We start from the raw sequence: 144,179 nt of genomic DNA on the forward strand, positions 1-144,179 counted from the left end.
GAGAGGCGCTCAAACGGTGTGGATACAGCCGAGTTAGAAGTTCCTTCTTTCTCTTCTCCCCTCCCCTCCTTTCTCCTGGCCTGCCTCCCGCCTCCCCTCAATCTCAATCTCTCTCTCTCTCTCTCTCTCTCTCTCTCTCTCACACACACACACACACACACACTCGTATTTTGTGCTGTCGTAAAACCCACGTGTCCAGCCGGGTGGCTGCCAGAGCGTGGAGCGGTGGAACTGGGACGCGGCAGCGGCCGAGCCCAGCAGCCCGCCGCGGCTCAGTCGGGCGCCCAGGTTCGCCCGTGCTGCCGCGCTCGGCATAACTGTTCTCACGCCCTCCGCAGGCCTCCACGTCCCTGGCTTGCGGCCCCAGAGGGTCCCGGGCGGCGGGATCTCTAGGGCTCTGCTCTCGCGCTGCCCAGGGGCATGTAGCGCACCGAAGGCGCACACTCTCCCTCACGCTCACTGAGACACGCGCACGCACCCACCAGCGGCTCGGAGTTTTCAGGTGAGCGTGGCTCGTCCAGGGTTGAGGTTCTTGGGCCCGGGAAATAGGAGGCTGGAGGTCCCGCGCTGGGGGCGGGGGGCGAGACTGTCCCGCCTCCTGGCGCCGGAGACCAGCACGGCTCAGGCGCTGCGCCACTCCGGCTCTGGTCGGCTCTGAGCGCAGGCAGAGGCCAGGGACTGCGTCCTGCCACCGAGTTCTGTTGGGAAGCGCCCTCTCGCCGAGCTTCGACAGTGTTGGGTGGGCGTTGGGCGGTTCGGGCTGGGAGGCTAGGCAGGGTGCACGCAGCTCCCCTCGTGCAGCGCCGTGGCTTCAGAGTAAACTCTGCGCCCCAGCCGAGTTGGGAGGAGGGAGCTGCCGAACTGGGCTGCCGCCGACGGAGTCAAAGACTCAAACTCTCGCTCCAGGGTTTTGGCGGCCATCCTCCGCGCCCCCTCTCTCACCAGGCCCTCAGCCCTGCTCACGCAGACCCTCTTCTTTGCCCTCTGCCCCCAGCTTGAGGCGTCGGACATGCTGAAGCCCGGAGACCCCGGCGGATCGGCTTTTCTCAAAGTGGACCCAGCTTATTTGCAGCACTGGCAGCAACTCTTCCCGCACAGCAGCGGCGGCCCGCTCAAGGGCGGCGGCGCCGTGGGTCCCCTGGGCGCGCCGCAACCTCTCCAGCCGCCGCCGCCACAGGAGCGCGCCGAGGCCCCGCCGGACAGCCTGCGTCCGCGGCCCTCCTCGCTCTCCTCCGCCTCCTCCACTCCAGCTTCCTCCTCCACCTCGGCCTCGTCCGCCTCCTCCTGCGCTGCTGCCGCCGCCGCCGCCGCGGCGCTGGCTGGTCTCTCGGCCCTGCCCGTGGCTCAGCTGCCGGTGTTCGCGCCTCTGGCCGCCGCCGCCGTCGCCGCGGAGCCGCTGCCCCCCAAGGACCTGTGCCTCGGCGCCGCCTCGGGCCCGGGGCCCTCCAAGTGTGGCGGCGGCGGGGACGGTCGGGGCGCCCCACGCTTCCGCTGCAGCGCGGAGGAGCTGGACTATTACCTGTACGGCCAGCAGCGCATGGAGATCATCCCGCTCAACCAGCACACCAGCGACCCCAACAACCGTACGTAGCAGCAGCCTGAGTGCTCTCTCCCCGCGCGCTGACTTCCTTGAGCTTGGGCGCCCGTCGGGGAGGCAGGTCGGATAAGAGGGACACCAGGTGGTGGGCTGTCCAGACCGCGGGCCCATACCTCCCAGACCACTATGGCCCAGGTTTCCTGGGTTAGAGAAAGGAGAATGGTTGGGATGGTCGGGTGGCACATCTGGGTTACCTCTAACCCCTCCGCTCATTCCTTGTTTCCCAGCCCCGGAGTCTTTAAGACCCGAGTGGCCAGCAGACCAGAGCGTACAGATCACCGCCCTCCGGCGGGATATTGCGCCCCGGGCGGGGCGGGTACTAGGAGCGCGCAATGGGACTCCATCCCTGCCGGTCTTAGTGGAGACAGGGCAGGGACTCTGAGCAGTTCTGGGGAGCATGAATTCCAGGGCTAGTTCTCCTTCTATCTTACTTCTAGGATGAAAGGTGTCTGCTTATTTTCGGGCCGCAGCGTTGTCAGGGAACCGGCCGGGAGCTGCTGGCTGGTCGGGCCACGCTGGAGTAGGAGTTTTAGATGACACTGCTTCAGTCTCTGCCTGCAGGCGGGCATAATTCTTAGGTTTACTATTTGTTTAGAAAGGAAGGAAAAGAAAAAAAAAAAAGCCAGTTGCTTAGTGAGAAAACATTTCCGACTTCAGGGCAGGGTCTCCTTCCCTGCGGATCCCGCATTCTTCGTGCACCTTTGACCCTGTAAACATTTACAGTTCCGTAGCCATGCTTGTTGGCTTACGATTTTTTTTTTAAAAGGAGGTAAAACTAATTTAGAATAAGAAGCTTACTCTTTTTGTCCGCAAGTAAATGGCAAGTGCCTAATTAAACAATTTCTCTTCTAGCTTCCGTTCCTACATTCACAATTTCAAACTCTTATCACAAATGTGGTTCCTTTTTGAGGTTTTGAAGAAAAACTCTAAATGAAGATCAAGAATGTGTTATTTATTATATCCAATTCTTTCTAGTATTTTCAGAAGTTATGCTATGTTTACACCTAAAGTTTCTGGTAAGTGCTAAATATACTTCCAGGGAACCCTGGAGAGAACATTAAGGCAGGTTAAGAGAATCAGGTTGAAAGCAAAACAGGATTTGAAAGATCAGTACTCACTCACCTATTTTCTTCATCTCACTCCTTCATCTAGCTTCTGAATGAGGCAAGTTGATCATAAATGTGTATGATCATTCTCTTTCGAGCAGGTTCCTTCTTGCAGAATGTATACCAATCCGTGAACTTCTTAATTCGTTGTAAAAGCAAAATAACTACAGGTCGTAGTTGTTTAAAGGACTCCCAAAGTTATTACTTTGACTTAAAATACTCGGCATAAGTATTAATATTTTCATAATGTTTGGAGATAATTGTTCTGATGGAGATATTATTACTAGTAAAAAGAGCAGTTGTATTTACTTTTTTCCTTCTAGAGTCTGAGGGCAAAGAATTGTTTTAAAATGAGGGTTTCAACTCAGATTTGCTCTGAAGTGAAGAAGATTCTCTTTTTTCAGAGTTCCAGAAAATTTTATAAAACTATATTGTCTTAGTGGATTTCAAAAAATACTTATCTCCTACTGAATTTGATTATGCTGTTTTCAAAGCAGTTCTTTAAAAATGTAAAATAAAAAGATAAGAAATGGTTTTGTAAAAGGTATTTCTTACCCCTAAGTGAAATATAGTCATTGCAGGATGGGAGTGCTTCAACAAGCTTGCTGTTTCTCTTCTGAATTAAATCGGTGTTAGAAAAGACACCAGCAGTGCACCCCAAAGCCCTGGCTGTGTGCTGATCTCCCTATACTGTTTACAGTGCAGTCTTGAGGCTCAATACATTTTCAGCAGAGAAAAACCTACATGAATCAAGAATTGGGACAGAGTCTTAATTAATAATGGCTGTTGAACCAAAAAGCCTGGGTATGTTTGTTTGTTTGTTTTTCCTTGGTTGGAGGAAGTGAATTATGATTTATTTAAATGATTCCTATTATGTTAATCTTCTGGTATCTCCTTTTGAGTCTACCAGACTGCCTCACTGTGCAAAGTTCGGGGCAAGGACAGAAGGGAAAGGAAGTCAGATTGTCCCATTAGAGTTACACCTCACGTTGCTCTCTAATTAAAGCGCAATTGAGAAAGAAAATAGAAAGCGGAGGTGGCTCTCCATGTAATGCTGGGAGACCACGTCTGCCATTCTTCCACGAACTTCTCTGGGCCAGAAGAGGCACTCATTTGAAAGCATGAGATGTGTTTTACAAAGATGAAATGAGAAGTGATTGGGTTTAATCTAACTAGGGAATCAAAACAAGTCAGAAATGCAAAGGGTGGGAACTTGCTTTCCCTTGACAAGGGAAGTTGCTATGTCACTTGAAAGATGGTGAAAAACAGCTTCTCCGGATTCTTAGGTTGTATGTGGGTGGGGGTGGGGTGAGAGGTGGGCAGAAGGGAAGCACCTATTAATTTATCATGCATAGATCTTCCCAGTGTTCTTTTTAGCCCATTGCCATCTCCCTCTAAGAGAATTCTGTCAAGTGATCACTCTGCATGGCTTCATTTCTTTACTTGGCCTTTAAAAGCGTATTGAGTCATTTTCTCTTTTTCTTACAAGGCAAAGAAAGGGACCTCCATACTTCTCTTTTCCCTTTAGAAGAGAAACTTGTTGCCTGGGATCAGCCACCCAGTAATACTTGTGAATCAGTATCATTAGTTTCACCTTGAAACTTGACTGGCATCTATGGCAAATGCCATAGGGAAGTGTGCTGTAGCTCTCTTTTACACAAACACAGATTTTTAAAACCTAAGAAATGACACAACTTAGTCTGGGGTGAGCTCTTCCAGTATATATATCTAACTCCATGTGTGAATTTATTCTATGATTGAAGTAAACTTGCCACTGAAGCTCTGAATGCTTAGTTGCCTCTTCTTTCATCTCTTTAAAGTCCTGCGGGGCTTGTGTGATATAATGGGGGATGGGGACCTTTCTTCCTGTTCTGGTATTCCTGCTGTCTTTTGCTGCTGGTTTGCCTGAAGCCATTGATTCTGTCAGGCACTGTTGCAGTGGTTTCTTCTCAGATACAGGGGGAGATGGTGCATCGTTTGAGACCTTGTCACTGTTCTTGGAAGGTAGCATGTAGCAGCTAAGGGGCGCTTGGGGCATTTGTGTTTGTACAGAGACGGCGGTGGGGGGGCGGGAGGAAGGTAGAAGACAATTAGTTTTTCAGATCTTCTTGTAAAGATGTACCTGGGAGAGAGGAAGGGGCTAAGCCAGCCTGGGGTCTCTCTGTGGGGAACTAGGTTGGGGCACTCTGCAACTTGCCCAGCTGGAGGTCTCCTCTGGATTTCGGGGAGCTCTCCTGAGCAGGGAACAGCGCTGGGAACATGCTGGCGTGTACACAGGTGTAGGAGTTGGGCCAGAGGCTCTTACGTCGGTAGCACTACCTTCCTTTTCCAAGGGCTTGGGGAGTAGCACTGGGGGAGAGAAGGAAATCTAGGGTTTGTTCGGTTGAGGGGTCAGGGAAAGAGATAAAAGGAGGGCGAGTGTTTTTCTGACCTTCCCTAATCTCTTCCCACCCATATGGAAAACGCAGGTCCTGTCTGGGAAGCTCCCAAGCCCACTAACCCACCAGTGGGTGGTTCCAGCCACCGAGGCACGCTCGCTGCGCTTACTTACTCCCGCCCAGCATCTCGGCTGTCAATGGCCAGCGATCGACAAAGATTTCAGATCTGGTCCCCGGTGGGAGGGAGGCACTGGCGTCAGTGTGTGGGCTTTTGTGTTGCTCTATTTTTCTTTTTCTCTTTTCTCGCTTTTTGTGTGCAGGCCCAGCCCATCTCGGAACACACATGATTTAGCTATTTTACATCATTCGTTATCTAGCGCCCTGAAACTGAACACAGAGCCATATATTAGATTGAGGTTAGAAGAGGTGGCGACTGTTTATTTAAGGTGATAAAATGGTCCATCAGCAGTAATCTCCATCGATATGTGCCACCAGGAGATGAAGGATGAGGGGACAAGCCACAATTAATTGCCCTATAGTTTTGTAGGGGAGAGTAGAGCCAGCCCAGACCCGCTTCGATCTCCTCTCCGCGCCTCCTATTCATCATCTCCGCATTGTATATGGCGGCCTCGCAGGGGGAGGGGCCGGCGAGGTTTATCTCGGCGCAATATTCTTTCACCCTCACACACTCCCGTTCCCATTTAATTTATTAATACAGTCATCGGGAGACAAATACAATCCACACTTCCTCTCTCTTTCCCTCCCCTTTTGTCTCTCCCTCTTGGTCCCAGGGCCAAGCCCGCATCCAGGCCGAGCAGGGAAAGCCCAGCGCGCCTGTGACTCGTGGGGAGATTTGTGTGTGTGTGGGGGGGTGGCCTTAAACTCGCCTAGAGTCCTCCAGAAGGTTCCGCGCGAGCTGGGTCATCTCGCAGGGGCGAGACCTCAATCCGCTCCCCTTGCAGGCGGCGGGACTCACCTGCCTGTCCTCTGGATCTGCCTGGAGCCCAGCTCCCGGGAGCCTAGAAGACCCCTTTCCGGTGAAGGAGGAGGGCCTGCTGGGTGCTGGGGGCTCCAGAGTGCGGGAGCCGGCGATCGCGTCTGGGCTTGTAAGAGAGCCCTTCGCAAGCAGGAAGGGGACGAGGCCTTCAATATTCTGATTAAGTGCAGGGGGACCTGGCGCCCACCCTGCACACGGTCCACCACCACCCCATCCAGCCAATAGCTTGGCGCCAGGAGGGCTAAGCAGAGAGTGCGGGCTGGAGCGGGGCGTCGAACCTGGTGCCAGAGACTCCGGGCCACGGAGCTCCGCCTGCTCTCGGCTCCATCGGCCAGCCCCCTCCACGGCCCCGAGGCCTGGCGCCCGCGCCATCGCGCACGCGGCGCTGCCAGCAGGCGGCACTCCCGGGGCCGCGTCGCCGACACCCGGCGGGGATCGATGGGCGCCGGCCCCGCCGGGCTCGGCCTGCGGGACAGAGGGCCGCGACCTCGGCGGCGGTCGCAGAGGATTTATAGCCGGGCGACTGCCACCAACCAGGCGGGGAGGCTAGCTTTTCAGTTGCTCCTTGGTTTCCTTTCCGGAGGACGAGTGGGCAGGCTAAACCGACTGAGAGGCTTTGGGGAGCGAAGGCCTAGCGTGACAGGCGCGTCCCGCTGGCTCCCGCTCCATCGGCGCCCACGCGCGCCTTTCTGCCTCTCCAGCCTCCAAAAAGAGCTCTGAAACATTTTCTCTTTCACCTGTCCTGGAGCGAGAAATGAGATGCCAGAGAACTCTGGTCTACTTTGCCCCCCTGTTACCTTAAAATAGATCCATTTTCAATTACACAAGTAGCACGTGCCCTTGTACAAACATTCAAACAACACAGAAGGATAAGAAGCAAGGAGCGAAAGTCTGCTCTTCACTTCCCTTGGCCTGGCCTTCTGAAGTCAGTAGGTGAACAAATCTATAACTTAATGATACCTCCTTCCCTTATCCAGGGACCCATAAACAGGAGCATCAACAGATCTATTCAAGATACAGAAGAGAGCATGATTTTGTGTATTGCCTAATGCTAAACTGGTATTTCAAAATATCTTGCTTGGAGAACATAATAGCTCTCACAGATAGAGTCCGCTCTTGATGAATAATAATTTTGAACTTGTGTAAAAACTCACCCTCATTTTAAGAGAAAGTAGAAACATATTTGCCTCTTTATGAACAGACGTGTTATGTATTGCTTGACCTGGAATGTTATAATATATGGATTATATATATAATATATATTATGTGTAATTGGGGCAGGCCTCTAGCCTACTTCTCCCTCAAACCTTTTCATGTAGGGGTTTGTGGCTTGCTGTCTAGAAAACACTCTGCCATAGTGTTTGTCCACTTGGGCCACAATTGTCAACCCAGAGTAATCAGTTACTGGTTTTAACCACCCTCAATCTCCTTTGGGACCCTAAGACATAAGTCAGAAGCCACATGTTTTCTGTAGCAGAAGTTTTGTGTTTTAAGAAACAATAATGTTAGGATTTAACATGTATTTTGACAGACTTGGTCAGCTTTCTGGGTGGAATACTTGGAGATAGTATGAAGTGGTTTATAAATTAAGAAGACATATTGGATGGTCTAATGAAAATGGATTGGCCTTTTCTACGCTGCAGGTATACTGTGTATTGGGAGAGCCTTAGCTTGTCACTCTGCAGAATGCTACTATTCAGTGTTTTCACACTTCATGGAGACAAATGAAATTTAATAAGTTCAAGAGTGCTTAAGAGGACTTCTTAGAGAAAGGACTAGCCATACTCTATCATGCATAACAAGCACAGGAGTGTGTGAGCTTGTTTGTCTGTGTGGGTGGTAGTTGGAGTTGGCACTTTTGCTCCTTATTTTATTGCTGATGTAGTTGGTGTGATGTTACAAGTTGTGGAGATCTTGTAAGTTGACAGAATCTCTGGCATGGACTGTTGGGGAGTGAATACCAAACGTTCTTTTTTCTCACCCTTTGTTTCATTGAGCCAACTAGAAAGGGAAAGTCTGTTAACTCCCCAGGGTGATTTATTTTTGAGGGGTAGATTGCCTTTGCTTGTTGTCATTTGTTTTAAGCTATTTTTGTTCTTGTTGTTATTAAGGTGCTGAAAGGCCATTTCTGAAGTTTGGCACTAAAATTCAAAATTGTGGACATTATCTGTTTACTTTTCAAATCATTGTCTTGCTTTAACCTCCTTGAACTCAAGAGTGTAGGAAAGAGATAGAGAAATCTTCAGTCATGCTACAGCAATTTTGAGGCCCTAAAATTGTGACTTCAGTGGAATTCCTCAATTCTATTGATTGAGTTATGAGTTTGGATATAAAATTCTCTCAGCTTTCATTAATCTTCCTAAACCTCTATGTTTGGTGTCTGGAGTCAGGCAGACCTGATGGTGAGTCTTTCTCTGCCACTTTCTAGTTTCTGGTTCTCGGCCAAGTTACATTGCTCACCTCGAATAACTTCAAAATTGTTATTTTGCAGATGAGCCTCAGTTGTTTCATAGGCAAAACAGGAACTGTGGTATTTAGATAATATGGTGATGGTTTTGTTCAAGATAGGTACCTGGCACATGGCATTTGTGAGTTTTTATTGTCCTTCCATTCCCCCTTTGTCTTGAAATTTTTGTTTTCCTGGTCAGAAGCTTGAGAGGGTGTGTGAAGTGTATGTGTTCTGGAGGGGGTGACATATAGATAAGGGTGGCAGTGCCTCCCTCCATCAGGCCCTAGGGTCAAAAGCATAGGCTGGCACAGTTTTGATATTAGTTTATGTTGCTGAAAGAGGGGGCCTTTGTAATGGAGGTGCAAAAGCATGGACACGTCACTGCCTGCATTGTTTTTCACTTGAGAGGCCTGGGGACACCTTCAAGAAGCTGCAGTCAAAGCTCCTCTCATTCCCTGGACTCTTGAGAGGAGTGGAGGAGTAGCTGACGGAGGGGAACACACAATGGGCTGGAGCCCTTCTCCACTGAGATAGGAGGTTCCCCGTGGTCAGCCTTTGGCTCCCTGTGAAGCAAGTGGCAAAACTGGGGGGGGGGGTCACTCCCCCACCATGCTGCAATAGTGATTAGGTGTTCCTCAAAGGCTTCTCATTGACTCATTTGCCACAAGTTCCTTAGACATTTCAGCCATTCCAGCACGGTTAGGGCACACCCAGGACAATTTATCAGGACTGGTTGTGCCCAAGGCAGGGCACAGGTGTCCAGAGGCCTCCAGGGCGACCTGCTGCCCAGCGCTGGTGCATCTGCTGGTGTCCAGCTCTTGCCATTTCTGCCAGTCAGGACTAGCCCGATATCCGGCCCATTGCACCAGGGCTCTGTTGCACAGGGGCGCCTGGGCTCCCCAGGGAGGCTGGGCCACTGAGGCTGGTCTTGACAGCGGGCGCCGAGACCGGCTCCCAGAGACAGGTCCGATGGGCTGGGGCTCAGACACAGCGGCTCCGCCAGGCCCATTAATAACCTGGAGGGCGCTGCGATCCGACAGCATGGTCGCCGCAGGCCTGCTTCCCGCGGCTGCCTGGCCTGTTCTTGCCCAGTTGGAGTCGAGGGACACTGGGCGTCCGCCCCAGAGAGTGGGGGTCCCTTCGCTCGCCTGCTGCTCTGAGGAACGTAGTAGAGAGGCTTCGCTACAGCTCTCCCTTGGTTTATAAAGCAAAATATTTGCATTTAGCCTGGGGATCAACCGTCTAGGCAAGGTTTTTGGGGGGGGGTGTCTCTCCATTGAACCTTTATCCTGATCTTTAAAGACCCATTATCCTCATCCTTAAATTTGCTATTCTTTTTTGGGGGGGTGGCTTCTGGGAACAGCTTGCATCTAAGTACAGGGTACCCCAAACCCGTCAGAACAGCTACCCCCGCCCCCCGGTCCGCATGAGGCTGGACTGCCCAGAGTGGGTGCTGTCTGGGTGCTGGAGAGACCCTAGCGCCAGTTCGCCCCTGGTGGCGGGGTTGGGGGGGTTCTAAGACTGGGGCCAAGTCCGGCTCCGCCTTCTTGCGTGGGCGCTGCGTGGCTGCTGCGTGGGTGAGGGGGCGTGGGTCCAGGAGAGCGGATGGCGTCCGGCGCCTGACGGGTTGCCCACCTGCTCTGGCGGGTTTAAAAGTCTCTGCTGCAATTGTGAAGAAAGGAAAACCAAACATACTCAAGTGACCAAGGTGGAATCTCTTGGAGAGAGAACAGATTGGTCAAGGGATGGACTTTTGGTAGAAAGATAAATGCACCTCGAACCACCACTGAGAGGCAGAACCCGTGGGAACCTGGGAGAGGGCACTAGGGAAGGAAGGGGAGAGAAAAGGGGCAGACATTGGGAGCAGAAGCCCGAGCCAAGCCTGTTGCTTTCTTGGAGACGATGACGCCATCGGCACCCAGCCCGGGAGACTTTTGAGGGCTCCCGGGGCCTCGACCCCGTACCAGGTGGATTTGGGTGCGGCGAATTTCCAGCGAGTGCGCCGGGTCACCCCTACCCCCATTCCTGCTCCCAGTGGCCTCAGATGCTTCAGAGCGTCCACCTCCCTCGCAAGTGGTTCACCTTGGTGGGGATGCTGTTATCTCGGGGTTTACCCGAGGATGGCCGCCCCGAGCGGTGGGGTTAACCTTCTCCCTCCCCTCCCTCCTCTCGCGTGTCTCCGGCAGGTTGCGACATGTGTGCGGATAACCGCAACGGCGAGTGCCCCATGCACGGGCCGCTGCACTCGCTGCGCCGGCTCGTGGGCACCAGCAGCGCCGCGGCCGCCGCGCCCCCGCCGGAGCTGCCGGAGTGGCTTCGGGACCTGCCGCGGGAAGTGTGCCTGTGCACCAGCACCGTGCCCGGCCTAGCCTACGGCATCTGCGCGGCTCAGAGGATCCAGCAGGGCACCTGGATCGGGCCCTTCCAGGGCGTGCTTCTGCCCCCGGAGAAGGTGCAGGCTGGCGTCGTAAGGAACACGCAGCATCTCTGGGAGGTAAGTCGCCCGCCACCCAGCACCTTTTCACCATCCGGAGCTTTGGCAGGCAAAGAGCCTGGCCCTAGATGGGTGGCGGCTTTGGAAAGCGCCTCCCCTGTTCCCCAGAGGGTAGTGGAACCTAGGTTTCTCAGGTCATGCAAATGCTTGGTAAGTACACGCACCTGCAGCAAGAAGCCTCAGAGCCAGGCCCAGAGCAACAGTAACCCAACCAGGAAGATAGGACTTAGAGATTTCTGAAGGTGGAATCACCTTAACAATCTTCTATTCCAGCTGTGATGGATTTGACCATTGGTCTCCCTTGAGCTTTGAGAAAAGGAGAGAAAACACCTGAGGAGAGAGAGCAGAGGTGGTTGGGCTTTGGGGTGCGAGTTAGGTGAACTTTGTGTCCCGATTAAAGTTTTTCCAGTATGGTTTTGTTTTGTGCACTGAACAAGAAGGAAAATAAGCATAACTAGGAGGGAAGAGAGTTAGGCTCATTTTCGCAGGTAAAAACAAGTTGGTAAAGGCTGAATGCGAGAGACTGAACCATGTTTCACAATTTTCAAAGTACCGAAAGTAATTTATATTGTGAGTCAAATCACAAATCCTGCTTCTTGTCGGACAAACTACGATGATGTGATCCTCAACGAAATAAAAAATCTTAACATAAGAAAACTCTGAGTGCTTTGGTATAACCCAGTTGATAGTACTTCAGTGGCACAGTCTTACCTGGTGCTATTACTTAACAATATCTATGAAAAAAAATATTAACCTGAGATTTCTTTCAAAGCTTCATGGTTGATTATTGAGGTTGATTCCTGAAAAGACAGACCCTTAATGTGGGTCATCCCCCCACCAACTCTAAATACCTCCCACGTGTAGAGAGTTATTTATGATAATCAGGTGCCATTAAGTCCTGCCCTTAAGCATTATGTAAATCTCACTGAGGCCAGGCAATATAATGGAGTGGGATTAGCCAGAAAACAAACTTTTTTTAAAAATGCCAGGGGCCAAGTTGGCATGGACTGTAAGGTTCCATTCATGGGATATTTCTGCAGCAGCTTGACACCCCCTGCCCCCACCTGGCTTGGTAGCCTGCAAGATGGTCATTTTTACTGCAAGCTGCCTCATAGACTAAACTCAAAGGATTCAATAATTCACTTAGAGTTTTGCTGAGCACCCACTCTGGCCAGCACCATGTTAGGCCCTGGAGGTAATGTGGTGAAAAGCAGACTTGGTCTCTAGAACATTGGCAGTGGTGTGCTGCTAAGGCCTGTGTCTGCAAAGCTCCTTTTGGTGGGGGAGGAGCTAACTCTGTGAGCTCAGAGCCCAGCAGCTAGAGATGACCACACAGTGGCCATTGGGCTACATACCCTACAGCTATCTGCTGGTCCACTGTGTCCAGGCTCCTGGGTTCCATATTACTCCTAAAATATTATTGGAAAACAATTATATTTTCAGTCTTTCAGGATAGGAGGAATGAGGGGAAAAATGACAGGGGAAAAGTTATGCCTATTTACGTTACCTAATAGTGCTTTTTTTAAAGAGAAATTTTTATAGGAAATGGGGCAGGAGAAAATGTCTTGATACCTAGAAACAGGTTACAATGTTAGAGCTTTTGGATAGAAAAACCAACAAGTGAGAAATAATCAAAGCATTTGGTTTTGAAATATATCCTGGTTGGTTTTTATTTCTGACTAATTAGTTGTAACCTCCAATATGGTTTAAAGTTTTTAAAACAATTCCAGGCACCTTGCATGTTCTAGGGGTATTATTAGCAACTCTATACCCTATGGTTAGAAGTCGGCCAATACTTTTCTGAGGAAATGGGAAAGCAGTTGCTCAGTGGTACAGATTTGTTCTATCTGAAAATGGTAAAGCTGAGCACTATTAAATTGCCCTCTGATGCCTTGGGTATAGGGCCTGTCTATTTTGAGAGTGCCAGGGGACAATCTCGTAAACAAGTAAAAAGTTTATTTTTTTTTTCTTAAAAGGTTTTGGATGGTTGGGATGTGGCCAGAGACCACTATACAGAGAGGATGTGATGATATGTATCAATATGAAAATTATGGAGCCTTTCTTTTATACCTTTATCTGTATTTGATGGAGTTAAAATTCTGTTGCAGTAAAATTCTGACTGGGGCATTTAGTTTGGTTTTTTTTTTCTTCTTTTTCTTGTTGTTTTCAATACTTTGGTGGATATACAGTGAATTTCACCTGTTTGGAATATGTGAGTTAAGTGTGTTGAGAGATGGTGCATAGGCTTGGTTCTGTGTTTAAAAAAAAGACTTTCAGGGTTTATGTTTGAATGATGTACTTCTAAATGCAGGACATAATCTATATATTTTTATCATCTGTAAGAACAGTTAAAATAATATGCATTTAGGGGGATTGAAAGCATATTAAAACTACAGGCATGTAAAATGTATCAGACCCCGGGAGATCATATAAAATGTGACTGGGGTCAGGTAACCTAGTGCCAATGTCCATTTTCAAGATAAAATATTTTAAAAGGCTTCAGATTTTTACTAGTATAATTATTTTTAAGATACGAAGGATAAGTTTATTTTTAGTTTTTAATAAGCATTGCGATATATTATTTTTATGAACTGTGACTATTTGAGTTGTCACATTTGGAACAGCAAATTCTAAATATTGCATTGTTCCTTAGATTTTAGCCTTTCCTTTCAAATTTAAATTTTATTGCAAATATTTTTTAATCATTATATTTTTTATATTAGAAAGAATCAGTCATTGGAGTCTGTTGTAGGTCTGTAGGAGAATTTTGGTAATAATTGTTTAATGACTCATGCAATAATTATCCCTTTTGAAAACATACTTTAAAAGATATCTTCCAGGATATCAGATCGACATAAAGCAGATCTTTAAAAAATTAAAAGCAATTGAATCATGACTCTTTCATTTTAAAAGTCGACTGGAATCGTTTCTCTTTCTCACATGTTTTTCAAGTCACTTGTTGATGAAGAAATGTCTTTATATTTAGAGTTCAATACTCAGGTCCTGATGGATCTTAGGAAGGTTACTTATCTTTATTTCAGTACAATAAATGGATTGCTAATCTTTTCCCGTCACTGTTGCCAAGCAGATGATGGATTTTTGTTTCAGTTTACAGTTCATTGTTTTTAGTATGGTTGTACTTTATTATACACACGAAGGCTTATTACAGAAACAGTCAGAGTCACCTTAGTTACTCCTTTTGTTTAATCATTAAAAGCTCTATTTTTTTGTGTGGTAGAAAATGACTTTTTAATACTTAACATACATTAGCTACAGAGAGTTCGTTTGATTGGTTTGAAGGTGTGCTATCTTTTACTCAGTATTTTCCTTGCGTGTAATCCTGATTTGTAAAAATGCAACAATTTAAAGAAAGTTGGATATCATTGCATTTACCTTCATTATGTTTTGACTCTTTTGGGTATTATGAGAAATTCTAAGAGTTTTTCTTTTTTTTTTTTTTTTTAAGCAGTAAGTCAAGGTAAAATTTTATTTTATTTTATTTTATTTATTTTTGTAGTATAAGGAGATTAACAAACTAGTCATTTTTAGGGTCAGTTTTTTATAATCAGAATTTTAATGTGTTTTACAAAAAAATGATAAATTCAGATAGTTTAAAACAAAAATATTACCAGATGGATTAAACATTCACTTGCTCTGCTTATATGCCTTTATTCCAACAAAACTTGGATGCGTGATCTATTTCTAGTTATTTGGCTATAATGGGAAAAATCTTTCTGAATGTTTTGCAAAGAAAACATAGTCTTTCTCAGCAATTAAGTCTTATTGATGAGAGTGAGATAATTTTGTCCTAATGTGTTTTCTAATAAAGAAGTGGAAAGGCACATTTGATTCCAACATTTATGAAAACATTATCTCAATTATTAATGTGTCCCCTTTCCCTTGAGATAAATTAATCTAGTCTCACTTGGTTTCCCCTTTCTGTTTAACATCAGAATTTAATATGACTGGACCTGAGGAATGTACACAGTGTGTACTTCAAATTCTACTGGAAGCAAATACGGAAGTCTAAAATAAAGTTACAGTTTAAGATAGGTTGGAATTACTCAGGCCTTTCAACTCAAAAGTCTGATTTGACAAGAAATTTTAGCAACTTTGACAAAATAAACTGTACTTATTTTCACCCTAGAAAAGTTATGTTAGTTGAAATGATGTAGTAACTTGTTAGGATTAGAGTCAAAGTACTAGTAAGTACTCCAAGTATACTTGGCTTTTTACTTTTACAGAACCCATCTTCTCTGTGCCTCACTGAATTTGAGTGTCTCATTTTCGTTTGCACTATGTGGAAGCCTTCATTATTTTTCTTCAGAAAATCAAGGGGGAGAGCAAATGTGGTTGTTTTTGTGGTTTGATTTTGTGCCATAATATTTTAGATTTAATAAGAGTTTGGCTTTGAAGCAAATGGTCTATTTTTCATCATTACTATTTAGCATAGGTCAGAAGACATTAATGAAAACCAATATTAAAAATATATTACACGTTGCTAAATGTTTATATTTCAAAACCGTCACAAGTAATTGGTACTAGAAGGAAATAAATTGGTTTCATATTTTAAATGTATTATGTGTATTTCCATAAGTGTCCCAATTCCATATATAATATTGGACTCATTTGTATATATTTAGGTGTTGAAAAAATCATTTGAAACTAATAATTTGAAATTAAATGAAGATCATTTTTAAATTAAATTAAAATCACTTAAAAATTGTTCCAGTAGGAGTACTGTAACTGTATATTCCGTATTTTGCTTTATAGACTTGGGCTCGTTTTGGCCTGATTCACCAAAACACCAGGGGACAGAAATATGTGGCTGTCACAGATATATTGAAGTAAAAATTGTGTTTCTTAGCAATTTATCATTTAATATACCAGACTACTTGTTATTTTGGTTTTGAATATATTGACTTCATGAAATCCAGATAATTTCTCCTTAAAAAATAAACCGTAGTAATGTTACTATTATGTTTTTAATTATGCAGAGTAACAGCTGGTGTATCTCTCTGGTTTTGCCTCATTTGATTTGAAGATGTCTTTTATAGTAATGCCCATTTGATCGAGTGTGAGCATTTTGTAGTTTTACAGAAACTGTAAAACCATCTGCCGCCTCTTGGAATGGTTTCCAGCATTGTGTTAAAAATCAAAACTTAGTACTTAAAGATGGCTTTGAAAAGGTCCATATAAAGTCTTGGTCCGTTGGTTTATGTAGCAGCCTGCTCAGTGCCGCCTTTGGTTTTCTAAGCCCAAAACTGTGCTTTTTTTTTTTTTTTTCTTTAAATAATAATTGTAACATCCATTTGGAAATTCTGTTAATGAAGTTTAATCCAAACATCGCATGTGACACTACATGTTTTAGTTGCAAATGCTTCATAAAGAGTGATGTGTTTTGTATCTTCAGGACTATTTTTCTCTTTAGTTCGGTTTATCTATTGTTTACAGATTGCTTCTTTTGATAGCGTTTTGTCCATGTGAAGAAAATAATTCACAAGTGTTTCTTGGTCCGTAACTGCATATTTTCTTCCATTGTGTAATTTTTTTTTTTTTTTTCCTGTTTCCACACTGCCTTAAAAGTAGGGGATGGAAATCACAGAGGTTACTGGACAGATGAAATCTGCCATCCCCAATAACTGCATGGCAGCAAGTGATCTGATGAAAATGTGATTATGGTAACACTGGATCCGAGAAACCTTCGGGGGAGCCTTTTTATTTCACTTTCAATTAAGGCTGTTTTAATTATCCAAGGAAATCTGTCGTGTTATCTGGAAATCATTTATAGTTGTCGCATAACAGGATGAGCTTTTAAAATTTGTGGCCGGATGCAAAAACTGCCTATTCCTCAGCTAAAGAATCATGTCCACAGGATCAAAATCCTATCTTCCCAGAGGGTAGATGTGTTACCTTGGTGGTTGGCAGTTCTAACAACTGCGGTGCATGGAGCCACTATGAGACTGCCTCGCTCTTTTTCTTTCTTTCTTTTTTAGAATCGTATATACTCCAAGATTTCACGAGTTCAGACATTCCTTGTGTATTTACACAAGAAATACAGACTCCAGTATAACTACTTAGCATAAAAGCCAGAGCAGCCAAAGCAGCGTATACTTTTATACTTTTTCCTTGTAAGCATTTGCCACCTCGCTCAGATAAGTTACAGAATTCCATTATCCAAATTGTTACACATGTGTGACAGAGGTTGACCTTTCGTCATGTCAATCCTTTTTGTGTAGGCCCCAGGCTCCAGCCTAATGGCTCAAACCCTGATTTACTCACTGTAATAAGGGCAGGAGGTCGAGCAATTGTCAGGCTGCCTGTTCGTACTCTTCTTGGAGCCTGGTTGAAGGCTGTTAACACAAAGCTTTTCAAAGTGAATTTACAACCAGCACCACTGACAGAGGCCAATCAGTGCACCATAAATGTCAGGTTAGTGAGATTGAGCAGTAAGTAAAGTACTGACAGCACACTATTGGCTGGAATCAATTGGCCAAGGTTTAACTGAGAAGAGCAATCTCTAGTCGTGGGCTCTAGGAAAGAGCGAAGTGTGCTGCCTGGGTTTCCAGGTGGAGTCCGTGGATTTAGCTGGTAGCCGGAGCCTCAGGGTTGAGGTGTCACCCATTTGCTTCGGTGCCTCCAGCATCCTCGGGTTAGACACACCTCACCATCGAGGAGCTCAGGGTGGCAGAGCCTGCGGACTCTGCGTTGGGTGATAAAGAAAAAAAAAAAAAAAACAAAAAAACGGCTCCAGCGTTAGAAAGGAGAGAGAAAAACGATGAAAATACGGGGCTGTCAGGACTGGGGGACGCAGCCAGTGCATTACAGTTCAGTGAAGGGTAATTTGTTCAAATTCCAAAACTGCAGCAGGGATTTTACCCAGAGGCGAAGACACAAATAAGCCTGCTCTTTTGCTCTTCCTGGGGCTCCGGAGGGTGAAACTTTCATGGAAGTCACTAAAGAGTGATTATGGGCTGAGGGTCTGAATATCCATGAGATGTGGTTGCCCCACCAGATGGAATGTTTTTATCATTTTGTGTAATGACAGCCTGGACAACAATTCATTTAGCTCTGAAGGCATCAGCATTAAAATGGGGGAATCCATTAAAATGCTGTATGCAAGGATTTATAAATTAGGCAATTTCCTTGATTATTGCAATCATTTACAAAATTGATTGTTCCCGTGTGGTATAGACAGATTTCAGCAACAATCATTGACAACAAGCACATTCTCTGATATCTATAGCTACTGGTCACTAAACCAGGTCACTATTCCTCACCCCCTGCTGCTCTTGGTCTCAAGGTCAGGCAGACTGACTTCAAAGAAGCTTATAATTACGAGGTTTCATTTGGCTTCAGAGGAGACTCACCTAGGCTGTGAGGAGAGGTGACGTTTGTTCTAAAGACTATAGTGTTGTCTTTATATGGTAATCCTAATCTGCGGAGAAGGTATTGATGATGCTGATATACTTCAGATCAGTAGCAGAGATTTTGAGATGTTGCCAACGTAAAAGGAAATAATTTTTGCAAATTGCCGCTGTAAATATTTGTTTGATTGAAGATCTAGAAGTCAATAATGTGTTTTATTTGTTGGTCCTTAGAGTTCTAATTATCCAATAGATATATCGTAAGAGGTACTGGATTTTAGGTCAATTAATTCTGGAAGGCATAATAAAGACGTTGTTACAAGTGGGAAACACTCAAAATGCTGCAGATTTTCCTATGTAAGAACCCATGCAAGTTCACTTGGTGCTTAATCACTAACCACAAACCACAAAGTTGTCTTTATTCCTGAAATATCAGAGATGGGCATGCCAAATGTGTCTGCAGAGTTCTGTCCAATGAAAGCTGGCCATGCGGTTTCTGCTTAGTACAAAATAACTAACTTTAGACATTTGTTTTTAATCATCATTTTGTTTTTAATCGTCATTTTCCCCTTTTGGAACTCTAACACACACTGGGGCTTGTAAAATAATAACACTTTAGAAAACTCTTTAGCGCTGTTGGGAAGGCAAAAAATTTTTAGTTTGCCCTGATTTGAATATATAATAGTTTGATCTCAAGGTGGTTCTTTGTTTTAAAGGGAAAATGTTATATTTTGGGAAGTCTTGTGGCTTGGGGGCGCTTTGCTCTTATTTAGCTACTGTTGCATAATAAGTCAGTTGTTCATTTTCATGTTAAATTAGTCGTTAAATTCACTGCTTAAAAATTCAGTGAAAAAGGCAGTATTTTTGGTTCAGTGTCTTGATATGATCTCTTCATTTCTATTTAATTTTTTCTTCCCCTCACAGGATTCTGGTTTCTGTTAAGACTTAAAAGCTGTGTGACTAGATCTGTCTTGGGGGAACGTCTAGATGAAGCACTCACTTTTATAGATGTTTTTGCCAGTCCCCTTGTACATTTATTAAATAAACCAACACCTACAGCACGCAGTCGTGAAATAAGGATTGGGGATTAAGGCCATTTTATTAAAATGAACAGTGTTTTTCACTCTCTGTGATCATTTTAAATTAAAGCTGCCTCTGATAATGAAGTGTCGTCTATAGAAACATTCAGTGTAATCTAATTCAGTAGAAGGTTCTTAAGTGCTTTTTAATTGGAATCAAATTAAATGTAATCAAGTCATGTTTTCAGTATCTTGTAAAGCACCAAGACCAAGTGTTGTTAGTACACTTGGGAATATTAACGTTTATCACAAAAGCAACAGTACTAAATTCTCAGATAATCTATGCAAACTCTGAAATGGTAGATAAACCATAGATAACTTCTAGGGTAGAGTATAATGCTTTTAGAAACTGGTGTGTTTGTCCCAAGCTAATATTAAAACATATTTTTTTGATGGAAAAATGCACGAAGAGTTCCTAGAGGAGAGAGTCCTGAAAAATGCTGGGCTACTGAGGAAAGCGCTTACTTGCAATTTATTGCATTTAATTGAAACTTAAAATTTGACCTGGATAATCTACAAGGTAGAAAAATCTAATTGCTAAGCTTTACAATGGTAGAAGTGAACTTTTTTTTATTAAAAATAATTCTTAGAAGAAATTCAAGCTACATGAAAGTATCAACCAGTGGGAACCATTGCTAAAGATTTTTATAATGGCCTTTTGAGAGATGACTGTGTCTAAAAGATACATTTGTATATACATTATGTATACATTGGATCACAGGTTGGGAAAAGATACTTGCACTTGCTCCTTGCAAAACACATTTTCAAAGCAGCAACTAATGGCACTGTTTTCACAGGATCTCCTGCAAATGTTTAAATTTGGCTCACCCATGAATAGATTGGGATTTTGTGTCTAGTCCCATCCTCCTCTCTCTGTATCTTTCTTGGTGGGATATTTCATGAACAGTTTGCAGACCCTACTGATATAGAAACACACCTTCTGATATTTTTGTCTGTTTTATAGCACATCTTTAATAAGACTGGAGTCTTTCTGGGATCTTTAGGGAGATTTTATTTTAATGGTCTTCTGGGAGAGAAGAAAAAAATTGTGTTTTTTTTTAATACTTCAAGGTGTTAGCAAAAAAGGATCAAATCTCTTTGAAATACTTTTCTATGTAAGAAGACTCAGTGATTTATATAGCCACATGTGAGACTTTAGGGAAAGCACTTAATTTCTTTGTACTTCTTATTTCTCTGTGTGCAAAAGAGAGTCATCCTGACCTTTTAGGCAAATTAGAGTGACAGTATTTATGATGTTCGTGTAACAGAAGAGATTTTCTCTTTTTCAGCTGGGATTTTAATAGCAATTTTTTAGTCTCTAGTGGACTCTTAATCCACTCTTAATAAGAATCTCATTATTTGACTGTTAACAAAAAGATTGTACACGGTAGACCATGACACACAGTTTGGATTTAATTGCTGACTATAAAATCAAGCTTAAATACTTAAATGCAAATTTCCTTAGTACTACCCACAAGTAAGAACAGATTATGTATGATGTGAGAAAAAAAATCGTTGACCCACTTTAATTTTAAAAGCAGCATTTCTTTGGTCAAAGCATTTACAAGTTGATTCGATCAGTACTTTGGTTAATTAGGGACTATGATTCATACTTTTCGTCTTTTGAAGCAGAAGGTACCTGCCCAAATGCAATAAGGTGAACAACTATCTTACCACTGTTGCGCTGGCTTTTCTTTTGTACAATCCAGAATTACTGGAGTAATTCTAGTAAGTCTTTCTAGTAACAACGTGGAATTGTGATGAAGGCTGCCAAGATTCTAGTTTTGTATTATGATCTCAAGAAAATTCTTTTTATGTGTATAGTGGTTTTAATCCCAATTAACTTAATGCCTCAGAGCTCTTAGGTTCTTGAACAGTGATGTGTAGTGGAAATATATGCAAGTCTCATGTAATTTTTTGTTGTCTAGTAGGCGCATTTAAAAAGTAAAAAGAAACAAGTGGAATTCATTTAAATTATATTTTTCTACTTACCTCGCATAGCTGATACGTTATCATTTCAACACATAATCAACATAAAAAGTTATTTAGGGAACAAAACATTTCTAATAGAGGGCAACAGGATAACAAATATGAGACACATAAAGAACATTTCCAAGAGGTACATGGTTTCAGTAAGTGAATTGATCACTCTTAATCCTCCCAGCAGAGAACTGACTTGCCACATGAAAATGCCAGGGGAATGACTTAGTAAAATCACAAAGCAGCCCTAAACCTGAAGGCCTTTTGACCATGGATCTCAAATCAGGAGCAATTCATTAGGTAGGTTTGACACTGGATATTGAATTCCGAATAGAAAAGCATCTCATTGGCCAGCATATTGTGGCTTGTCAATAAATATTAAATGACAACAAATCAACGTAGTGACACATTAGCCACTGTCCATGAAAATGTGTGTGCAGCTGTGTGTACCAGCAAATCCTGACATAATGGTGCATTATCCAACTCCTGAGTATGTGTCAGTGTCAATCATATGCATAGCAGGAATTCCAAATGACAGAAAATTTTAAAGGAGAAAGTAAACCTAAATAGCAAAACACGTCATAGAGAACAAAAATTGAACTTAATATTTGTCTAATACATATTTATTGAATATTAACCATTTCTATCATGGTATGGAGTTTTTACTTTGTTAGTAATCTGAACAAGGATGATATTCAAGATATTTGACAACCAATCCAGCTTAGATCCTGCCCCATAAACCTAGATGGCTGCAGTTGAATCTGTGCCCCATTGACTATCAGCTCCCAAACTGGCTTAGCTAGCAGAGCTTTGGCAAAGCCATGACATAAATAATCTGATATGGGTATAAAGTTTCAGTTTTGAAAAATGAATAAGTAGGGGGGAACTGGCTGTACATTCTTACCACTACTTAACTGTACCCTTAAAATCATTACAGTGGTAACTTTTAAGTTATGTGTATTTTACCACCATAAAAAAGAATAATAACTATATTTCCAGTGATTTATTTTTCTTCTTGCTCAGTGGTTCTTAAACTCTGACATCCGTAAGAATCTCTAGGTGCAGGGACCCCAGGAAAATCCATTACAGGGACCTGCCCCTCCCAGGTTCAGTGGGCCTGCACTGCAACCCCGGCATCTAGTTTCTGGGCCAATGTCCCACGTGGTGCTGGAATGACACTTTAAGAAAGTAAGTGCCACGCTCCACCTTTCTCTGCCTTCTGTTCCTGCTTCTTCTCTTGTCTTGGCTGCTCTTGAGCAAACCTGGCATCTCTTCAGCCTCCCTTCCACACCTGGTCTCATCTGTTCCTGTGTTAATTCTAGCCTCACCCTTGCTTTCATTCCTGCTACACTTTGGCTAATCTCTAGGCATTTCCTCCTCCTCCTGTACCACCCACTCCCCAAGATAGCTAGCTAGCTAGGTAAATAGCTAGACAGATTTAAACAGATACAAATATCAAGGCACTACTGACAGCAGAATGGACTCCCATGACTTTCATCTTTTCTGTCTTTCTGAAGTCCACCTGGCCGGGCGCGAGGAAGCAGCCAAAAAAGGCAGAACGCTTTCCATTGCATGTCAACCGCAGGGTGTAATTAGCCCCTTAGCAATCAAGGTGTGCTTCAGGAGGAAGTGGCCTGCTGGAAGGCCTTGGGTGATGCATTCACAGCGTCTGGTTCTAGATGTCACTGACTCTGAGCCATGGGACTGTGAGCAGACACCTTAACTCCCTCGGCTCCTACCTGCAGTACCTCTGATGGCACCATCCTTTCTCTTTCTCCAGCCAGCCCCTTCTGTGTGGCCCTCTGTCCCAGAGAGAGGCCATATGCTCCTTGCATGATATTTGCGATTTGCGGTCTGTGCATTTTCCACATGCCAACTTGATCTACAAATGTGCTGGGCTTTTTCTGTGTTCCTCCTCGGCTTCCCATTTTTGCCCGAGGAGGGAGCATGTGGGCTGTTTTCTGATTAGAGCTTACCTGTTCTTACTGTTTTCCTTGCTCCTTACAAGGGATGGCTCTCAGACTCCCTTTCCCACACCGATCTCTCAAATCCTCTGTCCTCACTTGTCTGTGGGCCATCTCCATGTAGGTATCCTGACATGGTTTCAAACTGAGTCCACTAACCATCCCTACCCCACCTCTCCTCAAATGGGCATCTCCTTATCCTTAACTCACTCTCATTGTCTTTGAGACTGGCATTTTGGAGTTAGCATAATGGCTTTTTCAAATATTTGCATTCCCCGCAACAGAGTGGTATCTAGTGCACAAAAGGCACTTAATAATAAGAGCTGTTTTTTTTTGTTGTTGTTTTTGTTTTTTTTAGAGTTGGAGTTGTTATAAGAACAAACTTGAGGATCACTTAAGTAAAAGTTAATAGTGCATATAAATTATTTTAGAGGCATTCCTGTTGTGGCTCAGTGGTTAACGAACCTGACTAGCATCCATGAAGACATGGGTTCAATCCCTGGCCTCGCTCAGTGCGTTAAGGATCTGGTGTTGTTGTGAGCCGTGGTGTAGGTTGCATATACAGCTTGGATCCTGCTTTGCTGTTGTTGTGTAGGCTGGCATGTGTAGCTCCAGTTCAACCCCTAGCCTGGGAACCGCCATATGCCTTGGGTGTAGCCCTAAAAAGCAAAGAAAGAAAGAAACAAAAGAAATTTATAAAGAAATAATCAAAGTCCAAATACGAATCCTAAATTTTATCCTAACTTCTGGCCAGAAATATCCATTACTGAACACCAAATATATGCTCTTGCTAATAAAAAAAAAAAAAAGATTTATTTTAATTCTTAAAATTTGTGGATTCATTTGACAATGCTGAAGATGTATAAAGAAATCTTGGAGTTCCCATCGTGGCTTAATGGAAACGAACCCAGCTAGTATCCGTGGGGATGCGGGTTTGATCCCTGGCCTCCTTGGGTTAAGGATCTGGCATTGCCATGATCTGCGGTGTAGGTCAAAGACTCAGCTTGGATTCCACGTTGTTGTGATTGCTGTGGCTGTGGTGCAGACCAGCAGATGTAGTTCCAGTTTGACCCCTAGCCTAGGAACTTCCATATGCCTTGGGTATGGCCCTAAAAAGACAAAAAAACCTGGAGTTCCCATCATGGCACAGCGGAAATGAATCCAACTAGGAACCATGAGGTTGTGGGTTCAATCCCTGGCCTCACTCAGTGGATTAAAGATCCCACATTGCCGTGAGCTGTGGTGTAGTTTGCAGTCACGGCTCAGATCCTGCATTGCTGTGGCTGTGGTGTAGGCCAGCAGCCACAGCTCTGATTAGACCCCTAGCCTAGAAATCTCCATATGCTGCCTTAAAATGACAAAAGACCAATTAACCAACAAACTAACTAAATAATAAAAAGACAAAAAAGCAAAACCAAATCTTATTTGTGGCTTTTTTTTTTTTCTTTTTTAGGGCTGCACCCAAGACATATGCGAGTTCCCAGGCTAGAGGTTGAATTGGAGGTACAACTGCCAGCCTACACCACAGCCAGCCACAGCAGTGACGGATCTGAGCCACATCTTCAACCTACACCACAGCTCACGGCAATGCCAGATCCTTAACCCACTGAGAGAGGCCAAGGATCGAACCCCCGCCTTCATGGATACTAGGCGGTTTCATTTCCATGGTGCCACAATGGGAACTCCCTGTTATACTCTTATAAACAATGTCTTGAACATCTCAGTGGGGCGTCTTAGAAACAAGCTGCAGTTGGTGCTCAGATCCACTTTCAGAGTCTACTTGTGTAAAAAGTAAGGAGGTAATAACTGACACTGGAAACACTGTTGATCTGACAGCACTAATGAGCACTAACATGGGTAAACCGAGACTTTGTGCCAGGCATTCTGCTAAGAGCTTTACAGGAGTTATCTTCATTCATCTTCAGACTAACCCGGTGAGTTAAAGACTACTACAATATTTTTTAGACGAAGCAGCTTTTGGGATGAAGGCAACTTTGTGGAAGAAAAGTTAAGTCACCTGCCCCAAAGTTAGAGGTGCTGCTCAGGCATGTTAGCGGCAGAGTTTTTGCTCTGGACCAGGTTGTGGCTCTGCTGCCTGCCTCTCCCACCCTCAGACCTGAACTCCCATTCTGTTGCGGGGCTCCAGTCTCGGCCACAGACTTTTCCGTGCAGCTCACTTGAACTCTGGACCTGGCTGGGAACACTCCCTCCTTGGTGGGCATTGCTTTGGTTTCGCAGACACAACCCAACCAGCTTCACAGAGACCCCATAGCTCAAGCCCTTGACCTGATGAGTCTACCTTGTGTTCCAGGACCAGGGGCTCCACATTGATTTTTTTTTCCAGGAAATTTAAACTCCCCAGCATTCAGAGAAGCGCATTTATTTAGAAACAGTGTGCATGAGGTGTTGTGCATGTCACAGAGATGGGCAGGACCAGTTGCTCTTAACGACTGAAGAGGATCTTGAGTAATTCTGGTTGAAAACAATGTCCCAAACGTGCTTTGGGAGGTGCACAGAAGGGAGAGATCCCTTCCTGCTGGGAAGATCAAGGGGTGGTAGGAGGAGGAGGAATTTGACCTCGGACATAGATGGCTAATACTCAAAGAGCCAGGGATGGGGAGGAAAGATGCCCTGAGGGAGCAGATCAGGCAGCCCCCCTCACAGTCCTTCCAGCCCAGCCTTCCTCCCTCTGCTCCTTCATTCCAAGCAAACTGCTGCTTGTTCTTTATTGATGACTTGCTAATTTCCATGGCTGTGATTTTGCCTAAGCTGTTACTTCATCCAGAAGGCTCCACTCTTCTTATTCTGGTCAATCTACATCTTTTATTTTTTTAGAGTCTTGTCTTCCAGGATTTCATTTTGGGTCGATCCCAGGTCGCCACCTACCCTTTCCACATTCTCTTTCCTTCGACCCTCTCCTTGACAGATGTCGAAGTGGTTGAAGACCGTTGCTCTCTTGCCTGATGTTACTTGCAGACTGGGTTTAGTAAACACCTGTTTGGGACATACTTAGACTGTTGTTTGTGATTGAGCTTTGACTGGGTGCCCTGTATTTATGTTTGCTCACTGTGCAGTTCTATCAAGGTGACCATTGGGGAGTGACCTGATGGAAAAAGGAAGGAACTGCTAGGGAGGCTAGCATCTCAGACTCCTCTGAGTTCAGAGGAGTGTGGTGGGGGAGACTGTCAGAGGTAGCTGGGGTCAGGTAACTTAGACCATGGGAAAGACTTTGCATTTTGTCTTGAGCAAAGAAGATCTTGATTGAGGAGTAGCACTCTGGGTGCTGTGTGGCGGACACTCTTCAGGGGGGCAAGGGTGACTGCAGGCGACAGGATGTGATTGGAGAAATACATTAGGAGTTGAGAGCATATGGCAGTTACTTCAACCCATAGGACCATTTGAGGTTGGCCAGGCAGTGCACGTGGGCAGAGGTTTGACTGGAGTGGGGGCGGGGGCTGGGCCACCTCTGGTTCTATAAAGCTCTGTGCACTGGATCTGCAGGTTGACTGTGGATGAAGAACCATGTAGTTCCTTAGAGCTGTGGAAGCCTTACTTGGCTTAACCTCCTCTGCCAGTAATGGGAATGGTCCTTAATTTTGCCTCTGTGGTGGTGGAGGGGCAGTGAGGCACTAATAGAGCCACTTCAGAATGGTAGCATATTGGGATCTGTGAACCATGAGGCCATTATATGTCCTAAATGCAGTCTATACCACAATCCTTCCCTAAGGAGAGGGATGCTTATCTGACCCACCTACATGTTCTGTGGAAAATTGCCTGTATGTCCTCTACCGAGAGTGAGGCATGTTCTCTTGAGTTTTTCACTATGCTCGTTGCGAAGTCTTTATTATTTTTAAATGAGTGTAAGGGCTGCACCTGTTTATAGTAGGGAACTTGAAAAATGCAGAAAAGTATTCTCCAAAGAAAAGAAAAAGTGAGCTGTAATTAATTTGGTGTCCTTTTTCCTTATTGCAGTTAGTTTTTGTTTTTTTTTTTTTTTTTTTTTTTTGTCTTTTGTCTTTTTGCCTTTTGTTGTTGTTGTTGTTGTTGCTATTTCTTGGGCCGCTCCCGCGGCATATGGAGGTTCCCAGGCTAGGGGTCGAATCAGAGCTGTAGCCACCGGCCTACGCCAGAGCCACAGCAACGCAGGATCCGAGCCGCGTCTGCAACCTACACCACAGCTCACGGCAACGCCGGATCGTTAACCCACTGAGCAAGGGCAGGGATCGAACCCGCAACCTCATGGTTCCTAGTCGGATTCGTTAACCACTGCGCCACGACGGGAACTCCTGTTTTTTTTTTTTTTTTAAGGTACATATGAAAGCATGCTGTTTGCCTTTTATCATAAAGTCAGTTAGCCTTTCCCCATATTGAAAATTCTTTTTTTTTTTTTTTTTTTTTTTGCCTTTTCTAGGGCCGCTCCTGCGGCATATGGAGGTTCCCAGGCTAGGGCTCAAATCGGAGCTGTAGCCACTGGCCTGTGCCAGAGCCACAGCAGCGCCAGATCCTTAACCCACAGCTCACAGCAACGCCGGATCCTTAACCCACTGAGCAAGGCCAAGGATCGAACCTGCAACCTCATGGTTCCTACTCGGATTCATTAACCACTGAGCCATGATGGGAACTCTGTGAAAATTCTTTGCGTATATAGCCAATGATGTTCGTTGGCTATGTGTATACTCTTGATATGTTAATTGTTGAACACTTGGGTTGGCTCTCCCTCCCTCCCTCCCTCCCTTCCTCCTACCATCTCTTCTTACTTTGAAAATATTGCTAATCATTTGATATCCTGAGTGTATTGGATCATGCTTGCCAAAATACCTGCAGGAAAAAAAAACACACACAGAAAAACTCCCTTTATCCTAACAAAAATAATACTAAGAAAAATAGCAAACATTTGTCCAGCACTTTCTAGCTTATAGGACATTTCACAACCAGCCAGCGGATTTTGCTGCTCTGCCCTCTCCAATGCAGGGAGCGCTCCTTCCCGCCTGGTGCGAGTGAGATGGGGAAGCTGGATCCTGGAGGCAGCCTGCTCACTCCTGCTCCTCAGAAGGCGGGAGGGCGGAGCTGGCTCTTTTGACCTGAATGCTCCAGGGGAGCTTTCCATCTGTCCAAATGTTAGCCTGGAACTAAACGCCTCCACACAGTGATGAAATCCCTAACAAATGTAGTGACAACACTGAACATAAGGGCTTCATTTTTTCCCCCCAAATTGCTTGCATTTACAGTTAATTCAATTTGAATTATAAGTCAACCTCCACGCGAGTGACTCATGCACTCATTATTATGAGCTTTGTTTTCTAAAATGTACAAAACAGAGAGAAGTTGGTTTGCAAACTGTGCATTGCCAACGTAGTACTGAAGTGGTTTCCAACAGAGAAAATTGTTTTACATCTTTGCACATCTTGTAATCCAGGCCTGGAGTTCTGTAAGAAAACAGAAATATCTTTTAAAAGCACACTTGGATCATCATCCACAGTGGCTCTTTGAGGGGATAAATATGCAAATCAAACTTAACTATGTAGCAAAGTGAAAAAAAAAAAAATGTTTCTATTCCGGGACGTTTCATTTTCAGGCCAGTTGAAGCTCTTTTCCAAGTCTGGCCCTTTGGGGATCTAGAGGGGCCAATAGATGAGGCCTTGCAGGTTGTGACGAAAGTGAGGAACTGGGTTTCAAAAGCAAATCACTTTCACCCTGTGTAAAAGACTGGAGAGAAACAGTAAGGATATATTCAGAAAACAACCATATAAATAGATAATTGCTGAAACATTTGGATAATTTTGAGCATTAATGCAGCCTAACATTTTTGGACAGTGAAATCAGCTTTTCATAATAACTCTGTCTCCCAGCCAGTAATTTCCTTGTTCTCTCTAATTTCCTTCACTCTTCTGTTGCTGGCAAATTCCTGTGTTCTCTACCTCATATAAACCGACTTTCCAGCTACCAAGCTCTGTTGTGAGACTCTTGTGTTACCTCCTGCTTTTATGTACAAACTGATTCCTGCCACCCTGCCAGGGAACTCTGGAGCCCTGAAAGGGCTTTGGGCTTTCTGATGACTTTCCCCATGGGAAGATCCCAGCAGTTCATTCCATTTTGGACCCAGGTCCAGAGTAATTCTAGAGTTATGCAACTTTTAATCATCTTAGGGTTCCTAAGAATGGGTGTTGGTACTAGGAGAGGGCAGTGAACATGCCCAGCCGTCTCCGCTGGGGGGCTTATGGCTAAGTCGTCACAGCCAAGGTTGGACTGCCCTAGGAGGCAGTGGGTCATTCGAGGTACCTTGGGTTTTGAGCATTTTTTCCTGGCCCAGGGAAAGGAGTGGCAGTGACTTCCACTTCTGAAAACTCTGTTTCGTAGCTGGGCATGATGGAAATTTTCATGCTCTTAACTTTGGATTGCAGCAAGTTTGTGTCTGGAAAGTTTAAAATGGGTGTTTCAGGGATACTTTTCTCCCCCCCTCCCCCTGCACCGGAGGCATGTGGAGATTCCTAGGCCAGGGATGGAACCCAAGCCACAGCAGTGACAAGGCTGAATTCGTAACCACTAGGCCATCAGAGAATTCCCAGGGACATTTTCTAAAGGACTAGATAACCAGTAAGAAATAAGGTGGGTTTCGTTTGGGTGTCTCATCAGCTTTCCTGTTTGGCTAGAGTCACTGACAGATTTTGCTCTGATTCACCCTGGTGGTATAAGATCCCTAATGAAGGTTCTCTTTAAATCTTGCTGAAGTTGCCAGGGCAGAGAGCTTCGCTCAAAACAGCTATGGAGCCGGTCGCACAGGAATGAATGTGAAGTCCACACAGCATTTGCTTTGCAGGTGTTATGACTGTCGTACGGAGACCTGGAACAGAAATTGTGGAGAGGTGTAAAGTGTTAACAGAGGCAGCCTTGACCCTGGAGAAGTTCATGATGTGACTGAGGTCAACCATTCTTCCAGTCAGGTTACATGTATTTGACAGGCATCTCCCATGTGCCAGCTACTCCCAGTTCAGGATTGTTGGAGGACAGTGTCGTTAGAAAAACAGTCTGTGTCTGCAAGAAGCTTACAATCTATGAAGAAGATAGCAAATAACTGAGAAAGCTATATAAGGGAAACAAATAAGGCATTGTGAGACTAACAGAGCCTCTGACTGTGAACATCCACAGGGATTAACTCAAGAAGTGAATGAAGAACCCATTGGAGAGGAAAGTCATTTAAAGCCTCCGGAAGTGAGTTTGGGGTCAAGGTTTTCAGCGAAGAGTGTTCATGGAATAGTAATCAAGAGGAGACGTGGCATTTGGAGTGGGAAGAAGAGTAGGCGCAAAGGCCACAAGGAGCAGTAGGCAAGTTGCTTTTGTTTGGAAAGTTACCTGGATCTGTGGGTCTCTTTCTGTGGGGTTCTGGCAAGAACTGAGGCTGAAGAACCAGGAAGGCACATCATTGGGTGCCTTGAAAACTGGTACAAGGGTTGAGATTGAGGTGCAGATTGTAGACTGTGACCTATCTTTAGGAAGGCGATTAGAGGAGGGTGGGTTGCGGATGAAGTGGATATGAGTTGGATTCAAAGATACTGTTTCATCTGGTGTAAACTGTAGGTAATGCAAGTATTGCCAACATTTGAGATCTTCCCTTCGGTCAGATTGGTAAAGATTATGACAAAGTCAGGGACACCGCTGAGCCCTGGAGCCTTCCACACTTCATCTTACACATGAGCTGTCAGTCAGGGTGTACAGCACTCTCAGGGTAGTTGAATGTTGTAATGTCTTAGATTTGGCATCGAACTCTAAGTAACATCTAATTAGATGGGCAAGAGAATAGAAGGGGGATAAGTAGAGTAGAAGGGTGCTTGCAAGGGGCCTGGAGGTTTCTCTAAGGTAGATAGCAGTTCTCTCTGTGAGAAGCCTTCCTTTCCCTATCTGATGGTGATGTGGTAGGGTCATAACACAGGTGTATGATCTTCTTTTGGACCAAAGAGGCATATCTTCTGCTTTGTGACAAATGAATGCATCTTATTAGATTCAAGATTGGTCTCTACCCTTAGGTAGTTCTTCAAGGAATAGCACTGAGCTGGGCAAAACAAACAAACAATAAACTAGAAACCCACCTGTTGAGGAGCACTGAGTTGAAAGAGGAGGGGGTGTTCATAGGACATTTCCAGAAAAATTTGGATGATGTACTGAGTGGCTAATGTATAGCAGGTTGCATTAACTGCTACTGCTTGCTACATGCCAACAAATAAGAAGAGAGAAAGTAACCTAAACCAACCTCCAAACTAATAAGAACACTAAGGAATGCAACTTTTTTTTTTTTTTTTTTTTGGTCTTTTGTCTTTTTAGGGCCACACCCGCGGCATATGGAGGTTCCCAGGCTAGGGGTCTAATCGGAGCTGTAGCCACTGGCCTACACCACAGCCATAGCAACGCGGGCTCCAAGCCGCGTCTGCAGCCTACACCACAACTCACGGTGACACCAGATCCTTAACCCGCTGAACAAGGCCAGGGATTGAACCCGAAAGCTCATGGTTCCTAGTCGGATTCATTAACCACTGAGCCATGATGGGAACTCCGGAATGCAATGTTTTAAATGAGCCAAGATTACGGTAGGGAAGGGAAAAACAAGATTAGAGGTTTTTTATTTTTTTTTTTTAATGAAGGAATGAGAGCAAAATCGATGATAGAGGTGAGGAGTTGAGAAGAAGATGACCTGGGCAAAGGATGATGGCCTGTGAGAACTGAAGAAATGACTGAGAGGGAGAGAGAGGCCTTGAGAGCAACTGGTGCTTAGGTGCATGCATGGTCCAGGTCCAGGCCAGGCAGAGCTTCTAGGACTGTCATCTTCAGGGCCACCGTGCTGCTTCCTCAGCTGCAAAGTCTCCATTCTTGCTCCAGTGACCAGCAGCTTCTGCCAGTGATGCCTGGCCCTGCCCCCTCTTGGAATTAAAGGAATGTATCTGTTTGTGGCTGGAGATTAGAGTTTCGGTGGGGGACTCTAAGGAAAGCTGTCTTTTTGGGTGGCCTCGCAAGACATCCTTCAGACTCTAAACTGATGCTCCTAAACTTCCTTCTCTGATAATCTCTAATTTTCTGTTTTTAGAACTACATTGTCAGCGATGTCAGAGAGACCCGTCTCAGATGATTCATCCATTTAAGACTAGCTGTAATATCTCTTGTTTGGAAATTAAGCAATAGAAAGGAATTCAAGGGGGGCAAGCGAAGTAAAGCCATTTTAAATGAAAATATAGCTATGGTTATACAACCCAGTCAGGTCCATTTGAGTCTAGCGATTTAAGCAAGGTTGAAGAATTATATTTTCATTTATATTTTCACATATGTAATTGGAAAATTTTAAGTTAAAAACTGTTTTTTGGAGGTTTGGCCCTTATCATGTCTTCTACAAGGCCCGGTCCACATCGGCTATCTTGTAAAGGGTTATTGCCTAGTTTTTAAGATCTCCCATTTTATTAAACATGTTTGTTTATACCCATTTCACCTTGTTCCAAAAAGATTTAAAACGGCTCTTAGAGAGCTGATGTTGAGAGATGGAGAAGTGTTTTGGAGAGATGTACATGGAAAATAGCAGTAAACGTGTGTAATTTAAAAATAGGCAAGGTAGCGTTTTGGTGCAAGAATGTGTTATATCCACATAGTGTGGTCTTGACATAGTTACCTGATTTATTCCCTCGCTGGGTGTTCCATGGTTTATTTGTTTGTAGAACAGTTGTTGCGTTGTCCTGTGGCCACGATGTGATGTTTTCTCCATCATCTGGAGGCCAGTGTCATGCAGAGGACAGAGCAACGTGTGTAGAAAGCTCAGTTTGTGGGGTGTAGCTGACTGTGGCTGTGCAATGCAGTATTGCTTTATGAACTTATTTTTTTTTCCTTAGGAAACAAGTAATTGCTGTTTATTATCAAAAATTTAAAAAAAATTCTTATAGCCCACCACCTGGAGACCAACTCAAAATTTTAAATGTATTTTTAAAGAGTATTACATATGTGTGTATATTAGGTTCCAAAAAATTTGAAGTTATTACCTAAGCATGTCTGAATATAATTAGTATCCTTTATAATCACTTTATTTAATATGTTGTCCAGCAAATGGATGAGTCAGAATTAGCTTAACTGTTTCCTTATTGCTAGACACAGAGTATCTGTGTTGTTTACACGTTTTCATTATTTTTACGGACATATGTAGACATGTTACTTACCATGGTTTTGACTTCTATGTATTGGGAATGATTTCTCTCTTACAGAGTTATTGATAATAATGAATAAGATATGATAAATAGTAGATTCTTATTAAATATGGGCCCCATTTTTTTTTTAACCTTTGGCCTGCACCGGGCTGTCTTAAGATCTGTGAGTTGATGTTTAATCAACATTAACTTACTGATGTTTTGGAAATCGTAATTATAAAAATGTGAAATTCCTAATTTTCTGCAAGAGACAGAGATCTGAAAAGTTGCTTTAGGTCAGTTTTGCAAACTGAATATTTAAAAATCACTGGGGTAGTGGTTCCCAAGCCACTGGAACTCTCTTTTCCTAATTTTTTATAGAAATTTAAAAGCTACCCAAAAGAAGGGAGAACTAGTATAAGTCCTCTTGTACCCAGTATCTATTTTGAATAATTTTTCTTTCCATTCTTTCCCCTCTGTTCTATCTGCTTTGTTTGCTTTGTTTTAATTTTGTTTTGTATTTTTTGTTGTTCAAATATTTTAAAGTAAATAAGAAACCATAGTATTTTACCTGTAAATACTTTAGTACCTATCTCTGAAAGATTACAGGGTTAGAACTCCCCTTAAACCATAATGCCATCATCACACTCAGCAATATTAATATTCTTGTAATAATAATTTATTAATATTGTCTTATTTCCATATTCCCTCATTTCCTCCCAAATATCATTTTTACAGTTGGTTTGAACAACAGTCAAAACACAATCTTGTCATTGCATTTTGTTGAAATAACTCTTAGGTCTTTTAAAATCTGTAATAGTTCAATAGCTGTGGAGGTTTTTGTTTTGTTTTGTTTTACATAAATGAGAATTCTTGAGTCTTCCCCTCTAACCTACTGACTCTGAATCATCAGGGAAGTAGTCTGGTGGTCTGTGTTTTATAGAAGTTCTAGCAGTTGAATAGCATTGAGAACTATGTCTAGATACTCATGTTGCAACAGAACAAAGGGTGGGGGAAAAATGTAATTGTAATGTATACATGTAAGGATAACCTGACCCCCTTGCTGTACAGTGGGAAAAAAAAAAAAAAAAAAAGTTCTAGCAGTGATTCTGATGGACAAATAACTTTCGGAAGCTCTGTACAGAGGAGCCAGCTTAGGACATTTTTGGAATACATTTTTTAGTATTTTTTAGTATGGGGGTAAACTTTCTGAGATATAGCAAACACTCCCTAATTCCATGGTTTATTTATTTTATAAATATTGAATCCTTTATTTATTGAATTTTCTCCAGATGAAACTTACTTCTTCTATGAATGATGATTGAGGAGATTAGTTTTTTTTCATAATAACTTCTTTTTCTTTTTATGATTATTGTTCCTATGGATGTTTTTGCTATTTCCTGTTAATAAATCTGTGCTAAGATTTCTCAGTCTAGTTGCATCATATATGTAGTTATCTTACTTTGTAAAAACTTTAAAAAATGAGAATGTAAAGGGAAGTAGGAAGAAAATAAAAATTATCTATGTTCTATGTTTAGAGGTAATCACTGATCATATTTTTACTGTATTTCATTTCCTATGGCAATAAACTTTTTAAAAAACAAAGTCTTAAATCCTCTTATGAACATTTTTGTAACTCTCTTACATGATACATTGTAAATATTGCTTTTGCTAATGAGTACCTTCTTTACTGTAAATTTAATGGCTTCCTAGTATTCCAGCACATGGGGATGGTCTAATATTGAATATTTGTCTTGTTAGTTTTTCCCCTGGTATGAATAATCCTCTCTTAGAATGATTAGAAATTCTTTTACATATATATGATTGTTTTCCTGGTTTAACTTTTTATGTTTCTAAGCCAAAATGTTTTACACTTTAAGGGCTTTTAATTTTGCCTAATTTGACTTCAGAAGGGTTGTATGGGTTTACATTCTTCTGAGTGGATGACAGAGTATTTGTTTCCCTGACTCCTTTTTTACATTGTGCTCCTTTTCTATCAGAAGCCGGCTATGTGTCCTTCCTTCTTTCCTACCAGTGGTTTTTAATGTAGGTCCTCACATACACTCAGTTATGCTTTCTGAAGCACGTCATGCCTGAGGATTCAGTATTTGGTCCCCTTGGCTTTTGGAGTGTTAGGAAAACATGCTTGGGAGGTCAGAGAGGCCACCTGTGGGCAGTTCAAAGCCCTTCGCTCTCGTTACATAGATGAAGAGTAATAGAACCAGGAGTTTTTTCATCCAGTTTGATCATTTAAAATACTGCATTGTGGCAGAGATAATGAAATGTTCTGCCTCTAGAGGTAGCTGTGTTTCGTGGATGAGCAAAACGAATCCAAAATAAAATGAACCTAGGGATCCTTAGAGTCCAGGTTAGCAGACAAAGTATTTTACAGTTGGTTGTGTGATTTTCATTTTTATGGTCCTTCATTCACTCTCTTTCCACATCATTTATACTGATGCTGTGATAAGTACATGATCTCTCTCTCCTCTTGTGCAAACTCTGGTACCACTCGGATACAGTGTGAAGTTTTAGCCCTGGGTGATGTAGATCCTTCATGTGCCTCCTGATTTCTTTTTATTTATTTATTTTTTTTGCCATTTCTTGGGCCGCTCCTGCGGCATATGGAGGTTCCCAGGCTAGGGGCCTAATCGGAGCCATAGCTACCAGCCTACGCCAGAGCCACAGCAACGCGGGATCCGAGCCGCGTCTGCGACCTACACCACAGCTCACAGCAACGCCGGATCGTTAACCCACTGAGCAAGGGCAGGGATCGAACCCGCAACCTCATGGTTCCTAGTCGGATTCGTTAACCACTGCGCCACCACGGGAACTCCATGCCTCCTGATTTCTTACATAGCTTTTCTGGCTGCCTTCAGTCCCGTGTCTTTGTCACGTGGGAGCCCTATGGATCATCTTTGCTGGGTGACTAAAAAATAAATAACATGGAGAGACAGCTGAGGTTCAGATGGGGAAAAGGAGATCTAGGGTATTTGAATACTTTCAAAAGCTGGAGAAATCCATGGTTCAGAGTAGACTAGTCTTTAAATGAAGCTCATCAGAGAGGAATGAGCAAAGTCAGGGAAGACAGGATCCCTTTGCAGATTTTAGCATGGCCCAAGGTGGGCCAACCTTGGAGATGGACTTGGCAGGCTGGGCGGCTGCTCCTTCTGCGCTTGAAGGCAAGTTGGGTTGTGCATCTCTGTTTTGTGCGGCAATTATCCTGAGCTACCACACCAAAATACTTTGTGTTTGTAACTGTTTATACAGCACAACAGGAAGAGCCGATCTGGTGATTTTCTAAGTAATGATTTCAGTTTAGATGGCCAACAGGATAACTCAGACTCCAGTGGAAATGATTTTTATCTTAAATTGTCCAGTTTAACCACTCACATTGGCAGAATGAATGTTGCCAAATTTTAGTTTACTTTTGTGCTGTTTAGACACACTTCATATGGTGCTTTGTTTTAAAAGACCTCAAAGTATTTTTATTGAAGCCTTTGCAGGAAGTTTGGTTCTCAAGGGCTAAGGCAAAATATTATTACTTCACTGGTAAGTGTATTTGTCCAAATTTGCTTTTTAAGACAATAGCCCAGTGTAGAACCAGCATTAAAGGGAATGATTCTGGTCTTTCACAGATACAGCGTCTAATTCAGAAACTTGGCTGTTTTTGACAATCATACTACTTTGATTTCGGTGAAAATGGAGATCAGGGAATGGAATGACTTTACCCAGAGCAAAGTAGACAAGTTTGACAGCAGTGAAAACTAAGACACTGCAGCATCCAGAATATTTCTGAAAGGGAAAGTTTGGCAATTTAGACAACTCTTTCATCTATTAATTTATTAGCCTTTGCAACATGCTCTACTTTAGAAGACTGATCTGTGACCTCTGAAAGGATATGTCTTCAAGCTCTGTATTTTTTCTCTTCATATAAAATAAAGATATTCAGGAGTTGCTGCTATGGTGCAGTGAATTAAGAATCCAACTGTAGCAGCTCAGGTGCTGTGGAGGCATGGATTTGATCTTCAGCCTGGTGCAGTGAGTTAAAGGATCTGGTGTTGCCACAGCTATCACACCTGTGGCTTGCATTCAGTCCCTGGCATGCTGCAGGTGCAGTCATAAAAATAAATAAAATATTCTACTTACAGTTTTCTAAAAAAGTAAAATAAAGGGAAAACCCATCCATGCTTTTGCATCCAAATCTGTGAAAAAAAATTGCTTTTTCTCGAACTGCATATTGTATACCCCAAGATTTGATGCTAGAACCTCATCATTATATATATATTTCCCTGGAGACTTAGTGGGGCAACCTATAAAATGCTTTTTTTTTAAAAAAAAAAAAAACTTGCATTGTGTTTTTCCTGAAAACTCTGCCAGAGTTTTCACTGTCACCGTAGCAGCCCAGGCCACTGCTGTGGCTTGGGTTTGATCCCTGACCCAGGAACTTCTACATGCCATAGGCATGGGCAAAAAACAAAAAATGGGCAGAAGATCTGAATAGGCATTTCTCCAAAGAAAACAAATAGATGGCCAAAAAAGCACAACCCTTCCCCGCCCCCTCCCCCCAATACAGACACCTAAGGACTCCTCAGCTCTGGGTGCCTTTTGTGCTGCGAACTCAGCTAGGCTTGTAGTACATTTTAAGTCTGGTGACTCACAGTCTATTTGTTTTGTTGCCTCATTTAAATTGTAGTATCATAAATCACTCCATTTTTTAATCATTTGAGTAGCAAACACCCCAAAGCATTAAAATTAAACAGTGTTAATGGGGATTTACTTTGGATGCTATTGTTTTAATATGACAAATGGCCATGCATCAAGCTGCGTAGCACAGTTTATTTATGCAGACATAATTGGGCCTTTGAAATGAAATATACAGTTAGCCATTTGCCAGAAATTCAGAGTCGACTTGACAGGGTCCCTCCTCCAGTCTTGCTCCTCCCGTGTAAAATGTAAGTTGGATGAATGCTCTTGGATGGGGAGCATTGTAATTAGGCTTAGGAAAGAAGCTACCTGATTATCAAAATGGAACACTTCCTCCTCCAACTCTTTGGCCTTTGTGTGTGTGTGTGTGTGTGTGTGTGTGACTTTTACTGGGAGAGACTTGAAAGTTAGAAAAAAAAAAATGTGTAACATTAGGAAAAAAATGTTTTTGGCTTCAGATATCTGAAAAAGAGGCCGTTTCCCAAAGTGTTCTCATGGAAAAGAGAAGGAGTTTCATGGTCTGAAGGACACTGAGCTGCTTCGAGCAGGGTTTGGAGAGAAACCACAGAATGTGCTTTCTCAGAGATGATAGAGAACAGCTTGCAGGTGCTTGTTTCCAAGTCTTTGTCAAGACCATATAGGCTCCTTGTCCGCATTTCTCTATGTCCTTCTCTTGTGCTTATGTGTATGGCGGGAGGGGCTGGGAGATATGGCTGGTCATTTATGGCTGGACAGATGTTAAGTTTAAGGTCTTAAGTACTTCTTTTTTTAACTAGATTTTACTGGCGAATGTTGTAGTAGTTTCAGGTTTACAGCAAAGTGTATTAGCTCTGCATATACGTATATCCATTCTTTTGTCCCATTTCGGTTATTACAGAACTTTGAGTAGACCTCCCTGTGCTATACAGGAGGTTCTTGTTAGTTATCTATTTTATATACAGTAGTGTGTATATATTAATCTTATCCTCCCAGTTTAACAGTTTCCCTTTGGTAACCCTAAGTTTGATTTTGAAATATGTGAGTTCCTGTTTTATAAACTCTTTTGTATCACTTTTTATTAGATTCCACATATAAGTGATATCATATGATATTTGTCTTTATCTTTCTGACTTATTTCATTTAGTGTGATAATCTCTAGATCCATCCATGTCACTGCAATGGCATTATTTCATTCTTTTTTATGGCTGAGTAATACTCCATTGTGTATATGTATCTTTTTTTTTTTTTTTTTTTTTTTGTCTTTTTGCTATTTCTTAGGCCGCTCACGTGGCATATGGAGATTCCCAGGCTAGGGGTCTAATTGGAGCTGTAGCCACCAGCCTACGCCAGAGCCACAGCAACACGGGATCCGAGCCACGTCTGCAACCTACACCACAGCTCACGGCAATGCCGGATCGTTAACCCACTGAGCAAGGGCAGGGACCGAACCCGCAACCTCATGGTTCCTAGTCGGATTCGTTAACCACTGCGCCACGATGGGAACTCCCTTTATCGTATCTTTTTTTATCCACTTCTCTGCCGATGGACATTTAGGTTGCTTCCATGTCTTGGCTATTGTAAATAGTGCTGCAGTGAACATTGAAGTGCATGCATCTTTTCAAATTATGGTTTTCTCTGCATATATGCCCAGAAGTGGGCTTGCTGGATCATATGGTAGTTCTCTATTTAGTTTTTTGAGGACCCTCCATACTATTCTCCATAACGGTTGTGCCAATTTACATTCCTCTCAACAGAGTAGGAGGGTTCCCTTTTCTCCACATCCTCTCCAGTGTTTATTGTTTGTAGGCTTTTTGATGATGACCATTCTACTAGTGTGAGGTGATACCTCGTTGTAGTTTTGATTTGCCTTTCTCTACTAATTAGCAATGTTGAATATCCCTTCATGTGCTTTTTGGCCATCTGTTTGTCTTCTTTGTAGAGATGCCTATTTAGGTCTTCTGCCCATTTTCTGTTTTTTGGCCATGCCTATGGCATGCAGAAGTTTCCAGGTCAGGGACCAAACCCAAGCCACAGTAGTGGCGTGGGCCGCTGCAGTGATAAAGCCTAATCCTTCACCCTCTGTGCCACAAGAGAACTCCTAGATCTTCTGACCATTTTTTGATTGGGTGGTTTTTTTTTTATTATTATTATAAAGCTACATGAAATGTTTGTATATCTTGGAGATTAATCCCTTGTTGATTGCTTCATTTGCAGAGATTTTTTTTTCCCATTCTGTGGATTGTCTATTAATTACTTCTATTTTAATAGTTAAGCAGTATGGACTGAATTGGCCCAGCAGACAAGTGCTGGGAATGAAAAAACAACCTGCAAGAAATTCTCCCAAATTCATTTCTGCTTCCGGCTCTCGTTCATTCATCACTAGGCCTGATACTCCTTATTAATTTGAGAGGGTGTAGGGCTATATCAGTAAAGGCAAAGAGAGAGACCAGGATCCCATGAGTTATGTCACATTTGTGACAATCACTGTATCTCTTGCTGGGACTGAAACATCAAAGGACACATGTTTTGTCTTTAGGTGACTGCTTGGAAGTCTGAAAGCAGGGATTGTTGACCATAATTGATGGTGATTTTTCTAGTGATGTTTCGAAGGTAGCATCTCTATAGTAACAGACATATGAGACCCCAGGCAGTGACTAGTGAGCTAGTACTATTTGGGTAGAGCATTTTCTCTGGGCTTGGCTAATTAGTTATGGAAATATTCTCAGGCCAGTTACCACCATACCTGGGTTCAGACACATTCTCAGAATCAGTCCAGTTCTTTTTAAAACATTACCAGTTTCTTGGAGTCTGTTTTAACCAAGTTTTATTTGTTTAAGCAAGATATATTTCCTGGACAGGAGTTCCATTGCGGCGCAGTGGAAATGAATCCGACTAGTAATCATGAGGTTTCAGGTTCCATCCCTGGCCTTGCTCAGTGGGTAAAGGATCCAGCGTTGCCGTAAGCTGTAGTGTACGTCGCAGATACAGCCTGGATCCTACATTGCTGTGGCTTTGGTGTAGGCCGGCAGCTGTAGTTCCAATTCGACCCTTAGCCTGGAATCTCCATATGCTGTGGATGTGGCCCTAAAAAGCAAAAAAAAAAAAAAAAAAGCAAAAAAAGATATATATTTCCTGGACAACAGGTGATATATATTCCTACATTTTCATAGACTGTAGGAAATGAGACTAATTGTAAGGACAGTATACCCAGCCAATAACAGGAATTTCTAAATTTTTTTTCTAATCTACCAGCTACTCACCTGACCCTAGTCTCCCAAGAGTTTTTTTTTTATCTTAATCATAATTATTAATCAAATTTTTGTGTCTTTTTATTTTAAAAAACATTTTATTGGAGTATAGTTGTTTATAATGTCTGAGTTTCAGCTGTACAGCCAAGTGAATCAGTTATACATATATCTGTTTTTTTTTTCCTGTATTACAGAATATTGAATAGAGTTCCCTGTGCTATACAGTAGGCCTTAGTAAATTGCCTATTTTATATATAGTAGCGTGTATGTGTTAATCCTATCCTCCCAGTTTATTCCCCCCCACCCGCCATCGTTTCCCCTTTGGTAAGCCTAAGTTTGATTTTGAAATTTGTGAGTTTGTTCCTGTCTTATAGATAACTTGTTTTGTATCCTTTTTAAAATTAGATTCCACATATAAGTGGTATTCTATGATATTTGTCTTTGTCTGACTGACTTCTGAAGCCATTTAAGCTTATATTGAATTCAGGACTTGATATACAAATAGGTTATTATTAACAAACAATATTTCCAAATTCTAAGCACAGTGCGAATCTCCTGGGGTGTTCATTAAGCTTCAGTTCTACCCTAAATCTACAGAATCAGAGTGTTGGGAAAACACCTCCCACTGTGAACAAGCCCGAAAGCATTTTGAAGACATTAAATAAAGGTGACTGTGAGAGCTTCCCAGGGATCTTCCTTCTATGTTCCAGTGCTATCCTGAGAATGCGCTGTTTTGCAGAAAGAGTAGGTGAGGTTATGTAACAAAAAAGGCTTTGGTAAACATGCCCGTTGTTCAAATCCTGACACCAAAGTCACTTTTACCTTTTGTTAACTTCATTTTTCTCTTTTGTCAGTGAGGAATGGCAGTCTTATCTAACTTTGATAAGAATTGAATAAACTAAGTTAGATCAATGAAGCAGGTTGCTTGTCACAAGCAGGCTCTCATTAAATGTTTCCTTCCTTCCCTTTGTTACATTTTCAAAAAGACCTCAAGTATGAAGTTTCTAAGCTAGAGAGAATCAGAAAAGGTAGTATTTCAAACCTAAGCAATACCTGTTCATAATAATAGCATCTGAACTGGCTGGCGCTCTCCCTCCCTTTCTTCTTTCTGTCCTTCCCTCCCTCCCTCCTTCCTTTCCACCTTCTTTCCTCCCTCCCTGATTCCTTTCTTCCCTTCTTTCCTTCTTCCCTCCCTTCTCTGTCTTTCTCGGCAGCAGTGAGCCCTAAAACACTTCTTGAAGTATCAGGAAATCTTCAAGCAGGGGGAATAACTCACTTCCTAATTCATGCAGCAGAGTGTGTGTGTGTGTGTGTGTGTGTGTGCATATATATATATATGTTTTTGGATTAGAATCAGACACAGAGGATCTCTTTTTAAATGACTTTTTAAAAATTCTTTCATTTTATTTAGGGATTTTTAAAAATGATGAAGTCCATGTGTTCCATGAAAGTGTTTACAGTATTAAGGAGATTAAAAATTGCATTGCAGCCAAATGATAGTCAATAAGTCATTACTAATTCTCTCAAGAGCTTGTCTGAGAAGTTGATACAGCTGCACTTCCCCTCGTATTTCTTCATTTTTAACAGCATACAGTGTTCCGGGCTACTATACTCTGCTCATTATGTTAAAAATGATATTATTAATATTAAGAGCATTTACCATGTGCCAGGCATTGTTCTGTGCACTTTGCATGCATTAAGTCATCTTAATCCTTGAATTGTCCCTCTGAGGGTGGTTTAACTGAACCCATTTTATCATCAAGAACTGAGCTCTTGGAGTTCCTGTTGTGGCTCAGTGGTAATGAACCCATCTAGTATCCATGAGGATGCAGATTCAATCCCTGGCCCCACTCAGTGGATTAAGGATCTGGTGTTGCTGTGAGCTCTGGTGTAGGTCGAAGATGCAGCTCGGATCTGGCATTGCTGTTGCTGTGGCATAGGCTGGCAGCTGCAGCACAGATTCATCCCCTAGCCTGGAAACTTCTATATGTCCCAGATGTGGCCCTAAAAAAAAAAAAAGACCAAAAAAAAAAAAAAAAACCAAAAAACCCCAAAAACAAAAACCTGAGGTCTTGAGAAGCTCTATCTATCATAATATCATGGTGCATTGTCATCATAAATTTTATCCATCTTCTCAGTAGACTGAATAAAAGCAACTTGAGACCAAAGATGCAGCTGACCCTTGAACATCATGGGGGTTAAGGATGCCGACCCTCTGCCCAGTTGAAAATCCACATATAACTTACATTTGATCCTCGTATCCGTGGTTTCTCCCCATCTGTTGTTCTGCATAGAGATGTCAGCCAACCTCGGATCAATAGCACCATAGCAGTTACTACTGAAAAAAATCTGCGCCTAAGTGGATGTGTACACTTTAAACCCATGTTGTTTAAAGGTCACCTGTATTTCCTCAAGTTTTAATAAATATTGGCTGGATGAATAACGGGGATAAGAGTGATTTATCATTTTAAGTGTGTACTGTGTGCCCAGATGTTTTTCATCTAGAATGATCTAGGTTTGTGTCTCACTCTTCCCTCTGCCCTCTAGTAGGAGTAGGTTCTTGGGGGTTGCTTAGTCTTTCTGGGCTTCAGGTGCCTTAAAGGCGAACTGGGCATCGTAATAGTGTCTTTTCTGGAAGGCAGTTTGAGGATGAAATGAATTAACTTATTATGCTCTCAGTGCCTGGCACAAAGCAGGCAGCCTGTAAATAGTGACTGTCATTATTATTCTAACTCAGGTGTGTCTCATTCCAAAGTGTGTGCTCTTTTTTTTAAAAAAAAACTCTATTTCTTTAAAAAAGCTTTTACATATTTTTAAATGAAAATTGTGTGCATTTAGGATGTACAACATGATCTGATGTATATAGTGAGAGGATTAGTATAGTCAAGCTGATTAGTACACCATCTCACATAGTTACTGTTTTTGTGTGTGTAATGTGTACACTTGAAATCTACTCATGGATGTGTGTATATGTGCAACTGAATCACTTTGTTGTACAACAGTAATTCTCACAACATTGTAAATCAACTATACATCAATAAAACTTTAAAAAATAACAAAAAGAAATCTACTCTTACCACATTTCCAGTGATCAGTACAGTATTATTACGTCGACTCATGCCTGTACATTAGCTTATTGGCTATTATACTTAGAAACATTCATGTAGAGAGATCCAAACTTCCTTTGTCTGTTGCTGGAGCTGAATTCCTGCCCTGTGGTCTTTTCAGCACTGAGAAGCCCCTCCATTAACACATGGGGTACATAAATGGGGAGAAACACCTCAGGCCTTTCAAAATTAGAATTATTGCCGGCTCGGCCTTCACATAAGCAGGATAAACAAATTCCTCTGTCGAAGGAACAACGAATTACATGGAGGTTTTTTGTTTGTTTGTTTGTTTCCTCCTCCTAACTTATCAGAGAGAAGGTTCCAGATCCTGGTTATTCTCTAAGTACTTTCTAATGGGTTTCCTTGTTTAGTTTTTCAGAAGAGCAGGTATGTCACCCCGTATCTCGGGTGAAGCACTCTCAAAGTGCATTGACGTTTTGGGAAGCTTTGAATGCTTCTAAGTGCATCCGTGTTTTGGGCTGAGTGCTTGGCCCAGACCCAGAGAAATGTGGCAACACAAGATAGTTTCCGAGGATAATGTCTACATGGTAGAATTGTGAAATGCACACGTGTGTATGCACAGGTTGGTATCCTTTGCAGATGCCCGCCTTTTCCTTAACATCGTTATTTTAGAGGTTTTAATTATTTGTTAAACATTTTCTCTCTCAGATGTATTATTAGCTCATGTTAACTTTTTTTTTTCTATTATGCCAGCATGTATATCTTATATCTTTACAGTTGTTGACCTGGGATAAACGCTTAACATGTTTAAAAATTCTGACTAGAAGACTATTTTCTGATGAATGGGGCATCTTGTTTATCCAGTTCTCCTAGCTCTGGAAGTGCACAATATTGCTATAGTTGTCACCTTTTTATTTACTAAAAATAAAAACTTTAACATTTTAATTTTTAGTAAATAAAAAGGCCTTGTGAGGAGGAAGGACACATGGACATTGATAATACATTTCATGTTTTGGAAAAAAAGATAAAGAGTCAGCGACACCTAGTGTAAAGTGGCTATAAATATTGTAGAAATAGTGTTAATTTGTCAAAATTTCCTTTTCCATTTAAAACAAAGTATTCTTATTATCATAGGATACATAGTTTGTCAAACTATGGAGAGAGTAGGAATCTCATATGAATTCTTCCTGTACAAACATGTATGTTTTTCCTAAAACTGAGAAAAAGAACCAACTTTGATAATACTGGTAGAATTGATAGTTTTCTCTTTTCGAAGTGGAATCGGAGTCAAAGCTTAAATCATAGAAAAGGGAAAAAAAAAAGTAGTTCTGGTATCTTATCACATTTTCTTAAAAAAAAAAAGACAAAAGAAAACACAACCAAAATACCTTTTTTCATTAGAAGTCGTAATTAGCATTGCAAATACAATCCAGAGCTGTCACTTAGGGTGAACCTTTTGATAAATTGGATCTTGATATTTACAAAATCTATTAAAACACAACCAATAGTGTGTTTGTTTATATGTTGACAAGATGATATACACGCTGAAGGTCAAGGGTGATATGAACTGTTATGCTGTTCTTGTCAAAGTCGCTAAAAAAGGGGGGCTATTTAAAGAGTTTTGATGGAATAATGGCTTCACCAGAAGTGTGGCAGCACATGCAGGGATCATCTTGAAAAAGTTCAATTGACTTGAAACAAAAATCTGTGATGTTTATCAATTAAAAAAAAGAAAGGGAAAGTTTCTCTTCTCTCTGCAGCGTGTTAAAAAAATTGGCAGCTCAAATGGAAAAACAAATAGTGAAATTAAACAGAAAAGCATTGATTTAACTTCTTGGGTGGTTTATCAAATGCCACAACGAACTTTTCATTCTGTCTTGTCATTTATTAATTACCCTCTTTTAATCACACCAGTTAAGGATCACTTTACGGACTTTTGGGTTACTTCTGTGTAAATAGTTCCAGCAGCTCAAAGTCACTTTGTCTTATAACGAAAGATCTTTCTCTAATTGTCAGCCAAGTTGTAGTTGTAAAAACTCAAAATGTTCTGAAAAATAAATGTGAGGTTTACATAATATTTTTCCTAGCAGGATTTTACCACTACATTTGGGTTTCTTGTTCTCTTTTTGCTAACAATTGGAATGACCTTAATTATTGGAGACTTTAGCTCTAATGTGTAATACCAAAAAGAATGTGGATGCATTCAAAATCAGTTAAGTTTTTCCTAAGAGATCTTTGTTTTAGTACTTCAAACTAGCATCTAGCAGAAACGGAATAAATTGTACGTGATAATTTCAAGGTAACAGATCAAGCCTACTTTAATGAAGAGCGTTGGTACCATCTATTAACAAAATATGAGTTGGTATAAGGAGATATATTTAGATGATCCCCTGTATCTATTTAGAAAGCATTTTAATTATAGTAGCACACAGAAAGCTAATTTATGGGCATATTTTAATTTATATTTGAAAGGACCCGAATTGGTTCATGAATTTGTCGTCAAATGGCTTCATTCAATGACATTAAGTGAGAATAACTGTAAACAGACATAACAATTATAAACTTCACATTGCCCATCATTTTCAGTTAAGATTTCTGCTAAATAGTCTGTGTCGTTTAGCTCCCAGGAATTAATTCTTTAAGTACATTGCAATAAATTGATCTCCAGTTATTGCTGTACACATGGAGATGTATAATAGAATGTTATAGAAGACCTTAGTATTTTAAGAAGCTAATTACATGGCAGTGCAAAGACGTTTAACTTGAAGTGGTGCATACATTCAGCAAGATATGAGGACACCCTGATTGTACCAAATGAACGCATTAAAAAAGTCAAAATATTCTTTAAGAAAAACTCCTCGGTCCCTGTTCTCCTTAAGAAATTGAAAACTTATGTGATAAATTCATTTGAGTAATAATAAAAAAATTAAAAAAATTAAAAAAAATTTAAAAAAATGAAAAAATAAAAAAATGAAAAAAAAAGAAAGAAATTGAGAACTTTTGCTGAAAACAAATCTCTATGTTTGTCTGGATCTAAAAGACCATGATCATCCCAGAATTAGCAGTTACTGGATAATTTCCACAGGCTGGAAACTGTAGTGAGGTAAAATGTATGAAGAGTGTTTTGAAAACAGTTTCTACACAAGTGCTTAGTGATGTCGTCGGATGAACTTGGATAAAACTCTAAGCATTGAAAACACGGTACTCCTGCGATCAGAGGAAGGGTTAGAAATCAGCCATTCACATAAAAGTGTTGGTAGAACATCTTTAAGGCCCTGTAGGATGGTGAAACTCATCACGCTGGAAAAAGCTAAGGCCATTCCCCAAAACAAAACAACACAAACCAGAAAGGTGCTGTGGCTCCAAAGTGAATTCAGGAGTTTCCCCACTGAGGGGGCTCCACCCTGTGTGCATGTCTGAGGGCTGTATTTTCAGATTCATATTAAAGACCTGTGGATTTAATAAAACTTTAGGGTGTGTCCTCGAATGGTTGCATAGATAGGATTGTCGGTAATGCAACATTATTCCAACGCATACTCATCTCCCTAGCCTAGGGCCCTAGGAACTATAGCTAAGCCACCAAACTATTACTAAAGCTGATTAATCACCCCTGACTGCTTTGAAATAAAACAAATGATTTAAGAATTAAAGTTTCTGTATCCTATTATCAAACTCATTAAGTCATCTCAGACTGCTGAATTTTGGATCAGTTTCTGAATTCTTTAGAATCTATTCATGCACTGCCCCCCCCCCCCACAACACACATTTATCCATGTTACACAAATATTAAAATAACCAGACCAATCCATTTGGACAGCAGAGTTCAGCATAATTATTTTAGAGTCTCATTAGTTTGTTTTGTTAACTGTCACATTGCCCTGGGATATTTTTCCCATTTTTTATTACTTTGTCACTCTCACTAAGTGAAGGAAATTACAGTATTAAAACTATATTTGCATGTGGTCTAAGATCTTACAATATAAACGAAACTTTCTTGTTAGGCCAAGTCTCCCTGTTCTGCTGACGTTCATGGGTTTTCAGAGATTTCTGTGACCTGAGAGGGATAGGGTTCCTGGGAGACGTTTGGGGAAGATTTAAATTGTACAGCTACGTTTTCAGCCCCTGTCGGTCGTCGGGCTAGGACGTCAGACCTTTATCTCCTTTTGAAATCCTTCTGTGTAAGTTTTAAGACTGTGATCATGTGGCTGCAACTTTGAATGTGTTCCTTGGCATGTTGCATGGTGTCATGTGAACTACATAGGCTGAAAATGAACCACACCACTTCTATTTTATTTCTCTTCTAATTGTCTTAATGTATTATAGGGTTCGAGTTGGCCAAGAACGGCAGTGAAATAGACATTATTCACCCAATGCAGTAGACTCTTTCACATAGTAGATCCCCAGGGGGCCAAAGTGTTTCTAATTGTTATTATTTTCTGTCCTTTTGTAGAAAGAAGGAAAAGGTAAAAAGAAAAAAATGACCTAATGATAAACTATATAGGGAGCCAGAAAATCCAAGAGACTATGCATACCTTAATAGTACATTCGACTCTACTTTGGAACATTCTGCCCACCCTTTTTCTTTGTCCTATGAATCCTTTTTGGAGGAGGTGGCAGCGAGAGACTGGGGATGTATTGTAATTTGGATTTGCTTTGTTTTGTTTCACTTGATCATGGTGCTGTTAAAAGACTTAACATTACTGATATCATTTATGCTAAATTTAGGCAAAAGGCAGAAGTGTACATGTTGCAGTGTCTGTCTTTTCAGTTTCCTTATCATGTTCCAGCTGTAATTCACTTTCCATATGACTTTTTTGTTCTGTCTCTGCCTCTCCGATGGCTCACGGTTCTGTTAGCAAAATGTGCATGGGCACCTCAGCAGCTGAGGGGCACCCCAAACTGGTAGTGTGGTTTGGTGGCAGAACCCCACACTGCAGCCAGGCTCTTGGGGCTCCAATTCCCAGGTCCATTGCTTCCTGACTGAGCCCATCATCTCGTGTATGTTTCTTCTCTTCACACCTCAGTCTCCTTCTCCTCTCTGTGAAGTCGGTTCAAGGATGGTTGTGAAGATGAAGCGAGATAATATATGGTATGTGCATGGCACCATCCCTGGCACAAAGTATGCTCGGTAGATCTTTGCTGTTCTGACTCCACTTTGTGTGCATGGTGGGCTGCGAGTGAGGGAGCATTGAACTGGAGGTTGAGGAACCCAAGGTCTGGTGTTCCCATCATGGCACAGTGGAAACCAATCCGACCAGGAACCATAAGATTGTGGGTTCGATCCCTGGCCTCACTCAGTGGGTTAAGGATCCGGCATTGCCCTGAGCTGTGGTGTAGGTTGCAGATGTGGCTCGGATCTGGTGTTGCTGCTGCTGGGGCGTAGGCTGGCAGCTGCAGCTCTGGTTAGACCCCTAGCCTGGGAACCTCCATATGCCATGGGAGTGGCACAAGAAATGGCAAAAAGACAAAAAATAAAATAAAATAAAATAAAATAATAAAAAGGACACTAGGAAGGTAATGATAGAGGTAGGGTAAAGATAAAGCAAAAATCATTCATGCTGCCGGTGAGATAGGGAGAAATCCTGCTATTCCAGGTTCACACCTGTCCTTCTCAGATACTGATAGAGGCCAGAACTATGTAACAGCCTGTGTGGTTTTCTGTGATTTAAGATCTTTTTTTTTAAATTCATGATCATATGCCCAAAGATAAGGGACTGCTTCAGTGTGAGGAGTTTTTCCTATTCTAGTAACCTAAGAAATGAGTAAAGGGATATTAGATATCATATGACATCCTGTTCTGGAATCCTAAGGGCAAAGGGGCACAGTAGTCATTGGCAGTGACACTGAGCTGAGGGAAGTGTGAGACGCACTTTAGAGGGAAAGGCAGATATGAAAACCCAAATGTCAGGAATGGTCCTGATAGCGGGTTATCTTATCACAGGCAGATGCACATTTACCCATTCACTTTCAGCACAGATTGGGAGTGCTGTATCGTCTCTTTATCTCTGCGCACACAGGTAAGCTCTCTTACGCACAGTCACTGTAGTTTTGAAATGTTATACATACTTTGCATTTGTTTTATTCGAGTTATCCCTTATGGCTCTGCAGAAGGCGACTATTCTAAGGAGAACCAGTGAAGGCTTTTGGTGCACAAAATCACCCCTTTATCTCTTGTAAATGGGGGTATTTATATATCACGTTTTCCTAAAGCAAAACAGACGTAATCAGAATGTTCAAGATTTGGGCACATGAGATAACAGATGCTTGGTTTTGTTTTAGTTGGGGGTGCTGTTTGTTGTTTGGTTTTGCAGGCGTGGAGGGAGGCCTTGGAAATGTCAGCTGGGCTCATGGAGCCGTGACAGGCTCTTCCCAGCCCTTGCTAAGTACCATATCTCCACCTTCCCCCACCTCCCAATCAAAGGGCACTCTGCCGTTTTCTAAATGAATGCAATTCTAATATTAAATTCGCAGTTCTTTGACAAGAAAAAGAAGTCGTTTACTGTCGCTCAAAGCAGGGATCTAGCCTGGCTCAAATTGGCTTTGAAGCCTAACTTGGAATCTCTTGGTAGACTCTGAAAGCCAGTTTCTTTTTTAGGTGCTCTGTGAGCTCATCTCCTCATGTGGATGATTCAGAAGCATAGCTGGTCATTTAGAGAGAATAGTTAGTTGAAGTTGGGTCTTACTGTTGTGTTAAAATGAGTGCCCATTTTGGGGGCAGTTTCTTGTGTGTGTAGCCTGACGTGGTGAGCTTGAGAGAGAGGAGGATACAGATGGTGTAGTTCACAGGTCTTGAAAGGGTCGTTTCCTTCCTGGTGTGTGCTCAGTGCATTCAGGGGGACACAGCCTTCCCTGAGCGTGTTCAGGCTGTGCTGGGCCCTGGGGACTTATTTCTATAAAGTCATTGCATGTACTGTTGCGATTCCATCGAGTGATCCAACCAATGCTTAAGTTGTGGAAACTGGGGGTCTTGGAGTTTCATTACAGGTGTAGAGTTGAATTGAAAGAAGGCAGAGATTCTGAAGCCAACATGAGTTGAAATTAAATAGAAGAGAGAGGAGCACGAGGGTTGGGCTGAGTGTTGGGGGAGGCTGACCTGGAAAGGGAAAGGGTGGGTGGCAAAAAGGATGGTGCAGGAATGGACTCTGTTTGATGTAAAGGTTTTTGTAATTTGTTTGTGAAAAGATGCTGACATAATTGTGGCCTTTATTTCAAACCACAGTAAGCCCCGCATTTGATTTTTTTTTTTAGCAAGGGGCTGTATCATTGGTGGTCACAGTTGGTATCAAATCATTGAGAAATACCCTAAGCACGGTTGGAAGTGCATAGATTTCCCAAATGACATCATCATATCAGATCATAATTGTATCAAATTACCATGCTTATGAAAAAAAACGAGTTAAGTTCTAAGATACAAGAACATCTTTAATATGAAATTATCTGTGCTTGACCATATCAGCTTGTCTGTATTTTCTTTCACAAAACATTTGGTCTCAATTGTAGTTTTCTTGCTTTTAAAAAAAGGTCAGAAAAAGTTCAAAATGACATGATGGAATATATATTTGTTTGGGAAAATGATCTGGTTATTGCCATGGCAGCTATATTAAATTTTTAGAGTTATATGATATAGTTTTTATATTAATACCATCTTTGAAATTTATTTATATGATGTAACAGCTCCAATGGTCACATCCTTGAAAGCAAAAATATACAAACTAGTCAAGATTTATGCAGCTTCTTAGCAAGATAAAGTTCAATTTTAAGAAAAATGTATTTTTGTTGGGTTTTAATTATGCCATTTGGAATTTGACATGTATTTAATTTATTGCAAAATGAATGTAAGTATAGTTTATAGAAAAAAAATTCTTGATTAAATAATGGCACATAGCTTGGTAAGACTGTATAATTTTGCTTTCTAATGAAAGCAGAGTTCTGAAAAATGGGCATTAGGAATGAGACAAAGTCTTTGCATTCAGTCTTCCCTCTGGTGTATGAAATTGTTAGACCTGTTTACTCTTGCTGGGACTTTGGTTTGTAAATGGTTTAGTGTTAAAAGACAGCAAGTTGATAATCCTTAAATAAATTATAGGTATTATTGCTAACTTTTTAAATTGACCAGTTATTTCCTCAGTCATATCCCATCATTTATATTCAACCTCAAATTCTAAGGTAAAAATTTTTTTTAATGAGGTGAGGATTTTTTAGGGTTAATTTTGGCAAGGGTGATTCTAGAAATGGCATATTTCTATTGAGTTAGAGAAAAATATAAATTCTGTGAAGCTTCTCAGGATTATACTTCTTTGGTTATATAGCCCAGTTTTGGGTTACTATATATCAAGCTCAGAATTGTTCTGTAAAATATATATAACAGATTCTGGTTCTTTTGAGGATATAGAAGTAGAATTATTTTCCCACCTTTAAACTATTATTTTAGCCTAAAAGGAAATATGATGTGATTCAAGAAAATGAGATAAAACTGAAATGATGTGGAAATTTATTTTCAAGTTTGAATGTGCCTCAGTTAATATTTTAAACATTATGAGTACCTTGGCATTTATGTTTTTAATTCAAAACAGTTGTATAGAGGTTCTTCAGAATTTGTTTCTGTTTGGTGCTTTTAGTATTTAAAATAACAGGGTCACTAAACTACAGGAAAAAAGTTTTTATTTTTCTAATTATTCTTTTTCATAGTTGCATGTCCGGAGACGGTTCTCATCCCTTGTTACATGCTTTATTTCCCTCAATCCTAGTACAGCCTAGTCTCTTTTTTTCACATGAGAAAATGAACTTGGCGATCTTAAGCAATGTGCTCAGAGTCACATAGCTGAGATTTGATTCCTGCTCTGCCAATTCCACTTAACACACAATACCCAGGGGCTGGAAATTCTCTGTCATTTTCTTCTGTACTTAGTTTTTCAGAAATATTGAAATACAGGGAGATTTGTTTTGGAAAGGAAAACTCAAACCCACCAGTGAAAAGCAATGATAATGGTGCCATTTATTGAGCACTTACTGTGTGTCAGGAACTTAGATAGATTATCTCATTTCATCCTTGCAGAAACCTTCTGAAATTACATTAACGTTTTCCTCACCTCACAATTGAGATAAATGTTTTGCCCACTCTAACACAGCTCCTAATTTCTGAATCTAAGATTCAGACCCAGGCTGCCGGATTCTATTCCATTACTGTGTCTCCTTTTCACCAAAATCTGCAAAATCTTGCATGATTACATAATTTTTTTTCTTCCTTTCTTTTCTCTCTCTTTTTTTGCTTTTTAGAGCCACACCTGCGGCATATGAAAGTTCCCAAGTTAGGGGCCAAATCAGAGCTGCAGCTGCTGGCCTACACCACAGACACAGCAATGCGGGATCTGAGCAGCATCTGCAACCTACACCACAGCTCATGGCAAGCGGGGCCCTTAGCCCACTGAACCTGACCAGGAGTTGAACCCTCATCCTCCTGGATACTAGTTGGCTTCATAACCTGCTGAGCCACAATGGGAACACCCTCATATTTGCTCTCGATTACATGGAATTTAACTGTTGAAGAGCTTATTCTTGACATAGGTGTATTCTGCAGTTTAGACGATATACATTATAATTAAATTTGCACTGGCCTAATGAAAAAGGATGACATATGGTTATGTGATTCTGTTCCCCTTGCTGGACATTTAAAATTTTTACATGTACTCAAAATGATTACCATGGTTTTTATCCTTCTGGGTTCTAGCAGCCAAGTACCTATATTTAGACATATTTACATAGTCATCAATTCACAGGATCATGGAAGCTGAGCTGGAAGATCCTGAAAACCATCTAATTTAATATCCACACTTTACATTGGAGGACTTGAAAAGTTAGGTGAAGTGACTTGTCTACATCAAAAAGTTAGTGCCAGCTAAAGAAGAATCAGTGCCCAGGCTTCCTGTTTTGCAGCTCATCTGCCAATGAACAAATAAGGAAATATAAAGACATAAGCCCTTAATTTATAAAATTAAGCAATGCAATGTAAAAGTAAACAATGCCTTAATTTATAAAAACTTTATAGCTTACAAAGCAAGTGGTTCTATTGGGCGAGCTCATTTAGTGTGATTATATACTTTCTTTCTAGTGGGCAAAAGACGGGGGCATCGAGAGGTTTGATCAAAGCTGAACGAGATTGCTTTGGAGTACTAATAACCATGGACTCACAAAATCCATAAAGCTTCACGTCCACCAAGCTGAAACACTGAGCTGCCGGATGTAATCTGGCCCACTGACATCCTCTCGAAGCTCAACATCTGTTTTATGGAATAAACCAACCAGAGACTCTCTAGTTCAGTTTACTTTACTAGTAGTCATGAAAACGTGGTCAGAGATTTTAGGCAAAATCAGTTCAGTAAAACACAATCACAATAAACACAAAATGAAAGTCCCGTCGAGGGAATCACTTCTCTCCCTTGAGAGAAGGAATGAGACGGAGATCAGATAATTCAGAGACCCAGAGACGCCTATCCGTCTTTAAAGAGAACCTCCTCAGAAGGATGTTCAACACATCAAGGATTTGGGCTCATCCACCGGTCCTCTCATCCCGCTTTTCTGAATCTGTACTCTCGTATCCAAAGGAGTAGAATTTGGCAATAGTTTGTGTGTGTGTGTGTGTGTGTGTTTGCGTGTGCGCATGCGTAAACATGCCCGGTTTGAGGACCCGATGAAATCCACAGACCTTCTTCCCAGATGACGTTATCATTTTCTTGACATTCAGGGTGTTTGTAGCCTTGCCTGAAACCTCCCTCTGGACCCCAGGGTACGAGCTTTCTTCCCACTCTCTTCTTTCGGCGCTCACCTGTTTCTTGTGGAAAGAAGGGAATCCTGAGTCTTGTCTAAAATTAAGTACCATGCGGCTTCTTTTTTGTTGTTTTTAAATTTTATTTATTTATTTAAACATTTTTTATTATAATTGATTTACAATAGTCCATCGATTTCTGCTGTACAGCAAAAGCGACCCATTCTTTTTCAATGTGTATTCACATTCTTTTTTTTCACATTATCCTCTATCATGTTGGGTCACAAGTGATTAGATCTGTAGTTCCCTGTGCTATACAGCAGGACCTCATTGCTTACCCACTCCCAATGTGACAGTGTTCATCTACCCACCCCAGACTCCAGATCCATCCCCCCCCGCCCCCCCGCCCCGGGCAAACACAAGTCAGAAGAGATCATGGGCACGGAGGACAGACTTGTGTGTGCAGTTTCTAGCAATGTGGTATTTAGGGGCTTGCTTTTCTTTGAGTGCCGACATTAGTCACACCTCCACTGGTCAGAGGATTTGCAGACCTCGTGGCCCCGACATTAAGTGTGGATACATCTCTTGGCTGGATTTTCGGGGAATCATGCCTTGAGACTTGACTGGAACACAGGACTGTCCCTCTGCGGGAACGCACTGTGTCCCAGTGCCGACAGCACACTTGCCAGCCCTCGGGCCTAACTGTGAAAGGGGCTTTATTAACATGCCCTAACCAAGGCTGTGTGGAGACCTGGGCTACTTCCATTTTTTTGAAGTTCTTGATATATGGAAAAATGAGAAACTACCCAAACAGGGTTACAAAAACAGTGATATACTTTAACTGTTTACCTTTAACAACTTAATGCTTTTAATACCAGAAACATATACTTGTGCTATTCATAAGTTAATTACAGGATTTATAAAAATGTTAATTTATGGCTCACTGCAGGCAGTGTGGTCTGGTTGAAGGACCCAAGGCTAGAGTGTGCAAAGGCCGCCTGCTTTTAATCCTGTCAGTCTGTCTCTGTGATTGTATGTGTAACCTCATTTGGGAATGACTTCAAAGGTCTACATTTGAGGCTCTTTATATAAGTGAGGCTGAATAGCCCTGCTGGCACCCCCTGGACAGGATCTGCAGAAAACTCTTCTGCAGGAGGAGCTGAGGTTGCCCAGAATCCCTGACCTTCTTCTCCAAGCTTCCACCTTTCTTAAAACTCCTGTGCCTTTGTCCTGGAGCTGCAGCATCACAGTCAGCAGCCTCACCCTGCATCTCTACAGAGGACCAAAAGGGACCATCTGTGCAACAGAAGGGTCTGAGGGATGCTCATTTGTCCTCCCCAGGATGACTTCAGCCTGTAACTATGATACTTCAAATTCCTTTAAAAGGGCATACCCCCTTTCAGGCCTCACTTGAAGGTAAAGCTTGAAATTCAAATATTCTTTCCAGTAACAGCGTCTTGACCTATGGTCACAACTTGGCATAAATCTCAGCTACTGGAAGCCTGATGAGAGCGAGCACTGGGCCTGCAAGAGAGGTCAGAAGCATGACGGAGGGTAGAAAAAGAGCCTCCTAAAGGGAAGACGAGGGTTGGTAACAATGACCCTCAGCAGGGGCTCATGTGGGGGCTGGGATGGGAGGAGGGACCAACTGCAGAGAGGCAGGTATGTGCCAGGCCCTGGGTACCTCTGCTCTTGCCGTTGACCGAATTGTCCACCCACCTGCTTTGTAGTGATCTCAACTCTACAGAGACACTCGGACAATTTTAAAGGAACATAAATGTTCTTGCCAAAAAAAAAAAAAGAGTGATAAGTATGTGAAGTGATGGATGTGTTAATTAACTAGATGGTGTGGGAAGATCCTTTCACAATATGTATCAAATTACTACTTTATGCACTTTAAATGTCTTACAGTTTCATTTGTCAGTTTTACCTGAGTAAAACTGAAATTAGAATAATGAAAGCAAAAAACTAAGGGCAAACATCATAGAAGGAGTGTTAATTTTAACCACTGAGGCAACGTACATTTTCTCAGGCAGCATCGTGTTCGTTAAACTTTTCCCAGTTGGATGTTCAATTCTGCCTTAGACGTGTTGGCCTGGCCAGAGAGCAGAGAGACATGGTCTAGCCCTTAGTATTTGGGTACCTAGAAACATCCTACTCTCTCATCTGTATCCTTCTATCTCTCCATCCATTAATTTATGTAGAGAGCTGCCCATCCAACCACCCTTTTATCCATCTATCCACCTACTCACTCACCTACCCACCCATCCACCCATCTACCTATCCACCAAACCAGATAACCAATAAACATTTATTGAGCACCAAGTACTACAGTATACCGAGCTCTGTGTTAACCACTAGAGACACTGTAGCAAATAAGACAGATTTTATCTTTGCCTTCATTGAGGCTCTAGCCTGGAAGATTTTAATCAAACATTTGTTTAATGCTGCCTTCACATTCTACAGTTCATTTAAATAACAAGCTTTCACTCTAAGTTCTGATGTCTTTTTTTTTTTTTTTTTCCACAATTGTAATGGATTACCCTTCTACACCTAGGAAGCCCCCTCTAGACAACAAATGTTCAAAGATTGGTTGGGAAAATGTCTAGATTGTCTGTGCCAGAGTAAATGACTTCTGCTTTGTTTAGGTCTGTATCTCTCCCGTTGAACTGTAAATTGCTTGAGGGCAGGGACTGTGTCTTCAGGTTTTACTGTCCTACCCTGAGCACTGTGGCTGGGACGTCATAGCTGCTTTCTAAGTGTTTGCTGAGGAGTTCCTGTCATGACTCAGCAGAAACGAATCTGAGTAGTAGCCATGGGGATGGAGATTCAATCCTTGGCCTTGCTTAGTGGGTTGGGAATCTGGTGTTGCTGTGAGCTGTGGTATAGGTCGAAGATGCCGTTCAGATCCCGCGTTGCTGTGGCTGTAGGGTAGGCTGGCAGCTGCAACTCTGATTCCACCCCTAGCCTGGGAACCTCCATATGCTGTGGGTGCAGCTCTGAAATAAAATTAAATAAATAAATAAATATTTGCTGGAAGAATGCTGTCTGGGAATTCAGAAGTCCTCATTCGAAGCTCAGTGCCCTCACCTTCTGGATCTTGATGGGGAGATCTGTGTCCTTACTCCACAAACTTGCAATTTCATGGGATTTTTTCCTGTAAGAGTTACCTTGGAAGAGAGGACTGCAAGCTCAGGGGCCTCTCCCTGGGGAACCACTTGGTCTATACCTGCTGCAGCCTTCATGCCCTCACTTTCTCAAGCAGCTTGACTCTCAGCTTGGTTTCGTTTCTTCCATTCTCCTGTGATCCAGGGCATGATGGTGCGAACCGGGAATTGAGTGCATGCTTGGGACTGTCCCAACTTGACGTAAGGAATGTCTCCTCAGTTATTTAAGATCTGAAAATATGTTTTCTACCCTCTACAGATGGTCACTTTCCCCTTAATAAAGCGTGTCTGACAATCACACTTTATTGGTGTGGTTAGGAAAAGAATGTCGTAGACTTGGGAAAACATAATAATTTAGAGAGTGACACATTTCAGCGAAGAAATAAAGCTGTAGACTACTCTGAAAAGAAGTAAAACCGTAGGAAACCATGATTTCATTGGAACAAACGTTCAGTGTCTTCAGAAAGTTCTTACTAAAATAAGCGGGTGAGCCCCAGGGTCTGGGTATGTGTGTGTGTGTGTGTCTGGACCTATGTGGAAGTAGCCTCTCTCTGATTTTTTAGGGACATTCTCTTTGCAGGCAGTCCCCCCTTAATACCTTGTAAGTTTTTTAATACGATTGCTGTCTAACATCACGATTTGCTTCTAGGCTCTGGTCCAAGTGGCTTCTTGGGAACTGTATTCTTTGGTAGCTACCATGTTGAAGTGTAAGATCCTTCATCATTTTCATCGAGGTCTAAAGGTCTGTACAGTCTCATACCCCTTAGAATTTATAAACCAGAAATTTCCACTACAGTGAGGGTTAAACAGCACCCCGCGAGATACAGTGCATGAACCACAAGAAGAATTCAAGTGGTTGCCGCCGTCTGTGCAGTAACTTTCCTGTGTTCTTCCATAGCCCTCATGTGTAGAACTGTTTGGTGTATCATCCTCATGTGTAGAACTGTTTGGATGTGCACATTCCACCGGTTCACACTTGGTAATATTTCTCCGATAATTTTAACAAAATAATGGTCCCCTTTCCTGCTTGGTGGAAAATCAAGGCTTTGTTTTGCCAACTGTAGAAGTACGTTCATTCAGATTTCCCTGTGGTGTAGTTTTCCAATATTGATACTTTTTCACATAGAGCATGTTTTTCTTATTGTTGATTTTCTTCAAAACCCACCTCTCACTGATTTGGGAAAAGGTGGTGGGTAGCCGTGCTTGTTCATTGGAGTCTGAGATCAGCCGCACGAGGCAGGATTCTCTGAAGCTCAGCGTTGAGATCTGGTTCCACGGATCCCTTTCCACTTCAGCAGAAGTAAAAATGAGAGAGAAGATAGAGAAGGGCCAGCATGGGAAGGTAGCTGGAAACTGTGGGGTTTTGCACATTCATCTCAGTATATGGAGAAAAACATGCTAATGCTGTGAGCTGCCCTTTGTTTATAATACACACAATTCATGGAAGCAATCTTTATAAGCCCCCGATCACATTTAAAAAATAGAGAAAGATAAAGGCTTTCTTGCTTGCTTAGATCTAAATGTTTATTCAAGCTTTCATGAGAGGTTTTCTTCACTTACACAGAGTTCTCTCCACCGACAAAGGTCCATTTTTAAAAGGGGACTTAGTACGTATGAAACAAGTTTTCATAGGCTCTAAATTCATTTCATTTGTAAGTGTATTTACTAGCGGTCAGGACTTCTTTAATTAAAACTGGATTTTAAAAAAAACAAACACCAAATTGAAGCAATATTTAAATGAGTGGCTTATGGCAAAGAATTTTATGAAATTCTTTCTTGCGAAAGACATTAGTGCTGATGTACAAAAGAAAAAAAGGAAATGAAAAATAAATCGTTGCATGAAAATATTTCCAAGGCAGTTCTTAGCCGTGTAGGATTAGCGGTATTTTCCTTTTTGTGTGGACGATGTGTGGACACTGGAGACAGTTCTGCAGTGTGGATATTATTGCCGCTATGGAGGAGAGGGAGAAAGATGGGTTTGCTGCTGCGTCCGTGGATGGCACCAAGCCAGTGCCCTGAATAATGGCAAACATGTCACAGCTAACAGCTGGATGCAGAAATATTTCTCTTTAATTTGGAGGGATAAAATTTTTTTTCACAGCAGGGCTCTCTCAAAAGAGGACAACATCAAAGAGGGCGGGTCTCCCCAGTCAGACATCAGCTGGCTCCAGGATGGAGCAAAATGAATGAACTGTCAGGACTTTTCCAGCGTATATGATTCTGCCAAGTGAAAAGTTAAAGGTTCAGTGGCTTGTTCAGATCACAGACAAAGTCCTGATAATGCAGTCCTGATTCCCCAAAGTCTTCCTCTGATCAACAGACAGAGGCTGTCTGAAGAAGACTCCAGATTGATGGATGGCAGGCTTTGTCTGGATGACCACTGCCGTCCTCGGAGATAAGGGGGCAGATCTCAGGAGCTCAGTAAATGCTCAGGAGCTCTGGGAAGCTCCCGATCTCTGTGCTGGAACTTCACTCTCTCACTGTCCCCTGCTAGCCTGCAACCTCATCTCTTCACTCGGCCGGCTCTGATGCAGGCTTCACAAACACCACCATGGGTGTTTTACAGTTCATTGACACTTTTCAACTGTTTTTCTGATTACCATATTTCAGTCTTGACTTATATGTTAGTATTATCTGCAAACTCAACATAAACCTCTAATGATTTTCTAATATTTCTAGAACTTGATGAATGGGAATTGACAAAGTACAGTATACAGCTTTATATCAGCATTACTGAAAATACGGCAACGGTGTATATAACCATTACTCATTTATTTTATGGAGCATTTATTACTTGACCTTTGAAGCCTCATCTCAAAACCTTGGCATTCCAGACATTCCCAAAAAAAATACACCAAACCAAAATGGGAAGAAAGAGTTTTCTTTTTTAAAATAACAAAATACATTAATTCGAATTGAGGGAGAAGTTATTGACATGGGAAAAAACATATAAAGTAGTATATATTTGAGGCAAACGTTGAAAGCGGAACATAAATAAATGTAGCCGCACTAACAAGTATTTGCTTTAAGGAGGAAGCTGTCATTTGGGAATATGTATTTTCATCTGCGGACTTATGGTTTGGCCATTTTTTGATGCTCTGGTTGTTATGGCCCTCTGTCAGTGGAAGGAATGTGGGTTTTCGTACAGTAGGGGAGTGGTTCTTTATCCACCACGTGGTTGCTTTGTGTAAATTTAACTGTGGGTTTGGGTCGTTCTCACAAAAATGACATTTACTCGGAAAACGGGAATTTGATAAACGACATTGCTCATCGTTATGAACACTTTCATGGGCCTCATTCCTTCATTTGAAGAGTTTCAGGTGCTTCTAATGAAAAAGCTCTCTGTTTCTCCCTGATGGGACAAATGGGATGTGATGGAAAAAGCAGTAACATGGTGGCTCATGATTCGAGGGGATTTCCTTCTTGTCACACTCACATACCAACTGTATGACTGTGGGCAAGTCATTTCTCCTTGCCCAGCCCAGAGTTTCTTTATCTGTGGAATACATGTGCCAGCCCACCTTCAAGGTCAGTTATAAGGATCCATTAAGTGTGGGGAAGTATTTTATAAACTAAAATCCCACCCAAATATGTATGACCTGGTCATCAGCTGCTGTTCTTTTTTTTTCTGTTAGGGTGGAGGCAGTGCTTCACTCATTTTCAAAGTATTGCTTTGTGGTCTCTCTTCTCAAGCCTTATCTTAGGTTGAGCTGCAAATTGACAAATAAAGAGGTTAGGGAGTTCCCGTTGGGGTGCAGTGCAAACGAATCAAATCTGACTAGTGTCCAAGAGGTTTTGGGTTGGATCCCTGGCCTCGCTCAGTGGCTTAAGGATCTAGCATTGCCGTGAGCTGTAGTGCAGATCACAGACACAGCTCAGATTCTGTGTTGCTGTGGCTGTGGTGTAAGTCAGCAGCTATAGCTCTGATTTGACCCTTAGCCTGGGAACTTCCATATGCCACAAGTGTGGCCCTAAAAAAAAAAAAAAAAAAAGAGGTTAAGAGGCGTCAGTGGTGTGGTTCTTGCTGTCTTCCTCTCTCTGGACTAGGAAACATTGCCGGGAAGCCAGGGCTGACAGTGCTCCCTGTTCTGATGCTCCAGGCTGCCATCCACACATGTCCCTTGCTCCTCCTCGAGGTACATTTGACTGCATAGCAGCTGACCTGCCCTGATCATGTTCAGTGCTCATGTGGACATGACTACTCCTGTTCCTGTAGACTGTCAGGTGGAGCCTCTCTGGCCAGGATTGTTGGTGTCTTCAGAGGTCAAGTAGTCCTACATGGTAGGGGGTGTTCAGTAAGAGGGCTGAAGGTGCAATGAATGAAAACACTTGTGGTTAGTTACAGAGATGCTCCAGGAAAGCTCTTCAAGTTGTCATGGGCGCCTGTGTCTTTTGGATGACATTTTTGTAACGCTGCGTTAACTTTAGGAAACGGAAAATGTCTGACTGAAGAAAGGCTTCCTTCCCGTGTTCTAGATAGTCTTCACATTAATCCAGTATTTTTTATATTTTATATTTGATAGACTTATCCAGGGAACAAAAACGTAGACTAGAACTACTGGTTTACTCTATACTCCCCTTATGTCGTTCTCATTTTTTTCCTTCTCCCTCTCTCTCTTTCTTTGAACAAAGTTGATTTCCTGGTATGTGCAAACGCCTTGTGTAAGAATGGGTAAATTCTCAAAATGCACTCCTGCCCTCCATGAGCTTGTCATCGCCTGGTCTTGTCATCTTAGCAATAATGGATTTGCAAACATTGAGCATATTATCTTGTGGTGAGTGTCCACAAGCATGTGTGTAGATGAAGCCGGGGCTGCTGTTTCCCATCTAACTGTAGTGATGGCTGAAGAAAGTCTCCTCTAACAACCCTACTCTTAAAAGTGAGCCTGTGTTTAGCAACAGAGGCACTCTCTCTTTTTAACTTTTCATGGCCCCAACTGTCAAGAAGTGTTCTTTTGTGTAAATAGTTGTGTCACAAAATATTTCACTTCGGTCTTCTGATACAGAGGAGTCTCACAGTAAAACATTTTTATCCATCTTGGAAAACAGTATGGTTTTCAATTGAGTTTCTCAAATAACTAGTACACATGATTATCGAAGCCCTCATTTCTGAATTCTCTAGAAAGATGGAGCCATCTTTATAGGCATCTTTTTAGCCACTGTGTGGAGAACAGGTAGAAGAGATTTGAAAAACCCTCATCGTGTCTTTTCTCCCAGGGATCCTCCATGTGCTGTGAAAGGAATTAAAATGGTACCAGGTTCAGAGGTCTCATCTGGGAAAATTCCAAAGACCTCTTCTTGGCCCTTTTCTGTGATAATTGTTTGTTACCTTTTAATCATCACATGAAAATCACCTTTGCCTTTTACAGAACCGAAAGAAGTTAGGTTCTGAAAGGATGCACTGTTTTCTTTAAAGAGCCCTGGTTGCCAGTGCTCAGAACAAAGTTTTTAATTGGATTTGGTGGCGATTTCTTCTCAAGCTTTGAATACAACCTAAGCTCTTTAAGAAGCTATAGAGCTATTGTGAGAATTCAGTTCAGTTCACTTCAGCGTGTTTTGAGTTCCTTCACTGTGTTAGGCCTTGTGTTAGATGTTTGGGCAAAAAACATACACCCTCACCTCAGCTTTTTGGGAAGAACTGAAGGAAGGTGAGATTTCAGCACATGACCCAATGCTTCTGTATGGGGCCTTGGCACAGGGACATGCCGCCATGTGTAATCCTAGGAAAGGAAGCCTGAGATGTCCTCAGACTCTTTGAAAACTGGCTAATCCTTTCAAAAAAAACCTTTGAATCATTTTTTTCCCCTTTTTATTCCCATGCCAAAATTCAGAGTCTCAGGTTCTGGGAAAAGAAGATTAATGTTTGGGTTATAAATGAAGATCCTTTTGCTTAAGGTCCTTGGCTCATTCGAGGGTTTTGCAGGATTAAATGAAGTGTGAGGACGTCTCATTCTGCCATTGACTAGAGTTTCAGTTTGCCTAAGTCACCACCTTTTGGGAACCCCATTTCCTTATGTATATAGTTGACCCTCAATATCTGCAAGGGATCATGGGTGACAGGATCCACCGTGGACCCTGGGATCTGTGGATGCTCAAGCTCTGTGTGTAAACTGGCCTAGTGCAGTCAGTGCTCTGCATCTTCAAATCCTCCATAAGCAGCTGAATCCGAACACACGGAACTCAGGCGGATACCAAGGGCTGACTGTAAACTACTCAGGATGGAACAGATGGTCTTCCAGGACACTTCCGAATCTGATTTTTCTGGCCTCTAAATTTAACTGAGATACTTAGTGGTTCTAGCAGAAGAATTGGTGCCTGGAGCCTCTCTAGTGGAGCAAGTGCTCTGCCTGTGGTTTTTACAACAGCCAACTGCACGCCCTTGGTGATGCCCCAGAGACTTCCTTGGAGCGGAAAGTTGGGCTAAACGAAGCTGGTGGGGTGCTTCCTGTGGACTTTCTTTTTATCTGTTTTTAGAGGGGACCAGGGTGATTTTCTTTTTATCTGTTTTTATAGGGTAATTACATTGAAGACTTCTTTGAAACTATAGCATTTGGAGTGGATAAGCACTTAGATCTTCCGGGTAGCACAGGGAACTCTGTCTAATCACTTGTGACAGAGCATGATGGAGGATAAGGAGAAAAAGAGAAGGTATATGTATGTATAGCTGGGTCACTTCACCGTACAGCAGAAATTGATAGAACATTGTAAATCAACTATATTTAAAAAATTTAAAAAATAAAAGAGATCTCTTGCTTTAAAAGATCATCGAAAGCCTCTTCTGGTAAAAATGAAAGAAATGCACTCTCTTCTCTGCTCTCCCCCTCCCTGGAAAACTATGGCATAGAATGTTTGAATCTCGGTCAGATGATGGCTTTTGGGCAAGGCAGGAGTGATGAATATTTGCAGTGTTTCCAGGCTATCGGTTCAAACAGTTTTTCTTGAAAGGACCCCCAGCTGTAGCCGACTGATTTTCAGGGGTAGCCATCATTCCTTTACAGCTGGGATTACCAGCGTCAGTGCTTAATGAGGCCAAGCAGCTAAGTAAGTTAGAGGAAGACGATAGAGAGGAGTAGGGAGTTGGAGGAGAAAAGCTTGTGGCTCATCTAAAGGGGTCAAATTTTCTCCCCTCGGCTATAGTGCCTGAGAATGGGGACCCATCTTTTTTTTTTTTCCCCTCAAGAAAAAACTAGAAATTAGGTGAAATTTCCAGATTTTTTAAAACACTCTGAAGGGAAATCAAAATCGATCACTTGTCTGAATTCAGCCTGAGAACCACGAGTTTGCAAATCTTGGTTGAGAGAAAAGATTGCTCAGACTTAGCAGAATATATACAAATTGCTGTCATTTGGAAAAGAGGTTTTCTTGGGGTATTGTTAAAATGGGCCCGAGTCAGTCACAAGCTCACATTGTTTCTATGATTCGTATTATTGTTAATGTAAGTTGGCAGCATTCATCAATGACAAAGCGGTAGACCAGTGTTTGTAAGGAACTTTTTCGTTTTGTTTTTTGGCTGCCTGGAGGCGTATGGAGTTCTTGGTCAGGGATCGGATCTGAGCCGTAGTTGTGACCCTACGTGGCAGTTGCGGCAACACAGGATCCTTTAACCCACTGTGCCAGGCTGGGGATCGAACCTCCATTCTGGCGCTGCAGAGACTCCACCTATCCCTTTGTGTCCCAGCGGGAACTCTGGTAACCACTGTTTTTAACACACAACCCTGCTGCAGTTTTTACTCATGTTTTTCTCATCTAAAGTAGCTTCCTCTCTCAGAAAATAAGACTGTAGGAGAAAGTAGTTTCCTGATCCTCAGGATTGCAATGAAACGCCTTCTGCCTGGTGGTTTTTGGTTAATGCCAAGAGTGGTTTATAATGAGTGACAATTTGTGTGATCATTATCTCAACCACTTGTATGGCATTTCGGTAAATATTATTGGATTGAAAACTATAAACATGCCCTTAAAAAGGTAAGAATGAGCTCTCCCCGTTATCTTTCTACTCTCATTGATACACGATAAAAAGTACAGACCAGAAGCTGAAGTTTTAAAATAGCAGCAAAACAATTAGGGAAGAAATCAGTGGCTGATAATGTAGTGATACATATTTCCAAGAGTCTCCCAGGAGGGTAACACAGATACAGTTTTTAACTTTGGGTAAGAGAGTCGGTTTCTCTGTTTTAACACCACATGCAGAAACTGAAGTACAAAGACAAATGGTTAGGCTTTCTTTTCATTTTTTTTCTCTTTAAAAAAAAAAAAAAACAGAAAAATACAAAGTGAAATATATAAATGCCAAGACACAGGCCACCAAAAAATTGTCAACTCTTTGCCATATTTGCTTCAGGGTTTTGTTTTTGTTTCTTTTGAAGAAAAATGAAGCATTTCAGATAAATGTTAGTTCCCTTTGTTTTCCTGCCATTCTGTTCTTTCCCAAGGCCCGTACTCTGATGGAGTAATCTTGAATCTTTCTAGTGGTCTTTTCAGAATTGTACTATATGTACAGCTACATATAGACAGGTATAATGATATATGTGTGCTATAATATACACTCTTATAAAATATATTATTAGTGTAATTATATATACTATATAAAATATATAAATATTACGTATACCATATACTACATATAGTATAAAATATTTTGTGTATTTTGAAATGTTAACAAATGGTATCATATGCATCCATCTGCAACCTGGCTTTCTCAATCAGCATTACATTTGTGATGTTTATCTTAAGACAAAAAGACTTGGTTCATTCATTTTAAGTGTTTCATACTTTTTTGTTGAATACATAAACCACAATTAATTTGTGCTTCTGAGGATGGAGTATTCTGAGTATTCTGTTACTTCTAATTATTTAATGTTATAAGCTGCGCTGCAATGATGGCCTGTAAACTTGTCTCCTTAGTCACATGCATCAGAGTTTCATTGGAGAATTTTCCTAGAGGTGAAATTGCTGAGTCACAGGATATATGCATTGTCACCTTTCTTTCAGTATTGCCAAAATGTTCTCCAGTGTGACTGTGACATTTTATTCTCCCTTTCAGCAGTGCTAGGACTAGCTTTCTAAAACAAATATGCCAAGTATACTTTCTACAGTTTTGAGGGTTTTCCATTATAAGATTTAATCCTTTTCCTACTAAGTGTCCTGTGTGTTTCTGACATGCATTTCCCTTACCTCCAGAGGGTCATTTTTTTCATCTTGCTTAGAAAAAAACAGAGCAAATAATAAAATGCTGCTTGTTCATAATCATTCAGAATAAAGTGCCCAGTTTTTAGCAAAACTATTCTTGATTCAAGTGTTCTTTCCAGGACTTTTTCCCTAATCTCAATTTAACTCTTACCTTCATTCTCATCATTGGAATAAATAAAATTTCAACATTTTTGTCAGTCCTGAGAAGATTGTCTGAACATTTTGTGCATGGGTTTTGATATTTTTTTCTGCTCATTTTAAATCTTTTGAAAAGTAATGAAAACAAAACAACTTTTGGTCTTGGCATTAATACCTCTTCTTAAATTCCTTAAATGTTTTAGATCTATGAGGTAGCTAACTTAAAATTACATTTTGTGTTACACAAATGTAGATGTTAAGGCAGCCTCCAAGAGCAACCTCCCAATCTTGAAATTGTTGCAGCTGCTCTAGAGTGAAATCTACAGCAGCATTTTCCCACTTGTGGGTCCTTCTCTTCTAGAAGAAGTAATGTCAGCCCATTTGGATACAGGGACAATGTCCTTGTATAGTTCAGATACATGCAGAATTTTATACCCCTCTTTCATTTACTTTTTTGGCTTTTAACTCAATGAATTTTATTTATAGTTGTACAACGATCATCACAACCCATCCCCCCCCCTTCTTTTTACTGCTGCACCTGTGGCATATGGAAATTCCCAGGCTAGGGGTAGAATCGGAGCTGCAGCTGCTGGCCTACACCGCAGCCACAGCCACCTCTGGATCCAAGCCACCTTGTGGCAATCTTGGATCCTTAACACACTGAGCCAGGCTAGGAATCAAACTCACATCCTCATGGACACTATATCAGGTTCTTAACCCACTGAGCCACAATGGGAACGTCTGAAAGAATTTTTTTTTAAACCAAGGTCTTAAATGGAAACAAAGTTGTGCTAATGATGGAGAGAAATAATAGGGCCCAAATTAGGACCCAGAGTTTATCTGAGAAGGTCTAATTCCTCTTTGGTGCTCACCTGTGGGTATCCTGGTTTTCCCAATCATTTTATTCTGCTTCTGTTAGAAAAATAAACCGAAACAGGCATCACAGCTTTCTGGCCCATTGTTTCTCTTGCAGGAAACACAATTTAAATGTTAACTCCTAACAGCGCAGGTCCGAAAGGGCTGGGGATGGTCTTAAGACAGATGCAAAGGCACATGTTCTCAGCCAGCCTCTCTAAATAACTTCAGCAGGAGATGCTGCCCAGTTAGCATGACGAGCCCCGTCGAGGAAATCACACATGCAGCCCCGTCGAGGAAATCACACATGCGGCGAATATGTATTGTTATAACTTGAGATTTTATGAGACTTACAAAGCTTTTATTTGGGGTGAGATGCACAGCATGTTGGTGTTTTGAAAGATCACTCCGGCTGTAGTTTAGAGCCCAGGTTGGAAGGGCCTGAGGAAAATTCAGGGACAGTTGTGGTCCTTCAGGTAAGAGGGGATGCTGGTTTAGGCTCGGATGGTGGCGAGGGCCAGGGAGTGATGGTTGCATGTGGAAGGTATTTAAGAGGCAAATTCAACTGGCTTTGGTGAGGACTGGGCTCTGGGGCTGGGGAAAGAAGAGCGTCGAGGTTGAATGAGTTTCCGAAGTTCTGGGTGCACTCTGGTGGGATCTAATGGGGTCCATGAGATGGTCATCAGAGTTGTATGTGCAGTAGTGTGTACTATCGGTATCAGGCTGAATAAAGCCAGGGAGGCTCAGCCTCATGCAGTGAGTCCGTTGTGTGATATTTGAGAAAAGCATGAAAAATAGCCATCTACGTTTCCTCAAGGCAAACAGCAGTTTCACCAGGCAGGCAAAAACTGTAGGATTCCTATAATCACAGTATGCTTAGTTTAAGGAAATTATTGCTGAAATGGTATGGGAGGAAACACTCTGTTATACTCACTTTTTTTTTTTTTGCCACACCCACAACACGTGGAAGTTCCTGGGCTGGGGATCAAACTCATGCGACAGCAGATCCTTAATGAACTGAGCCACCAGGGAACTCCTATACTCATTTTTGAGAGTGACTAGCATTGTCTGGCATTCAAATCAGCCAACCCTCAAGGCAGCTCCTCGCTCCTGCCCCCCTGCTTATAATCGCTGAGTTTTGGAGTTCCTGTTGTGGCGCAGTGGAAACGAATCTGATGGGGAACCATGAGGTGGTGGGTTCAATCCCTGGCTTTGCTCAGTGGGTTAAGGATCTGGCATTGCTGTGAGCTGTGGTGTAGGTTGCAGATGCGGCTTGGATCTGACGTTGTTGTGGTTGTGGCTGTGGCCAGCAGCTGTAGCTCAGATTCGACCCTGAGCCTGGGAATCTCCATTTGCTGTGAGTGCGGCCCTTATAAGCAAAAAAAAAAAAAAAAAAAGTTTTAGTTGTTGATGCCATTGGCTAGAAAGTTGTTGATGCCATTGGCTAGAAGCATGAAGGAGAATTGTATTTCTTGAAATGCTTCATAATTATTTTCACTAGCAACTGTCACAGAAGGTTTGTTCATGGGGAAGGGAGAGGGCAGAAGGCTAGGTCATCACCATTTGGGGCTCCATTATAGATAAACAGTAGCTTTCAAGGATCGCTTTGTTCACTGTCACACGGGCTGTCAACAGTAGACTCAGGGTTGAGACTTTGAGTCTTTGCAACAGTTTCCTAAAATGAAAACAAATACAAGACCAACCACATAACTACGGTGTCATCATCTAACCTAAATGTGAAATCTGTCATTAAATGGTTCATGTAGCAGATGTATCCACCCCATGAAATGTTCCCACTCTCTGCCATCATCCCCAAACTAGGAATTTAAAGTCATTAATCTGAAAGGGAATATAATCCAGTAATCTCTCCATTCTTCTCAAGCTGCATTGATTATCAGCTGTGATCAGTCTGGCACACTACTCAGTCGTAACTTCTCCAACAATTGCATTTATTAGAGGGCTGTCTCTTTTATATTTGTGGGGCTTAGTAGAAAGATTGGGATGAAGACAAATGAGTTCAAGAAAAGCCAAAAAAAAATCAGCTGGTTTAAAATGACTGGTGATGATAAAAAGTACTGTCATCACTAAGTCCTTCGGCTCCCAGAATAGAAATACTGAGCTAAATTAATATGAATGACCCTATGGCTTTGAGGGCCTAAATGTAACCAGTGAGGCTCTCTGTGAGACTTATTCTCTGTGTCTCTTTGGAAAGGAAAAGTGAAAAGGCTGATTAGCAAAAGTTAAGAGACAGAATTTCTCAGAATGCTCTGCTGAACACCCCAGTAGCTACCAGAATCTCACTGCTGATGTTATCTGAAAAGGTCCAGTTTTGACGTGGTTCTTCGGAGAACTGTACCCTTGCTTCCAGGATGCCCCCAGACCTGAGCATGACCTTCTAGAGTTGCTGTACATAAGTAGCCCCCCACCCCCAACTCCTCCAAGGTGCCCAGGGCTGACCCTGGTTTCTGGAAGTGGGAGCTGACTGTCTCTGCTGTCAGCACTGACTCCGTGTGTGCTGGGCTGGCCGCTTGTTTTGCAGAAGACTTTTTGTCCCACGCTCCTGGCCTGGTTTGAAGCAGCTTCCGTTTCCTTGGTTGTGATGATCTGGAAAGAAAAGCTTCTTGACATGACCTAAGGCAACAGTTAGTAGACCAACCTCTGCTAAGACATTTAAAATCCATAAGAAACAGTTATGATTATTTTTTCATTCCCTTTGCGAGGGTCTCTCTTTTTTGATGACTCCTCTCCTAATAGTTTCAGGTCCTGACAGCTGAAGTCCTACATCTTCTGCGAGGTGAGAATCCATTTCTTTCATCCAAATCAGAGTCTGTTTTATCAGTGCAATGCAGCTCCCTAACTTTTGCCACATGTCACCCAGCTTGTTGAATAGACAGTCGCTGCCTCCTGAGTGCCTTCGAACAGTGACATGTTGGAAATGAGGGCCTCTTATGTGGATGTTCCAGCCATGTCAGCCTGGCCTCGCCTCTCAGCTTGCTTTGTTTATCCAGCAGCTCATTACTTAAGAGTAGCCTGTCAAAATAGGTTAAATATTCTTTGGGAACCATGGTCACTCACATCCTTGAGATGCCTGAGATATGTTTAACACAGGGAAGATCGGCTTGATAAGGAAAACGTGATTGACTCGCATCACCAAAAAAATTTTTTTTTTCTCTTGTTATTCCAGTTGAGTTTCCACGAGCATCAGTAGGCACTGGCAAACCTATGGGCCGTAAATTGCTGCAGCCGACACAGAAAGACACGAAGGGAAGCAGGGAAAATGATTGCTGATGATTCGTTCTAACTACTTGACCTTTTGACCTCTTCTCTAGATATATGACCAAGATGGGACACTACAGCACTTTATTGATGGTGGGGAACCTAGTAAGTCGAGCTGGATGAGGTATATCCGATGTGCAAGGCACTGCGGAGAACAGAATCTAACAGTAGTTCAGTACAGGTAAAGTATACCTTGATTTACCACTTATGGAGCTGAAGCCCTTTGCCTTGCATCTATAAGTTCAGGCTTGCTGCTGGTTTTGAGAAAAAAAAACCAAAAAACAAAAAACAAAAGGCCCGCGGAGTCCTAAAGAACTCTGCGAGGACTGGCAGAAATTTTTTTTTGCTTGGTTGGTGGTATCTCCTTAGTTCTTGCAACAGTGATTTCTCGAGAATGCAAGAGTAGAGATGCTAGGAGAAGGCCTTTTTCCCTCAATGCATGTGGTCAAGTCCCTTCCACATCATCACTCGAACTGTCCCAGTGGCCCAGGTGAGCCCCTAGAACTCACTGACTCAGAGCGGCAACCCCCACAACCAACGACATGCACACATGGAAACAGGAGTTCAGATTCAGCCCCAGGTCACTTGCTTTTTCAGTCGCCTTCAGTCAGGGCTGCCTCCCAGAGGGAGCAGTTTCATTTGCACGCAGGCATGGGAAACCAAAAACTCTCAACCTTCCCAAGGCTGTTTTTGCCCAAACCGTTAGGTTCAGTAGCCTCGGCTGAGTCAGAGCAGCCTCTCCTGAGCCCTCAAAAGGTGCCAGAGCATTTGGCTTTGGCCCTATGACGATGTAGAGTATGTTTCAGGGGCTGCGGTGGTTCCTGAGCACAGAGAAGGCCCTGGTCTCCCGAGATATTTGGGCAAAGCCCAAAGCATAAGTAGAGACGAGGAGGAGCCACCCCCACCCCCGCTGCCCTGAGTCTCACAGGAGGCCTAGGGGCGGGGGTGGGGCAGGGCAGAGAGGCAAGGTGGATTTCCAGGTGCTAAGCCACATCTGTCTAGTGCACCTGTTGGTTAGGCATGTCCACTTAATGCTCGTGGCTGGAGCGGAGACGAAAGGGCAAAAACAGATCCCAGAGGCAAAGAGCCCTACCACTAAGCCTTCTTTTCTCAAAATCCCTCGAAAACATGTGCCATGTAAATATATGACCTCAGTTATAAACAGCCATGTTCCCTTTAGAATCAGAAGCAACTGTTTAGCTTTATCAGGCACCAGAGACACATCAAAGCAGAAGGGCCCTTGCTCGGCAACTTGGAGTCCTGCCTATGACTGTTTATTTTCGTTTTCTTTTTTTGCTGTTTTTTAAAAATGAAGCCCTTTAAAAAAAAAAAATGCAAAACTTTATTTCCCTTATAGGTTAAAGGCTGCACAAATCTGGCTTGCTCTCGGAAGGCCTCCAAATTCAAAAGGAACATATTTGGGCAGCATGTGACTCACTGTCTCTGTTTCCTAGGCAGTTATATTTCATTACAAAAGGGTTTAAATGACCTCGCGCACGACGGTATCTGGTTACTCTCTGTATATGGGCTTCACCCACTTTCACTGCAGCTGCATCTCCGTTATGAAGTTTTTATAAAACTCAGAGCTAGAAAATTCAGAAAGAGTGTGCCTGTCCATTCGACAAGAGATAGTTTGGCTGATTCTGTAAGGAGCGCCCAGGGAGCTCTGGAGGCACAGTCTGACTTTGGGAAAACAAGAAACCCCACGAGGAAGGTGGGCATAAGTGAGTCGTTACCTATCTGTCAATATTAAGTGGGTTTAATCGTTCCCTTTCATGACGGTGCTTACACATCGAGCTCTCTCTGCCGCTCTGTTTTCGATTACTTCAGATCTTTAGAAAATGAACTACAAAAACACAATTGAAAAACTGGCATCCATCACCAGTGACCACGTCCAAGAGTAAGAAAATAGAAAAGTTGGACCCCTAAGAGCCAGCCTAATTTTTATTGTGCATGAACGTCCTCTTCACAAAAAGTCAGCTGGTTTAGATTCATTCTGTTATGATTTGTAATATCTAAATGGAATTTTCTTCAAAGCGCCCTTGATTGATTGACCCTTAGCTGAACGTTTTGTTTTTATTTTGAGGCTGACAATAACGTTTGTTGGCATGTGTTCTGCTTCAACTGCGTTGGGACGCCACGAAGCTATCTTTATGAGTCATCCAACCACAATACTAAATACATGTCAGCAAAGGAAATATTATCTGAAAAGGGAAAAATCCCTTTGATGTGCTTCAACATGCAGAGATTTCTGCGAGTTTTGGAAGCGCTGCCCGCTTGTTAGGAACGGTGTACGCTTACACGGTTTTTTTTTTTTTCCTCCTTTCTTTTTCTTCCCTCTTTCGGCCTACTCTGTGCCTCAGAAGACCACCCATGGCTCGAAAACAGTTCTGCTCTTTCAGCGGCAAAGTGTGTCATTTGGTTTTAGCACATTCATTTGCCGGGCGCTGTGTTTATTTTAAGGGAAGCCAAACCCAGAGATGAAATGTTACAAGGGTGAAGTACAAAGTAGACTCAATTTTTCTCAAGTTAGGAGATGCCAGTGATTTATAGCCCGGCTCCAATTTTGATTTTTTTATGTAGCAGTGGAAAGAATTAATAAAATGCACAGCTCTTGGAGACGTGGAGGGAGGAAGGGTGGTGAGGTCCCGACAACCGGCTGGAGTTTTTGTCAGATATTCATAGAATGTTGGGAAAAAAACATTCTGCTTAGCTAGCAGTGCCCTCGTGAGACAGAATGGCAGCAAGTAAGGAAAATAACAAGATAAATGAAATTTTTGCAGCTGCAAGTAAAATATTGAGAATCTGCACTTTTTTTATTGATCTTTATGATCCTATTGCCAAGAGCCACTTTGTGGTGACAAAATATGTTGACAAGTGCATATCTCACTGCCATGAAAAATGTGGTGAAAGATTCGCCTTATGTCTGCAGTGTTATACAAGGAACAAATTGCCCTGCTACAGCCAATTCCTTCCAGAAAGGCTGAATTTAAGGTCCACCAACCTTAAACACTTCTATCTTGAACTTGAGGCTCATATTTGTAGCGGTTCTTCATTGAGAAAACCGGTCACAGGCTCCTTTCTTTTTTTTCTTTTCTTTTTTCCCCCTAAATCTGTAGGTTTTTCTTTATAATACCACAGCTATTATAAAAAAAAAAAAAATGTTTCTTTCTTGGTACCTTCACTCCATCATTTCAGAGTGTAATCTTTCAGCCTCAGTATAGGGCTCCTCTTGTAGTTATTGAATTTCCATCCATTTCACATAAGAGGGTTTTTCTCTTCTCCTGTATCAAACTTTAAAGAAAGGTGGTGGGGGAAGATTTTTATCCCTCTCAGTCCTTATATCACAGAGCTGTGTAATTTTATTACAAATTTGAGCTTTCCCAATGTCAAGTCGTAAGAATACACCTAATGCTGTTCCTTCAAATAAGAAATCAATAGTATTAATTTATATGTGAGGTCGAGGCACCAGAGTCTGCAGTTTGCCAAGAGAGGGAATTTTCTCATTAGTGTGAGATGGAATTTTTTTTTTTTTTTAAATGAACTCTTCCTTTCTGTCATCTCCTGGGCCAAATATCTGTCTCTTCAGCCAGGGTGTTCTGTGGAGGGACACTGTGGAAATAAACTGTAAGGTATTTATCGTCCTGGGCTACAGGCTGGGAGCGATAAGGTGGGTGCAGATTTTATTGCAAACAGAAACCGTTTAGGTGGAGTTGCGCAGAACTTTTTTCGGGGCAATAAAAATGTGGATGGGGCACATGAGTCCTACCGATGACTAAGCTGGGTTTTCTTTTGTTTTGAATAGGTCGAATATATTCTACCGAGCCTGTATAGATATTCCCAGGGGTACCGAGCTTCTGGTGTGGTACAATGACAGCTATACGTCTTTCTTTGGGATCCCCTTACAATGCATTGCCCAGGATGAAAACTGTAAGAATTTATTTTAGCTCTGAATTCACCTTTCAAAATATCTCTATCAAAGCTAACATTGTAAGAGTATTGTTTGAAACACCTGAAATGTGGTTCACTCTGCTGTTGTGACACAAATGTGCACCAGTCTGTGCCATCGTTTTCTTTTCCTTGTATGTCCTTTGTTTTTTCACAGGGAGTCTTGACTTGCGCAGGCCACCTTTTATTCACTGGTTTATAATTTCAAAACCTTTGTCCTCGTTTTAAATCCTCGCTGGCAGCAATGTTAAGGCACCTGCTATTTACTGAGCACCTACTATGTGTCTGGTTCCAAGAGCAGCATAAGATAAACAGCTTCTGCTCCGAAGAGATGGATAGTCTTGCTGGAGTCAGATTATTTGCAAAAGTGAAATTATGAGAAAGCACTGCCGTGTAATCAGGAGTAACACCCCTCCACTCAACTGGCTGTGCTTCCTCTTAAGTAGTCAATAGGATGAGAAATGTTAATAAAAGTTGTATACACATGATGGAGGAATTTGTGTCTCTCTAAATGTCTTAGTCTGTGTAACTAAGATAAACCATGTAATTTTCTTCTATCTTAATTACCAGGGAAGTCGTTATGTTTAAAAAAATAATCTAAACATCTAGGCAGCTGCAAACTTTTGCAGCAGTTTTCATCTACACTTTACACATTTTTATAGGCTCTTTGGAGAATGTTATATGGTGATTTTTAGTATTTGGAATAGAATTAGATAATTCTAATGTGCTTCATTCAGTGAGAAATACTGATTTCAATGATGCTATTTTTTCTTGTCATCAAATTGGCTAATCTATGAATGGACAATTTGCAATTACACAGGAGAAATAGAAGCAGAGAGAATAGATTTATTTGAGAAACTTTATTTTGGGGAAAAAAAAGGCATTATTTTAATTTTTCCTTCTCCCCTTACTTTCTCTTACACAGAAACTCCAAAAAAAAAAAAAATCATAATATTACTAATCAAAATGCTGATGATCAGATCTTTCTTTTCCATGCTGTCTTTATTTTCTTTGTGAAAAAATAGAATCCTCAAAAAGGGTATTACTCTCAATTTTCCTTTTCTACTTTACTGTAACCCCAAACCCAGCTCAAAAATGAGTCTTTGGACATATCAGTACATTCTTCATATTTTCCAAGTTTCCATTGGAAAGTTTTTTTTTTCTCTTTTTTTTTTTTTCTGAAGTGATACTCCCACTTGAATCAGTGTCTGTTTTCATAGGAGAAAATCTCAGTGCTGGACATGGGTGTGTGGTTGGTGTTAGTGGCAGAATGGACGTGGAGGTCCGCATGCCTTGTCTTCCCGCAATAGCTCCATGTCCCATTCCCGTAAAACTAGATCCAGCTCCACGCAGGGAAAAGCACCCGTATCAGTTCCCCTTGATGTGCTGCCACGGGCCCGTCTGTACATTAGAACCTTGGCACAACTTCACCTTCTAAAGGATGGAATCTGATCCAAAAAGATTCCAAAAATCCGAGAAGGCCTTCTGTTTCCTCCTTTAGAACAGCCTGCGACAGACTCTGACGATATTGTGGTGTATAAGTTGAGGAAAGCCCGGGAGTAAACATATCACAGTCTAGAGTTCTAAAGATCATGGCACATGGTCCAAAAACTCATGCATGCATGCATGCATGCATTGCTCAGATATTTGTTACTGTGGGCTAGTATCATTGCTAGGTGCTGCAGATAGATACAGCAGTGAACAAAACAGAAGAATTTCTGCCCTCATTGAGCATATATTCTAGTGGAGGGAGACGGATTATCAACTGATAAGTGAGTGAATAAATCCTTTGTCTGGTGATGAGATAGCAAAGCAGAGAGGAGGGGTAAGGCATGCCAGGAGTTGGGAGTTGCAGTTTTAGAGATGATCAGGCGGTGTCCTGCTGGCAAGCTGGCCTTTGGGCAAAGACTTAAGGAGGAGGTGAAGAGCATGCCGTGTGTTATTTGGGAGGAGAGCGTTGCAGGCAGCTGGACTCAGAGTGGAAAGGCCCAAGGTGGAAGAGTTACTGGCCTGTTGGAGGAACATCGCAGAGGTCAGCATAGGTGTGTCGGCTGGAGTGAGTGAGGTGGGGAGAAATTAATTTAGATATGAGGGCAGGGATCTGTCTCCTGACAGGAGGCCACTGTGAGGACCCTGGCTTTTACTCTGTGTGCGTCGGGCCACAGGGGCTATTGCAGAGTTTTGAGCTGGAGAGTGATAAGATCTGACAGTAGTCGTAACAGTATTACCCTGGCTGCTGGGTGGAGACCTGACAGTGAGGGTTAGAGGCTCTTCGTGGAATCCAGTGGAGAGGTGATGGGGGTTTGCACCAGTGTGAAAGTGGCGGAGGTGGTGAGAAGTGATTGGGTTCTGGATGTATTTTGAAAGTAAAGTCTGGAGTTCCCGTTGTGGCGCAGTGGTTAACGAATCTGACTAGGAACCATGAGGTTGCGGGTTCGATCCCTGCCCTTGCTCAGTGGGTTAAGGATCCGGCGTTGCCGTGAGCTGTGGTGTAGGTTGCAGACGCGGCTCGGATCCCACGTTGCTGTGGCTCTGGCGTAGGCCGGTGGCTACAGCTCCGATTCGACCCCTAGCCTGGGAACCTCCATATGCCATGGGAGCGGCCCAAGAAATAGCAAAAAGACAAAAAAAAAAAAAAAAAAAGAAAGTAAAGTCAGTGACATTTGCCGACACCTTGGATGCTGAGTCAAGGAAAACGCCAAGGGTTTGGTCTGAGCAACTGGATGGATGGAACAGGCATTTGCAGAGTTAGGAGTCGGAGATGGAAACTGGAGTGACTACTCAGGGAACATGTTTCTCCTTGAGGCGGGTCTCTAGGGCAGAAGTCGTATGTCTCCAAAGTCGCTTCCACCTGGTGCTGCTGTTACATCGATGAGAGGGATATAGGGGCTGGGCTGGAGGATTGGGGTTTTGTTGGGCTGTTCACAGCCGCCTGACAATGGTGGCTAAGAGTGTCCCATCCCGTCTGCAGCGTCAGAGGAGAAAACCATCAAAAACGTACTTTCTGGCAACACCATGTGCTTTGCTTCTCAGGCCTGCCTTCTCCTGCAGTCCAACCCACGTGAAGCATTCTTGAGGTGGCTGATTAGGGTGTTGCATAAACTCTACCAGGGCACATGTTATATATCATTTAGCACCTGAAATCCTTGGGAGAAAATCTGCAAAGCCACAGCAGCTTGAAGTCTTGTGGATTCGGTAGGTAAACGAGGCAGGTGTTGGGGGCGTGAGTTCAGAGCTCTCAATAAGAGTGGGAGGAAAGTTGAAAGAGAATTAAGTCATTGACTAAAATGCTTAACAGTGACAATCCCCTTCCCCTCAAGGGTATTATTGGAATTTTATTCCAGTTCCTGTGTCTAAGTCATATATCTGTCATGTGATTGGCCACCCAAGGAACCAGCGGAAAGCTTCATCGGATAGCGTGGGAGGAGACAGATGACTTTAACTCTAAGATGGATTCTCATTCCATGTGATTCATGGAGAGGCCTGGGAATGCTTTAGAAGGAGGGTTCCTAATTCTGTTCCGAGAAAATACTGTGTGATTTAAAAGCACAGATGTGTGAAAGGGCACGGACAGATAATTTAACAGATAGCCTTCCACAGCCCTGAGTAATTTAAATCATCTCAACGGGATTAGCAATTCTAAGACGGTTTTTATCCTATCAAACTAGCCACAAAGTAGGTTAGGTACCTTAAAAGGAAGCGTCTTAAGAACAAAGCCTTATTTGACACAGAGACTTCTTCTAGTGCCAGGCACACAGTAGGCAATTAATACCCACTCCCTGGATACATATCGAGAATTTTATGGCCAGGATACATATTTCAGCCAGATTTTTTTCTTTGTTCCTAAAACTGATACATGGCCCAAGACCTTCAAGGAAAATATGATTTTACTTAGTGAATAATACTTATTAAGCACTTTCATTTATAAAAATATCGTTTTCTTCCCATGGTTCCTTCCATGTCAAAAGTACACATTTCCTATGGAGCGTGGGGGGCGGGTTCGGGCTTCAGGAAGCGGCCCCTCCAGCAGCAGCCGTGAGGCCGTGAGGCCCACTCCCCCCTTCCCCGGACAAGCCACTGAAAGCTGTCTCACCTCAAAGAGAAGACAGCGTCTCACACAGGCCTATGGGTTCTGGAAGCAATTCCTATGTTATTTTCTTTAAAAAAAAACAAAACAAAAAAACCGACCCTCGCTCTAAGCGTAATAGAGCTCCAAAGAGAGCACGCCCGTCCGCGGCGGGCTTTTCAGAAGAGCCTAAAAGGAACGCCTGTGTCGACAGATTGTATCCGCAAAAAGAAGTGAGGTTCCCCCAAGCTTCCAGTGGGGGATTAGCTCCTGCCGAGTGTAAAGACCAGAGTGTGTTCATATTCATTTCAGAGGAAATTAAAAAAAAAACCTGGGAATAAATGTTAAACAAGTCTTCCTACTGCTTTTTCTGCCTTGGCATATGGAGCTGAGGTGGCAGAATGTGAAACTCGAGGGCCATGCAGAAGTGGCTACGCTGGAGTAAACTCTGCCTCCAAGAGGCCTGCCTTTTTCTTTTGATTTTAAAGCACAGAAAATAAAAACGGGCACCTCTGCATGGTGCCCTGACTCCCCCCGGCCCCAGCAATGAGGACCTAGGACTCTGGTAAAGAAGGTCCCGCTCAAGCCTTCTATCCGTCTACATGGAGGGGGTTACAGCATAGTTCAGTGCAACAAGAACATCTTTGCACAGGGCCCTGTGGGGAGCATTGTGACCAGGTACAAAGCCTCAGAGCCTATCCTCAGGGAACTCAGTGTAGACGAAGGCATGTAAACAAACAACTACAGCACAGACCCTAATGCAGGTGCCATGTGGGATGGCTGTAGCAGAGAGCCTGAGCATGACGGGTGCTGGGCTGAATATCAGTGCACCTGGGAGCAGGCAAGTTCTAGGCCCCTTGTGCACAGTGGGCAGCTGGGGTTGGACACCTTACATAAATCCAGGAACCAGAAGTCTCTGTTTTGTCCCTGAATGGGGGCTCATCAAGTGCTACCCTCAAGCTAATAGGCCATGGAACTGTCCGTCTGGGGCCATTGGGAAAGATAACGTGTTATCCCCCAAAAACCAGCTTCCTGAGCATATGTGGTTAGATTTTGCATTACCTGCCAGTTGTGGAAACCCTGGGCCAAGAAGCTGAGATTAAAAACTAGCCCAGAACTGGAGAAACTTGGAGGACGCTCAAAGAAGTAGAGGAGCAGTAACCTCAGAGGGATCTTGGCATCTGCACAGGACTCCAGCAGAAGGCACCTGCTGCTGAAAACACCTGCACAGTAGGAAGTGGCAGAAGACAGAGGGGAACCCTCTGTCATGAGGGCTTTGACCTCTTGGGTGCTGTGGGATGCTGCAGTGTGCCGCCTAGACCCCAGCCTTGCTTTAGGATTTAGACCCTCAGTCGCATTTCTGGGAGCATAGAGGATGATGGCTGAATTGCTTTCAGCCTCCGAGAGGCGCTTGACCCTTGCTCACGCTCCTGCCCCATATAGACCATGTCCAGTGACTGGTTGTGTGAATGGGTGATCAGGACTGCTGGCTTCCCTAATCCCAATGCAGGACCACACGGCAGGACCTCCAGAGCAGTTCATCACCCTTGACCCTATCCTCTCACGTCACTCCCCCCGAAAACCTCTTGCATACAAAACTGCCAGTCTCCACTGCAGACTCTGTTTCCCAGGGACCTGACTTCAGACAGGTGCTCCCAGATCTATCCAGATGTCTCACAGGAGCCCTAGATCCCTGGCTGATGTCCATCTGCCCTTGCATGGCTCACAGGCATCTCCCACTGAACACGTTAAGCTGAAACCATTCTGTTCTGTCCACCAGCTGCCTCTCCCCAGGTCAGTGCCCCTCACTCCCATTCATCCAGTGGCTCTTTCTAGAAGCCTAGACACCATGCTCTCCCTCACCCTTCTAGCCAGTCATTTAAAAAGCCCTGTTGATCGAGTATTCTTAAATGTGTTTCCTTTCATTTTTGCTGCCACCTCCTGATCAGTTTTGGCCTGGACCCCTGCGGCAGCCCCCTGCGTGTCACACTTTCCCTCTTGTAGTATCGCAGCAGCCTCAGTGGGGTGTCATTGATTTGTTGATGTTATTGTTTCAGCTTATTCACTTGTTTTGTTAGTAGATAGTTTGGGTCCATAGATCAAAATCCAGAAAGTGCTATGGACATGTAATTCTCCTTCCGAGAGGCCATCAGTTGACAGATTCAGGTATCCTTCCAGATGTATTTTTTGCTCATTTTCTCACCTTCTTTCCCTCCCTTTCTCTGACTCTCCCTCTGCCCCTCTCTTTTTTACACAAGTAGAGACATACTATATACCTTGCTGTGCACCTCGCTTTTTCATTTAATGATATAGAGTGGTGATGCTTTTTTCTTTCTTTTTTTTTTTTTTTTTGGTCTTTTTAGGGCCACACCCACAGCATATGGACGTTCCCAGGATAGGAGTCAAATGGGAGCTACAGCTGCCAGCCACAGCTACAGCCACAGCAATGTGGGATCCGAGCCGCATCTGTGACTTACACCACAGCTCACGGCAATGCCAGATCCTCAACCCACTGAGCGAGGCCAGGGATCAAACGCATGTCCTCATGGGTACTGGTTGGGTTCATTAACCACTGAGCCACAACGGAAACTCCAGAGCGGGGGTGCATTTAAAGCATAAATCCAATCCTACCTCACGCCCTGGCTTAAAACCCTTTGTTGGCTCACCATTATACTTAGAATCAATCCCCAGCTCTTCAGTGTGATAGCCTACGGGCTATGTATAATGTCCAGAAATATTTTATAGGGCTCACATAGTGTTCTGCAAAATTTGAACTCAAACATCTTTAGACTGGCCCTGCCCTATTTAATTTGCTGTGGAGCCCACCGTCTTCTATTGTGTTAACCTGCCTCCCAGCACTCATTTTTGTTACATGTCCAGCCACCAAGGCATTGGCATTTGTGCTGCCCCCTTCTCCAACCTCAGCTCCAGCCCGTTCCCCCCTCATTCTCCAGCCACATGAGTCTTCTTTCTGTTCCTCCTGTGCCTTGGGCTCCTTCTCACCTCAGCATGCCTCATAGACTCCATGGCATAGCTGTCAATGTTTCATCTCCTATCCTTGCCTTTTGCCTTCCTTAGTACCTGTCTGATGTCTATGCATCCTTCAGGACCTACATTCAAGGTCACTGCCTCAGGGAAGCCATCTCCCTCACCCCAAGTTTACTCATCCCTGTTTGATGTTTTCCTGGCCCATTTTCTTCTGTGTCATAGCACTTATTGCACTTGTAGAAACTATATGTTGCAAATTCTAAAATCATATATTTTTTACATTTTTTTTTTTTTGTCTTTTGTCTTTTTAGGGCCACATTCTAGGCACATGGAGGTTCCCAGGCTAGCCGTCTCATTGGAGCTGTTGCCATTGGCCTATGCCACAGCCACAGCAACGCCAGATCCAAGCCTCGTCTGCAATCTACACCACAGCTCACAGCAATGCTGGATCCTTAACCCACTGAGCGAGGCCAGGGATCGAACCTGCAACCTCATGGCTCCTAGTTGGATTCACTTCCACTGCACCACAATGGGAACTCCCACAATTAATGGAATTTTAGATTTGATGAAACCGAGAAAATATTTACATGTTAAGGACATTTGCATACTATCTCTCTCTCTCACTGACACTGAAGTGGCCTGAGGGCCGGGGCTGTGGCTCCCTTGTTCCCCTGTATCTGCAGCACCAGCAGAGTCAGGCTTGTCATAAAGGCTCAGTAAGTCCTTGTGAACTGACTGCATGGATGAGGGTATAGAGTGGGACTTTGTTTTATGGATCCCACATTACGCTTTCTGTGTTTTAATTTTGCAGGATTTGATGAGTTCATGTTCTTCCTTGACTCTGTCCTTTAGGTGTTAGAAAGTTTGCCTTCTTCCCCTTAATCTTGTCTTATAGATGGAAGAGATTTTACTTGCTCAGTATGTCTTTATATAGAAACCCCTTCATCCTTTTGGTGATTTTTATTACTTGTTTCTGGGCCTTTTACAGTTGTCCATTCTGTCTTGGGTTGGGATAACATAGGGTTTTCTGATTCGTTTCCTGTCCTCTTATAATTCCCTGAGTTTTGCTCATACTTTTGACTACTGGGCCTGTCAGAGTGGTATTTAGGAAGTTTTTTGCTTGCTTGTTTTTGCTTTTTTAGGGCCACACCTGTGGCATACGGAAGTTCCCAGACTAGGGGTTGAATCCGAGCTGTAGCTACTGGCCTAGGCCACAGCCGCATCAATGTGGGATCTGAGCCTCCTCTGCGACACAGCTCATGGCAACGCCAGATCCTTAACCCAAAGAGCAAGGCCAGAGGTTGAACCCGCTTCCTCATGGATACTAGTCAGGTTTGTTTCTGCTGTGCCACAATGGGAACTCCCTAGGAAGGTTGATCCTATGTGTCAGATCCTACTTAGAAAAATGCACTTCTTAGCTAGACCTCTAGGGTCCCATGGAAGTGCACAGGAGCTCTGCAGGATAGCTTTGAGATTAAAAATGGCTGTTTTTGTGAAAATTAGCCATTTCTAGTCTTCCTTTTTTTTTTTTTTTTTTTTTTTTTTTTTTTTTTTTTTTTTTTTTTTTTTTTCCTGTGCCCATGGCATCTGGAAGTCCCCAGGCCAGGGAACAAACCCATGCCACAGCAGTGACAATGCTGAACTGCTAGGTCACCAGGGCATTCCCTGAGTCTTACTTTTCTTTTCCTACCTAAGTGATATGCTCATTTCATCCAGTAGAATTGAATTTATTCACAGGTACAATAAAGGATCATGCTAACAGCAGAATGTAGAGGGCACGTGTTGCCACTGTACTTCAAAAACATGTTATGGTTGTTTTGAGGTGTCCCACAGGAGAACATAACAAGAGAATAACTTTATTCTAGCTATCCCCATTCTTATTGCCTAAATACTATTGTTATCATTAACTCAGATCCCATTTATCCCACGTTCTTATCTAAACTGATACCAAATTTTCTTTATTACTCTTTTGACCTTGGTGATTAACCTCACAAAAATCGATTGGCCCATCCTATACATTTCTTTGTTTAACAGAACGTTTCTGTGACCGGAACAATTTTGAAAATTAATTTATTAGGTCCTCTTCCAGGGGCTGAAGTGAGAAGTCAGCATTTATAATCTACACTCAGAGTATTATTTGTCTGATTTCCCCCCAGAGACATCCTTGCCTTTGGCCAGCAGTGAGCTTCTGGCTGGTTTTCCTCCTCTCTTGTATGCTGATGACACCTGCATTCCAGTCTCCCCATCCTGCCTGCCTTACTGCTAGTGTCGCCTCCCCAGCCCCACGGGAGCTCAGTGTTGCCTGAAGACTTGCAGGCTTCCCTGTGCTTTGTCTCTTCCGGATTAGTTACACACAGGCTCAGTAAGATGAGTGTCACCCTCATCTCTGACAATACTGCTTTTCTTTCTTTCATTGTTTTTTTAAATGAAGAGCCATGGAGTTTCTGTTGTGGTGCAGCGGAAATGAATCCGGCTGGTATCCATGAGGATTCGGGTTCGATCCCTGGCCTTGCTCAGTGGGTCGGGGATCTGGCATTGCCGTGAGCTGCGGTGTAGGTCAGAGACATGGCTCAGGCCCCGAGTTGCTGTGGCTGTGGTGTAGGCTAGCAGCTGTAACTCTGATTCAACCCCTGGTCTGGGAACTTCCACACGCTGCAGGTGTAGCCCTAAAAAGCAAAAAAAAAAAAAAAAAAAACTACCCAAACATAAAACAGTTCTCCTTATCTTTCAATATGTATTTTAAAAGTAACAGTCTGTGTACAATCAAAGGTTTTTTGTGTTTCTTTTTTTTTTTTTTTCTTGCTTTTTTAGGGTTGCATCTGAGGCATGTGAAAGTTCCCAAGCTAGGGATAGAATCAGAGCTGTAGCCACTGGCCTATACCACAGCAACGCAGGATCCAAGCTGCGACTGCAACCTACACCACAGCTCACAGCAACACTGGATCCCAACCCACTGAGTGAGGCCAGGGATAGAACCTGCATCCTCGTGGATATTAGTAGGATTCATTTGTGCTGAGCCACTACAGGAACTCCCTATCAAAGGTTTTTTGAAAGTCGAAAATGTATGTACACATTTCATATTGATTATATACTTTCATCCTAGAAGTTGAAATTATACATGTATGTTTATACATGAAATATAGACATGTACATAAATATGTATACCTGTGTGTATTTAGGAGCATATATAACTCATATGTTTTTTGTTTTGTTTTTTTTTTGTCTTTTTACTATTTCTTTGGGCCGCTCCCGCAGCATATGGAGGTTCCCAGGCTAAGGGTCGAATCAGAGATGTAGCCACCGGCCTACGCCAGAGCCACAGCAACGCGGAATCTGAGCCGCGTCTGCAACCTACACCACAGCTCACGGCAACGCCAGATCCTTAACCCACTGAGCAAGGGCAGGGACTGAACCCGCAACCTCATGGTTCCTAGTCGGATTCGTTAACCACTCCGCCACGCACGGGAACTCCACTCATATGTTTATGTATGGATGCACACACATACCTCTGTACTAGCTGTACAATGTTCTTATTATTTTTTCCAACACAGCTATTAAGCAGACAAAGTAAGTGTGGTAAGGAAGAAATGCCCTAGAAATCAGAAAGTTAAATCTTCTAACTTAGCTCTGTACTTAACTGGATGTGTGATGATGGACAAGTTATTAGACCTGCTTGAACTTCAGCCTTCTTTTCTCTTTGTAATAAGAGAAGGAAGGATCAGATCAGCGGTTCTCATCTCTGATTGTACATTAAAAGCACTTGGGGAACTTTAAAAAGTGCAGATGCTCAGACCCTACCAAGAAAATCTCGTATTTTTAGAAAATCTCTCTTGTGAATCTAATATGCATTCAGGGTAAAGAAATGCCAACTAGACAAAGTCTAGGCTCTTTCCTGGTCTGTGAGCCTCTTGCTTTCTTCCTTTATTTCTTTTTTTGGCCACACCTGCATGCAGCATGCAGAACTTCCCCGGCCAGGGATTGAACCTACAGCACAGCTGTAACCAAAGCCACAGCAGCAATAACACCAGATCCTTAAATACTGAGCCACAAGGGAACTCCTCTTACTTTATTTCTCATTCCTAAGATAGGTTGGGCCATGCCAGCAGAGCACTGTAGGATGAGATGTTCCTTTTGTTGGATTCATTAGCATGTGGGATTATGTGAAACACTTGGAGTTGGAGAGCCCTGAACCCTTACATGTGGTATCTAACTGTCCACTTGAGCATGGAGCCTCCTGGTGGTCGTGGTCCCCAACCATTCTCTTTTTATGGTGGAGAACCTGAGTTTTCATGCTACCTAAGAATCTCAGCCATAGACTATGCAGGGAATTGTGGGAGTGCCCACTTCGTGTATCTCCTCCCACGTGACCTTGAACCAGTGGTCAACAATCATAGTTTACTTCCCATCACTATCCTTTTTACCAATCCTCCTTTCTAAACTTTTTGCTAATTTTCTTCTTTTCACCACCCTGTAACCTATAATGGCCATGATCCTTTAATCTTATTGACACAGTCATTACTTAAAAAAAGAACAACAGTTTTAATGCATATTAGGTTCTAATCATCTCTGAACTTCCTGGTTGACCTCTTTTCCTTTCCTAATAATAAGAATGGCAGCTCTTGTTGACTGTAGGTCCTGTGATGAGAAGTCCATTATCTCACTTAAACCTCATCAAAGGCCTTTTAAAGATGAGGAAGCCAGAGTTCACAGAGATCAGTGTCTTCTGAGTGGCAACCATGGCATTTAGTACCTGCTGTCTGTGCATTATCTCAGTCCTCCGGGTGCCCATTTTTCATTTTCCCAAGGCCTCAGTTGTGGATTTAGATGTTCTGTACTTGCCTGCAGTCGCAGAGTTACTATAGTCAGGGCTCTGTATCTGTGGGTTATGCATCCACAGATTCAACCAACCACAGATGGAAAATATTTGGAAAAAAAAATTCCAGAATGTGTCAAAAAGCAAAACTTGAATTTGTCATGTGCTGGCAACTATTTACGTTGCATGTACATGGTATTAAGTATTATAACTACTCTGTAGATGATTTAAACTATCTGGCAGGATGTGAGTAGATTATATGCAGATACTGTGCCATTTTATATAAGGGATTTAAGCATCTGCAGATTTGAGTATTTGTGAGGGTTCTGGAACCAAACCCTTTGGGCGCCAAGGATGGCTGTAAAGAGTGGGGTTAAAAATCTGGGCCATCTCAACCACTCAACCATACTGCTGTTACTTTGAGATTATGCTTCCATTGTCCCATTTTATAGATGGGGAAATCGAGAGAGTGCATTACTTGCCTAAAATCACCACGCTGATAAAAACCAGAGCCGGGATTATTTTTTCTGCTTTTTTAAAGAGCCACACTGTGGCATATGGACGTTCCCAGGCTAGGGGTCGAATCAGAGCTGCAGCTGCTGGCCTGAACCACAGCCACAGCAACTCAGGATTTGAGCCGTGTCTGTGACCTACGCCACAGCTTACAGCAGTGCTGGATCCTTAACCCACTGAGCCAAGCCAGGGATCAAACTCGCATCCTCAGTCACTGTTGGAACATAGATCTTTCTGATTCCAAAGCCCGAGTTGCCAGCACCATCCTCCGTGACTGTGTACTCTTTTGCCTGCCTCTCTTACTGTCTCCCCTGCACCCAGTCTGTAAATCAGGCCTCACTCAAGCCCTCTCTGAACACGGATTCTTTTTTCTTGCTATTCCTCTGCTCAGAAATAGTCAGTGTCTATTTCTTAGGCCTCGAGTCTTTTGTTTATTTATGTATTTGGACATTAAAGGCCTCTGAGGTCTACCCCCCACCCCTCTATTCCCACAGTGCCGAAAACCCATGCTGTGCTCGGTCAGCCTGATTCCCTCACCATCCCACCAGCGGGCCAGACTTCTGTCTCCAGGCGTCTTTCATATGGTTGCCTTCATCTCTCGAGCCAGTTTTTCTTGAAAACCCTGTTTTGTGCAGGCAAGGTCTGGTGGAAGGCCTGAATCTACCTTGTCTGCACTGCTCAAGGCCACCCTCTCCGGAGAGCCCACCCCTCCTTCTTCCCTGTCTCTTGCTGTGCCTTCCATCTGAACCCCCTCAAATCTAGTGTGTAGTGTGAAGCCTCTTTAGGGAGTCTCTACATCTCAAGTCCAAAGTGAACTCTGTGAGGGCAAAGGCCATGTGTGAAAAATCTTGAGCAGATAATAGTTGCTTAAATAAATAGGCATTCAATTAGTTTGTTTGTGCCAACAGTGTTTTCCCCCTGAAATCAAATTGTCTGCTATTATGTTCATTCTGAGTCCAGAAAAACCAATTATTCATATGTTGGCTTAGAGGAATTGTTTTAGAAGCATGTGTTAGCATGCTTATTTGAAGAGCTCTTAAGACTTAATCTTCTCAAACTCTTGCTGTTCTCCCAGTAAATGTCCCCTCAACCGTCATGGAAGCCATGTGCAGACAGGACGCCCTGCAGCCCTTCAACAAGAGCAGCAAACTCTCCCCCGCCACCCAGCAGCGCTCCGTCGTCTTCCCACAGACTCCATGCAGCAGGAACTTCTCCCTCCTGGATAAGTCTGGGCCCATCGAATCAGGATTTAACCAGATCAACGTGAAAAACCAGCGAGTCCTGGCGAGCCCGACCTCCACCAGCCAGCTCCACTCCGAGTTCAGTGACTGGCATCTCTGGAAATGCGGGCAGTGCTTTAAGACTTTCACGCAGCGGATCCTCTTACAGATGCACGTGTGCACACAGAACCCTGACAGGTAAGCTCCCCCTCTCACTGCTTAGGGGGTGGGTTTGCTGATGAGACGCCCTACTGGCCTTCCAGTTGCCTCCTTGGGGGGCAAGTCCTGTGATGAGAGGTTCTGGAAGGTGAGAGAGTCATGCCAGGTTCTTCTTTGCCTTTGTTGTCTCAATGGGCTGCACGAACCGTGCCTGCGAAGAGGAGTTGGCTGTCACTTTCTGAACAGCTCTGGCCAGGTCTAAAGGGAAGCAAAATAGAAGCCACTTTTATGAATATCATAGTTGGAAAAATGAGGTCAGGATGATTAGAATCCTCTCTGTCTTCCAAAGATAATATAGCTGGCCGCTCTGCTGCTGTCACAGTCGTTTCAGGGTTCACCTCCAGTGTGCCGTGGGTATGAACTTAATTAAGTACTAAGAGGTAATGAATTGGAATTTTTTGCTTAGTACTATTTTTCTTCAGAGCATGCAAACCCATAAATCCTGCAAAGCTGTCAAAAGGAAATACCTACTCTGCTGGTGATGTGGAGGAAAACAGATGCCACTTATTCAATAAACTAATATCCACACAGAAGAAAAATGTTGACTAGATACCTCAGAGTCAAAGTTGGTTTGAAAGTTTGTCAATAAAGAATTTTATGGCCATGAACTGAGGATGAAATTTAGCTGAACAAGTGAATTAAAATTTCAGGTACTCTGACGAGTGGCACAGTAGATATAATGGAACTATTATTTATGAATCAAAACTGGTTTATTCGACAGTCTTGATAGCTGGGAGCGCAAAAGACAAAAATCAAATTAATTCAGTAAGAAAGGATGGTGTTTTATCTCTCCTTCACGTGTTATGAAAATCTGATTAAATCCAAAATGTCTGAGACTATTTTGAATATAAAAGCAGAAAGTGATTTTTGGAAGCAGGCGGGGAGACTCGGAAGCAGGACTCCTGAATTATTTTCTTTAATTTGGCCATTCATTAACCTTAAGACACTCAGCTCTCCTTGCCTTTATAATATATACCCAGCTTTCCCCTCCCAGCTCGGCAGGATACAGCAGTGTGCTTGAACCCAGGCAGGCAGAGAGGATGAAGTGTGGTAGAGAGGGGGTAGATCTTTTTTGAAATAATAATGATCTATTTTAGGGTACATGCACACATTACGCGTGTGTGTGTGTATGTTTTTTGAGTGTGTGTGTGCTGTTGTGGAAACCACTTGCTTGAGATCCAGCACTGGTGTAACTCATTAATGTTGAAACATTTGTATTAGAGCCGTTAAGGCAGCTGTGTCTTTAACATCTTTACTTTCACTAGAAGAGCCCCTGGGTGAAATTATCAACAGACTTCTGCACCTCTTAGTAGTATTAGCCTTAGAGGGGACACAACAGTTTTGAAAATGTTTTTGTTATTCCAAAAGGATTTTTTTTTTTTAAAGTTTACCTTCCTTGGAAGTACACAGATAGCCTCAAAATATATCTATCCAATGTTTCCAGGATATTTTAGTGATTTTTTTTTAATATATACTAAAAAAAAGAATTATGATATTCCCTGGTGGTACAGCAGGCTAAGGATCCGCATTGTCACTGCTGTGGCTTGGGTTGCTGTGCTGTGGTGTGGGTTCAGTCTCTGGCCCAGGAACTTCTGTATGCTGCAGGTGTAGCCCCCCCCCCCCCCAAATGCATTAAAATCTTTTTCTTATAAATATGCTTTTTAAATTGAGTTAGTTTAGATATTAAACTAAATAAAATTAAATTGAATAAACTGTGTTATTTGCACAGGTTCATTGTCATAATAACGGAACATATAAAATAAGATGAAATGATAGTTGAAAGTTTATGGATACTGGAACTCTTAGCTTAGTCTTGAGTATGATATGATTTCATGCTGAATGTCACATAAAACAATGAAAATATGTCATGGTACATAGGAAGCTGGCAAAACAGACTATTTTGCTGACCCCAGTTACCCTTAGAAAACCATATGTGTATTATGGTTTAAGTCCTTGTGAAGTCTGTTCTGTCAAATCAGAGTCAGAATTTGTAATACATCTCTGTAACCTGTCAGAAAAGTGTGTGACAAATTAGAAAATTTAAATGTACAAAATAACACTTCCAGCAGAGACTGTTAGGTCCTTGCTGATTCCGAGCTAATCTAGAGTTCCTGGCAAAAATTCAAGTGACTTGAGACACCCGTCCTGTACTGGGCCCTGATGGGCTTATTTGATGCATATGCCCAGATGCAGTTCAGCCAGGCCTTCCCAGATGAGGTGAGGTGTTGTGCTTGATATTTAGGTAGATCGCCAGAGTGGGATCAAATTATTCAAGCAGTGGGTTCCTCCTTCTCCCTTCCCTAGGCTTTGTTGGGGAAGACTTGAGAAGTGGTCACCTTCATAAATAAGTTAAAATTAAGAATTACGACTTATGGAGTTCCCTTTGTGGTTCAGTGGGTTAAGAATCCCACTAGTATCTGTGAGGATTTGGGTTCGATCCCTGGCCTTGCTCAGTGGGTCAGGGATCTGGCGTTGCCATGAGTGTGGTGTGGGTCACAGATGAGGCTCTGATCTGGTGCTGCTGCAGCTGGCTGTGGCGTAGGCCAGCAGCTGCAGCTCCAATATGACCCCCTTTCTAGGCAAAGTAATCAAGTACAATGTTTCTTACTAACAATGGGGAGATGCTTGAATTACTCTGTCACATCTGAGTTGATTACTGGGGATAAGAGAAATAGATTGCCCAGTCTCTGTGACCCACTAGCGTCATTGAGACGTGTAATTTGCTTTTAGCATATAGGTTCTGTCTGGTTGCTCTATAGCATGAGCTATAGCATGCTTTCCTGGTGTCAGCAAGGTTGAAAGCTGAAGATAGTCTCCCAGTTCTCAACTACACGGGTGAATTGCTAAAGAGGAGAAATATACAGAACTAAAATGGAACATCACTTTGCTCATGGTTTTAAAATTTGGCATCTTTTCTCTTCTTATCCATGTGAAGACTTTTACAACTGCTGAATATACATCTTTTCTTTGGTGATGGACTCCATAAATCAGCTGGCTTTCAGTCTTTGGCAGTGTGTGCCCCTTTAGCCACATACAATGAAAAAGCTTAGAACCTGCCCGTCAGAAACCATTTCCCTTCTGTTTGAAAAACTCAAACACTTTTATTTTGATAGGAAAATCTTGCTAGAACTAGAGGCAAGAAAGGGAGACACAGAAGACAAAGTCGGAAAATAAACAGGTTAGAGTTTCAAACACCTCCAAATTTGAAACAGGCCCCTGAATCGTAGGTCCAAAAGGTTTTTCACTCAACGGACTGCATATTTGGCCATGAAACCCAAGACATTTGAACTTTCATCAAAGAGACTCTGTGTGTCTTTATTTGTGAGCTTTTTCATGTGAGGGACCATCAGGAAGTCTATGCCTTGATATAAAGGAAAGAGGTCTGAGAATACCCACTATTGCCAGCATTACTATTTTTCACTGCTGTGTTATTTACATCGAATGCAGAAAAAAAAGTCACTTTGACCCAGCAAAGTATGAATTAGCATTAACGATAAAAATACATCCATTTGAGGGTCCAGGAGCTATGGAATTATTTCTTCATTTTGTTCTGTTAATATTAAACATAAAAACCCCCCAAACTTTCTTCTTCCTTTTTCTCAGGCTACTGACTTTATTTTTTTCCTGAGTGAACTCAAAGGGAAGAAGGTGTTGGAATCTAGCTCAACCTAGATTTTATTTACGGTCTTCCATAAACTTTTGAGGTTTGGCATAAGCTTGTTACCTAGTCTAGGGCAGCTTGACTGACTTGTACTTGAACCAGGAATTAGAAATCCCTTTTCTCTTCTGTTTTTCCACTACAGAAACTCTCAACAGTCCCATTGGGGGGGCTCCAGAAAGGGGTAAGCAAATCCTTCAATCACGGTGCATAATTTTCTGATGAATGTGTTTGTTTTATTTTCTGTGCAGTGTCTTTATAATGCTTATCTTGATTTTGCATCCTTTGGCTTTCGTACTTGATTGTGCCGCCTGGGAAAAGTTTGCCGTTAGCCCTCATGGGCACACTGTCAGCTCCTCGCATGTGTGTTTTACATACCCTTGTTTATAAGTGGACACGGTGGTACCAGAGGGGAAGATGACTCTCGAAGGAGCTATTTGGTGGGAGGAGCCTGGAGCCAATCCATCACTGTAATAGTTTCTTTGGAAACGTATCCGTATTCTTGGGTCCGACAGTTTCCCCCTCCCAAGTGTGGAGGGTTATCTTCTTTCTAGCTTTCTATGTTCTCCAGATGTTTTGGCTCCGTCCTCTTGCTGCTTTCCTGAGGTCTTTCTCTCCGCACGTAGAGCTCAGTTCTTTTCTCACTCCACACAGCCAGCAGTGACCTAAGTAGTGCCCCGTTTGAAGTCCCAGGAGATGGGAGATGTGCGCGGGGAGCAAGGAGAGAACGTGGGCCCCACTGATCAACTTTTGTCCCAGAGGCTTTCATGCTATGAAAGCAAAATCAAAGAAGGATTAATAATATTTTAAACCAAACCACACTTAATTTTGTTAAATGTTTCATCCTTTTCCTTTGTGTACACCAAACCAATTACAGACTCAGAGCAAATGAATTGCACATTTTCCTCGAGTCGTCTTTGGCAGAGTTGCCGCCGGTTGCAGAGAATGCCAGGGGAATTACAAAAATTGTCTTGCTGCTTTCTATCTGCTTAAAAATGTACCAGCATTGATGTGTGCTAACTAAATCAACTCAGGCTTTGTCTGTTGATTTTTTAGGTATGTCATTGTTGAAGACAGAGCACCCTCTAGTTTTTCACGAAGTTTGATATTACTATGTTGGAACAAGCCACACGAGGCTATTTAAATTTCAGTTAATCAGAATTAAGTAAAGTGATACTTTGCTTTCTCAGTCATCCTAGTCACGTTTCCAGTGCTCAGTAATCACCTGTGGCTAGTGGTCCTCACGTGGGTTGGTATAAATATAGAAGATTTCTTCATTGAACGGCACTGCTAGATGTTTCAAGTCAGGTTTAAAAAAAAAAAAAGTCGAAAGCTTTTTCTGGTTATGAGATGTTATCACCTTGTGAGGCATGCTCATTGCATTTGTGAGAATGATACAATGCTATATGTGTGTGATGAGCTAGAGAGAATCAAAGTGCTTTAGAAAGGAGATTCCCATTTAGTCAATCAATGGCCTGTGATCCTGCAAAGAACAGCCCTTGCCAATGCTAGTCCTCCCCTGCAACTTCTGGTCTGACACATTGGAGCTCGGGGGTTGAAATTGATTGTATCCAAGAGTTTAATAAATGAAGTCTTACATTTTTGTTGTTGTTGATGATGGTATTTTATTTTATTTTCACTTTTTAAAAAAATCCCTTTAGTATTTGTAGAACTCTTCAAACTTTACCTGTTATTCTGTGAGTCTTTTTTTATATGCTCTTAAAAAGGTGACTTCCCAGAAGTTACATTATGGCGCAGCAGAAACGAATCTGATTAGTGTCCTTGAAGATGTGGGTTCCATCTCTGGCCTCAATTAGTGGGTTGGGGATCCGGCATTTCTGTGAGCTGTGGTGTAGGTTGCAGACATGGCTCAGATCCCACGTTGCTGTGGCTGTGACATAAGCTGGCGACTCTAACTATGATTCGACCTCTAGCCTGGGAACTTCCATATGCCATGGGTGTGACCCTAAAAAGCAAAAAAAAAAAAAAAAAAAAAAGTGACTTCCCATTTACAAAAGTTATTACAACATATTGGCTATAGTCCGTATGTTGTACAATAAATACATCCTTGAGCCTAACTTACACCCAGTTGTGGGTACTTCCCAACCACCTACCCAATGCCTATGTTGCCTATGTTGACCAGACCTTGAAAAGTTGTGGGAACATTAGTCATCGGAATAAAGAGCTGAGACATGGTAACTGATTCTGTTCCATAAGGCCCTTCAACTGGAAACTGAGAGATGAGGATGCAGGGTGTGCCAATAGAAACAGGTGCACAGAGTCTTAACTCCTAGGGCCGTTTGTTCCCAAGGAAGTCTCGATGTCTGGGATTCTGTAGTGTTGATGGTGTGTTGTGAAAGTCCTGCTCTTGGGCTTGAATGTTTCATTCTGTCTTGAATATATTCTTATATCCTTAGATGATACCCTCAGATTCATCCAATGTTAAAAATTACTTTTTGATCATTTCCTTTTCTTCATTTTTAGGAGACATTGAAAATGCAAAGAAGGATCTTGTTTATATTTCCTGAGGGTCAATTTTCCATACATTTCCAGGCTGAGAGAGACAATCTGTTATTAGAGTGGCAAGTAGAGGATACATTTTAGTTCTAAATTCTATACTAAATCAGTTTCTGCAAAGGTGAATATGACCATATAGTCTAAAATCTTGTTCTTCAAGGTACCTCAGAATTGAAGGGATATCATTGGGGGGGGGGTTGAGATCAACTCAAGTAAGGTTTGGTCCTATGTTTCGGTACCAGATTTTCTTGTTGCTCTGAATACTCAACTGTTTACCAAGTAAGTTTAAACGGTTCATATTCTCATGAACTTGAAGAGACACCCAAGACCATGGTAGGCTCTCCGTACAGGGCACTGGCTGGCACACACAGTGGAAGATGAAGGTCCCATCCCTGGTGCTGTCTCCTGTGAGGCTGTGTCTTAGGTGGCACACATTTGTTGATGATCTGAAAGCAGGAGCAGAACATGATGGGATGAGAAGGGGCGTCTAGGTTAGTCCATCCTGTTTATCAGAGAGATGAAAAGATGAACAGTGAGGGAAGTTGGGTGGCTTGTCAAGTCCCACAGTTGACTTGAGTTTGAAGCTGAAGCAGGACTCCCCTCTCCCCCATTCAAGGTCCTTCCATTGAGTCAGCTGAATCTTGCCAAGTTTTGACATCTCTGCCATTGGTCACTGGATACCTAGCAGTTGCCTCTCAGGTGGGAGCTGGCCTGGGTGACGTGGTAGAATCCTCTTTGTCTTTCATTGGTTTTACCTTGATGTAAGAATTCTCCATAAGCCTCTCTGTGGTCGTTTCTCCTCTTCTACATGTACATCTTTGCCACTGTGGTTATTAGCATAAAAAGGATGGAATGACTTCTGACTATAGGAAATAAATCACCCCAACTTTTGACAGCAGAGTTAGAAAAAAAAAGAAAAGATGAATTGGTTTTATTTAGTGACTTATTGTTTATTGTGATAGCTATTAAAAATAGATAACCAGAGGCTAATAAATGTTAATGGTCCTTCACTATTAGAAAAATCAATTGTCAGTGAATCTAGCATATATTAATATATGTGTATAATCTTCAATAACATTAGAAAAGTTCACCCCTGAGAGAATGATTTCTTGAGGAGTCCTTTAAGGTTAACAGTTATTACAAAGAACAATTTGGCAAAAGGACATTTTCATCTACGTACAATGCGAATGGCTTCAAAGACCTCAAAGAATTATTTTATAATTGTAATAAAATGCCTGTGCAGTTTGTCAGGATTGATAAACTCCTTGCCAAGGCGTCTTATATATTTCCTTGAAACTTGTTTGAGAGCAGTTAGATAGATTTCTAAATGTAAGTAATTAAAATTGTATAGTATTGAGTTATTGACCAATCCTGGACTATTAATCAAGCTAAAAAATTCTACAATCAGTGCTCAGTGTGCTGAAGCCTGGTAAAATAATAGTATTTGTGTTCGCTGAGGCAAATAGCCACAATTAAGCACTTCACTTGACAAATGAGAGGGTACACTTTATTTTGTACTTAATTGAATTGTTGTACATGCTTGGTCACCATTGTCTCCTGGCCCTTCATTCTGGTGTCTGCTCATTGGAGCTTATGCATTTGTTAAAGGTAGAGCCATTCCGTCTGCTTTTGCCACTGGCTTTCTGAACACAGCCAGAAATGCCTGGGCCACAAACCAGGGCTTCCTGAGATTTTTAATATCGCTCATGACAGATGATTCATTTTCTTAACAAAAATGTTGATAAACAAATTAGAGCCCTGTCAAGGAGTGATATGAAATAGCCTCGAATAGGGAAAACTCCCCAGGTTTTATATCACTCACCAGATTCTGCTTCCATAAGCAGAAGAACTTCTGTAGAGAAGACAGAATTTTAATCTGTTTTATGAAAACCAAAAATTGATTTCCTTCTCATGAGCTGCAAAGAATGTTCTCTGATAATCTTGCTAATTATCAGGTATTTGTCACCACTTCCTTCCATTCTCTTTTGCCTCCCGGTCCTCCATCTGCATAATGACATCTCGTCATGTCTGTGCCGCTATAAATCATTGCTTGCTGCCAGATTAAAGTGGGGAGCTGCAGTTCACAAAAAAGACCCAGTGGATACATGTTAGGTGGGGTTGGGGGTGGGGAGAGAGGGCGAATCAAAGTTGGCTGCACCCCTGTGTTCATGTATGCACCGTCAGATGATCCCAAGTTGGGGGTGCGCTACAGACAGACCCCAGGACAGTCTCATGTCTGCTATAACACCCCTGCAGTTGGCTGGCCTGCCGGCATGTTTACCTGGAACTTAGATTAAGGGCCAATCACCCTAGAATGACCTTGGCCTCAAGAGCTTATTTCCTTTGAGGACAGTTTATCCTCAGTTTTCTGAACTGCCAGAGATAATAACAACTGCTTGCCCCGAGAGGATTATTGTAAAGATTAAACTAGATAATTGATTTTAAAGCACTTTGAAAAGGTAAAGTGCCATAGAATTACGAGAGACAATTACATATTTTCTCCTGTAACATTCTGTTGAATCAAGTCTCTGTACGCTCCCCGCTCGCATAGTTGCCCTGCGGGTGGGGATAAAAACAAGAGCTAGGGGTTCTTGAAATGGGTTGGTGAATCCCGGAAAGGAGTATTCGTTTGGGAATTAATGTGTCTCAGCAGCTTTGCGAATTGTGCTCCTCTGCCAACAAGTACAGTAACGGGAACCCAGTGGCCCGAGCGCGATGCTTTGTTTCAAAAACGGAGAGCACGTCACCAGGACATAGTGGCCCTCGCCTCACGATACTGACTTCCACCGACTTGCTAACCTCGGACATAATGACCAGGCAGTCTCTTCCTGTGTTTCAGACCTTACCAGTGCGGCCACTGCTCCCAGTCCTTTTCCCAACCTTCAGAACTGAGGAACCACGTGGTCACGCACTCCAGTGACCGGCCTTTCAAATGCGGCTACTGTGGTCGTGCCTTTGCCGGCGCCACCACCCTCAACAACCACATCCGAACCCACACTGGAGAAAAGCCCTTCAAGTAAGTAGTGGCTCGCACGGCATCCTCTCTTTTGTCTTAGCCCTTCCTGAGAGCCGGCTGAGGAGGTGGCCCAGTGCTGCCTGGCTCAGCCAGCGAGTGGAGAGAAAGTCAGCATCCAGGCTGCAAAAGGACCTATTTGTTGAGTGGACATTGGGAACAGGAAGGCAGGAAAACCTATACACGGATCCTGTCTGGGGCGGTGCGACCGTGGACAGGAGACGTGCTTTTTGGGTCTGTTTTCTCATGGGTAAAATAAGGAAGGAGGAGTAAGTAATTGTAAGATTCTTTCTAGTTTCTGAGCAGCTGTGCTTCTAGAATGTGAGCTAGGAGCCACACAGAGTGCCATCTGTGGCCATCAGCAAGTCCTGTGGTCATCAGCAAGGACAGCTGGGTAATCATTTGCTTGGAAACTATGAATCCTTTCGGAACCATTCCTCCTCTTTCCTGTGTGTTAAGGAAGTTGGAATCTGTGATAGCAGCCATCTGGCGGCTCTTCAGTGTGCCTTTTGGATCTCAAGCTTACCATGCTGGTGAAAAAAAGAAAAACATAACCAACAAAGGATATATCTGAGTTCTTGAGGCTTCAGGGAAAATGGGAACAGGTAGAACTGAATTCCAAGGGCTTGGGCAACGTAAGGGCACTTGAGCAGGAGACGTTTCTAGATAAAGCACAGTCCTGAAAAGAGTGGACATCTGAATCCTGCAAGATGGCCTGTTCATTCATCCACTCATTCATTCATGCATGAGTATGTGTGTTCATTCATTCAGCAAATATTTATTGAGCACCTTCTTTGGTACTAAGCACAAGAGATGCAAAGGTGAATGAGACTCAATCTCCCAGGCTTTGATGACCTCACACTTTATAGGGAAGCCCCATTAGTAAACAAATGTTACCACATAGGGTGAAAGGTGCAAAAGTGAAAAACAATAAGACCTGTATATACAATGTTTCCAGGGTAGCATAGGGAAGTGGAGTAATCAATGCTGTCTGGAGGAAACGATGTTTAAGATATGTTTTGAAGCATAAGTAGGAGTTTTCCAGGCATACAAAGGGAAGGAGGCTTTCTGGTAGCCCACTTGGGGCATGGAGAGGCTTGGGGTATGAACCAGTGTGAGGGACCCATTGATCATCTTAGAACAGTTTTTACTATTTGTGTGATAGACTCTGTTTTGTTCAACCCTCTTATATCTTTCTTTGCTCATTTGGCATAATGGCTTTCCCTGGTTAAGCAGGAACATTGAAAGAGTGCAGATATACAGCCTATTTACCTTCCATAAGATAAGATTGAGCAAGAAAGGAAATGAGGAGTTCCCGTCGTGGCGCAGTGGTTAACGAATCCGACTAGGAACCATGAGGTTGCGGGTTCGATCCCTGTCCTTGCTCAGTGGGTTAACGATCTGGCATTGCCGTGAGCTATGCTGTAGGTCGCAGACGCAGCTCGGATCCCACGTTGCTGTGGCTCTGGCGTAGGCTGGCAGCTACAGCTCCGATTGGACCCCTAGCCTGGGAACCTCCATATGCCGCGGGAGTGGCCCAAGAAATGGCAAAAAAAAAATAAAATGAAAAAAATAAAAATAAAATTAAATTTAAAAAAAAAGAAAGGAAATGATTCAGGAAGCAGGTGAATCCTTTTGCTTGATCTCAACCGAGGTGTCTTCCCATAGTCTCATTATCCATGATTTTCTTTTTGGATCTGCTGTGGCACGAGGTCACCACAGTGCTCAGCCTGAGGCCGGGCTCAGGCTCAGGGAAGCAGAGTCCTGCTGGCCTGGGTGCCATCTGCCCGGCATCTGTGGGCGGAGGGCCAAGCTCATAAAAGGCTGTCATCTTCACCCACCTCCCCATGAATTAGTTACCGTTATTCATTATTTTTAACCATTTTCCACTGTGGTTTAATTTATGATATGTATTAATAATTTGAGACTTTACTTTTTGTCAATGGGTGTGGCTTTTCACTGCATAAAGGCATCTGGATGAGGGAAATGAATGGGGTCTAAAGTTGAACTTGCACTGTGTGAGCCAATCTGTGTGCTCTGGGGCTGCCATAGCCCAAAGGGACCCCCTTGTTCAAATCCACCCTAAGGGCCAGTTGAGTTAGCACAGTCCTAGAGTTCCCTACTGCAAGTATTTGTGTCTTGCACAGTACACTTGGTCATCGCCCCCAGGCCCTCGCTGATTCTGGCTTCACCACTGCTCTGCATGTAGAAGGTGACAATGATACATTTCTTGTGTCTTTGAGGGAGAGAAGTTTTCAAAAGCAGAGACGCAGAAGGTCGGAAGATCCTCCTGACCCCTTATATTAGAGAGGATAGCCAGACAGACACAGTGCCAGCAATCAGATTGATTTTTATCTTGTTGCTGTGTAAATAGATTTTAGTAATTAATTGAAGAGGTTTCAGGGTCAAAATGGGGCATAGATTTCTATTAATGTTAAGGTGTTACTTAAGTGTAACCTCGTTGACTCCACTCCATTTTTTTCTTTAACATCCTGTTTTTGTCATGTTTCCAATAGAGATGCCATTTTAACTTAATTCTAATGCAGATTAATATTTGAAGGGCTGTAGTGCTTATATGTTTTTCCGTTCTCTAAGTATTTGGGGGCACCATAGCCTAATTTCATATGAAAAACAAACAAGGACTCACCAGAGTTGGTTGTATTAGATTCCTTATACATGTTTTAGTTCCTCCTGCTTCTTCTCGTATTAAGATAGCCACATGCTGTAGGGTTTCTTTTTTTAACTTATCAAATACATACTGCCAGAAAAGAACTGGGTGTACGCCTCTTTTATAAGCGCAAGATTTAAACATCTTTTACAAAATGGAAAGCTAAATCCTTCAGTGTATACAACTAAATCGTTCAGGATTGAACTATCCCAAGGGAATTTGGGGGATCTTCCAAATAGCTCATGGATATCCATCCCATGGACATTTGTAAATATCATGAAGATATCTTTTTACAAGCTTATAAAACAAACGTTCAAAAAAAAAAAAAAGTTTGTTGCCATTTAGTCAATAAAGTGGATTTTGCCACCACAGTTAATTTTACTACTTCATCTGATGGGTACTGGCTTATGCAATGTTGCAAAGAAAGAAAAGAAATCTTGCAAAGACGCACAACCCTCAGCTGTACTCCTTGGGCAGCTTCCAAATAGATGCCCCAAATGACGCAGTCCCCAAATTGCCCACCCGGGACCTGGGAGGCCTTGACAGGATTCCCAAGGACGAGGCCACAACAGGGGAAAGCCCTTTCCAGCTTCTAAAATCGTCTGCTGAGAAATGGTTTTTCAAGGCAGATCCAGATTGTTTCCATACAGGAAAGCTGGAGAAGATCTGGCGTTAAGAGATCAGAGTTTCGTTCCAGGCTTTGCCTCACAGTCTGATGGGCTGAAATCCTACCGAGTGACTCCATTCCCCCAAGCTCTAGGGGGATGGCAGGCTTGTCCACAGCTAACCTGGGCTTCGGACTAAGAATTTGTAAGGCGGAGGAGCTCCTAGGAAAAGCAGCATATCAGAGGATCATATGGAAGCGTGTCCTATCAGTTGGCACTGTGAGACGAAGTCATGGAGAACAAGCAACAAAAACAAGGCGTCATGTTATCTCACAGCAGTTGCCATGAACTTCATTGAAAAGAGGAAAGAAGGAGGGTGGTTAGGAAGTTGTCAGTCTCCAGCTTACTCTTTATGCTGAAAATTTCTCTGTTACTGAACATAATCTCTCAGGATTTCAGGGAGGCTGCTCCGCTCAGGATCCGCGTGAGCCGCTTGATGCCTGGCTTCTGTGCCTGGGAAAACCAGACTTTCCATAGGAGAGCTTCTTTTCTTCACCTTCCTTGAGAGCCAGGGAAATACTCATCACTATGCTTTTGCCTTAAGTAAAGACAATTTGGCTTAGTATAAATAGCATCAAAGGATATTCCAAAGAGCGTCAAATATTTTAACAAGATCTAGGCATAGTCAAAGCTAACTTTTAAAAAGCACATTACTAAGCATGCACTGAGCACTTCATCAATACAAAGCAGCTTGGTTTAATTCAAGAAGTGTTTGGTGTCAGACCATAGAGGAACAGAAAGCAAGCTTCCTGTGGGTCTTCTGTGTAAAAGAATTTGACATCGTTTTGTGTCTCTGTCACTTTCAGGCAGCAGTTGTGAAGCTCCCTCTGTATGCTAGTCGCCGTTAATTAGAGAATGATCTCAAATCTTAAAGGCACTCAAGGCTGATGAGGGTGCCCACACTGGTAGCAAGTTGGGGACTTTCTCATTGCTGAACTATTCGGATGATGGTTCCCTTCGAGGCTGTGATGTCAGCTCCATGAAGACCTTGTGTGCCAGGGCAGCTTTTGGCTCCCGGACCATTACCCACCTCTCTCTTTCTTTCTTTCTCTCTCTCTCTCTCTCCCTCTCTCTCTCTCTCTCTCTCTCCCTCCCCCCACCCCCATCTCTCTCTCTCTCCCTCTCTCTCTGCTAACCCCCATGAAATCCAGGCTCAGAGATGCCCAGGCCCAGCCACTTGTCTGGGATTGTAGTTCAGGGCTAATTAAATGCCAACCCAGCTGAAGTCCTGCCCTGACTTGCCAGAATATAAGTATTTGCCTTAATTTTGCCTTTCTGATGAGTTCCATTAAGCACTGAAAATGATTTGTGAAGGGTTTTTTTTTTTTTCCCCTAAACTTAAAGATGAAGAACAGAAAATGGGGATTTTTCCCCCTTATTAAAATATCTTCCATCAAATTCTCTGTATTTCCTTAATTCTACAAATTGTATTCTTATAATTACCAACACACGCAGGTATTATTTGTAGTAGCCCACTTTCCCCAACAAGGGGAAATTCCTAGGAAAAGGATCTAAATTAGAGTAATTTTATACACATCTGTATATGTTTTTACTCCCACTTGGTGAACAGATGGCACAAGAGATGATTTTTCAGGGATGATCTCAGGAGCCCTATAGACTTAGTGAATTTTCTAACTATGACGACAAATGGTTCCATGAGTGTATAAATATCCATGAGGCATTTAGGCAAACACATGAGCAAAATCTTAACTCCCCTCTTACTGTCTCTGCCAAATCTGAATGTTTAAATATTACATACAGACATAAGCATTTGCTTTATAGGAGGCACTAGACTTCCAACCTATGAATTCTTTGTATTCTAATGCACAAGAGCAGAGGTGCAAAAGCCTGACACAGGTAACTCAGTTATTCCTTATAATTGTTCAAACTCTTCTGCTTGCTCTGAAATTGATTCTGGAGCTTCAAAATTAAAAAAAAAAAAAGGAATATAATAATTTGAAAGTTTGTCAAGCAGTGAAAGGTAGTATATTTTGACACACTAATCCAGTAACTAATCAGTTTTCTAATAAACAATCAGCAGTTTGCTAGCATGTCATCAGCACTTCAGGAGCCCCAGAAAGGGGATGAGCTGCCCATGGACGTTAATGAATACACCAAAAATCATTAGCTGATCAATACTTCTGAGTTATTTTCATTGAGCTGATAGGTCTGATACATTAAAGCTGACATTATACATTTGTCAAGATCACAGTGCAGTTTTTAACAGTGGAACAGGCTGCTAAAAATATTCCCCAAAAGACAATAAAAGAAACACAACTTCCTCACGCTGACACCTTCAGCTGGCATATAGGCCCTTAAAAATCCAAGCATGGTAGTCAAGATCCAGCCTCCCAACATTAACAAATATGCAAAACTCCCCAGTATAGACAGATGTGTTTTTTTTTTAAAGGTAGTTGCTTCTGTGGCAAAGACACTGTATAGGATTTACTCCAGCGGAGAGACAACCACCCACGGGATGACGGGGCATGTGGCACATAGTCGGGCACCAGGGACTTTCTAATGACGGCTTTGCCACAGCCCCAATAGTGCAGGGACCTGAGACCTAAGTTTGCATTGCTTATAAGAGGAACAGTTGTCTGCAGCTCTCCTGAAAGTCTGTTCTTTCAGAGGTTTGAGGAGAGGACATTAGGGAGAGAGCTGAGGTGGGTGCTGTGCCCTAGCAGGTGCTCAGCCAGTGCTCCAGGCAGCACAGAGGAGCAGGATAGTAACAGGGAAGTCACTGTCTACACCCAGTTTGCTGCTGCAGTGGTGTGTGTCTGTGTGTGTGTGTGTGAGATCATGGACAATCAGCCAGGAATGACAACCACCGCAGAAAAACCAGAGGCCACCATTAAGGTTGTGTGTGTGTGTGTGTGTGTGTGTGTGTGTGTGTTTTGAAGATTGCGTAGTCATCAAGCTACTCAGTGTGTATTGCGTGGAAGTGGATTAAGCTGTGGGTCTTTAGATTGCCACATTTTTTAAGTTAAGGAGAAGAGAGACTCTTGAAGTGTGATGTCCTTTTTCTCCTTATCAAACACACCAACCCTTTACTATGGCCCACGTATATATCCTCTCTGCTATACCTTCTAGAGAAGTGAACTTGAAGTGCACCCACATTGGTTGATTTGGGGGTTTCCTGAGTCTCCTATCCCACCACAGACTTTTTTTTTTTAACCCTGAGTTGGGTTGGGCTATGATACTCTAACTAGCCTTTGCACAAAAGGAACCCCCACCCCAACCCCCACAGTCACTGCAAACTAATGTATTGCTTCCTCTGGTTTCCAAATTCAGAGATGATGGTTCTTTGGCTGCTGTGCTGGGGGGAGTAGCATTCCTGATTTTAAATTAGCAGCAAGTGAAATTCTATTTGTCATCAATTTCTCTTTGGGGTTACGGAGCAGAAAACTGAAGACAAGCTGCTGCTTTGATGGCTCACTCCTAAAAATCTCTTTTTGTTCTTTATCTATTTGAACTGACAGTGATCAGAGCTGCAGCAGGACAGGGCTCTCTGGAGAAATCACCTTCCCCCTGCCTATTGACAGATCCCTCTGTTCTGCATCAGCCGGGCTTTGTCCCATCACAGGCATTCAAGCCTTGGAAGGAGCCACCAATTAAACCTCTTGAGCCGGTAAAATCTGAAGCCACTTTGGAGTGTCTGTTCTGATTAGGCAGGATGAGAGGAAGCCCATCACCCTGCAGGCCCGCTCCCTGGTCTCAATTTTCTCTCTTGCCTCCACCAGGTGCGAGAGGTGTGAGAGGAGCTTCACGCAGGCCACCCAGCTGAGCCGACACCAACGGATGCCCAATGAGTGCAAGCCAATAACCGAGAGCCCAGAATCAATCGAAGTGGATTAACTGATTGACTGGTTGGAATTAAACTGCAAGGAAAGTCATGATTAAATGTCACGGACACTTAAGCAAAACCAAAGATTTCCTCTGAGCAACTTTCAATCAGTCCCAGAAAACCAAAAGCAGTAATAAAATAAGTAAGATGTTAAGAGATATTGATCCTGGCGTGGAAGTCAGACCAGGAGAGAGATTATTTATTTATGACTAGAGATGAGACTCATTTCCATGGACAGCCAACCTGGGACGGCTCACATTTCCAGTCCCACCGTGTATTTGCTTTGTTTCTAAAAAGCTTTTTTAAACTGTTATTTAATACCAAAGGGAGGAATCGGATGGGTTCTTCTGCCCACACTTGTGACTGAGAATGCACAGGGACTTGTTTCTCATTGCACCTTTTTTAGTAGCATGATTCAAGGGGATCCCTTGTACAGCCCTTCTTCCTGCTGTTTCGGTTCGGCCTGGCCTGCTTGGGGCTGCCCAGTGGGGACCATGGATGCGGGAGCCAGCACTCCGCTGAGTCCAGGCCACCTCCAGCCCCACGGGCGGTCCATGTCTGTGTTTTCCACACTTATTTCTCATGCACTTTTCTCACGGCTCCTTCCATTCGGCAGCCTGGTCTTGATGCAGAAGAGCCTGGAAGTGGAAGATGGCTTCCGATACAAAATTCAAGGGGGAAAAAAAAATGGGGACTTACCGTGTCCTGTCAGGATGTCAAAACATTTTAAATGTACTGCCCTTCATAATACAGTATATTGTTCCGAAGCAGCTAGTTGAGAAAATTTTGTTTTCAATAACATTTTAGCTTAAAAAAAAAAAAAAAACCATGAAAATAAAGTTCTTCAGTATGAGGCTGAATATAAGGTATTAGGCTTCAAGTAATTTTTTGTTGTGTCTGTGGAAGTATCGAGTATGTGGAGTTCCCGTCGTGGCGCAGCAGAAACGAATTCGACTAGGGACCATGAGGTTGTGGGTTCAATCCCTGGCCTCGCTCAGTGGGTTAAGGATCCGGCATTGCCATGAGCTGTGGTGTAGGTTGCAGACGTGGCCCCGATCTAGTGTGGCTGTGGCGTAGGCCGGCAGCTATAGCTCTGATTAGACCCCTCCCTGGGAACCTCCATATGCTGCTGGTGTGGCCCTAGAAAAGACAAAAAGACAAAAAAAAAAAAAAAAAGGAAAAAAAAAACTATCAAATATGTGAGCAAAAATGGCGCCGAGCCCCACTGTCAAGACCCTTCTAGGCAGTTTCAACTCCCTTCCTGGTACCTCCAGGGGAAGCCTGGGAGGCCCTCTGCATTCAGGGGAACATTTCTGCAAAAATAGGTGAAAATAACCCAGATGACGGACCACTGAGAGGAGGAGCCACGGAGAGGGTTGTGGTTAGAACAGACTGCCCCCAGGACAGCTCATTTTATCAGGAGGAGTTACCCTCGCAGCCCCTCTGGCCCTTGATAACGTTCTTCTCTCAACATTGATCCCCTGAAAGAGAAAGAGATATGTATACAATTTCACTGGTCTTCGCTTGAGTGCTAGGAAAGTGTGTGTAACTTCAGCTGGCCTTAGGGCAGTTCAGCCACGGTGTTCAATCAAAATGATTGAGATGGGTCCTATTGCACACAGTGCTCCAACCTCAGGAAGACTGACGCCTCTGGCACTCTCGGCTGCCAGCCCCAGCAGCATTGCAGAGACCACCTTGAATGGCCCGTGGGAAACTGAACTGTGTAGCGTGCCGACCAGCAGCAACCTGTGTCTGTAGATTTCTTGGTCACCTGAGAGCAGGACACAGTCTTCCAAGGAACTCCTTGTCTTTTTAGCCCCCTGGATTGCCTTCCCTTAACAGAAGTAGGAGAGACACATATCTGAAGCCGTTGTGGAAAGGCAAGGAGGCTCGTGGTTTAGTGTCAGCTAGCATCATGTATTTGCTCTCAGACAATCTTCCTTCCCTTTTCATTTCACTCTTCCCATCCCTTGGCCCTCCTCTGGCACACTGAAAATGGAGCAAAACAGGGCCTCTCTAATTGTGTTTGAGAAAATTATCTCCCACAGAGTCATTTGGTGAATTCTGAACTCCAGTGCCCCAATGTGAAGTCTTTCAGATCTCCCCCGTTTCTCCTTGTCGTGGACGTAGGAAGCTATCTGTGCTGCTGTGTGACTGTTTCTGATGGAAAATATTTTCTCCAGGAGACTGGAATGTGTTCTGCTTTTCTGATTTCTTGCCCTAAGTGTTGGAGACATCTGACCAAAATGTGTGCCGCTGGGAGGGGTGGAGAGAATAGGTAGCTGTATTAACCTGAAACCTACAAGAAAATGACAGGTTGACTGTACAGATGAGCCAGCAAGCTGTTCCGTTTATTCATGTTGAAATGGTTGTCCTCTTTAAAATAAGGGAGCCAGCTGTATGTTTCTAATGTTTTTTTCTGTGAGAAAGATCACAGAAAACAACAGTTTTGCCATTTGCCTCATTTTGATGTTTGAATGAAGTGCACCCTACCCAGCGCCCACGAGCTCCCATGTGAATATGAGAAGCCTTGGCTTTGCCCTTGATACCTAGTGTGGACAGAGGCTCCGGAACAGTGCTCTCTGCCACTCTAATGGCTTTGCCAGCTGATCCCAACGTCCCAGTTACTATGGCAGTAAATTCTGTATGGAAAGGTTCTTCTAGCCCTTTGCTCACTGAAGTCTCTTTTTCTCCTTTATTAGTAAGGGAAATTTGGGGTGTGTCTTTCCCACCAAATATGGTCAGAAATTATTTGCTACCAACAAAGAGAAAATTGGGGCGTTTTCCCATCGCTGAACTGTTGTTGGCTGCTAGCCGACACGCCTTGGATGTCTGTGGGTAAGACAAGCCTGCTGCAGACAGACTAGGGACTGAAGCGGGTACTGCAGTCCCTCTGGTCCCAGATGCTTTTAATTGAAGTATGTTCTGCGGGAGGGGTTTCTCAAAATCTCCCAACAGTTGCTTTAGCCTTTTCTATTTAAAACAGACAGATATTCCCTAGGGACACCGCAAATGGGTGGTAGAAACTGCAGTCGTAAAGATTTGCCAGCTTTCCTTATTAGCAACTTCCTAATGGGTCCTGGTATAAAGATAAGAAAACTTCTGAATCGTTGAGGCCAAGGGATGATACCTAAGATGAGAAAGGGAGACTATCACAGCCGAAGCAGTGCTTGGCTCTTGAAGCAGTCCTTTTTTGCCCCATTCTATCGATGGGGACTGATTTTCCTTTTTTAATCCATGCCATTTTGGTACATGATCATTTGTCTAGCTAAGAGTCTAAGCTAATGGGGATAATTCCAGGTGAGTGTGCAGACACCACATTTCTAGAAAAATCTCAGTAACCTTAGGTAAAGCTGAATATTTTCCCCAGGGAATTGCAGGTTGTTTTAAGATAAGCTTTACACTTTGGATTTTATCTTCAAAAATGACTTTTTTCAGAGGAGATATGCTTTTATAGAGTGTGTGGATAATTAAAGCTATAAAACGGAATCTTGTATAATTTATATAATTTGATTGAAATAGTGAATATTTATTGGACATCCATTCCAGTATAGCCATATGAGAGAAAACTGCGTATAACAGAAAAGAATTGTGGTACCTTTCTGTCCTTTCAGGGTTTACAACTTATTGTATTGTACTTTGGAAAAACTTCGTCCTAGTGGAGATAGAGAAAGATTTACTAACATTTACCAACTCATCAAATTTTTTCATCCATTGATTAGTTCATTGTTTCATTCATTTATTCAACAAGTATCTATTAAACTCTTTCTTCGTATAAAGACCATATTTCAGGTGTTCGCTGTAAGTGGTTTTATTTAAATGAATGTTGGTGAGAAAATCATATTCTCCTTGTGAGTGGCTGGGCATTTTAGTCCTTTAGATCCTTGTCTCAATGAAGTTACCAAGATTGCTACAACTAAAAGAATCAGATGTAAACTCAGCTGGGACCAGAAGGTAGCAAGTTTCAAAACAAATTAAGATACACAACTTGGTTGTCTTTGGCTGGCCGACCCAGCTGTTGGTTCTTAGCAACAATATCAAGATACGAGGATTAGGGTCTGGATCTTAAGGTTTTTATGAGCCCATTCCAGTGATAAGGCAACACACGGGGACAGGGCTGGAGTTACTCAGGGTAGGAGCTATGCAGATCCTGTGTGGCCTCATTAGTGTCAAGCCTTGGCAATGCAGCCCTTGTCCTCAGTCTGTGGCCTTGGTGCTCTCAGAGGCAGAGACTCCTGACTCGCCCTCAGGATTCAGAGAGCACTGTCAGAGCGGATATTCACCACTGATTGAAAGATTGCAGTTGTTTGGTTAAGTTTGTTTTTGAACCTTACTCTCAAGCTCTTTATGCTCTAAAACTGGGGGGCTCTTCATCTTCAGTGGCACCGCCTTCAAGGCCCCAGGTACCTGGTTCCTCATTGCGAAACAAATTGCTAATTATTAGCCATGAGTTGTTCATGTAAGAAACTAATATTTAATTGCTTTTCACTGTAGAAGTAGCATCATTACTGTTCTTTTGTTTTGCAGTAATTTAAAAAATCAAATGCAAGGGCCTGTTGAGTCATTTAAAATGGGGAACATGGCACATCTCACAAAGAAGAGTGTTTTCATGACAGCATGGGGTCAGGGAATCCCCATGAGTGGGCCCAGGAGCCTGTATTGAGGAGCAGATCCATCTTTCTCATATTAAGGGGACCTACGCCTGCAGAAACCAGGTCAGGGATAACAAATAAACTAAGTAAACACACTTTCAAAAAAGTTAGTTTCTATTTTCCCTCCTCGATGTGAATTTAATTTTATTTTCCATAGCCTTTACCAATTCCTGTTCCCAAATCCTGAAAGACACTCAGAGATATGCTTCTTTAAGGGAAAACAGTAGGTTCCAGAAATGTCACTCATTTGTCAAGTTCCTTTCAAGGTGAAGAGGTTTGGAGACATGTTACGAAGTGACTAGATATTTCAGTCCTTATCCAGCCAAGAGTTTGAGGCTTTTCCTATCACTAGCACTTATCTGAACTACCACAAAATAACAACAGTCCCAGGAAAAGCCACGTATTTCAAGCCTTCTCAAGATTAAATTCTACAAACGCAACAATCAGCTGTCACATACAACTGGCCAAAGAGAGTCAGACTGAAAAGAATACTGCTTTATCTGTGGAACTCTTGCCACAGATGTTTAGCCTGTCATCCACGGTTGTGTGTAACATTTAAGACATGTATTTAGTTTATTCTTTTAAGCAATGGATGTCAGATGTTTCATCAAATCAATATGAAAAGTGATAAAAAAAGATATTAAAAAAAATGGGGCAAAGACAAAACTATTGAATTGTCTGCCCTTTACATTGAGGTGCTACCATTGTTGTTCGAATTGCAAAAGAATCTGCTGAATACATGTTAATGGAAAAATAAAATCTGAACTTTTCCCCTCACATGTTGATGGGGATAATAATGATAGCAGTTGATAGTGTGTAATCACTGTCAGGCACTGTTCTAACTGCTTCATATGGATTATCTAATTTAATCCTCCTAACAAAGATGCTATCATTATCCTTTTCTCCTGTGTATTTAATCTTAGTTTAACAGCTTTACATATTTCCTCCTCTAAAACCACATGGCTGTCATTTTTTAAAAGGGAAAATATTTCTCTATTCAATCTCTTTTTAAGAGCAAGAGCTTTTTAAAATCAACCCGAGTATGATTTGTTTATGAAATGTGGTTGCAGAAACAATGCTACCATAGTCTCAAAATATATACTACTATAGTTGCTGATTTTGTTATCGCTAAAGCTAAGCTTCTGGACAGCAGGATTTTCAAATATCCCGCTGCTGGGAGGTATTGTTTTGTTTTTCTAAGCATGCAACTAAAATTGCACATTAAAAGAAAAAACCCTTTCAACTGTGTGATACCCATTAGGACCCATGGTAACAGTCAGGAAAGCAGGTTAGGTTGGACACTGGCCAAAAAAGAACTAGGCTTGAACACTATTGACAAGTGAAAACACATCCTGAACGAGGCTAAGTGAAATCTAGTTTTCTTTCTTTGTTCTGACTGAATGCTAAGTGAGTTACCTTTCAAGCATCAATGGAGTAATTATGGAGTTGTGTCCATTAAGAATATGAGCTTCTGTGGTTAGGCTGTTGGTTTAAGCACTGAAGTAGAAAGACTGGAGTCATTATAGGTTTGGTTTGTCAAAGGCACAGTAATAGTGTAGTTATATGCACGAGGTACTCAAGAAACTAGTTCAAGTTCTTAGACAATCTAGATGAGACTCTTTGTAAGAGGTGTTCAAAAAGGAAGTTTACAAAACTTTTTCATGAGCTGATTTAATTACAGGGCAGTTCTTTACCATGGTCCTAAAACTATAGTGCGTGTTACATTTTTCCAAATATGGGTTCTAACAGGCACAATGGTGGTCAAAACGATGAAGGTGTTTTTCAGTCAAGCCGGGTGGACTCCAGTTGGTATTTCCTGTTTCTTGTCTTGCAGAACATCCCTGATGCTGCCCCACTCCTCTAAAACTTGATGCATCACTCCCTATTAAAAACAACCTTGCTATCAACTTCAACAACTTGGAGATAGTTTTCTAGAGCAGAACTTGTTCATGTTTTAAAAAAATCCTATGGGGAGTTCCCGTCATGGTGCAGCAGAAATGAGTCTGACTAGGAACCATGAGGTTGCGGGTTCGATCCCTGGCCTCGCTCAGTGGGTTAAGGATCCGGTGTTGCTGTGAGCTGTGGTGTAGGTCACAGACACAGCTGAGATCCTGCATGGCTGTGGCTGTGGCGTAGGCCAGCAGGTGTAGTTCCAATTGGACCCCAGCCCGGGAACCTCCATATATTGCAAATGCGGCCCTAAAAAGCAAAAAAAAAAGTCCTATAGCCACAGTGGGTGATCATCACATGTGGGAGGGAGAGGCCATTTAAGACCACATATCTGGAGTTCCCGTCGTGGCGCAGTGGTTAACGAATCCGACTAGGAACCATGAGGTTGCGGGTTCGGTCCCTGCCCTTGCTCAGTGGGTTAACGATCCGGCCGTGAGCTGTGGTGTAGGTTGCAGACGCAGCTCGGATCCCGCGTTGCTGTGGCTCTGGCGTAGGCCGGTGGCTACAGCTCCGATTCGACCCCTAGCCTGGGAACCTCCATATGCCGTGGGAGCAGCCCAAGACATAGCAACAACAAAAAAGACAAAAAAAAAAAAAAAAAAAAAAAAAAAGACCACATATCCACCAACTCCTGTTTGTCCCCATTGAAGCATTGTCCAATACTAAAAATCAACGTGGGAGACTCAACTTTTTTTTTTTTTTTTTTTTTTTTTTTTGTCTTTTTGCCTTTTCTCAAACCACTCCCGCAGCATATGGAGGCTCCCAGGCTAGGGGTCTAATCGGAGTTGTAGCCGCCAGCCTACACCAGAGCCACAGCAATGCAGGATCCGAGCCGAATCTGCGACCCACACCACAGCTCAGGGAAATGCCAGATCCTTAACCCACTGAGCAAGGTGAGGGCTCGAACCCCCAACCTCATGGTTCCTAGTCGGATGTGTTAACCACTGTGCCAAAATGGGAACTCCGAGACTCACTTTTCCAAGCAAGTTAGTATACATACTCAAACTTCTACCAACTTGGAGAGAATGAAATAGCCAAAACTGGGAAAATTTTCTCTTTGGGGAAGTTCTAGGCAGTCTATGAAAGAGGCCTCCCCGGGGACAAATGCAAATGCTAAGTTGGTGACTCAGATATTGAGGAAAACTTTAGCTCAGATCAGCAAAATTATTTTGGAAACCTGATGTCCCTTAATTAATTGTGTTTTATCAAGGTTAGGGCATCCAGCTTATAGTTCGTTAACTGAAGTGTGATACTCAGAGGACCGTATGCATTTCCGTAATATGCTAACTTAAAAAATGTACTATAAATATTCCCCATTGAAATAGAAATATGTCTTTCTCCAATTTCCCCACAAATAAAATGGCTAGGGTTCAGGCTTAATTTCAGTTCTTGCCTTTTGAGGTCTGGAAAGTTTCAACCAGTCAGTCAAGAGAATAAGGAGAAGTTCACTGTGGGTGGTAAGGATCCCTTGCTGCAAAGACCACCGATGTGACAAGAACAATTATCCTCCAATTAGAATGGTAAATAATTTGCTTATATATTATTTTTAATTTTCTAAATTCACATCTTAAAAAACTACAAAGAACCAGTGAGATCATGCATGCAGCTGTATTTTTATGATAGAATCTACCAGGATTAGGTTGTGTTTAAATGAAGAACAGGCATACTTTTAAGAGAAAATTGGTCAAGAAATGTAAATATATGTGATTAACGAAACATTCTTACGATGACTTGATCTGCCCTTGGGTTCTTTCTAGCCTCATTGGCCCTTTCCACATTGGTCATTTTCCCAAGTGCAAACTTTTCAAGTCTAGCATGCAGCTTAGGGACTAGGTAGTCCACAAACTCTTTGGAGAAAGCATTAGATAGAAAATGGAATGAGAAAGCTTGAAGAATTAGCGATCAGCAAAGTTGGGAAAATTTATGCCCGTGGTTTATCAGGTATGTTCCAGACTGTTCTTTTCCTCACTCCTGTGCTCTCATGCTTGTGTGCTAAGCCAAAGTGGGTTACCTCTCTAGGAAACTCATGCGCAGAGACCTAGCCACCATTCTTTGGTGGAGCAGATTTGATACTTGGTCTCTGGCCTCCAGAAGACTTCAGGAAGAGCAGAAATCTCTTATTCTGAGGTTCACCTGTGTCTGTGACCCTTCTCAGTGTCCAGGGCCATGGAACTCTTAGTCAGAAAGCCAAAGGCAGCTGTGTGATTTATCTCTTACTCCGTTAGAAAATCCAAGTCCACTTGAGTCTGAGAAAAATATATGAACTTCAAGGAAGAGCAAGGACACTGAGGCTGGAGTGGATGGAAAGAGGGAGAGATTGTAGGAGGTGAGGCTGCAGAGGGTAAATTGGGTTGGCCCATTTAGAGCCTGGGAGGCCATTGGGAGAACTTGGCTCTTGCCTGAGTGAGGTGGGAAGACGTAGCTTTGAGCAGAGATGGGGCATAAGCTGATTGAAAAGGGCCCTTCTGGGAGTTCCTGTCGTGGCGCAGTGGTTAACAAATCCGACTAGGAACCATGAGGTTGCGGGTTTGGTCCCTGCCCTTGCTCAGTGGGTTGACGATCCGGCGTTGCCGTGAGCTGTGGTGCAGGTTGCAGACTCGGCTCAGATCCCGCATTGCTGTGGCTCTGGTGTAGGCTGGTGGCTACGGCTCTGATTAGACCCCTAGCCTGGGAACCTCCATATGCCATAGGAGCGGCCCAAGAAATAGCAAAAAGACAAAAAAAAAAAAAAAAGGGGTCCTTCTGGCTGCTTTGATGAGAACAGATCATAGGGGAATGTGGGCTGAAGATGGGAGATGGTTGGGAGGGTATCTCAACACAGATGGGGATGACTGATAGTGTCTTCTCCTGTGGGGGGAGGGGTGGCATCGGTCAAGGTGGCAGGAAGTGATTACATTCTGGGCAGAGTTTGACGATTGTCAGGATTTTCTAATGGGTTGGATGTGGGATGTCAGAGAAAGAGAGGGGTCAAGGATGACTTCAAGGTGTTTTTCGTCTAAGCAACAGAAAGATGCAATTTTACAGCTTGGGAGTTTAAACTCCGTTTTTTGCTTGCTTGTCCTTTCCAGCAGCATGAGGTTCATTCCAGAATAATCAATGTGGAAATGATCCTGCCTCTAGGCAGCTGTCTGGCCAGGTTGCTGACCCCAGAGTAGCCAGTTTCAGCAGTGAACCCCAACCTGGAAAAAGGCGTTGAACTTTACTCCTCTTCTTCTCTCACACCAAATGGCTATCCTATCATCCAGGAATGACATGCAAATCTTTCTGGAAAAAAAGATTATGTCAAAGTGAGGATATGCTTTCAAAATAGTAGTGCTCAGCAGCCATGGGGCACCTGAGACTCCTACTGGAGCTTCTTTTAAGCAAAGGGTGTTCTAGGGATGCACATGGGACTGTTTCCTGCGTGATTTGTTTCTCTGTTCAGGCAGTCAGCTCTGTTCTTGGTGGGGGGAGGGTAGGGCCAGCCAGAGAGGTGGTTGTAGTTTTCAGCCTCCTGGTTGGGACAGTTCTAAGCAGGTTTAATGAGACTTCTAGTCCTTAGACAACTTGTGTTTATCATTCATTCATTTATTCCTACATCCACTTAAATTTTTTGTTGTTGTTGTTGTTGTCTTTTTAGGGCTGCACCTGCAGCATATGGAGGGTCCCAGGCTAGAGGTGAATCAGAGCTGTAGCCTCTGGCCCATGCCACAGTCACAGCAATGCCAGATCTGAGCCGCATCTGCAACCTACACCACAGCTCACAGCAACACCAGGTCCTTAACTCACTGAGCGAAGCCAGGGATTGAACCTGTGTCCTCATGGATACTAGTCAGATTCATTTCTGCTGAGCTACAATGGGAACTCCCCACTTAAATATTTTTAAAAATGTGTGTGCTAAGATTCCATTTTGCCCAATACAAAAACCATTAGGAAATGGTAATAAAATTCAGAAGAACAAGAAAGACCAGTAGTCAACTAAAATATAGAGGAGGGCAGGAGGCTGTACAAGAACCAGTGGGGACAGATCTGAGGGAGTCGTTAATTCTCTCTGGAGGAGGAGTTCAGGCAAGTCCACAGAGTTGATTTCTGAGGCGTGAGTCAAAATGAATAGAGACAAGTGTTTGTCTTCCCTGCTAAACACCTACCTCTTTTGGAAGATTCACCACCTATGTTGAAGGCTTCCCTAGGATGTTTGTGTTATATTTGAATCACAGGATTTTTTTGTAAGACTTTAATTTTTTCTGTTATAGTTGCTTTACAATGTTCTGTCCCTGTCTGCTGTACAGCAGTGACCCAGTCATACTTATATATATACATATATTCTTTTTCTCACATTATCATCCATCATGTTTCATCACAAGTGACTAGACACAGTTCCCTTGAATCACAGGATTTTTTAATTTGACATTTTATCATTACTTTCATCCCCTGGGTGGATAAGAGTTTTGTGCATAAAGCTAAAGAACTTTCCAAAGGTCAATAAACAGCCGATGGTTCATTTGATAGCATTGATTCAACCTATGGATATTCTTACATTTTAGGGGGATGGACTTCTTTGAGAAGGTGACTGTTCCACAGAAAAATTTCCAAACACATGCAGCTTTACACTGAGTTTTAGGAGGGGCCCTGGAGCTCTTGAGAACCCCTGACTCTAAGATCTTGCCTTTCAGATGGTACCCTCCAGTTCTCTGTTATAGCTTGGGAAGTTTGGGTGGAAATGAAAATAATTGATATAGTGGTGAATCAAGAGATGGGTATGTCTTCATTCTCTGCATGAAGATTCTAAGTAATGAGGAAGAACAGGCAGGGTGGATTGGCTTCTCGAGTGACAAGAGGCCTGGGTGCTGCATCTGACACCAGTAGCTTCTCTTCCTGTTTACTGCACAGTATGAGGCCCACACAGACACAGAGAGAAAGCCAGGCAAAATCAGCAAGTCAGAGAGGTTACTTTCTTATCTTTTAAAAAGGGAGCTCACAGGAGTTCCTGTTGTGGCTCAGTGGTTAACGAATCTGACTAGGAACCATGAGGTTGCAGGTTTGATCCCTGGCCTTGCTCAATAGGTTAAGGATCCAGCTTTGTCATGAGCTGTGGTATAGGTCACAGGTGCAGCTCAACTCCTGCATTGCTGTAGCTATATGGTATAGGCCGGCATCTGTGGCTCCTATTGGACCCCTGGCCTGGGAACTTCTATACTCCGCAGATTCGGCCGTACACATTAAAATAAAATAAAATGAGTTGTCATAAGTTTTTAAATAATAAAGAAAACATTTAAAAATAAATTATAATTTTTTCATGTAAACAATAGGAACGATAGCATCTTTAGTCTTTCCCCAGATTATCTTCCTGAAAAGTCTCTGGGCATCTGCCTCCATGAGGGAGAGCTGAAGCTATAGGCCTCTTTCCACATCTCAGCAGCTTTTCTTTTCCTTTCTTTTAATTTAGAAACTCTTAATTCCCAATTATGTTATTGGCAATGGCAGCAGGTGTTTGATGACTTATTTAGAGTCGCTGACATTCAGGTTAGCCACAAACTAAGGAGAATTTTATCACTGAAAATTACTCTCATCTGTGTTTCAGAATCTAACCTGAAGAACATACGCGGTTTCAAAGCTGGAAATTTGACATTTCAACCTGAGAGTTAAAAAGGAAATGGTTTTTTAATCACCCTGGTTGCATATGGTGGTGGAAAGTATTTCCTCCACTTCTGTTGGAGTATTTGTTTATGGTTTTCAACAGTGTCCAAAATCACTGATTTTTGTCCAGGGAATAATAAAAAATAGTCAAGCAGCGAAAAGCTCTTAACATACATTTGGTCTCAAAAGAAAGCACAATTTTAACTTAAAAATTATATCTTAGGGCTGATGGTAAAATCAGCATGTTCTCAAACTGCCAAGCACATTGTGAGCAGTTGGTAGCAGTTTTAAATTTACCTAAAATTGGACACAGCCACCAGTTTTAGGTAAATTTAAAAATACCTCCCTTGGAAAATAAGCCTTGAAGGAAAACATTTTGAGTCATTGAAGTGGTCTTTCCTTTTGCATCTTCTGTGGATTCGTTCCCTTTGCCATGTTGAACTTGTACTTTGGGTCAGTAAAGAGATGGAGTCTATTTCTCCACCTCCCATAGGAGCTGACTTTTATCTTGTTGGTCAATAGCATGTGTAGAAGTGACTGTAGCCAGCTCTGAGCCTAGCCCTCAAGAGGTTTTGTGTGTTTCTGCTTGCGTGCCTGTATCTCCTCGTTACCATGAGAACATGGCTGGGGAAGCCTGCGGGAGGATGCCAGACGCTTGGAACTGAGCCCCGTTGCCCCAGTAGCCCCAGCCGAGAGCCAGCCAACCCCTAGATGTGTATGAACCCAGCCAAACTCAGTAACACCGCCAAGCTAATTCCCCAATGACTCTGACTACATGAGCAGTACATACACTGTTGCATGCCTCAAAGATCTGGTGATTCTTTGTTACGTGGAATAACTGTGGCATTAGATAACCAATACAATAACCGATAGAGCTCAGTGTAAAGAATCCAAGTGCTTGTGTACACTGCTGCTTTTTCATACAGCACATCAAAAAGACATTCAGTGGCTGTGAGTTGATGATATTTGTAATTTTCATTATTTCCTTCAACATTTAATTAAGATTTGGAGGCAGATTTTTGGCCACCCACTGTTATTGGTGATTAAAGCTGGCCGTAGATAGACACTTATATAATAATTGACAATTATTGTATTCTTTTAGTCTTAGTGTGCACATGCTAAGTACTGAATCAATACTCAAAATGACTTATGTTTTCTATTTAAATCATAGCTCATACATTAATTATTAAGGTAATGCCCAAAATCTCTTCTTCTGTAGCATTTTTTTTTTTTTTAAGGGCCACTCTCAAGGCATATGGAGATTCCCAGGCTAGGGGTCTAATCAGAGCTACAGCTGCTGGCCTACACCACAGCCACAGCAACGCCAGATCCAAGCCACGTCTGTGACCTACACCACAGCTCAGGGCAACACTGGATCCTTAGCCCACTGAGCGAGGCCAGGGATCGAACCGGCAACCTCATGGTTGCTGGTTGGATTCGTTTCTGCTGTGCCACAATGGGAATTCCTGTGGTATTAACTTTCAGTATTATTTAGAACAAAAGTCGTCATATACACATAGGCTGCAGCAGGTACTCCGTGCCGGACAATGTCCTAAGTATTTTCCATTATTGACTTACTTCTTCCTCGTAGCATCTCTGAGGCAGTGCTGTTATTGCCCATATTTTGCACATGAGGAAACTGAGGCATGAGGAGGGTAAGGGCCTTGCCTAAGGTCACAAGGTTGACAAGTGGCAGAGTTGGGATGGGGATTTAGGCATTCTGGTTCTGGAACCCATGTTCTCCACGATGGAAATTGCTCCTCTTTATGTCATTGCTATGAAGTGGTGCCCAGTGCCAGATGACAAGGGAGCTTCTCAAATAGCTTGTTCTGCTTTCTTGCCAAACATGGTATCAATCAGTAAATATTTAGCTGGCTTTTCGAACTTATTGACAGTAGTGCAACCTCTTTTGCTGTAGCAAACGTTACTTTAAAGGATGCCTCTGTACTTTTGAACTCTCTTATGCCCTGGCAGCATAATTTGTCAATTTCTTGCTGGAAAGTTATTTTAAGCTTGTTCTAAAAAAACTGGTTTATCAGGAAGGTTGTTGTGCTGTGTTTAAAAATAAGAAGAAGGGGGGGTTCTCTGGAGGCCTAGTGATTCAGGATCTGGCATTGTCACTGCAGCAGTTTGGGTCACTGCTGTGGCAAGGGTTTGATCCCTGGCCTGGGAACTTTTTTATGCTGTGAGGGCAGCCAAAAAACAAAACAAAACAAAAACCCAAAAAGTAAAGGGAAGGCACGAGCTGTTTCATGATCTTATAGGACAAAGTCTTTTAACAGATAACACACTGGAGTAAACAGAGAGACAGTCTTAAAAATTTGTTTTTTAGATATCATATATCATATATAGATATCATATTCGCTCATCCCAGCCTATAGAGATCACACTTTATATTTGCACTTGAGTTCTGGTGATCTTTTGCATTTATGGCATTGTCCCATTGCCATAATGGGAACTCCTATTTTTATTACCTCCTTTGTACATCAGTGCATCATTTTGGAATTCGTGTGTGTGTGTGTGTGTGTGAGAGAGAGAGAGAGAGAGAGAGAGAGTGAGACAGAGAGAGAGAGGCAGAGATAGAGAATTGGGATTGAAACGGTGCATAGTTGAGAGGCAGAAGAGGGTCAAAGATTGTAAACTCAAACTAGGTTGCCTAGGGTCGTGTTTCAAAACCAACACTTAAAAATTATGTGACCACGAGCTGTGTCTGTAACCTCTCTGTAACTCAATTTTCTTATCTCCAAAATGGGGATAAAGATAATACCTACCATATGGGATCATTTTGAAGATTAAATGTACCTACTTAAAACAATATCTAGCACATAATAGGTACTTTGTAAATATTTGCACCTGGCAAATAAAAATGTATGTATAACAAGAATGAAAACTACAGATTTAACTGTTATAAATAGTAACGGGCAAATATAACAAAGAACTATAACCTGTTAATTGAAATTTAGCCATGACAGACTGACTGCATGTAATCCTAATAGTACATGCATAACTTTTAAGAATGTAATAGTTACTGAGAATGGGATTTTTGTAAAAACCATACTCAACCATACAGTGCAGATTTGTGACATGTATGTAAACAAACTACCGCCTCGCCGATCCCTCTGAAACCACTGCAACTATCAAGGGGTTTATTCAGGCTACTATTGCTGTATATCTAGTTACCTCAGAATTAAGTGACTTAAAACAACCTTTTTATTTTGTTCACAATTTGGTGGATATGGTGTTCAGAACTCAGCTGGGTGGTTCTCATTTGAAATCTCTCAAGCACTTGCAGCCAACAATTGGATGGGGCTGGATCATCTGAAAACTCTCCTGGGCTGCACCTCTGAGATGGCTCTCCAGTGTGGCTGGCAGTTGGTACTGGCCATAAGCTGGGAGCTCAACTGGGTCTTAGACAAGAATACTTGGATATGGCCTCCTGAGCACGGTAGTCTTAGGGGAGTCTGATGTGTTGCATGGTAACTTGCATGCCCCAGACTGAGCATTCCAAGAGGACCAGCCCAGAAAGTCACATAGCATTACTTCTAGCCTGTTGCATTGGGTGAAGCTTTTCCATATCTGTCCAGATTCAAGGGGAACTATACTGACTTCCCCACTTCTCCGTGCAAGGAATGTCAAAGAAGTTGAGGGCTGTGATTCTAAACTGCTGCAGACCGCTTAACAGAATTCCGGTAGCTATCACAGATCCAGTCATTTGCAGTGCATATATCTAGATTATTCAATACCAGCTTTTAAATTTTTTTTCTTAGAGGTCTAATGTTTCCATCTTTGAGCCATTCACAAAGATTTATTCTGGACCTTTCATAATAGAAATAGCCCATGGCCCGTACAAAGAGAACTTGAACATCAACTTAAACTTTGAAAGAGTGAAGACAATCCCATGCAGTTCCTTGAAAGCCATTCTTAGTCATGCTCATCTCTCTCAGAGCCTGGAGATCCCACTAGTCCTGCAATCCCTTTTATGGGCTGAGTTCGATTGACTCAGCAGTGTCTAAACATCATCTTTCCTTAGGCTTGGGAAGTGAATCACTATTTCTTGGCTCAGCTGCTTCTCCCAGCAAGTTTAGTACATGACTCTGGGAAAAAGAAATCCCTTCTTCACACTAAGGAGGCTTCGTTTGCAACTCCCCCATCTTCCCCCCCAACACACAACACACACTGCCCACCCCTCAATGGGCCCCTCCGATGTGAAGAGTTCCCTGGCTCTGAGTCTGAAAAAACCTCTTCACACCAACCCACTGAGTCTCAAATGCGAGGGCAGCGCCCACATAAAAAAGACCCCAAAGTAACTGCTCGTGGAGAGATTATTCTTAGATGAATCTGTATGGCAATAGGCCAACATCCACAGCTGGATGAATTCTGTTTTCAGGTTTAGAAATAGTTCACTTTCTAAAACAAGTTGACATTGTCCACGGACAAATATATTTAGTATTTCCCCTTGCTACTCACTGGGGGACACTTTAATACATCTCTTTGGGACAAATAACAAAAGGCCACTAATCCCTTGGATGGAGCAAATAAACTGGATTCAGGGTAGAGGTTCCCTGAGTCTCACAAAGTGAGATTTGAAGAATTGCAAATAGGTTTGGTTCATTTTCTTGTAAAAGGCCATTCCCCACACATAAGGGCTTCCTGCCAGTACCCTGGTCTCCCTCCCACTTTCTAGCTTGCTTTCCGTTCAAAATGCCTCCCTGGGCCAAGTTCTTCTCACATCCCTAGCCTGGTGGCTTACTCTTCCGTGGGCTGTGCCTTGGCGAACATGGGCCAGGCAACTAAGAGGCAAGACCTACATCCTTGACTCCAGTCTCGAAGGGGTAAGAGTCCATCCCTGCTCATTTCTCAGGTACCCGGACTCCTGCAACTTTCATTCTGCAGCATTTCCTTCGAGACCTTTTCCTTTGGGCCAAGTTTTGAAAGTGCTCAAACTCCGCAGGCCTGAGCTTTGACTATGACTTTGAGTCTTCCTGGCTTTATGGTCTTCTGGTCAGTCCCAGGGCCTCTTTCATTAAAAACAAAGGAGATAAGAAGAGGCTGAGGTTTTCTTGCACATCAACAAGCTCTTCAAAGCAACATTTCAAGAAGTGCTAGTGACTCAGACCAGATGGAGGCCATGTCCCTGAAAAAGACAAGAATATCTAAAGAAGCAGGAAGTGAAGCTTACGAAGACCAATGTCTTTAGACTTTTCCAAACTCCACCCTCTCGCCAAACAGCCTCGAGCTGCCTCCTGCCTTCTCTCCCTACCTGTCTGCTTGAGCTGACACTGCCCCTCAGCCTCTGAAAGAAACCTGATTTAACCCTTATGGACAACAACCTCAGACTTCAAACCTGGGGAGGGATTCTCAGATTCCTTTTGTTACCAAAATGCGTTTATTTAAAGTAATCTTTTATTTTTTTAGTTGTGATTAAAAGTACATAACACAGTATTTACCCTTTTAGCCATTGTTGGCTGTGTGGTTCAGAGGCACTAAGTACATTTGCTTTTTTGTGCAATCATCACTACCATCCGTTTCTAGAACTTTTTCATCTTCCCAAACTGGAACTCTATACCCATTAAACAACTCCCCATTTTCCTCTCCCCCTAGATCCTGGAAAAGATTGTTCTACTTTCTGTCTCTACGAATTTTTTTCCCCTTCCCCTGTCTTTATGAATTTGACTATTCTACATACCCATATGAAGGGAATCCTACAGTATTTGTCCTTTTATGACTGGTTTATTTCACTTAGCTTAAGGTCTTCAAGTTTCATGGTGTACCATATGTGAGAATTTCTTTTTAAGATGCATAATATTCATTGTATGCACATATTATGTTTTCTCTATCCTTTCATACATGAGCGGACACTTGGGCTGCTTCTACCCTTTGGCTATTATGAATAATGCTGATATGAACATGGGGGTACAGAAAGTGCTTCAAGATCCTGTTTTGAATTCTTTTGGCAATATACCTAAATTTGGAATTGGTCAATTATATGGTAATTCATTTTTCTTTTTCTTTTTAGGGCCACAACCGACAGCATATGGAGGTTCCCAGGCTAGGGGTCGAATTGGAGCTACAGCTGCCAGCCACAGCCACAGCAACACAGGATCTGAGCTGTGTCTGTGACCTACACCACAGGTCATGGCAACACTGGATCCTTAACCCACCGAGCAAGGCCAGGGATCGAACCCGCAACCTCATGGTTCCTAGTCTGATTTGTTTCTGCTGCACCATGACAGGAACTCTGTAATTCTGTTTTTAAGTTTTTGGGAAACTGTCATACTGTTTTCCAAATGGCTGTACCGTTTCACTCTTTCACCAGCCATACACAAGGCTTTCAGGTTTTCACATCCTCAGCAGCACTTGTTATTTTGTTTTTTTTGTTATTCTGGGTTTTTTGGTTGTTTCTTTGCTTGCTTGTTTGTTTAATAATAGCAGTCTTACTGGTGTGAAGTAGTATTTCATGGTTCTGGTTTATATTTATTTCTCTAGTGATTTAGTGATGTTGAATATCTTTTCATGTGCTTATTGCCCACTTGCTGTATCTTCTTTGGAGAAATAAATGTCTATTCAGGTCTTTTGCCTATTTTAAAATCAAGTTAGGGAGTTCCTGCTGTGGCTCAGGGGAAACGAATCTAACTAGGATCCATGAGGACACAGGTGACACAGGTTTAATCCCTGGCCTTGCTCAGTGGGTTAAGGATCCGGCGTTGCTGTAACCTCTGTTGTAGGTCACAGACGTGGCTCGGATCTGATGTTGCTGTAGCTGTGGTGTAGGCCAGCAGCTGTAGCTCCAATTGGATCCCTAGACTGGGAAACTCCATATGCTGCAAGTGCGGCCCTAAAAAGCAAAAAAAAAAAAAAAAAATCAAGTTAGTTGTTCTGTTACTGAGTTGTAAAAGTTTAATATATCCTGGATATTAACCCTTTAACTATGACTTGAAATATTTGCTCCCATCCCTTGGGTTGCCTTTTCACTCTGTTGATGGTGTCCTCTGAGAGAGAAAATTTTTATATTTTCATAAAGTGTATTTCATCTATTTGTCCGCTTTGTTGCCTGTACCTTTGGTCTCACATCAAAGAAATCACTGCAAACCCAACATCATGAAGCTTTCCCTGTTTTGTTTTGTTTTTTTCTTTTTAGGGCCACACCTGCAGCATATGGAGGTTCCCAGGCTAGGGGTTGAATCAGAGCTACAGCTCCTGGCCTACACCATAGCCACAGCAACGTGGGATCCAAGCCACATCTGCAAACTACACCACAGCTCATGGCAACGTCCGATCCTTAAGCCACTGAGAGAGGCCAGGAGTCAAAACCACATCCGCATGGATACTAGTTGGGTTCATTACCACTGAGCCACAACGGGAACTCCCTCTCCTATGAGTTTTGTAGTGTTAGCTCTTACATTTTGGTCTTTGATCCATTTTTAGTTAATTTTGATGTAGAGTATAAGGCGAGACTCAAAGTTCATTCCTTTGCAGGTGAGTATTCAGTTTTCCCAACACCATCTGTTGAAAAGTTTTTTTTTTTTGTTTTTTGTTTTTACTTTTTAAAAAACTATTATTTAAAATTGAAGTATAGTTAATTTACAATGTTGTATTAGTTTTAGGTGTACTGCAAAGTGATTCAGATATATATATTTTTTTCCATTATAGGTTTTTATAAGATGTTGAATATAGTTCCCTGTGCTATACAGTAGGTCTTCGTTGCTATACTACTGTGTATATGTTAGTCCCAGACTCCTAATATTATTCCCCCCTCCCACCCGTCCTGTTGAAAAGACAGCATTTTCCCCACTCAACGGTCTTGGCATCCTAGCTGAAAGTCACTTGACAATCTATGGGAGGATTTATTTCTGGATTCTCCCAGAAAAGTAATTCTTGACTCACTGAATTGTGGTAATGATTACAGAATTGCCTCTGGGTCCTCCAGCCCAGAGGCTAGACACTGAGCCCCCCCACCAATGTCCTAGAATATTTGATTCACCTCATAATCGGTTCATTCATCCATGAGCAGCTCGGGGGGGGGGGGGGGATGGTTGGAGGGTGGGGAGAGGGTATCAGTTCTTTGTGTATAAAAGATTTACGTTGTATTTTCCAAGTGAATGAGTTTAACACAGCCCTGCAAATGCTAGTGTGCTGAGGTAGTAGGGAGTATATTGAACAAGCCATTATATATATGGTGAGTCTTAGCAAGTGGGAAGCATGAGGTGCCTTCATATTGTACAACAGCCTGGGGTTCAGGAAAGCATCCTTGACCAAGTGAAGCCTAGTCTGAAAGCTGAAGGACAACAGGAATTACATGGTGAAGTGGGGGGAAAAAATGCATCAGGAAGGGAATAACACATCTTCTCTGGGTCTCCCAAAAACAAGATCCATAGAAAGGAATTTGTCCAAGGTCACATAACTAGCGAGTAAAGAAGTCAGGATTTGAGCCCAGATCTGATTGGTAATTATTTCATGTTGCTGCATTTTGTATGGGCTCAGGTAATTCAGAACTGTGGGTAGTGGAGCCGGCTTTCATTGAGGGCCTAGGTACCGTGCTAGGAGCTTGACATGTATTCTGATAACAGCTAACTTTTATTGAGCATTTACTATATTTTCCAGACTATTTGAAACACATTTTCTCATTGAATTCTAACAACAGCCCAAATGAGGAAAAGACTATAATTACTGCCATTTTACAGATGAGGAAAACTGAGGCACAAAGAGCCAGCATCTGACCTGAGCAGACTGACTAGGAGACTGGGCATGGCCCTGAGTCCTCTGTGTCACTAGGGAGGCAACTGCTATCTTTATCATCAAGCACGGGGAACTTAATCAGAGGGGTTGGTATTTACTATCTTTGCTCTTGGAATGATCTCTTCTTTCTCCCTTTTCAGTCCCTCACCCGCCTCCAAATAATCAGAAAAACCTCTTATGACGGGGTTGGATCTCTAAGAAATTCCTTCTCTCAAGCAGAGGCGGAGTCATTTAAACCAGCAATCCTTCTCTGAGGTCGTCTTAGTTGTTTGATGTTTTTTCTGCCTTCGGAGGGTTGATTAAGAGCCCAGCAAAAAGAGGAGCTTCAGAGCTTCTAAGCTCTGAAAGGGTCCCATGACCCCAGGCACCCCAGCGGCTGGGTCAGACGTGGTGACCATGATTTATGGACCAATAAACGAAGCCTTTGCAAACCAGATTTCCCCTCCTGGAAGGGAGCGAGCCATGAACGTTCTGAGTCTACTGCCTACTTTTCCGAAACTATTTTGGTTTGTTATGGAGAAAAGCCTAGTATGGGGGGTCAGGGTAGGGGGTTAGTGGGAGTGAGAGGGAGGGATAAGAGGATGAAATCGGACTCAAAAAAAGACTCAAAATCCTCATAGGCACCAACCCCCGCCCCCCATTCAGACTGAGGCAATTCCTACACAAATGCTCTTCATGTTCGTTTTGTTTCCCTGCAAACCACGTTTGTGGACAGTGACTGTGGGCTCATGTGTTCCCCTAAGGAGAAAATTACACATGTGGGAAATGACTTTCTCCTCCCCTTCTGCCTTCCTCCCTGCCCCCCACTCAGTGCCGTCTCCACTCAGCCTCCCCTCCCCCACCCAAAGAAAAACCACTCAACTTTTTTGAGCTACATGATGCAATGTATTTTTTTTTTTTTCTGGACAGAGAGGCAGCAGTTGTTTCTCTCTTAACTAATTCTTGTTCCAAGACCTCACAGGGCGTGAGGAGAATAACTTCCTGAGTAAAGAAAGCATTCGAGTGCCTGCATCTAAAGATACACAAATCCAAGAACTTAATGGGAGTGGGGTGGAGACTGGAGGGAATGAAAACAGAAGTAAGTCATTCCTCCGAGAGGGAAATGAGAAACCAGGCCTTTGGTTGTGTTTTCTTTCTTCCTTTCTTTCTCTTTCTTTCACTCTCCTCTATGTCTATAAATAACCCAAAAGCCTTTAAATAAGTTCAACTTTCTTCAGCTGGAAAAAAAAAAATTTTTTTTTTCAGGCATGCTTTCCTTTTCTTTTTCTCCTAAAGATCTAGGTCACTGATTGTGGAAGTTGGGGTATGGAAGATTCTTCGGAGATGTTGTTCCAGTAAATTCTAGTCTGACTTACTGGCTTGTTAAATTATAAATTCTGTTAAGGCATATTTTCCTCCACTTTCAACTCCAGCGAGTGTTCCCTATATAAAATGCTCAGATTACACACAAGTGAGCACTAAAGTGGAGACGGCGGGAAGAGGGTAGATAAGGGTTAGGCGTCCCATCCAGAAAATTCCTAGAGCCATGAACCTTAGGGGCGCACAATTAGCGGGCTTCCCGGGAAGGTTATACATCATGTGCAGGACTTTACATTAAAATGACTTTTTACTTGAGTCATTTGTTAGTCCATTACCAGTTCTCATATCAGATTGCATTTCATCTTGTATTAAATCAAGGTAATCTGGCACAGAAAAATAGGCTCCTTCATTTCACTTCCAACTCTGGGCAAGACTGGAGATTCCATGGCATTTTGCCTCACCCTCCTCCACGAGGCATGCAGAAGCCCAGCCTTTGGCCGAAGGCACTCAATGCTGACTGAATCCCAGATTCTCCCACAAAGACGAGCCATGCGCAAAACAAGACCGAACCCTGGGTTAAAATACTGATTTTTCTCTTTAGGGTTCCACTCATTCTCTTCCAACTCCAGTCCTAAAAGGATCTGAAATTGAGTGACTCCCTTTGCTCATCCTGCAATCATGACAGACCCCCAGAGCAGAAGAGAGGGAGACCCAGAACTCATTACAAAGGAGCAAAGGAAACATGCATGAAAAAGCCATGTCCTTATACTTTGAGGCCAATGGGATCTTCCTTATATGATGACTAGGTCCATTTCCAAGCAGCGTATCCTTTTATGGGGGCGCAGGGGAGGGCTGGTTAATTACCAAGACTTCACTGGTAGGAAAATTGAGCTTCCACATAATTCACTCTATTTATTGCACGAAGGTCCTGTTAGGTTCTTTTGTGCCACCCGGGACAGGAACGGCTGCAGTGTCGGAGTGAAATCCTGCCCTCCACAGGCCAGGACCACATGTGTCACATCAATTACGTACCTAATGCTCTTCCCTGGGCCCCCCTGTGTTTCCAAACGCTTAATGCACCTATGAGTAAATGATTTCTTTCCACTACTTCTTAAAGTGCCAGAAGGCAAGAGAAATTTAAACAGACCTAAGATCAACATTGTGAGTTTACTTGGCCTCCCCATCTAGCAACACTGCCATAAATTTCTTCGGCTTCTTAGTTGGGAATTTAAAAGGCCTATAGTCTTGGCAAGGTTTATATAACAATGTTTCTTCTATATGGATTATAAACTCGCAAGATCCCAAGCAATGGTGGGGTATCATATTTGGTCAGTGGGTCAACCTGAGAAGCCCACAGAAAAACTCAATACCATGTTCAGCAAAACACTTTTTTCCGGATTTGTCCTGGTGGGTAGAAGAAACAGCTCCATCGCTGACAGGGTGAGGAGCTGGATCTGTGGCCTTTTTTTCTCCTTTGGGGCTTTGCGATGGAAGAGGCCTGACTTCTGTGGCCCTTGCAGAGCCAGGGGCCTTAAGCAATGCGCCAGCTGGCAGAGCCCTGGAAGAATGTTCCAGAGGGACAGTATAAGCTCCAGCTTTGTGAAGCTCCCTCAAACAGCCATTCCTCAGAGTGCAGGAATGTGCAGAGAGCAGGAGTCGGTAGTGGTTGGTGCTGAGGGTGGCGCTGGGAGGCCTGGGGTTCATCAACCAGGGGAGCATGCTTGATCCTAGCAGAGGAGCCTTTGTGATAAGGGGGTTCCTCTTCTTCTCTGCCTGACTATGTTTTCCTCCTCAGTATGACCTGCTGTGGAGTTATAGGTGCCTCTTTGCCCAGGTGCGTGGTAGTTGGCATGGAACGTGCTTGCAGAGGACCAGTGGGTGGATCTGGTGAATGACTTGGCTCCAAGGGGCGTGCAGGTGTCCTCCCTAAAGCCAAAGAGCATTTCCTTGATGACAGCTGGTCTCCTCCAAATGCAGTTCTTCCCTCCAAACAAGTTTCATGTTTTCTGCCTCTTATGGGATCACTCACTAGAACCCTGTCTTAGCATTGAACATGACTCCTTAGATGCCAAGAGCTGTGTTAGGAGCCGAAGGCCAAGAGTGGTGTAAAAACTGGCTAGTAATTGATGAGTTCCAGTAACCATGTATCAGAGTGGTGTCTGCATACATGGACCATCTTTATCTTTCCCTGCCGCCAGGGGAAGTACAAAACTGTGGGACTTTACTCTGACTTTGGAGGGACATTTCAGTTTCAGTCTTAATTAGGAAATCTGTGAAGATTGTTCTCATATGTCTAATTCACCATCCAAAGTGGGCTGAAAAAGGCATTTGCAACCAGCGAGACTGACCAGCAAGAAGAGGAGGGAAGGCTAAGAATTTCTGAGGTTGGAGAGCAGAAGGAGGCTACCTTTGCACTTTCCCAAGACTTATTAGAAGGAAACTAAAATAAAAAGGTATGGAAATGATGCAGAAAACCATTTGGAAGTCGTTGGTGTATAGCATTTAGCCAGAATGAGGCATACCGGGAAAGAAATGACAGACATTGAAATACTGCATGATCACACAGGTGTTTCTGGTTTGTTCTCTCATAATTCAAGTCCCAGACAATATTCAATTAAGTCAAAAAGCTCCCCTTGAAAATTGATTCAAGGATATACTCTTTATGTCTATGCATCATCAACCTATGAAACTCATCACCTGAAGGTCTTATTTAGGTCCAAGTGAAGTAGAAAAAATTGAGTTGGAAGTACAGTTTAGATCAGTAATTTCTCAACTTAAAAAAAACAAACAAACAATACAGCTGTTTAAAAAAAATCTTAAATAAAATCCCACTAGATAAACAGATAACAGTGGAAATATTTTTTTGGGGGGGCGACCAACTGGCCTTCCCCTTTGCCCTTTGAAACCCCCTTGGCTCCACAGAAAAGAGTGTGAAAATTTGTGTTTTAGGTAATTATTTTAAAAATCTAATCAGTGTGGAAGCACTGGACCAGGTATTCTCAATAAACCTGTTCCCAAGGAGCCAAAGTTGGTGAAGCTTATAGCCCCTGCATGTCTGAATATGAAGCTTCTGAGTTTAGTTTTGCCATGAATGATGCCCTTAGGGACAGAATTAGTGCTGCTGGCTGCCATCATTTTCCACCATCCTCCCTTGAGGATGAAAAGCATGGGTTATCCATTCTCTTGAGTCTTTCCTGTGCTGGGAATACCTGTCATAGTCACTCTGTAATTCTGGAATATGCTGGTGTTTGGAAGTAAGCCATCTGAAAGACATCGGAAAGACATATCACAGTGTTGCCTCTTGAAAATTTCAATAGAGAGTTCCCGTTGTGGCTCAGTGGTAATGAACCTGACTATTATCCATGAGGACAAGGATTTAATCCCTGACCTCGATCCCGTGGGTTAAGGATCTGGCATTGCTATGCGCTGTGTAGGTCATAGGCGCAGCTTGGATTCTGAGTTGCTGTTGCTGTGGCGTAGGTTAGCAGCCGCATCTCCAATTCAACCCCTAGCCTGAAAACTTCCATATGCCTCAAGTGTGGCCCTAAAAAGACAAAAAAGAAAAAAACAAGAAAGAAAAGAAAATGTCGATGGTAATTACTTATCATTTTTTGGTGTAGAAGTTCTCACCAAAAATCAAAAATTCAGGTGTCCAGAGGCTGTAAGCAAAAGCAAAAGAGGACATTGGGGATTCTTTTCTGACTTGCTGTCTATACTCTCCCTTCCTGAGGATTGCATGTGTGCCTTCTTAACTGGGATGTGATTCAAACAGATTGGTTTTCAAATCAGACACCTCTGCCCTGTGTCACGCTTTGGTTGTGCATGTAATGTCTTATTCACCCTACCTTCTGTTCCACTTGGGAAGCCAATGCTTCTGGAAGCCAAGTTCCTGAGGGTTTTGAAATAGTGTTAGCCCTGGGATTGGTTTCGCTGGAAGGGAAATAAACAGGTTAGCAGAGAAAGTGCAAATCTTATCTGAAGGTTTATAAATCTAGGATGGATATTCACTCCCAAGTAAATTTGGAATCAAATTACTTCTCCAAAGGTAGGTAAAAATGGATCAGATGACTCTGCCTTAGAGAGCGGCGTGATTCTTTTGTGTTTAAAATTGAGTTCAACTTAGCAAGACTTGACTGTTAAGCTATGTGATGAAGTTCCATTTCATATGGAGGTTTCACTCCAAAGTCAGTATTTAAGGCTAGAAATATGCATAGACCCATCATCCTTGAAAACCCCTTATAATGCATATAAAGCACAGTAACATGTATGTATTAAAATTTCATTATGTAGTAAAGCGATATAGAATAAAGATTACACGTGCAAGAAACAATTTTTTTTTTTTTTTTTGTCTTTTGAGGGCCGGAGCCGTGGCATATGTAGGTTCTCAGGCTAGGGGTCTAATCGGAGCTTCTGCCTCTGGCCTATGCCAGAGCCACAGCAACGTGGGATCCCAGCCATGTCTGCAACCTACACCACAGCTCACGGCAACACCGGGTCCTTAACCCACTGAGCAAGGTCAGGGATTGAACCCACAACCTCATGGTTCCTAGTCGGATTCATTTCCGCTGCTCCACGATGGAAACTCCAAGAAAGAATTTTATGATATTTTTAATTGCGCAAAAAGGCAGACCTGCCTGAGTATGTGTGGCTGAGATGTTGTAAGCTAACTCTGTGTGTGTATGGCCTCTTGCGGGCACGTGTGTAGCTGTGGTGGGGGAGGTCCCCCACAGGCACTGGGGCTGGCGCTGAATAATTCCTCTGTATTCATGTACCATGGCTCCCAGACTTTGTTTATCCATCACCAGCTCTGTTTTTGACGATCCCATTTCTGCAGTATCTCATAGCTTCTTGGCATCTGATTTACTTTTCTTGAGATGAAGCAAAAGAGCATTGACTTTTCTTCTTTAGAGAGGTTGTTAACTTTATAATACATTCTTCTGATATGAAGAACTAGGTTGATAGAGAAAGTCAGAAATCAGCCTTGTAAAAGAAAGAGGAACACATGTTTGAACCAAATCAATTTCAAGGGCTTTTTCCAGACATTTCCGTTGAAGGTGGGGCAGGGAGATGTTATGTTTTCCACACTCACTGGATTTAGATGTGATTAAAATCATAGCATTGAAAAATTGTCAGACTACCAAATTCTCCTCATATGCCAGTTAAAAAGAATTATTTGAAATGTGAAGTGAGCTTTTCCTTCTTGGATCTTGAGGGCAGACCTTCCCAATGACCTGTGTACGGGCTTCCCGAATGCCCTTTTTGCTTCTTGGAACTGATCTCCCCATGTTTCTGCTGCTCAGAAAGCAGGAGTTGAAATACCTTACATGTATACAGTGTTTTGTAGCCTCTAGGCACATTCACACACTTCTTATTTGGACTTCACCATGACCTTGAGCCAGTCACTGTAAGATAGAGCAGTGTTAGCCCCACATTGCAGATGAGAAAACAGAGTCTAGGAAAGATCAGATGACTCACCTAAGTTTATAGGGTTTGTGAGTGGAAAAGCCCAGCCTTCTGGTGACTTTGCAGTCACTGGGCAAACCTTTCATTTATGATCTTCCCAAGTTAGTTCACGTTGCCTGAGTTTTTCCACTCAGGATGTTGTTTCTGTTCGCGTACTTGTTTCACACCACATTGATGGAAGGGGCCATAACCTGACCAGAACATGCCTCCATTGCTTACCTTTCATCTGACAGCCAAAGCACATTCTAGTCAAGACTAACATTTGACCAATAATTTATTTTTGCTTTGTTTTAGGGCTGCACTTGCAGCATATGGAGGTTCCCAGGCTAGGGGTCAAATCGGAGCTACAGGTGATAGCCTACACCACAGTCACATTAACACCAGATCCAAGCTGAGGCTGCGACCTACACCACAGCTGATGGCAACGCCCACTGAGTGAGGCCAGGATCCAACTCGAAACCTCATGGATACTCTTGGGGTTCGTTACCACTGAGCCATGATGGGAACTCCCTGATCAACAAGGGTAGGTTCAGTTACTTAAGGGTCCCCTTTTTCTTTCCTTCTCCTGTGAGAGATTATGGGTTTGGAGGGCCTTGCTTATTGAGGCGTGAGAAAGTCTTCCTGAGCAGTAGGGTATCTTGGGTGAGCTTAGGGGTTATATAGAACTGTGGAGGCGGAAGTTGCTTCGCTTCTTTGTATCTAGACCTTCTGGTTTCTGCTCAGAGGTGCCGTGTATTTTGAGTCTTAGCTGATCTTCCCCTCTCCTTGTTGGCATCTGCTACTGTGAACCATGCCTCCTCAAAGCACTGGCTGGAAGCCCAGGCCATACCTCCTTCTGCAGTGGCTGCTGTCTCTGGCCTCAAGACCTCCTGAACACTGTCTTTCTCTTCCCATTGCTGCACACCATCAGCTTGCTTTCCAGAGGCCTGGTGATAAAAGGAATCCTAAGGGGCTTGGCCACCTCTCAGTGCCCACAGTAGAGAACAGGCCCAATACCCCAGCCCCCAACCTAGGCAAAATATCCACCTCCATCTTATGGCCACTCACACATCTTATCAGCTCTTTTGCTTGACTGCTCCAAGGATCACTATTTCGGGTGAGGGTGAGGGATTGAACCTGATTCTCATCATTTCTTCTGTCATACCCCCAAATAAGCAGATTTTGAATTGAAAAACTCATAATTTTCCCCTGTGTTCACCCATCCCATCTGAAATTGCTCTCCATTGGAAGCCATATGGCTAATGGCCCTACAGTGGAAGATGCTCATGGGGTCACAGGACTCAAAAAATGCAAAGGGAAAAACCCTCACATGGCTGATATATCAAATTATTATCCCACCATACTAAAAGGTATGTAGGGATTTGATACATGGCTATTAAATAGAAAACATACATGATCCCATAACTTGAGTTCTCCCTTCAAAAAGCCAAAGACAAATGGTCCATCAAAAGGTCTATAAAGTTATAGCTGAAACCGTCTTGCAAATCATACATGCCCAAGGAACCATTAAAATGTGCATCATTTTAAAGGGCAATGTAAAAGCGGAATCCTCAGAAGTGAACTTCGCATTTGGTAAAACTTCAGTATTATAAGTTGAACAGTGGGTAACTGCAACTGTTCAAGCTTCAGTGGTAATTGTCTTTGCAACCGCAGCGTTTAACAATTGTTAGGAGCTTGTCAACCATTATAGTGGATTTTTCATGTTCTTTCCCAACTCTTCAAGGTAAAATTTATAATATATGTATCACTAAATAAAAAATGCAGAGTGCCATCTCTGAGGCATGCTGATTGATGCAAAATTGAATCAAATAAATGCAGTCTATGGCTATCTTCCAGCAAATGCTTTCAGTGCTGAAGAGTTCCATACAATAGATGTCCATTTAAAAAAATCGCATCAATTTTTACTTAGAGCATTTCTGAAAACAGGTATGGCCTCTTCCAATCAGCTGTCTGGTGATAATTTAAGATTCTCTTTCCATTAAGTTGTAAAAGATTGACCAATGTACAGCAGAACCTCACTGCTTTGGTGTCTTGATCTGGAAATCACTGTTTCCAGGGCTGCCAAGGATTGTGCCATCAGTTGCTGTGGGATAAAAAAAAAAAAAAAAGAAAGAAAGAAAAAGAAAAAGAAAGAAAGAAAGAAAAAGAAAACACCCAGAACATTTCCTGGAGTTTAGAGCCACATCATTTGGAAAAGAGGGATCTGTCTTGGGCCAAGCTCCCTTCCATGACTGCATGTTTGGAACAGGGAGCTTCTCTGTGCTGGAGAATTGATTGATTGCTTGATATTTATTGAGGACCCGTAGTGGGTTTAGTTCTCAGTATATAGGAACATGCAGTAGTTTTCTTTCTCAACCAGAAACATGATGCCTCAAGCCGCTACATTAAGTACTTTCTGAAAGAATGCTACCTCCAGCCATCCCTACATCCTTTCCGGATGGACATAAATAAAAATTTAAGTAAACATAGTTTTATCAGTAGTTTCTTGTCCTTCATCTTTGGACCCCCAGTACCTCCCAGTACTGAGTCCAAATTCTGATTGGAATTAGAATGACCTTTCGTCATCAGTAAAGACTGTGGGAGACCATCCCCCGTGGACCTCCATGGCAACCATTGGTATTTCAGGGCAAAGGTCATCTGGAATTGGGAGGAATCCTACCATTTCTACCACCGGCGGCAGGAATAAAAGCCCCAGGCTTGGCAAACCAAGTAGGTAGTCTTTGCTTCCAAAACAGCTGCCCTGGAGGATTGCTTTCCTCTGGGCTAGATGATTTCATTAATTGGTGTCTAACCCATAAGTCTGAGTTATTTATTGTAAAACCAAATAAGGACCATATGACTCTGAAGATCTGATCAGACCCAGGCTGTGTGGGCCAGACACTGAGCAGATCGAGCCTCCCAGCATTAATCTGTCACAGTCCATTTTTCACTTGCTAAATCACCTTTATGCAAATATTCCCCTAGCAGGGCTCACCTATTCAGAAACTCCTCTTCCTCATCTCCAACATCTGTGGATGGTTTGGAGATACGGGCACGTAAACTTAAGACTTTAGACATACACTTAGAATTATGGAGTCGAAAAAAAATATTAGCCAGCATCTTGTTTAAGCCCCAATTTAACATATGACAAAGCTGAAATGACCTGTCCAAGATCACAGAGCCAAAATGACACCAACAGGAGACAATGGTTAATACGTAGGTTCTGCGTCAACAGTGCTAGGTAGAACACAATACCTTACCTAGCGTTGGGAAGACATCCTTCTAATTCCCAGAAGCTTGCCACATTGCCCATACCCCCCACATTATGTTTTGCTTTTTAGGTTATAAAAGCAAAACCTAATGGAAACAAACCAGCAAGCAAAAGTCATATATACTTTGGAAAATTCCATCTCGTCAGTTCAGAAATAACTACTGTTAACATTTTGATGCATATATTTATGCTCTTTTTTAACCTAGGTGTAGATGGCATATGACTTCTTACAAAACTTTGATCCTATTAAATTGGTAAGTGATAGATTTAGTTATGACACTTCTTTACTTCATTCAACAAACAGATTGAGACTGGGCTCTGGTTATGTTGGGAACCACAGGACGGTTTACACAGAGCCCTGCCTTTTACATCTGTAACCATGGAGTTCTTCTTTGGGTCCTGATTCTTTTATGGTAAATTCAGGTGTCTAGATTTAGGAGTAGTATCCTTCTGTCACAAATCTTGTGGATGTCTACCCTTCTGCTACAAAGACTTCTGACACCAGTGACTCTGGGGGAGTCAGATTTTCCAGGTTGAGGGCACAGTCAGTGCTCTGCAAGACTCCCTGCACTTTACACCCCAGCCACAAACATAGGATCCCCAAGCCACCTGAACTTCAGACCAACTGGCTACAAATTTGAGTGTTCTCATTGCTCCCCTCAGTTGTGATAATTTGCTAATATGACTCATAAAACTGAGGAAGGTGCCTTACTTATGATTGCAGTTTTACATGGTGAAAGGGTACAGATCAGACCCAGAAAGAAAAGACACACAGGATGAGGTCTGGGAGGTTTGCAAACACAAAGCTTGTGTGTTCTTGGTGAACATTGCCCCCCTGGCTCATTGATGTAGGACAACCAGGGAAGCTCACCCCAGCTTCGGTATCCAGAGTTTTTATTGGGTTTGGTTATGCAAGTATGAATGAATGAATCACTGTCCACACAGCTCAATTTCCAGTCCCCAAACTCATAGATGGTGCTGACACTACATGGCTCCAAGCCCCAACCCTTGAATCACATAGTTGGTCTTTCTGGCATCACCAGCCCCATCCTGAGTTATCCTACTGGCATAAAAAGGGGTGTGATGGGGGGTGGGAGCACCATGAATAGCAAAGACATGACTATCACTTAGGAAAGTCTAACGGATTAGAGGCTTCCTCGGAGGAACCAGGGACAGGGGTCAGCCAAATTCCTTATTACATGGGACCTGCACAAGTACCATTTCTTTCCACCTCACCATGCTCTTACCTACAAAGTATACAAACAAACAAACAAACAAAAACCACTGGGTAATGAAATGGGTTTAACTGACAGGACATATGTGTAGTTATAGGCAGACACCAAGTCTTTGGATTCCATGAGAAACCAGAGATCTCCTGCTTTAAGTGTCCATCAGCCTTATTCCCCGTTTCTGGGGAGGAGGGAGAGGGAGGCTACTTACCAGGGTTCTCATTCAAGACCCCTAGTTTATTGACTGCAGCCAGTGGTTGGGTAGCTGAGCCTGCAGTTTTCTACGTTGTCTGGAATGCTTACAGACTCAGTGTTGGTCTCACCTAAGATCTGTACTTCTCTCCCTCACTGGTGGCCTTGATCATTTAGTTTTCTGATTGGTTACTAGGCAGGGTCTTACATCGAACATATGGTGGGGGATACACGCTTGACCTTCATTTCTGAGCTGCCGCTATTTTTTTTTTCTTCCCAGGTCAGGGGTCAGGCAATTGTCTCTCTTATCTTCCAAAATACCAAGAAGGAAAAAATAATGTTTTACAAAAGGGTGGTACAGGGCTAGATGCTGGAGTAGGGGTATTGGGAGCACTGAGAAACACAAACTCTTAGCTCTGGAATCAGAGCACCAGCAGATCCTGGAGTTTTCCATTCTTTTTGTCTAGCACTCCCTCTAGTGACACGAGAATTCTCTTAGGTTACTCTTAGACACCATAGAAAATGACAAGCATCTTTAAAGAGGCGTAACGTGCTACACAGAGAGAGGAGTGATTCCATCCATTTGGAACTAACATTTGACCTGAGACTCGAATGAAGGACGATCACAGTTTGGAAATGTTGGAAGTGGAAGGAGAAAGGATCATACCAGCTAAGACCTGGAAAGACAGAGAACTGGGCAAACAAAGTGTTAACCAATGTGATTAAGACTTGACCTAAAGAAGAATCGGGGAGGATAAGTCCCCCAAATTTGCAGATTGCAGGGTCCATGGAAAGCCAGGCCAAGGATCATGGGGAGTTAATGACCAGTGCTCCATTCTGAGGCTGAGCGCTTTGTCTTCCCACTCAAAGGATCATGGGCCTGGCTCTCCCCATTCCTTCCCCACCCATTGAGCAGGAACATATGCAAACTGTCCTGGGCACATGGGTGTTTATCTCAAATTTCTTTAGGAAAGAAAGTACCATTTGATCGTGTGCTGTCTTGGAATCCAAGCTTTGTGTCTGAATCTAGACCTTCTTCATTTGTGCATGGGAAAAAGTTGTATAAAAAAGGGCACTGATAACATTTGGCTATGCCCAAATGCTGCCCTGAACATGAAAAACAAGGTTTCACAGACTCAACTCAAAATACCTCTCGTGTCTGTGCAAAGAAAAAGTGGCCAGCTTAATTCTGTTTTGATTTTCCCTGATGTGTGACTTGATCTGTGGGCTGGATTTCCAGAGCCACAGTTGTGCCAAACTCCATTAGTGTTTAAGGCACACTCATGACCAAATATGGATCTCTCATGTTTGGTGTTGACCGTGTGCCTGGGTCCAACTATCCAATCCAGGACAGAGCCCTGGCCAGGGCTCCAACAGACACAACATAGACTAGCATTATGTGATGCATAAACAATTTTGCCTGAAATGACAGCATGTGAATAGCTCAGCTGGTAGATTTGCGAGCCGGAAGTATGATGTAGCCTGTGAATGGATCCTGCTAAAATTGCATTTTAATTGTTCCCCGCCAGCTTTAATCTCAGCCTCCAAAACAAGGACAAGGAGGTGCTTAATGCCTCTTCTCAGCTTCTAAATGCCACTGCCTTCTAGAAAGAGACTGATTTTCTAGAAAGAAGAGTAAGATAGAAAAGAGAAGAGAGACTTAAAAAGAAGAGCTAGAGAGGGAAAGGAGGGAGGAGAGAAGGAAGGGAGGGAGGAAGAGAGGGAAGAAGAAGGGCAAGAGAAAAAGAAACTCAGAAGTGGTAGATGGAGAGGGGATTGGAGCAGAACAAGAAAGGACATAGGTTGGAGCAGGAAGGAGGAAAACTTCCCGGAGACAAAGGCTGCCGCTTAAGAGTGTCAAACAGGTCTCCCCACCTGGTGTGTGAGGAATCTGTCCCCTGAGGGCTGTTTCAAGGGAACTTTGGAGAGCTGGCACATTCCATGGCATTGACAAAAGGCTGGCTTGGCTGGACTGCCTTCCCACCCATTCCCTAGTATGGTTATGCTCAAAATATTCCAATCCAACAGAACATGTGCCAATGTTGATTTAAGAGGATCAACACTCGACACTGTGCTAAGTCTGGGTGTTTGCATTGGGTTTTAATGCAGGGCTTCTAGAATGGTAACCTGCATGTCTACTTCACGATGCTGCTGGCCTGGATATAGCTCAGCTCCACAATCCCCAAGAAAATTCGTCAGGGATTGGCCATATCGATGTGTTGTCAGGATGAGTGTGTGTGTGTGTATGTGTGTGAGAGAGAAATGTGATTATTTGTTTCCCTAAGCCCCACAAAAAGTGTCTCTTATATAGTAGCTGCCTGATAAATACCTGTATAAGTGAAGCTCTTGTCCCAGGGGGAGTTTTATATCTGCCCACCAAGGTCCACATTCGTATAATCATATTAACAAACATTATGGGGCACTTCATCTGTGCCAGGCAGTGTTCAGAGGAAAAAGGTCTCTGCTTTCATAGAATCCAAGCCTAGCTAGCTTGGTCTCAAGGTATCTACTTGGTGACTTCTTTCTGCTTCTACTATTTATTTATGTAGACTCTTTTACTACATAGAGACGCTCTGCAAATAATTCTGTTTCATGTTTAAAATCTCTTAAAGTCATTCCAAGTTTCACCATGCCCTGGATCATTGAGGATTAACTTTGTGTAATGTGCTTTACTCACCCAATTTTTTAGAAATTATATTTGACTTTTTCAATGATTTTTATTTTTTCCATTATAGCTGGTTTACAGTGTTCTGTCACTTTTCTACTGTACAGCAAAGTGACCCAGTCACACATACATATATACATTCTTTTTTCTCACATTATCATGCTCCACCATAAGTGACTAGATATAGTACCCAGTGCTATACAGCAGGATCTCATTGCTTATCCATTCCAAAGGCAATAGTTTGTATCTGTTAACCCCAGATTCCCAGTCCATCCCACTCCCTCCCTCTCCCCCTTGGCAACCACAAGTCTGTTCTCCAAGTCCATGAGTTTTTCTTCTGTGGAAAGGTTTATTTGTACTCACCCAATCTTGTTTGAAAATTGGCCAGTACTTTCTTGAGCTCATCTCTCTCCCATGATACCTCGCTAAAGCCAGCTGGTAGCCAACATTCTGACTCTTTCTGTGATTTCTAGAACTTCTAGAATCAGCCACCAAGCCATTGCCACCCATTTTATTTTATTTTTTATTGGTTTGCTTTTTAGGGCTGCATCCAGCGGCATATGGAAGTTCCCAGGCTAGGAGTCAAACCGGAGCTGTGGTCATTGGCCTACGCCACAGCCACAGCAACACGGAATCCAAGCCATGTCTGCAACCTACACCACAGTTCACAGCAATGCCAGATTCTTAACCCACTGAGCAGGGCTGGGGATCAAACCTGCATCCTCATGAATACTAATAGGGTTTGTTTCCACTGAGCCACAACGGGAACTCTGTGCCACCCATTTTAGATTTGTGTCATGGCAGCACCTGACTTCCACCACAAATCTTTGTCATTGTTAAGGTAACATGGGTTGCTGTCACAGACACACTTCATATTCTCAGTGACTTAACACAGGGGGAATATTTCTTGCATCCCAGTCTAACGCAAGTGTCATGGTGGGGTGGTGGTCCATGAATAGGGACCCAGGCTCCCCCTGTCTTTCTTGCCTCCATCTACCTCCTGGTCTTTGGGATGCTCTCTATTCCCCAGGCAGAGGGCAAAGACATCCTACCACAGCAGGCAAGACACTCCTACTCCTTGCCACATCTCCACACACAATAAATATGAGTTGCTGTTTCTGTTACTACAGGTCCTTTGAAAATAACAGATGAAGGAAATGATGTATCGTTGTAGCCTGGAGTAAAGAAGACCTAGAGAAAACATGATAACAGCTTTCAAATGTCATGTAAAAGAGGAATTGGACTTATTCCGTGTAGCTCCTGAGGACAAAACTGGGAGCAGTGGGTGCATGAGGCAGTTTTCCATGTAAGGGATGGAGAACTTTCTTATAATTAGGAATGAAACCTAAACACAGCCTCGCTTTAAAGATAGCAAGTGCTGGGGCACTGGGAGTGTAGTAGCACAGGCTGCTGTCAAAAAGGAAGATTCCTGGAGTTCCCATTGTGGGGCAATGGAAATGAATCCAACTAGTATCCATGAGGAAGCAGGTTCGATCCCTGGCCTTGCTCAGTGGGTCGGGGGTCCAGTGTTGCCATGAACTATGGTGTAAGTTGCAGATGTGGCTTGGGTCCTACACTGCTATGGGTGTGGTGTAGACCAGCAGCTACAGCTCCAAGTCAACCCCTAGCCTGGGAACTTTGACCCCTAAAAAAAAAAAAAAAAAAGGAAGTTTCCTTCTTTAGGGAACACAGCTAGAGAACTCTCCTGGGTCCTCTTTCAATGCTACGTTTTTCCTTCCTGTCTTTGAGACAGTGGATGGAAAGGACTTTGATAGGTGACATCACCAGCAGTGTGTTGACCTCTGAGCTTATTTCTCCTTAGCTAATAACTCCACTTTCTGTCTCTTGGAGCACCGCTGCTTCTTTGTTCATACGCTATTGGTAAAATGCGACATTCCCCCATATCTGATGGCTATACAGCATCCCAGGAAAATCCCCAAGTGACCTTCTACACAGTTAGTCACCACAGGAAGTGGACTCATACATTATCCTACCACCTGCCTCATTGTTCAGGCCCGGGATGTGAGTTATCCTGGAATCCTCCCTCTCCTTCGCTGCCATGTCTACCAGTCCTCAAGTGCCTGCTTTTCCATTTCCTACACATTTTTCAGATTCATCTACTTCTTTTCGTTCTCATGTCTATCACGCCTGCGCAGGCCACTTTTATCTTCCACTGTCCCTGTCCGATCCCTTTTTCTCACAGGAGCCAGACTGAGCCTTTTAATATGCTTAAATGGCATGAATCATGGTCCACCAGGTCAGCCGCATAAGAAATATTACAGGACTTGGAGTCCTGTCGAGGCGCAGAGGAAATGATTCCAACTAGGAACTATGACATTGCAGTTTTGATCCCTGGCCTCGCTCAGTGGGTTAAGGATCTGGTGTTGCCATGAGCTCCCGTTTGACCCCTAGCCTGGGAACCTCCATAAGCAAGAAAGAAAAAAAAGGAAATATTACAGGATTTGATTTTTCATGGATCACCTTTCTCTCAGTCTTGAAGGCTGATCCTTTCAGGCTGATATAAATGTGATCCCAGGTATTCTTGAGGTTTCTCTGGCTCCCTGGTATTGTATCAAGCTTCCAGGGTCTTGTGTGATCCAGATTTAGGGGCTTCCAACAGAGGCCCTCTGAGATGACCCTCACCCAAGCATTCATTTGGTTTTGGGGTGCCCCCTGGGGTCTCACTGCTGCTGGGAGCTTGTCCCCATACACCCACCATGCTAGGACCTATCAGTCACTCTCTTCTTGCCCGACACCAAGGGAGTATATTTTTCTAATCTGCAAGGAAGCCCCTATCTCCATCCTCCTTCTCCCTCTACAACCCCTTTCTAATTCTCTCACATCTCCAAGTTCCCTAAGTGTTGAGGCTTTAAAAAATCAAAGCAGAAATTCTTGCATGGTGTATCTTCTTACTACCCTGCAAGTAACACATCTCCCCCCAAAGACTGGAAAGCACAGTCAGATATTTTTTTGAAAAGGCAAAAGATAAAGAAGAAATTGCTGGACAGGAAAAAAAAAAAAAAAAAGGCCTAAACTGCTATTTCAAAATA

At 42.8% G+C, this 144,179-nt stretch overlaps 1 protein-coding gene across 11 annotated transcripts; it reads left to right on the forward strand.

The window, feature by feature from the left end:
- The first annotated feature begins 212 nt into the window (after positions 1–212).
- On the forward strand, positions 213–106,944 carry PRDM6 (PR/SET domain 6). Of its 11 annotated transcripts, none has more exons than XM_085014358.1 (8): positions 213–502; positions 995–1,583; positions 10,714–11,021; positions 71,999–72,126; positions 75,751–75,875; positions 89,349–89,691; positions 98,727–98,903; positions 105,974–106,944. In XM_085014358.1, exons 2-8 carry the CDS (start codon positions 1,010–1,012, stop codon positions 106,086–106,088), a joined length of 1,770 nt encoding a protein of 589 aa, XP_084870484.1. In that variant the 5' UTR covers positions 213–502; positions 995–1,009; the 3' UTR covers positions 106,089–106,944. The 11 variants fall into 11 exon arrangements, 8 of the variants coding, with proteins under 8 accessions (XP_084870484.1, XP_020940342.2, XP_084870486.1 ...); XM_021084683.2 differs by lacking the exon at positions 105,974–106,944 and adding an exon at positions 105,713–105,941; XM_085014359.1 differs by lacking the exon at positions 213–502 and adding an exon at positions 636–739.
- Positions 106,945–144,179: the final 37,235 nt, after the last annotated feature.

The sequence above is a fragment of the Sus scrofa genome, chromosome 2 (assembly GCF_054392235.1).
Source record: "Sus scrofa isolate SSC_HxYL_T2T_F1_AM1 chromosome 2, Sscrofa_HxYL_maternal_Yorkshire_Landrace_v2.0, whole genome shotgun sequence".
Classification (NCBI taxonomy): Eukaryota; Metazoa; Chordata; class Mammalia; order Artiodactyla; family Suidae; genus Sus; species Sus scrofa.

What these genes read in the sequence shown, in the direction of transcription:
- PRDM6 (XM_021084683.2), top strand. Translation starts at nt 1,010, where the DNA reads ATGCTGAAGCCCGGAGACCCCGGCGGATCGGCTTTTCTCAAAGTGGAC. An exon ending in ACACGCAGCATCTCTGGGAG is followed by an intron (nt 11,022 to 71,998) that starts GTAAGTCGCCCG and finishes CCTCTTCTCTAG; the next exon opens with ATATATGACCAAGATGGGAC. An exon ending in TGCACACAGAACCCTGACAG is followed by an intron (nt 89,692 to 98,726) that starts GTAAGCTCCCCC and finishes CCTGTGTTTCAG; the next exon opens with ACCTTACCAGTGCGGCCACT.